Genomic DNA, 144,179 nt, shown 5'->3' on the forward strand with positions numbered 1-144,179 from the left:
GCATCAGTTTAAAAACTGTGTGGGTCCTTCTACAAGGCATCGGTTTAAAACTGGAGTGAGTTCCTTCTCAGACTTATTGAATTTCTCAAGAAATCTTTAAGTAAAGGCATCGGTTTAAAAACCGTATGTCACACCCCACCCAGCCAGATCCGGTCATTACCCGAATGCCCGTGGGGGTGATACACCGCAAGATCTAGGTTCAGTGACAAATCCATACAAAACATGATATAGCATAATTAAATGGACAAGAACAAATCAAGTTTATCATACTAAGTTATCAAAACCGAAATAATGGTTACAATCATCCATTACTTCAAAATAAAAATATAACATCAGAGTTTTGAAAAGAAAAGAGAGTAATTTTCAACGTAGCGGAAAACTAAACTAGACTAGTTCTCTAATGGAATCCCACCCAAAAGAATAGTCTTGATACTGGCATGAAGCTCCATGTGTGTCCACTTCTTCTTCGGTCACTCCTTCAAGAAGATATACTAGCAACGAATCCTCCATTTGGAAGAAGTCCTCATAACCTGCAGTATAATCTAATAGAAAAAGACATAAAAGGAATGAGTTCAACAGAACTCAGTGAGGTTAGCTCAACATCATATCACACATTCATTCTCAAGATTTCACACCACACATATAACATGAATATCAATAATGTAATTAATGACAATGATATGATATGTGAATGATTATGCTCCTAACTCTATCATGAAGTCTCTATGGTAGACACGCATTAAGTCACACACCAGTCTTCTTTGGGCGGTCTCATCACTCTTCCCTCACGACTCTGATGCATGTCTGTTGGGTTCTCCGCGGTTGTTGTGTAAAGTCCTGTCAAGCCATGGTTTGGGATTAGGTCACCACTCTCTCACATCACCATTGGTATAAGATCTGGCGCGTGTCAAGGATAATCTTAGGCCTAATGCAAAGTCATATGGTCTCGTACTACATATGGTCCAGATATTTCCCCTCACGCCTAGTGCTCTGTTGGTTCAATACCTTCCCACCTATGAATGGAATCCTCAATGGAGGCATCTGTTGGACCCCATTCATTAACCCAGTGGTCATCCACATATAATGGACAGGATGATCTCCATGTCCTCTCACAGGTCATTTCACCGGTCTTGAGCGTCCATGAGTCCTTATCTATTATATGCAACCCTACCTCTCTATGATGGTAGTGGGCCTGCTTGACATACAGGACCCAGCCATTAACATCACGGATTAACCGGCTTCAATACCCCTGCCGAAAGGGTAGTAGTACTCATGAGGTCACCTAACCAAACACTTCTAGACATGCCCTAAATATGTAAAATAGTAATCGGGAAAGAGCCAAGGGCACCATAAGAATGCGTCCCATACTGCCTCCTTTGGCATCCTATGGCAGAAATGCCCAAAGGGCATTCCCCATTCCCAACCACAATATAAGCAATCATATAATATCACTAGGGCAATGGGTGAACCCACAACCCTAGTAGAAAATACAAGGTAGAAGAAATAATAATATTTCTCCTCTCATACAATCACATTCCATTTCATAACAACAATAATAGATTTCAAAGCAAGGAGCAACATCAGAAGTAATAATAAACATAAATCATAGCAATTCATATTTAACAAAAGACATAAAATAACCACAAGATAATACTAAAGCAATACAAGATATCAATAATGAAAAGTAACTGACATCATTACACATGTAATATAAAGTTAAGTATATTCCTCACCTTTTACTTTATTCTTCCTCCAATGATCAGTAATTCCTTCTCACAAATTAGTGACTAAAGATATATTAACCTATTCATGCAAAAGAAATAATTATCACAAATTAGAGCCAACTTGGGTTTCAAATGATATCTTAAAATCTTCCCACAAAAACCCAAATCTGAAAACTAGGTTAAAATGGGTAGTTCTCAACCTCACTAGTGAATGGTCTTTAATTCGTCACCAATTCGAAGTCTAAACGAAACGAAATTTTGGGGAAAGCTAATTGACAACAAAAGGATCTTACGGGTACCTTCAATTTTATCCAATTTGACAAAAATCAAAATGCCCCAAATTTGGCTCTCATGAATCACCCGTGGGTGACCCGAGGAGTCAAATTCTAAAATCTTTTGCAAGAGGATAAACCATTACTCCCAAACTCAAAGGGAACCTTAACATAAGAAAAGAGGATCATCCAATATACCAAACATGCATTCCTTTAAGATCTCTCAAAAGGAAAGAAGAGAAATTGCTCCCAAAACCATGTATAAGAGAATGATTAAAGAAAACTAACCTTTCATAAAATTCCCGCAATGATTCGAGTTGCAGAACACCTTTGATTAGATGAGAAATACTCTTCTCCTTCCTTTCTCCTCTTCCCAAAGCTTCCGCCTCTTTCTAGCCTCCAAAAATGTGTTTACGGATGAGATCAAACATAAATAGGGTTTTAAAATCCGAATTTCCAATTTTGCCCCTAAATAGAAAATGGGGTGGGGGTTGGTTCACCCAAACGGTCCAAACTTCTAGTCCATGGTTGGACCCCCAAATGAACTCTGATTTTGATGATTTTTGGCTCGTTAGAAAGGTCTTTCGACGATCTTCAATTTGATACCTTATTTGCGTCAATCGGATTCTCCATCACTGATCTACAGATATTCCAAAATTACCCTTTTTACACTATCGAGACTAATCTTCTCTCATCACTTAAACTCTAGGAGAGTTTTTTTGAGTCATTATAAGGGTCTTCTACCAACATTGGTTCAATTTTCAATCCTTCGGGCTCGAATTGAATGGTCCACGATTGTCGCTGAATCAAGGCCCAGATTCTCGGTCTTAAAACCATGGGTTAAAGGGGTAGAAATCCGAGGGATTTCACAGTGTGGGTCCTTCTACAAGGCATCGGTTTAAAACCTGAATGAGTTCCTTCTCAGACTTATTGAATTTCTCCGGAAATCTCTAAGTAAAGGCATCAATTTAAAACTGTGTGGGTCCTTCTACAAGGCATCGGCTTAAAACCCGAGTGAGTTCCTTCTCAGACTTATTGAATTTCTCTGGAAATCTCTAAGTAAAGGCATTATAAGACCTACTGCAACAATGACTCAAGTGACTAGCAAAGTTCAAAGATGAAGTTCAAGTCTTTAATTCTTTAAACGACCAGAAGAGGCCAACCTTTACAACCAGCATATATATAAACAAGTGTTGGGGTACAATCTTCACTCGGTCAAAAGAGAAAGACATCATCAAGAAATTACAAGATCGAAAGAGCTTTGCAAGAAGTAATACAGAGTTAGGAAGCAACACAGATTCAAGAAAAAGAAGAACAGAGTCGGAAAAAAGCATGTTATCAAAATCCTCTGCAATTCCATACTCTTTATCCAGCTTGACCAGAAGAGGCCTGTTCGTTGATCAAACCTGTATTCAAGGCAAGCTCTTCATAACTGAATCCTTGGAGAGGAGCATAAGGAGGGGAGTCATCGAGATAATGCATGATATCCGGATCTGGAGGTAGAGGGTTGTTAGTATCTTTGGACCACTCAGGAAGGGGAAGACCCAGCTCTGCAAACACTTCAGGATGACAACTAGAGCTGTAGGGAGTCGTGTCGAAATGAGGATCTTTCCTTAATATCGATTCCCATACTTCGTTTTCACCATCCTGGTATGCCTGCAAGTTATAAGCGTTCAGCATGTCAACAAAGGGCTTACTGTGCAAATACTTGAAGATGCAAGCTCTGCAAACATTGGTTGGAAAGGATTCGGGCAAAGGAATAACAGTTTCCCTTTGGGGTAACGCTTCAGATCCTTTCGCCCCTGACTTTCCTGCTTCTCGCTTCAGTCGCCGGATCTTCTCCCTGGCATCATCCAAATCTGAACAGAGACGCTCAATCACAGAGTTTTTCTCTCCTGCCACCTCCCAAGCTAATCTCCTAAGACGAGCAATTTCAGTATCTTGGGCTTTGGAGTCTTCCCGAAGCCTGGAAACTCCATTACTCAGTTTACTGAGTCTAGAGGCTGCTTCCACTTGGTTGTGGAAGTTGCCAGTGAGACTCCTGCAACAACTTCCAAGTTAGTCAAGAGCAAAAGAACAATCTTCAGAATCAAAAGGTAATGATGAAAAACTTACATCACCAGTGACTTCATAAAGTTATCGTCTGGAAGTTTGGAAAGAGCTCTACTCTGGGTAGCCATTTGAGCAGTAGTGCACCACTCCAGCGCCTTGTCAAACTCGTCAGACTTCCTCAGTGAACAGGAAGGATGAGCTACATCAAGAGAAGGATGAGCTACATCATCCGCCAACCAACGGCGCTTCCTGGTGGCAAAATCCTCCAGCTCCAAAGAAGGAGAGGAGGAGGATGCCAAACAAGCATTAGAGTTGGAAATAGAAGCAGCACCTGCAGGAACTGCACCTTCATCAGATGCCAACATAGTTGCCTCAGATGTCCGCAGGGTCTCCTTCGAAGAATACCGAAGGTTTTCTCCAGCAGGGGCATCAACAGTACAGGCAGCGACGAAGGGATCAAGATCTTCCTGGGAAGACCAAGCGATCTCTTCAGGCAGAAGAAGCGTGGGAGAAACATCAGCAGAAACTGTGGGAATCTGATTTGAAGATTCACCAACAGCAATCTCCTTACGCTTAGAAGATTCACCAGATGCAATAGCCTCACAGGGAGCAACCTTCGCCGGTACTAGGACAGTTTTCTTACAAGAATTCGCCCTAATAAAGCTCAAATCAATTCTGGGAGGCACTGCAAATACAAAAAGTAGTGTCAATACGAAAATCCTACAACATACAGAAAAAGGGGAAACCCTAGGTCTCTGTTAAGCATAAACTTTTCGAAACTTCCTTAATAAGTAAACCCAAAGTATTAATACTGTGGGGTTTACTCAAGGAGAAGAAGAGATGAAGATTTTTGACAAAAGACTTACTTTTTCAAACTTCTGATCGAGGATGGTGTTGAAGGACAAGAGTATAAGAAGACAGAATGTCGTTTTGCAAATCTATCAGACAGAAATATTTGCAGATGGCAAGATGAGGGTGAAGCACCTCTGAGAGGCTTAAATAGCCTCAAGGTGCGATGCGATGGTTGAAACCCCAAGGTAATCAAAGGATAGGATTGAAGAGACGCTTCGAACTCCTCAAAACGAAGAATCAATGGTCAGGGGATAACGGCGCTTCAAATTCAGAATTCGAAGGCTGATCAAAGTTTCCACGTGGAACAATATTCACCTGATACAAGGATACCATCAACTATCGCACCACACGAAGTATTAAACTTCTTGGGAGAAGCAATTGGCGTACGAATACAACGTTTGGACTTCGCAATAAGTGGAGGAACGCTTGAGAATAAATGTCCAGAGAAAATGAACACTTTTCTCTCGAGTGCATCTCTGTGACATCTCGAACGGTATCTCCAGTTAAAGTACAAGTTACTCTACAGGATTAACTTATATCATTTACGTCTTGAACTAAAGACGGCATTTTGGCACACAAGACGAAGAAGCATTAAGACAATCATTGGAAGAGTTCGAGAAAAAAGATTGATTTCTATTTCATCAATAATGTGGGGGGCCAACCCTTACAAAAGATATAAATATATACATAGGGAATTTGTTTTGCTATGTTTCTTCTGCATCATCAATGGCAATATCAACCGAGGAGTCTCTATCAGGGTCTTTTTCCGAAGCAGGCTAAGAAGGTTCTTCGGGAATAGGCAGCGAATCAGCAAGATACTCCTCAATATTTGGGTCCGCTGGAATTGGATCCTCCTCTTCCAAGGTCCAATCCGGGAAGGCCAACTTAAGCTTACCAAAAATCTCTTTGTGGCACACCTCTTGGAAGGGAGTTGTATCGAAGGAAGGGTTGGATCTAAGAATTTTTTTCCAAGACATCGTTCTGCCCCGCTCGATAAGCTTGAAGGTTGAAATGGCCCATTAATTTGGTGAAGGGGACACTGTTTAGGTACTTCCGGATGCATTTCTTCCGAAGATATGGCTTGATATGTTCAGGTTCGCTGGGAACTGCCATTTTCGAGAGGCGCTCATTGTCCAAGGACTTAAGCTCAAGGCTCTCGCCAAAGGCAATAGCCTCCTGTTTGTGCTTCCTGGCCTCACATTTAGCGTCGCGGGCACAAACATTAGACGAGTCAAGTTCCTTCCTTAGGGAATTCAGCTCCTCCTTATGCCTCTCCTTCAGCTCTTCGGCTGCCTTCTTCAACCGGTCGACTTCGTAATTGGCCTTCGCCAAATTCTCTTTGCAGGTCTGCAGTAAGGAGCCATTACGACCAACTCGGCTCAAAGCTTCCATGTGTTGATAAAAGCTCAACACCGCATTCCTAAGAAGACAGGGAAATTATCAGAAAATCTCAGAGAAGGTTACAGAACGATTGGCAAAGGATCAAGAAAATTAATACCTTGTGGAGTGACTAACAAGAACGTCATCCTCCAGAGCTTCAAAGGCCTAATGATCAGCAGGCAAAAGACCGAGAGAGCTCCATTCAGCAGCTTTCTTGGGGTCCTGAGTTGCCCGATCTGTTTGGGTCAGTGTCCATTGAGGCATGAAGATCTCCTCAGAGTCCTTATTCTTTTTGGATTTCTTCGGGACGGAAGCATCGGCTGAGTCATGCTTCCTTTTGGATCGAGTGGGAGAGGGGAGGTCTATCTTTTCCACGATTGGTTTTTTCCCTTTCCCCAAAGCGTCAGCCACTGGCTTCAGGTTCCTAATACCTTGGTAGGAAAGGTCTGGGGGAGGTACAGAAGATATTTGTTCTGCAGTCAAGGCTTGAGGGGACCGTCGTTCAGCAGTCACAACAGCCTTGGCAGCTTTTACCCGAAGACTCTCGGGATCCATTCTTGGAGGCACTACAAAGAAAGACAAGAGTCAGAGTTAGAAGAATTCTCAATATTTTCAAGGTAATAAAGCATGGCGGATAGAGAGCTCACGTCGAGCCAACCCCCAGTATTGAAGGATAGAGTTGTATTCCATCTCATATCCATGTATCTCTTGATACCATGGAATTGACTTGATCTTCCAGACGGCCGCTCTGTCTCCTTGGGATAAAGGAAGGACCCGGTTACCCTTAGAGTATGAAGTGTATTGCTTCCAGATGATCGGGAAGTTAAGGTCAGATTGAGGCGCTTGACAAAAGAAATATCGCTTGCGCCACCCTTTGTGATTAGAAGGGCAAGTTCCTTTGGCAAGAATGCTGCCCCTCCAGTCAAGTTCTACTCTGTTACGCTTGGAAAGCACAACCCAACTAGGAGGATGGGAGACAGAAAGAATGTGAAAATGTACAAAAAGAGGAAGAGAAGGCGTGATGCCAAGTTTGAAACATAATCCCAAGAAGCCGACGATGAGGCGCCAGCTATTGGAAAGAAGCATTCCGAGACAGATGTCCCAATGGTTTAGAACAGCTGCAAATAAGGGATTGAAGAAAGGAAAGCGAACCCCGCTTTCCAGTGCATCTATATACAGGGAAAATTCACCCGGAAGGGTCGAATCAACTCTCTCATCTGGTTTGGGAGCCCTAAGATGATACGAAGAAGGAAAGCCAAAACCCTGGACAGCTAAAGGAAGATTTTCCTCATTATAGGAGGAAGCTACAAAATCAGGTCCACCGGCGGATTTGACGGATTCTTTTGACTGCCCAGAAGACTCGGCAGTTGCCCTAGGAGTCATGGAAGGTCCAGACTTAGGATGCACCGAAGAAGTCTCGGTTCTTTCTTCTACTCTTTGTTGGTTAACTTCTGCGAAGTCACGCCAAAGAGCAGTTAGGGTTTTATTGTCACTATTCGACTGCTCAAAGGGGAGAGAAACGAAGGCCTCATTGCCACTGTCACTTTTACCAATGCTTGACACAGGGGAAACCCTATTATCTTCCATTACTAAAGGGTCTGATGATTGTTTCTAAAGAAAAAGAAACATGGTGACAGAAGGTAAACTTTGCAAAAAGTTCAGTAAACTTACTAATTCATTGAGGCAGAAAGCTCAAGAACGAAAGAATCGTAAAGGTGCGAAGAAGACGACGAGGTTTCAAAATTCTAGACAAGAAGAATGAAACATAAGAAGACAACGAACAACTTTTAAGCACCCGCACGGATGTTCGAGGACATGAACGATCGAGATTCATTTGGCATCAACAATTGAGATTTAAAGACGGTTCGAATTTGAACTCACGAATCCGGAACAACTATTCGAAAACCGTCATTTTGATTGCGTGAGCCATGATAGTTTTCAGCAACAGGAGGATGTTTAGTGGCACCCTCACAAAGCTCGAGGAAAAAGCGACATCACCCCATTAAATGCAAAATGACGTTTAAAGGATTATGCAAGACTATAGCTTGACGACAAACCCAGTTAAAAACCAAACCTCGGGATTGACCGAATGCTTGGTTTGGGGGGCTCGTGATACGGAGAAAATATGATTAAACTTGGTTCATCCATGGTTCAACCTTCGACTCCAGTCGAGACGAAGAGAATCGACTCGTTTCTGAACGAGCCGGGTTCAGGAGGTAGCTTGCTGAGAAAGAAAACTATATCAGCTACAGGCACACCCTAATCCAATACTTACGAAGAAGGTTAATTAACCTAAGACGGCAAGCCGAAGTGGGCGGCTGTCACTTATCACTTTCGAAAGATAACCATCCAGATAACGATCGGATTATCTTAGGAGTCTCTATTAGTCCAAACTAGTAGAAGTCTATCACTCAACGGATCTATCTGTTGAGATCCAACGGCTATCCGAAGAAGGCTCATATACATCCAACGAAGGAGGTTCGAAGGTACATTCTATATAAACATCGCCTCCCCCACCAGGGAGGAGGATCTAGATACACACACTTGAACGTGAACACTCGGATGCTTACTATCTGAATCGTATTCCAGTTATTCATTCCTTAGCTTTGTGTTCTAGCAGAGCCGTTTGTGATTAAGTTCATTAACTGACTTAGCCTCAGAGGTGGACTCCCGACCCCCGCGGTCGGGCCACATTTGACGTTTTGTTTTGCAGGTCATTCTCAGGAGATCTAAGGGCTGAGCAGATTTTGGACACATCCTAATTGCTCCTTACGAGATTTTCTAGGAAAGGAAACCCATGGGTGGGGAATTAATGGGACATTTCGGGATAGCTAAGAAACTAGCCATATTACAAGAACACTTTTATTGGCCACGCATGAAAAGGGACGTTGAAAGAATTTGTGGAAGATGTGTTACATGCATGGTACATTGTGTCGGCGATATATCGCCGACACAGGGCGATATATCGCCGAGTCGATGGGGGGCGACACGACTCCCCCCAGCGACACGAATTCTGCAAAAAGTCGGCGAAATATGGCTGAAATGTCAACATTTTGGCAATATATCACCGAAAAGTCAACATTTTGGCAATATATCACCGAAAAGTCAACATTTCGGCGATATATCACCCAATTTACATATTTAATAAAGATTTATTCGGGTTTTCACCGATTTTTCATTCAATTTTTGCCAAAGTGATGTAGGACCCCTGTGTCTGTTGACAACAAAATGTGGAGCATGAACCATACTCAACATAATTGTATAATGAATTGTAAACTTTAGTACATCTATTCACTAGTTGCGCATCGTGTTCTCTTTGTATTGTTTACGTTAGTTTATATGAATTTTCAAACTTTCAGTTTTGCCTGCATATAGCCAGACATGTGCCAATCAAAAACTTTAGATTAAGTGATGTTTCAGGCCAAAAATAATGTTCCCAATGTGTTATTGGCCTCAAATTAGGCTGCACGTCAAATTTCAGGTCAAAATGACCTGAAATACCCTTCGAAACAGGGGTTTGATTTTTCATCGAACCCCAACCAAAAGTTGCCTGACTTTTGGCGACATGTCGCCAGGGTCCAACACGGCGACACGGTCCGACATGTCGAACCTTGGTTACATGTAAATAAGCAAAATCCCAAGTGTAGCCCCATGGGCTATACATCCCACTACCCATCCCGAGTGTACCTTGGGTTGATATTTCAATGGACTTTGTTTTAGGTTTGCCTCAGACAAAGCATGGTAGTGATTCAATTTTGTGGTTGTGGATAATTTTTTTAAAATGACACATTCCATTCCATGTCACAAAATAGACAATGCCTCAAATGTTACTGATCTATTTTTTAAAAGAAACTGTAAGATTACATGGAATGCCTAGGACAATTTTCTCAGTAGAGACGCTAAGTTCTTGAGTTACTTTTGGAAGACGTTGTGGGGTAAGTTGGGGACTAAACTTTTATTTCCCACTACATGTCACCCACAAATAGATGGCCAGACCAAAGTTGTAAATAGAATTTTGTCAACTTTGTCAAAGAGCATCATGTTATTCAAATCAGAGAAGATGTAGACCAAAGTTAATTTGTAATGATTTTGGGGATTCAAGAAAAAATAGAATTTTGGGTCTAATTGCAATAACTATTTGAATTGATTTGGGGCTACTTTTTGGAGTGGTCAGGCCTAGTTTAACTTTCGAAAACTTTCCTTTCGTATTATCTTTGACTTGGTTATGTTTATTAGGAGAATAATCGGCCAACCTTTTTATTTCAAAAATTTTCCAAACGGGTTATGGCTAATTAGATTATGTCTGATTCCTTAATTTGGAGTGTAACAACCATATTTTATTTTGGAATCTTTCCTTCTGTGATAGCTGATTTGACTCTATTTGTGTCATTAATTTAGGAGTATATTCAGCCATATCTTAGTCTAAAAGCTTTCATTTTTCTTTTAGGTTGTATTAACCTATAAAAGGCATGCTTTAGTTAGTAAATAAACGAGTAATTGGTTATTCAAAATTTGAATGTCTTCTCATTTTGACTTCTACAAGCTGTTTGGTTACATGAGTTTGGAGATTTCAAATATCTAGAGATTTCAAATCTATGGAGTTATAATTTATAAAATTAGTTGTTTGGTTAACCGAATATGTGGAATGAAATATGTGGATTCATCAATGATTTTTGTGAATGCGCAAATGTTTAACGTTTTTATAGTAGGGATGAAATCTCTAGATTTCATGAATCTAGAGATTTTCATAACCAAACGGGTATAAATCTCACATTCATGAATCCAGAGATTTGAAATCTTTGGATTCATGTAACTAAACAGGCCCCTAAGGATAACAGGGCCTGTTTGGTTACATGAATCTAGAGATTTCAAATCTCTGGATTCATGAATCTGAGAATTATACCCGTTTGGTTGTAAAAATCTCCAGATTCATGAAATCTGGAGATTCACCTTTTTACACTAAAATGGTGAATATGTAGATTTATGGATAAGGGATGAAATCCAAAGATTTCAAAAAAGCTATACATTTGCACATTCACAAAAATCACGTCGATCAAATAGTTTTTTAGGATGAATCCACAGATTTCATTCCACAACCAAACATCTAATTTTATAAATTATAACTCTATAGATTTGAAATCTATAAATTTGAAATCTCTAGATATTTGAAATCTCCAGACTCATGTAACCAAACAGGCCCTAAACTTATCAGAAATATTCATGGCATTCAACTTTTGAAAACGGTTTTCCATCATTGTTTATAGGGGTGTCAATTTGTAGCCCAAACCGTTAAAATCAAACTGCACCGGCCCGTTATAGCCCAAACCGGCCTGAACCAAACCATAATGGGTTGTGTTTGGGCTGAAGCTGGCAGAACCTGCACTTGCCTGAAACCGAACTGCTCGTAATAACCCGTTTTTATAACATGTTTTATAGTTGTACATTAAATATTGTTTGAATCTTCATATTCCCACTAAGAAATCGGTATGGACAATAAAAAAAATTGAGCATGAATTCAAAGATCAAATAGTCATTTTACTACTTGTAAGAGACAATTAGAGGGATTTAGAATGGATGCCCAATTTAATGTATTAAGCTTGATTAAATTGAGTAAATACTTACCCAATCCAGAGATATTTCTTTTGCATATCAAACTAAATACCAATAAAAAAAAAAAGAGACAGATTTCATAAAAGGCGAAAAAAAAATCTACATTCTCACTGAACAAGAACCCAACAATCAATCATAGCACAAGATGGAATTCAAAAGGGTTTTTGGTCTCAGGATTTGTTTCTGGAGGACCATTCGGTGGAGCTTGAGGGATGAGCTTGCAATCTCTGCGTTACTAATTAATAATTGGGTTCTTGATTTCTATAAGGTGGGTGGGTTTTCTACAATGTGGAATGGCTTAAAATTTTTTAATGGAAATCGACCAATAACAATTTTGCTTTACATGGAATTTGGTTTTTGTTGCAGGATGCTCAACTATTTATTTTTGTTCTTTTTCTTGCATATCATAAACCGTTAGTCAACTCGAGTCTAAACTGTTAATTAACCCAAACTCAAACCACACTAAACCAACTGGCCTGAAATTGTTATTTTGCTAACAAGCCGTGTTTGGACTTGGTGCTTTACAGCCCAAAACTATTAAACCCAGTCCAAAACCACCCCAAACCACACCGTTAACGCCACTAATTATTTGTGGTGTCTCCGTACCAAGGTTCTTGCTTCCTTTAAGCAAGGGTTGAGGCGTCCATCCAAATTTTATCTAGAAAAATCTTGGATTTCCTGAAATGATTGACCGCTTCATTATTCTTAGCGAGATTCACATCATTACAACATCAATGATGCACAAAAAGTAAAAATGTGAAAAAGATTAATGCTTATGGAATGCAAATATTGCAATGAAATGATGTTCACACTATTTAGAATGCTTGATCGAAATGTATTGTGAAATAGACTTGAATATTTTAATTATTTTCAATCTTGTTTGCAACATGCAATTGAAAACAATATGGAGATTGCAATGTAGTCTTTACATTCTAATGATACAATAAATGAATATGGAAAATATAAATAAAAGACCAAAAAAAAAAAAAAAAAAAAAGGAAAATATAAATAAAAGACAAAAATGAATTTTGATAGATGACAATGTCTGACTAGCACAGCTTCTGTAATGAGTCTTAAAACTTGCAAGTACAAAAATGGGAAGACTTGAACTATACATTCTAAAATGGAATGACCTAATCTAAATCGACAATTGCAACCTACCGAGTATTGGACAATCGTCGATTTAGATTAGGTCATTTGGAGGTGAGGGAGAGGATTGAGCCCCATGAGAGGATGAGAGAGAGAGAGGAAGAACCTTCTCGTGGTTTAGGGTTTCTGGTACTTGGGTTTTGTCGTCAAGAACTTGCAAATGCCCTCTTCTCTCCACTTTCTCTGATCATACTAGTTCCATCCTTATCTCTTGGTTTCTAGTTTAGGGGAATTCTTGCAGTACTCAGTGTTCAAATCTTTGGTGTGGTCACATCAGGTTTTCATTTATGGGAAGGGTTTTACACGAAGGTGCAAGAGCAACCCGCTGGTCAACCTAACCATGGGTTCCTCTTCCTGGTTTTACGCATGCCTGTCTACATGCATGTGGATATGCCTTACTGCTGGCAGGAGAAATGGCTCTTAGTTTGCATCGCCGTATGGAGGTGGCGAGTGCATGCAAGGGGTGTGACTTCTAGGGTCATTGATAATAGTTTGATTGATGTTTTCCCTTATTGCAGTTTTCAGTTTACAGCGAAATAGAGTGTTTTACACGCTCTGAAGGGATGCGATTGGAGTCGGTGCTCCACTTATTCTTCTAAGAAGCTGAACGTTTGTATTCTCCCATACATTGATGAAGTGACATCTTTATTTGCTGTTCATCTGCATGGCAATATTCATGTCTTCCAAATCTGCAGCGCTTCTTGGATTCATGTAGCTGGGCCGATACTTGCGACAGATGTGGTGCTTTGCAACTTTGTCGATGATGGTGTGTCTATTTGCTTTCTTATTTATGATCTATTGGTGCTGGCCTCAGAGACACTACTTTGGGTGGTTTTCAGGGCTGAGGTTCCTACCGTTACAACAACCTCTATCATCCTCTACTTTCACTCAGGCTCAGGTGTACAAGTTATGGCCATGTACTCAACCTCTTGCCCTTCTTCTTCTTCTGCTTCTCTTTCATCGGATCGGCTAGCTGCAGATTTCGCCAAACTGGAGTTTCTAGTACGCCCTCCTACAAAAGTTGCTCTTACTGAAGGCAAGCTGGAAGACATTCAGGAACGTATCAAGTTTACCCTTGTGGGTTGGGTAGTAGATGGTATAATGATTACTCTATATGATCTCACCAATTTCGTCTACCGTGCACTGAAAGAAGAGAACTTCGAACTTGATGGGTATCATCTTGTAGAAAGAGCTCATGATCGCTTCACTATCACCTGTAGAACGGAGAAGACCATGCATCTTATTTTATTCACTCAGCCATGGAATGATGGAACTATAAGGGTCATACTCTTGTATTTCAGCAGTGGAATTCTTCGATTCCTGTAGCTATGATCCCCTTTCATTATGTGGTGATGTGGGTGCATATCTTAAAACTACATTGGCATTTTCACGACCATGACATCCTAAATCTTATTTTCAGCAAAGTGGGTTATGTACTCGAGCTTGAAATTCCAAAAGGTGATGGTGCTCCCCCCTTTGCACCACCTGCAGGAGTCCTAATCCCCTTGAATCAAGATTTGGTCTCTTCGGTCATGTTTCAAATATATGTTACTGAGGTCATTTCCATACATTTTGCATATGAACTTCGACCTTCTTTAATAATGCTCTTTCTGTCTTCGATTAGCTCATTCAAGCAAAGTATGTCAATTATGGCAGATTCCTGTTAGCCAGTCAAGCTCATCCTCTAAACCACTGGATCTGAAATATACCATTCCTCTGGTGGCCATTCCAGCTAAACGTAATGGTTTTGTGAAGCGAATCAAGGAATTATATGAACAAGTATTTACAGGATCAGTCCATATGGATCCGAATTTATTTAATGGCCCACTACCTCATGACCATGAGGAAACTATCAAAATAAGTTTCCTAAAATTGGCTCTGATCTTCCAGGTTAGCTTTCCCAAATACTTGGAGGGTACCAACCCATCAGCAGCACCAATTATCCGGCCATGCAGGACTTCGATAGCTACTGGTCCATCAATGATGTAGGATGCTGAGATGCACTTCACTATACATCATCTCAGTCCTCCTAATACTTTGCTAGAATTTTCACATTCAGGCTCTCCCAAGTCATCTCTGGAGACAATGACGCCCTACTCTCCAACCCCGGCTCCTCCATCCTCTCCTATAGATGATTTATCAATGTCAAAGCCAATTTCTGCAGAAAATCTTCATGCTCTCATCTTGGCTAATTTTCCCTCTTCCAGTGCTTCACAAGAGAAGGGAAAAGGTAAGATAGTTTACAATTATGTGGAGTTACCTTGTAAAAAAAAGCTGGAACTGCATGAACTCCCCAACACTGTAACACAAGATATACATGAGATGGGTTGGAAGAAATCCAGAGTGGATGAATCGGATATTTTCCTAAAGTGCACTGAGGCGATGATGGCCAGCCGTGAAGGGCCATCCGAGGGGAAATGAATGGTTTAATGTTGAATTGTAGAGGATTGGGCCGATCCTCTATACAAAAAGAAATGCATGTTGTAGTTAGAAAGCACAGGCCCTCTTTTGTTTTTCTTTTAGAAGTCAAGTCTGTTCAAGTTGACACTAGTATACTTTGTAAAAAGTTAGGGTTCTCAAAGTGTGTCTCTGTACCTCCTAAAGGAAGAGCTTGTGGTCTAGTGTTTTATTGGTGTGACAATATTGTAGTTGATGTGGTGTGGTTTTCTTCGTGGTGTGTTCATCTTCTTGTTGGTGACTCAACTAATCTATGGCATTTGACTTGTGTGTACTTAAGTTCGCTTCCTCATATTCATAAGTATCAGTGGCAAACCCTATCGAATCTGGCATCTTTCATAGATAAACCTTGGGCAATTGGTGAGTACTGGAATTCGTACATGGCTTGTGACAATCATCAAGGGGGTAGGCCACTCTCTTCTATTGATTTCCTTCCTTTTCAGTCCTTTGTCCATGAATTTGGATTGCTAGAAGTTCCATCTACAGGTAGTAAATTTACATGGTCAAACAAGCAAAAGAACTTCCATCGTATTGAGGGACTTCTGGACCAGGTTGTTTGTAATATGGAGTGGTTTTCAAAATTCCCTGAGGCCAAAATTTCGCATGTTTCGGTTGCCCACTCAAATCATAAGGCCCTATTTATGCAGATGGTGCCCAAGACGGGTTTTCATCACAGGCCGTTCAAGTTCGAGATTTTTTGGACTCATGAAGATACGTATGCAGCTTTTCTTCATCAATGATGGGCCATTCCGGTTAAAAGATCTTCTACTTACACTTTGGCAAAGACATTATCGAGGTTATCCTCCTCTCTGTGTAGCTAGAATAAGAAGACAGTGAAACGCCTCAAATTCAAAGAGGACGCTATCAGAAAATCTATTGTCGCTCATGAAAGTGTAGATCTGGTTGATAGGTTCAAGAGTTGGTATGTGAAGGAGTAGAGAAGAGTGGATATACTAAAATGATGCATGGAACCGCAATACCCGCTATTTTCATCAGAGTACCATGGTACGCAGAGCAAGGAATAAGATCAAGCAACTTAATCATAATGGCCTAACTTTCACGGAACATGGAGATATAGCTCAGCATTCAAGCAACATTTTCAGCAGTTATTCTCTTTGGTCCATTCTATGCCCTCAGACTCCTATTTTACACCCATTGCTAATCGGGTTACTGAGAAGGATAAAGCATGGCTGGGTCACCCTTTCACGACAAAGGAAATTAAAGAGGCAGTCTTTGATATCAATGGCTTGAAATCTCCCAGTCCTAATGGGTATCCAGGACTCTTTTATCAGCATGCATGGGAGTTCATTAAACCGGATGTGGGGGCGATGATATTCCAATTTTTTCACGTAGGTACTTTTACTTTATCTAGTAATGCAACTTTTATTTCCCTCATTCCTAAGACTAACGCTTCTCAGGCAGTGGGAGAGTTTAGGCCAATCAATCTATGTAATACGAGTTATAAAATCATCTCAAAACTTTTGGTGAACCGGCTGAAACATATTATTCCTTATTTGGTATCTTTTCATCAAAATGGTTTTGTCAAAGGGTGGCATATTCAAGACAACATTTTGATAGCTAATGAGCTCCTTACCAAAATCCATCAACACAAAAACAAAAAGACAGGACTTATGGTTTTCAAGCGTGATATGAGCAAAGCATATGATAGACTGGATTGGGGATTTCTTCACCAAGCCTTATGGTCTTATGGTTTTCCATTTGCACTTTACTAGTTAACGAATCCATTTCTGGCAGCACTCCCTCTAGGGGAATTAGGTAGGGGGATCCTCTGTCCTTGTATCTTTTTATTCTCTGTGCTGAATTATTATCTTCTCACCTGGAACTCACAGTTACGTAGAGGAAATTACATGGCATTTCTTTAACACAGGGGGGTGAAAGATTATCGCACCTTGCTTTTGTAGATGATCTAATCCTATTTGGTCAAGCCACCAAATCTAAAGCTAGAACTTTCGGTCTAATTATTCAACATTATTGTTCCCAATCGGGACAGGAGCTAAATTTTCAGAAAACAAGGGCACACTACAGTCCAAGCACATCAGCCAGTATGAAGTGAACTCTCTCCACCCATTTTCATATCACTCCAACGTCAGGAATGGATATATATTTGGGCATTCCTCTTATTGCAGGGAAATTGAAGAAGAAACATTCTGATACTCTAATAGCAAGAGTATCTAGGCGTCTGCAAGGATGGAAAACTAAGCTCCTTTCTTCTCCTGGTAAAGTGGTACTCATACAATCTACCCTTGCAGCCCTGCCCTCCCATTTTATGTCTTGTTTCAAGCTTCCTACGGCTACATTGATGGAGATGGGAAAATATATGAGAGCTTTCTATTGGTCCAATGGCGAAAAACAGCAAGTTCACACTGTGGATTGGCACACGATCTGCACTCCAAAATCGGAAGGTGGGCTAAATGTCAGAAACCTTCATGCTTTCAACCTAGCGCTTATGTCTCAAAAGGCATGGGAGTTACTTTAGTCCCCATCTTCTCTCTAAGGACGCCTTATGTTGCACAAATACTGCAAACACAATCCCTTCTTAGAAGTACAACCTTAAGCTACTGATTTGTGGGGTTGGCATTCTATCCTGATGGGCCGAGATTTAGTAAAACAGGGAATGTTCATGCAGTTAGGCAATGATGATCTCATTAATCCCTGGACTTCTAATCGGATTCCTGATACTCTTCCAGATGTGGGCTGTAATCATTTTGCCACCAAGGGTCCTACCAAAGTTGCTCAATTGATCGATCAGCGCACTCATTCCTGGAATCGGGATATCTTACATACCTGGCCTAGCCATATGGTGGAAAAAGTTCTTGCCATTCAAATACCTCATTTGGCTTTGGCAGATCGCTTTGTCTAGTACTGGACTTCTTCGGGGAATTTCTCAGTTAGATCAGCATACAGACTTGCCTGCCCACATTTGCATAGTTAGCAGGATCAATCGGTTGCCCCGCCCTTATGGGGGAAACTTTGGCGATTATAGTTCCCTCCATGGGCTCTACATTTTCTCTAGAAATTATTGCATCATAAACTCCCTACTGCTGAACTCCTTGTCTCTCGAGGTTGTTCTTGTTCTTCAGCACGTTTGTTCTGTGGGGCTCAGGAGACATCTCCAATCACATTTTCAGTCACTGCCAGTATGCAAGGCAAGTATGGAGTGACTTACATTTCCCTGATTTGCTTACGGCTAACTCGATCATGGATATGGTTAAACAATTTATAGCACTCGCACAGAACAAAGATGACAATGACAAGGTTCTCAACAATCTCCTTGCCTTAAGGCCCCTTTGGAAATTCTATAAAGCGAATATCAGCCGGCCACACTTCTCAAATATCTCATCTTAGCTCTCAAATATGGAAGGGCCTGCAATTTTATATTTCACCCTAAGCTATGAAGCTCGTTCCTCCCACCGCTCACGGAGTCATAAAATGGGTAATTCCTCATCCACATATTACCAAAATTAATGTTTATGTCTCCTTATTTAAGGAGAAACGCCTCGCTAGTTTTGGTGGAATTGTGCGTAATTATTTGGGCAAGATGTTGTTTGGTTTTGGGAGTGGTTCTTCAACTCAAGATGTACTCACTCTTGAGGCTTTAGCCATGCGGCAGGCCATGCTTTGGACCAAAGATTTCAAATTGCTTTCAATAGCTCTCGAAAGTCACAACCAGCACTAATTGCCATTCTCCAAAAGCATCCTATGGAGGCACCTTGGAAGGTTTTTCCTATAATCTCAGTTATTAAAAGGCTGGCAGACACTTTTGACTATATCTCTTTTACTCATGTGCTTAGGGAGGCAAATTCAGTGGCAAATGCTTTGGCCAAGGAAGGGGCGTTACGCAGAAAATTTTCTTATACTTGCACACACACCCTGCTCATGTTAGGGGGTTAATGCTATTTGATGTATTATCTATAGGTTGTAATCGCGGTTTCTCTATCTAATAAGATTTTTCCTTTACCAAAAAAAAAAAAAGTACTGGGCCATTTGAGCCTTAAGACTTAGGAATGGAATGTAGTAATAGAAACACATTAGGCTGAGATTAAAGCTAAAGCCACAAGGCACGGAGTGTACCTTATTTGAAGCTGAAAAATGGATTTTTTTTGTATATTTTATTTTAAGGAAAGACTTTGAAAATGGATACTATCAGAAGCAATACTACGATTCAGCAAAATTGTTTATGTCCACGCAAGAAAACTGTAGAGCCAGATATTTCTCAAAAACCTCTCTTCCAACTCTCCATCTTAAAAAGTGGTACCAGTTTGCTTGTTCACCTGGCTTTTTCCCTAAAAACAATGTTTATAAGAAATCTCAATACCGTAATTCCCATATAATTATAACTCTACCCAAACATTGTTTTTACAACTAACTCAAAACCCATTCTAATTACACTTATAGTTTTAACTCTAATTACATAGGTCCGCTGCATAAAAAACATTCAAACCCAAGATTTCTCATGCATAACATGATTGCATTGAGCTTTTGAAGTTCATTCCCTTGCATTACCAAAGATGATTAAATATATTACAAAAAAGTCTAAAAGCATTATAATTCAAGCCTGGTAATACTGATTGGAAGCTTAAGAGTACTTTATCTTCTTTGTCTAATCTTATCCTATATCTTTAAGTCTAAAATATGAATTGTGTATGCTCACTCCAGATCTTCTTCCTAGAATCTTGTGTATGTTTTCTCCTAGTGAAATTTGATGAAATGCCATCAAGTCTAATTTATAAATTTATTTAGCCACAAATTTTTTGTTATCACATTACTCGGTGTCTAATATACGTTCATGTACAAGGATATTTTCCAACTATCACAAACCCTAACAGGGTATAGGTTTTATAGACTCCACGTGGCCCTAGGTATTAGGGTAGTGACAATTAGGGCAAAATTTGCACCCAACCAATGATCGTTTGAGAAGTGTGGTTATTCCGAAAGTTGTTGCATCCCCCGTAGCCATGTGAAATACCAATTATACACTTCCAATTAAAAGAACCAATTGACACTCAATAGAAGTGATCACCACCTGCCACATGATAAATTATTCACCAAACCTTTCGCCAATGATTCAGAAAGATAACAAAATTGAGAATTTGGGAGAAGTGGGCAAATTGCTACAGTCAACAGCTTTATTTGTTTCAAGGTATCCCTTCTCTAAGAATGGGTGCGCCCAAATAAGCCTTACTGACAGGCTATGAGAAAAACACTGAGAAATAGATGCCTTAACACCTGCATGCTAAGCTGAAACTGACGAGCACTTCAGTTAAAGAGTAATAGGTTAAGACCGTTTTTAGTAGCCAAATTATTCAATAATCTTAAGCTTTTCACTGTTTCCAAAAGATAAAGAAAGCTTGGACAAATGAAACTGCAACTTGTTTCTCCTGAGAAAAACGAGGAAGATAGACCAGATCTGGGAGCTATATAAGTCTGTTATGAGTGCATAGGTTGTTCGACTGAGTGCATTGGCAGGTATTTGAAGTAGAACAGTGCCGTGGCACATCCAAGGATCTCTCAAGCCTCAAAACACTCTTCATGGCTGTTGGGTGCATGCATTCATACACCCCGCTAAACTTTCAAGGTCTGCTGCTTTTTGTGCCAAGTGACGACATCTTTGTAAGCCAAGTTGCCACCAAAAATATCCAAGGAACTACCGACAGTAACATCCACCCGTCTCATCCCTGCCACCTTTATCTTTTCTAGATCATCCATTGTTATAACACCACCAGCATAAGTCACTGGAATCTGAAAGCAAAGTAGAATGAATAAATTTCTTCAGCGTATAAAATAGAGCAAATTACACATGCTCCTTAGACTTGCCAAAGTTTAATTACACCATGGAAAGCTAACAGCATTAGTTTTGAACCTGGAAAGACCATAATACCCTTAAATCTCTTAATACGACTTGAAATGACCTAAAAACACTTGCACATAATTCTCTTATACTTAGAACCCAAGTTGAAATGGCTTCTTCTGGATCATTTACTGCGCTCCCAAGACCATATCCTAGCAATCAGGGTTTCCTACTGACTTAATTTAACATTCAGCTCTACAAGCTATTCATTTGGTTCATAATTATAGTTGGTTAGTATCAATCTCTCTGTTTCTTCTTTCAATTCTTAGTCCTCCAAAAATTAAGGTTACAATTTCCATCCCCAATATGTATTTAACTTGTTTTACATGAGCTGATTTTTCAGTGAGATTTCAGATTTAGACTGCAAGTTTGGATTTTCCCTTTCCTATCTGTTTACACTTATGATCTTCTGGCAAACACTTCTGCATCTCAGCAATCAGAAAATCTCCCATGTTTTAAACAGCCATTACAAAATTATTTCCATCATTCTCTGTGTAAAAATACGAAGATTGAAAAAAAAAAAAAAAAGAAGAAGAAAGAAGAAGAAGAAGAAGAAGAAGAAGAAGGAAGTCTGAGGAGAACCCATCCTCCCACGGCTGCATCACCATCAGGCATCAGCAATAACATAAGAAACATCGAACCAGAGAAGTACAAGTATACATCAGGTTCTCATTTTGACCAATCTGGCTTCTCCTTTGAGGGGGAAAAGAAAAAAAAGTTGATTTTATCAAAAAATAAAATTGGTATTGTCCAAATATCTAAATTGGGTATTTTGGATGCTTGATTAGTCATGACATCATTATTTAACCACAAAACTAAGTTTCAGGGGTACTACTCATAACTTTTGACAAGTTTGGGGATATATGTTTAATTTGCTCTGCAAAATATAACAGTGTTAAGCATTTAGATGTAACATATAAAGAATTTGTCAAAGATATAACTTCTATGTGCAAGATGACCAAGGATAAGGAATTAGACTTTGTGGATGTGAACCAAATTCTGAGGTTTAGTTTGTTGAATTATGCCCTAGAATTAGGTTCACTCCAGGATCCACTCTCTTGAGAACCAGCAGTCTTCCACACCTGCAGGTGCATTTGATTGAAGCATTCTTGGAAACTTAAAGGTTTACAAGAGTCAGTAGAGGCCTAGAAGAGTTCGGCCAGGCTTAGGGTTAAGGAACTTAAGTTTTTGAAGCTTAAATCTTGCAGTAACTTGGATTTCAAATCTGGGTTTAGGTTTAGGTCTAGGGTTAGGTTTAGAGAATTTTAGGGCTAATTTGGGGTCAAGGGTTCAGTTGCCACTGTTTATATTTTCAGGATAGGATTTATAAGTTAGGGCTTAGAAATAGGGTTGCAGGGTTTTGTTTGGGCTAGGAAAGGGGGCAGTTGTTGTCATTTATAATTAAGTTTATTTCTAAAGGGTTTGGGTTGGTTTGAAACTTCTTACTTGGACTAGGACTCTTATGGAAGTCAACTAGGGTTTGGACTTGAAGGGGAAGTAAGGTAGGTATAGGAAATGCTAATCCCAAGTGGTTTTGGAGTGTAATTTGGGTTTATGTTGAACTAGGGTTTAGGTCTAGAAGTTGAAGATGGATTGCAAAATTTTAATGAAGAAGATGAAGTGCAGGAAATTTTCTAAGTGCTAGGTTTGGTCTTTAAGGGAAAATAACAGTACAGATGGGGTAAGGGTTAAGGTGCAATGCAATTAGAAAGAAAAGGGGAGGTAATGTGGTGGGAATTAGGGAATTAAGAGGGGAGGGGTGTTGCTGCTATCATTGGGAAAGGGAAAGGGGTTGGGGATGCTTGTGAGTGCTAGGGAGATAGGAAAGGAGATTGGGAAGGGGCTGAGGGTATGTTGTACACTACAAAATTAAGGGTAAAAATGTATTTTCTCATAATTTTATAACATTTGTTCAAATTTGTGCACAAAATAGATGGAGTTCTATCTCCTAGTTTTTTTCGAACTTACCAAAATGTACTCTCCCATCTCTTGCTTCCAAATCTTTCTCTCTCTCTTACCCCCAAAAAAAATATAATGAATTAAATGCTACAAAAAGGACAAAAATCAGATGCAGGAAAAAAAGAAAGCGAAACTCTATATTTCTTGAGTTTGTTTATCTCTTTGGAAATCCTCAAACTCAAATGCTCCTATATATTCCTTTCTATTGATAATTCTTATTACTTTAAGCAATTAGGATCCACATGATATTGGATTTAATCAATCCTCTAATTCTATTTTTCCCTTTTCTGTATATTATTGCATTTTCTATACAATATTGTCTTTCTACAAATATATTTGTATTTGTTTGAAAAATATACATATATACTACAATCTGCATAATTAACATACCAAACCTATTTTTCGTTATTTAATCTATTATATCTACTAGTAACCAAACGATTATTATTTATAATTCATAACCTATTATCATAATCAATTATTCATTAATAGGTCATAAACATAAATATAAATTATTCCAAAGAGAGCCTAAGAAACATGAGTAGTTAAATGGTTTTAAATTTACATTTGACTTTGTATTAGGTAGAGGACAAGACAAACACTCCAACAAATCCAAGAGTGCTTAATCAGATACGTATTGAAGGAGTCATGTACCAAGCAAAACTTATTTGGTGTACGTGAATACTATCATAATTGATCTGAACAAATATTCTTTTTAAATAACAAGCCAAATTAATAAATTAAAGCACTATGACTACTAGCCACATTTTATACAATTCAAAATTTATGGAATAAGATAAACTCATAAAGAGCATTAGAAGTTGAAATTTTCAATTACGGCCAAAACTCCAGTTTATTGTTCTTGAAATAGGGGTTGACTTCTATTATTTTTTTTCCTATTCTTGTCAGATTCAAACAGGGGGTATTCCTATTTATGAATAAATGATATTTGGTACAAGTGCGTGCCAAAACGTGATCCATTACTAACTAAAGCAGTGCAAAGCACTAAGGGTGTCACAACTCTATGAACAAATTAACTGGCATTAGCAAGGCTGGATAGGGTTTGAGTTTAGCCCTCAGGCAGCCTGGCCCTATGTGCCCTGTGTTGATTGAATTAAACTGTTGGGAATTATCATTTATGCCCAAAGGGCAATTGGGTCATTTTGTAAGTGGGCAGTTACAAGAGGATAAATAGGTAACTGCCCCTTCCTATCTCTCGTGTGTGCATGGGTGTGTGCGATGGCCATCTCTTGGAATGCAAGAAAAGAAAAACGCAAAAGCTTGTGTAGCTCTCTCTCTCTCTCACTCTTGACTCGATCCCTCTGTTGGACCACACATTCACAACGGTACTTGGGTTGTGAAATATATTCTCCTTCCTTATGATCGAGAATCATTCAATGTCAGATTTTGTAGAGCGATGATTTTGAGGGTTCGATCAGATTCCTTCTTTTACAATTGTCATATTATGGAACCCTGAACCCGGAATTATTGTTGCCCGATTCTCGCAACATTGGCATTAGAGCACCAAGTTTTTTGTTGCTCTTGAATCTTTTTTCTATTTGGTTTTCTGTTAATGGTTGTTAATCGATGGATCCAATGGGATACAGAACCCTAGACAGTTAACTAGTGAATGCATGATCCATTATATTTGTTTTGTACGAATGAGTGGATAATTTGTTTTTGTTCTGTGAAATTTCATTCAACCATCATTATAGAAGAAATCAGTAGGGTTTTTAATGTGCATTAGATCTCTTAGTACATGAAATAAATTATTTATAATTTTTTTTGGGGAGTCTTTCATGTGGATTTGATGTCCTAAATAATGAGAATTGAGTATCCTATCTTGTGTGGACTCTGCGGATCCATTTTTGGGAAAGACGAAACAGAGATTTCCATCCAGATGGTGCGCCATCTCATAGCTGACGGTGCACCATCTAGTGACGGAGTATCGTCTAAGCCCAGACGGCACACCCTATAAGTAGGTGTGTGTCATAGAGGCTCAGATGGACTGATCCATTTGAAGAGATGGAGTACTTCATCTAGGAGACGGCAAATTGTTTAGTGCAGACGGTTATCTGTTTGGACATAAAAGCCATACAATTTGAGTGAATAGAAGCCTGACAGCCTGAGTGACATCTGGGCATCAGAAGCCTAATAGGCCGAGTGAGAGCTACTAGGGTAGAACTGTTCTTTGTGAGCCACCCTATAGTGTGCGCATAAGCGGGAGTTTGCATTTTTTAGTTCGTAGGCTTATGTAACATAATTTATTCTTTTTTTTTTTTGGGTCTTTTAATAGTGAAATCATGCTTCTAGTACGAAATGAAACTATTGTGGAGAACCTATATGGGATTTGCATAAGAATTGGATTGGATGTTTTGGCATTTCTTTTGGTTCAAATGCTTATTCTATAGGCTAACCATGTTAGTGTGATTTTCTTGTTGCTTATGTTTTATGCTAGAACTTATTCTTGTTTACTTGTCTCTAGTTGATATGGTTGCTACAAAGAGTATTTTCGTTGATCTCACTAAAGGAGATAAGCTTAATGAGATGAATTATGACCATTGGCATTGTAACATGCAATATCCCTTGGAAGAGCAGAACATGCTGGAAGCCATAAACAACACTATGTCTCTACTTCAGGAAGGTAGCTTTACACAACATCACAGGTACCTTGAAGCCTATAATCCTTAGAAGAGAAAGGATTGGGTAGCTCATATCACGATACTGAGCTCCATAAGGGATGACCTAATGCTTTGGTTTGAGAAGTAGTGGACTGCAAAGTCCCTATGGGAGGCCATTAAGTTCCAATATAGAAAGACTTCCACTATAAGGGGGCACTACCTTGACTCACTTTTGATGGTCATAAGATGCGCCAGGGTCATACCATGAGGCAACATATAACCGCAATGTCTAACATGATAAGTGAGTTGAGTGCATATGAGTGCCAAAAGATCGATGAAGAGCAAGTCTCAGCGGTCGTCAGGTCATTGTCCAAGTCTTAGGAGCATATGAAGGTTTTCTTGACTCATGCGGATAATGCTAAGACGTTTAACCAAGCTGTCAAACACTTTGAGCTGGAGGAGGATCGCATGTTGGTTGATACCCCTCACATTTAAGTATTTTTTTTGCTGAAGCTAGCACTAGCAAAGGTGCGGGTTTTTAAGAGCAAGAAGGATAAAGCTCAACAACCCAAGCAAGGCGACAAGGGTGGCCCCAAACGTTCTAGATGGACTAGAGGTGGCAAGAACAAATTATAAGCGATTTGCTCAATTGTTGAATTGCACTGAGTAGAAGGTATATAGTTCGTGTTATCCTTTAACTTATGTTACAAGCACTACGATATTAGCTGAGTTAACTCTTTTGTGGAATGTTGATTCATGTGCAACCGAGCACATAACGAGGGAATGTTTGAGTTTGTGGAATATTGTCGCATTCCAAAGCAGCAGAAGAATAAGCATGGAGAACACCACCAGTATCTCCGTCTTTGGCATTAACATGTGCAAATTAGTTCTACAGGGTGGCCGGACATTGGTGCTCCATAATGTGTTGTATGCTCCAGATATATTGCAAAGTTAGGTTTCCGTTACTATGCTTCTTAGACATGGTTTTAGGATTGTTTTTTAGAACAATTCCATAGTTTTGTATATAGGTGATACTGTTTATGGTAGTGGTTTTCTTCAAAATGTTTTTATCATATTGGATATTATGGACGATTTATCTAATTTTAGTAGTGCTTTTGTGTGCTAAGTGTATTGAATATTGATTCCATTACGTGGCATGCTAGACTAGGAGGGCATATTGGCCTAGATTGGATGAATCGATTGGCAAGGGAGGGCTTATTGGGCTAAGCTCCCCTATCTGAGTTGCCAACCTGTGAATCATGTCTAGCTAAAAAAGCAACAAGAAAAACCGTTTAAAAAGGCTTTGAGAGCCACTTTTCCTTTAGAGCTTGTCCATTACGATTTTGTGGACTTAGGAATGTGCGTACTAGGAAGGGACAAGCTTATTTCATCAGATTTATAAATGACTTTATGTGTTATGGTCAAATTTATATTATTTCTCACAAATCATAAGCTCTAGAATGCTTTAAGAAGTTTATGAGCTTGATTGAGAATCAATTAGATAAAATGATTAAAACTCTTAGAATGGATAGAGGTCGGGAGTACCTCTCCAATATGTTCAAAGAGTTGTGTGATGAAAGAGGGATATCTAGGCAACTTACTATTCTAGGCACTCCACAGCAAAATGGAGTTGTTGAGAGGAGGAATAAAATGTTGCTAGACATATCTAAATCCGTATGACATAAGCAAACTTACCGATCTCTTACTAGGGAGATGCTTTGCTAACTGCATTTTATATCCTTAATAGAGTTACAACTAAATCAATTCCTTCTACGCCATATGAGTTATGGATTGGAAGGAAACCGGATTTGAGTCATATGCATGCATGGGGATGCGCAACATATGTTCACTCTACCTCTCACCAATATGGAAAGCTTGAACCCCTAGGGAGAAAGTGTACATTTATGAGATACTCTGACACTCCGAGGGTCATATCTTTATTGGATTAGATGAGAATAAGAGAGAAATGGAACTTAAGTTTAAGGACACGACATTCTTGGAAAATGATTTTCCATCTCTTGTAGGTGTTAATAAAGAATCATTTGGAATTCTTTGAAACATAAGATAGTGATCTCGTCAATCTAGGGATGCAGATTTTGATAGTGTGCTTGTCGTTCATCTAGAAGATCCTAGTGGGAGTACTGATATGATATCTCCCTTAGAGGGTGAGCAATGTGACTTGCACTTGTGCTGCAATGAGTGCAAACTAGTTACTCATCGACGCTTCAACATTAAGGAAGGGGCCTTCATGGTAGCTCCGAATGAAGTCGACTGCGAGGGAATTGAGATGACTCCAGTTGATGAGCAAGAACCGAAGTGCTTACAGGAAGATCTCGTGGGAACGAGCTTTAAAGAAAGGCTGAAAGCTATAAAGGAGGAGTTAGCGTCAATAAGAGTTGACTTACGGCTTAGCCGAAAGGCTATTGGGAACAAATGGGTTCTCAAAAGCAAAAGGAAAGTGGATGGATCTATTGAGAGATTTAAGGCTCGTTTGGTAGCTAAGGGTTACACTTTAAGGGAGGACGTGGATTATGAGGAAACTTTTTCCTTTGTGGTCAGGTTTGCCTCTATCCGCCTTATATTAGCCATTGTTGCTCAAATGGACTTAAAGTTTTACCAAATGGATGTAACAACTACTTTTCTCAATGAAGAACTTGAGGAAGATATCTAATGGATCAACCTTAAGGTTTTGAAGCCAACGGGCTTCAAAGGACTAGAGCGCAAAATTTTCAGGCTTAAAAGGTCCATATATGGTTTAAAGCAAGTATCTAGATAGTGGAATATTTTCTTTCACCAAGCTATTTAAAAAAATGGTTTTTGCATGCTTGAGGAAGATCCCTATGTTTATATTAAGAGATCATCTGCCCGGTGTCAAGATTCTCAGAGATAGGCAAAAGATATTACTGGGTTTATCTTAAGAGACCTATATAGACAATAATTTGAAGAGATACCAAATGCACAATTGCAAACCGACAGATAGTCCTGTGGAGAAAGCAAAAATGGAAAGAGTCCTATATTCCAATGCTATCAGTAGTCTGATGTATGCTATTGAGTGTACTAGACTAGACATTTACTATGTAGTGGGTTTGGTTAGTTGGTATCAATTAAACCAGAGCATAGAGCATTGGCAACCAGTTAAGAGGATATTGAGATGTCTCAGATGAACGAGTAACTACATGTTGTGTTAACAAGGACCAAATTTGCAATTGGTTGGCTATAACGATGCCATCTAGGCCGGAGACATTGACCAGCGCAAATCAACCTCTGGATATGCTTTCTTACCAAATAATGGAGTCATTTCATGGTGTAGCAAGAAGCAAACTTGTATAGCACTCTTGACCATGTAAGCACAGTATGTGCATAGTTGTCAAGGCGTCGCCTCGGCGTCTGGGCTCCTTCGGAACGCCTCAAACTGGAGTCGCCTTATTTTTAGGCAATAAGGTGTCCACTTTTTTTTTCTTTTTTAAATAATGAGAAAGATGCCTAATCGAAGGCATATATTGAAATACTTATTAGATTCCGATTGTAAAGTATCTATTGTTTGAACCTATATGCATATGTATAATGACGCTACATGTGATCAAATGTTGAAATAAAAATAAAAACAAACAAAATCGAAAGAGAATAAGTTCTTGACTTAAGTTTCACACTCTCACTCTAATCCCTAATCTCTTTCTCTCTTCCTCTCTTCTTCTCTTCCATTCCCACGATGACACTCCGGCAAGCAGTGGCCAGCGACAAACAACTTCTTCTCTTCCTTTCGTCTCACGACTTTTTATTTAAGATCTATTATGTGTGGTTTGTAGTATGTTGGATGACTTGAGGTAATCTAATATTAGTTTTTTTTATTATTATATAAGATATGATAGATTTAGAGTGAATGAGATGTACACTAAAAATTTCACTTAAAACGCCTCAACCACCTCAAAAGCGCCTCGGAGGGTGCCTCGTCGACTCATCGCCTCAATTAGCCTAAACCGCCTTGCATCACCTCGTCGCCGTGACAACTATGAGTATGTGGCATGTTCTACTGTAGTACAAGAGGCTATTTGGTTAAGGAGGTTCCTACGACATACTGAGCTTGTGTTGACATCCAAAGAGCCAGTTTTAGTCTTCTGTGATAGCATGGCAACTCTTGGTTATGTCAAGGACCCCCAATATCATGGTAAGACCAAACTTATATAAGTGATATATCATCTTGTCAGAGAAACCTCCAGCCCAAGATGTTTTTGTCTCTTATGTTAAGTTCTTCGGCTTGTGTAGATTGTGATATGTACTTATATTGGAACTTTCTTATTTTAGAGTATATGAGTTCTATCCAGCCTTATTTTTCCTTTCTTTATGATTGTGTTGTTTAACATAAAACTTGATATGTCAATAAGCATGAGAATGGCTTACCCACACAAGCATCCGCCTCTGGCACTTTAGAAGCCAGCGGAGATGAGATGGATTGTGAATGACTTTGTGTAGAGGACCAAAGTCGATTAATAATTTAGATGTCGCCTTCATTTTGGAATTGAGATGAGATTCGCTATGGTAAAGAGAATCGACATGAATGTTCCCACTATTTATGTAGCCTATAGAAGCCAAGGTGCGAGTACTTTATGGGGTATTGGGGTAGCGATAATAAAGGAACTCGGGTTAAGCGCAAGTGGTGCAACTAGACAATAACCCCTATGGTGGTTGGGAGAGACATACATTCCATAGTATATAGAGTGTTCCACCATAGCACGTGTGTCATACTACGTGTGCTTTGCGACCATTGGGAGATGAGAGAATGGATCTTTGCTCCTTCATTGTGTGAGTCTTGGACTTTGTGGTCCATTAATGTGCTTAGTGACTTTTGACGTATCATGTAACAAGGGGTTTGATGTGGCTACTTTCGGATGTTAACTTGTGGTCATGATTGAATCAATCTAAAGAGGCATCACTAGGAAAGCAGTCAATCCCAAATGTAGTGGTGATCTAGGGAAAAAGGAAGGTTTGATTCTAAAAAGTGTTTGCTGGCACCCATGGTAGAAGACCTCGCTCTCTCGAGCGATCTCGCCACCTTGAAAAAGAGAGATCTCGGTCGAGATATACAATTTTTTTGCGTCAACTCGGTGGGTTTTAGGGTCCCAATTGGGTTGAAACTTGGTATTTAGCTTATTTAAGGCCTTTTGAACACGTTGGTGGCCTTGGATTTGTTAGAAACAACCCTATGTATGATTTCTAAGTCTACCCATAGTGTGAAACTGAAATGTAGTAGGATTAGGGAATGCAATGTTATACAACATGTAATATAGAACCTTTAAGAGCATATAAATGAAAAGCAAGTATATCAAATGCATCAAATAATTTAAATGTTATCAAGATTCCATCCATATGAGTATCACAATCTCAATTTTCAAGAATAAAATAATTATACAACCATTAGAAGTTCTATATAAGTCATTAAATCATAAATTCATAAGACAAGTAGAGAATAATTGATCTTCCTTGTTGTAGATGTGCTAAGAGTAGTTGCAAGTGAAAATTCAATCAAAATCTACAAAAAAAGGTAAAAATTGAGAGTTCTAGCGAGATCCAAGGCGAGATATGGTGAGATCTCGAGCAAGATATCCCAACTCTCTGATCTCGTCCTCCATCTCGTCTCGCCAAGGTGAAAAAACGAGATATCTCGCGAGATCTCCCACCACGCTAGCACCAGCTATAGTAGTTACAGTAGCAAGCATTTTAAGGACAAGAAAGTGATCTATCAGAGGGATCGAGTGATGTATCTTGGGCTGGCCCCTTGAAATTGGGCCCAAAAATTAAATCAAATAAGACATTCAAAGCTGGCCGAATACCCTAGGGGTATTTTTGTCATTTTTACGCCCCCTTTTGGGGCTGAATATGGGTCTTAATAGAATCCCCTCAATCCAAGGGTCAAAGATTTATCTTTATTTTTCTATTTGAGTTAGTAGTTTAAGAATTACAGTCCATTTCAGTTAGAGTTGAGTTTTTAGGACAAGGTTCCTTAATTTTAGAGTCCAGTTTGAGTTGCAATTGGATCTCATCTGTAAGGAGAACCCAATTTGAGTCAGTCTCCTTAATTTTGTGCTATAAATAGCCTCTTTCTGCATTGTAATTCTCAGTTTTGAGTTAAAGAAAACAATAAGTTGAAGAAAGACTTGAGAGAAGTCGTGGGATCCCTGGGAGGGTGACCTGCAGCTGGGTAAAGCTAGTGTTTTCTGTAATTTTCAAGTTGTTCTTCTTACTTCCAGCATTCAAACAACAGTAGCAGCTTTATTCAAGTTTCCAAGTAAGTTACAGCACCTTCCCCTTAGCTGAACCCTAAAGACCCCCCAAACCCAATCGCATCTAGTTCCTACCCCTTCCCCTTCATCACAAGACCCAGCCCTTCCTCAAACCCTAGAATCCCTTCCACCCTTTCCTTGTCCATGGCTCCACTTGCTACTCCCACTAGGAAACCTTCAACCCAGCCTTGTTTGAACCCCTTTTACCCTCATCAGAATCACACAAACTTATAGATCATAGTCCTAACATTGTTACCCAAAAACTGCCCTGTTTCTGGACTACTTGAAAAAAAAATGCAATTCATCTTCTTCGTGAAGCAGAATCTGCAGAAAGTCCTAAACTCCATACTTCAGCCACTACATCTCTGAATCTGTTTCTGAACTGCAGGTTAGTAGCATTAGAGTTCTGATGTGCAGGATAGCCACCCATTCCTCAACCCTAAACCCTAGCTGAATTCCAGTCAACCTAAGATTTGAAACTTTAGAATTTTGAAATTTGAGATCTTATAGAATTTCAGATCTGAATTAACATTCCCAGCAGCTTACTGACCTCTAAAATCCTAGCTGAAACTCTCCAAGAAATGCTAGTTGAGTGCTTGCTCTACTGTAGAAGATCCTGGAAGCTAACCCTAAATCCTAGGTTACATCATCAAGAAACCTTTTGTCTAGGGAGTTTGAATAAACCTAGGACACTATGGTATACTGATGCATTTTTTGTTGTGTTTTTGGGTGATGCCACCATTCTGGCCTGCTTGGGAGGGTTTCTAGTTTGAGGCTCCCGAGTGTAGGTATATCGGCGGTTGCACGACCCATTTAGTAGTATGATTTGTGGATGGTTTGGTGTTTGGGATATAAGTGGTCCATGTATTTGGGATACAAAGGGAAGAGATCATGAGATGTGTATCTAGGATATATATGCAAGTGTCTGCGACACATTTTTAGAGAGAATGACACTTGCCCTTGTGCAAGTGGGAGATGTTGGGAATTATCGTTTATGCCCAAGGGCAATTGGGTCATTTTGTAAGTGGGCAGTTACAAGAGGATAAATAGTTACCACCCTCCCTCTCTCTTGTGTGCGTATCGGCTTTCTCTTGGAATGCAAGAAAGGAAAAGCGTGGAAGCCTGTGTATCTCTCTCTCTCACTCTTGACTCCATCTCTCTATTGGACTGCACATTCACAATGGTACTTGGGTTGTAGAATATATTCTCCTTCCTTGTGATCGAGAATCATCTGGTATCAGATTTTGCGAAGCAACGATTTTGAGGATTCGATCCAACTTTCCGCTGCATATTTGAGAATCGTGAATCCAGGTCAAAGACTTTCTTTTGCTATTTTTATATTATGGAACCCTGAACCTGGACTGGTGCCCGATTCTCCGAACACAAACTAAAAACATATATGTTAAGTTTAAATTTATGTTTAATGTCATGACTTTTGTCTTATAGATTGGGATATAAATCACGCAACATGCTTGTCATGAGTATATATACCATGTTAAGTTCATGTCGTATGATGTCTTGTTGACATCATATCAGGTTGGTGGCACTCCTCATGGGCATTCCAACCTTGAAATCTGCAATCTACAGGAACACCATTTAATGGGTTGGAATAAGCATATTCAAAATCCAGTGCTTCTAAATAAGAGTGTCCATGTGTTAAATTGACGCTCTTAAATTAATAAAGGATAAAAAGCTTGCTTAGAGGTCAGGGTCAACTAGGGCCAACCCGACCCTACCAACCCTATTAGGACATGTAAGGGCAGGATGGGCTTGGAAAAACCTTAAGAAGGTAGGTTTGGGTTGGGGATTCTTAGGCCCTGGCAGGGCTAGGTAGGGTTTGGGTTTACGGTTTAGGTCCATGGAGTAGGGCTAAAGTTTAGGCAAGCCCAACCAAACCGGAGCCATTGACACCCCTATAAGGGTACCCTACAACAAGATGGTACCCACTTTGACCCCTATAAATAAGCCTAGATGCTTAAGCAATGCCTAAGCAATGTGCTGACCACCATGGTGATAGTGAAGAGGAAGCAGCAACACTAGTGGTGGTCTTGGCGGTGGAGTTTTGTGAGGTTTCACATTGAAGATGACAGCAAGGGTAGAATAGTACTTTGCTTCATAGTGCTTTAGTATAGCCCATAATTGTCATTCTACATACATATCTAATAGTATCATCAGCTGTTAGTAATTCAATAAAGGTGGGTGCAATAGTAATATCACCTAAGTATAAGGGGCGTCTATGCCTAGACAATACCTATATCATGGGCCCCTAATAAAGACACATGAGATCAAAGGCCAACATATACATAATGCAATCCAAAGATTATCTCGTTTAGGTGATTTCTCTACATCACTTTGACTAGAGAGGAAAAAAAAAGATTTATCTTCGTCACAATCCATCACCCAAACCAATTAAGGCACTTCAGCTATCATGAAGATAGAGCACTTGAGTGCTTCAACATTAACAGGAGACAGGTTCAACTCACGTACAGATACATTAAAGAGCAGACTTTGGTTCTCTATTGTGAAATATGGGATGGAGCAGCCCAGGCTCACTACAATAATATACAATATGAACATTGAACAACATCAAGGAGACAATCATAACTTACATACCGGTGAATGCTGACCAAGTAAGGCCACAAGTTCTTCATCAATTCCTAGCCTGTAAAAAGCATGTGGCTGCAATTAAATTCCTTTGAATAAGACAAAAAGGTATATAGCAGCCTATGTAAAATTCAATCAATGTCTCTATTAGTAAGGGAAGAAACACTTTCAAATAATCTGAAAATTAGAAAACTATGAATTCATCAGAATCCTTTAAAGAGGGATAAGGCAAGATCTAGGATTTGGTAACCTTTGTTTTGGAGCATATTAATAAATCAAAAGAATTCTTTTAGAAATCTTACATAATTCCATAAGAGGGAGAGGTGGTCTCAAGCTGAACAGAGTTGCTTTAGCAGCTTTTCCTGGATTCATCGAATTTTTTTTCTTGCTCGAGTTCTTCTTTTATCCCTAGAGGAAGAAATGATGGACCATATTCCTTGTTTGTTTCCCACATCAGCAGCTATTTGATAAGGATTTTTTTTATTTTTTTTTTAATGCATATTATTTTGAGTAATAAATTGGATACATTTTCATGTTTTCGCATTCGTTTTGTATCATTTTACTCTAATATCGCATGCAAATGAGCATTAGATGCACCAGCCAAATATAAGTAATTTTGGTAATTTATATTTATCCTGGTAAATACTAATTCAAATTTATCTATGTTTGCAGTGAATCATTTTACTACTTTGACTCCTTCAACAATAAGGATTCCCGTTTTTGGGTGTGCCTTGTCCAGTTTCGATCAAGTCCCTCATCAAATGGTCATTCGACGTCCAATCGGGCTGATTTTTGGACAGGAGCTTCATGACTTTTTTATCTTTAAATCCAACAGTGAGATTGTGCATTTGAGCTCTCGAAGTAATGCGATTTGTATGCCACATAGACAAACGAATTTTGTGGTTCAGTCAAATTAGGAACTCTGAGTTTGATTCAAACTACGTCAGGAATCATATCCCATATAATTTAGGAAATCACTTTATAAAAAGGGAGCATACTCTAGCAAAAAAAAAAAGGTTTTTTGGTTTTGGAGAATTGCAGAGCATGGTGGGAGATCTCGCGAGATCTCGCTTAAGGTGGTTTTTCCACCTGTTTAGGCTGTTTAAAAGGCCCCTGTCTCGCTCGACAGAGGCATATCTCGCCTCTCTCTCGCTACAAGGCCATGTTTTGCCGGAAAAGTCATTTTTTGGCCGGAATTTGTTGGGGATTCAACTTCAAAGCATCATCAACACATCTACAAGAACAGATTCAAGCATATTTCAAGTGATTCAAGCCTATTTCAAGTGATCTTCAACAAAGGTAAGATTTTCCCCCAAATTTGAATTTTTTTCAAAATCAAAGGTTTTACAATGGGTGTGTGAGTGTGGTATAAATATATATTGATGATCAAGCTTTGATTTACACTTTCATGGAAAAAAATTTAATTTTCTGTTATTATTATTATTTTTTTTTTGAATTTTTGTTATGATATTATATTACTAGATCAGAATATCATTTTATATGATCATATAGGATCATGGTGTCCTTTATTAGTATTTATAAGACCTCAGAAGCTAATGAAACTATTTTAGTAAAATTCAACCGTCTCAACTCCCGAGCAATTGCACCAAAGACTCGAGTTCCTTTTCGATTTCCTTCTTGATCAATGACAACTGCAAAAAATTGGTTGATAAATGAATCCCAATTTGTTGACTATTACTTATCAAATCCTGTTCTATAATCTGGGTTGATCTTGTAGTCCAAATAACCCCGTACCATGGTGTGTTTAGGATAGTAGTAATTAGTGAAACAAAAACACTTGTACAAACCAGTGATGTGACCCCATCCCCAACGGTCCAAAGATGGAAATCATTGTAATATTCTAAACCATTCATGAACATCACAACGAATATGATTAAGACATTTATAGCTCCCACATAAATAAGGAGTTGTGCAGCAGCTACAAAATGGGATTTCGATGGAATATAGAATAAGGATATACAAACAAGAACCAATACCAACAAAAAGGCGTTAAAAATGGGATTGGTAAGTAATACTACTCCAAGCGCCTCAAAATAAAAATCTAAATAATATTAATTACTCTTTTGGGCATTTCTCGAAAGGATACAATTGCTTGGAATTTGACCAATTGAGATATCCGGAAACAATATTTTATTATTTCTTCATTCGAGAAAGAGATCTTTATTCTATTTCTATATTATTTCTAGATCCAAGGACTAACCAATTAATTAGAAATAAAAAAAAAAAAAAAAAAAAAAAAAAAAAAAAGGGAATAGATGCATAGGTTCGAAACCTTGTTATAGAACTTATGCTTGATAGAAATATCAGATCAGATAGAGTCGACAAATGAGGTGGGTTCATTAACGATTCACAGATTCAAAATGCCAAAAACGAAAGCATTCACTCCCCTCCCATATCTTGCATCTATAGTCTTTGGTTTATATGGATCCTGCCCGGCTGAGACCATAAAAAAAAAAAAAGATTGCCAGAAATTAACAAGGTAATATTTCCACTTATTCATCATATGAGTCCCCCTTGATACCAGAAAAGATTTGGCTTGATATCTGACATAATGTATGTTTAATTGATTCTTTTGTCACATTGTGATATTTTAAACCATTGAAGGGACCCAATTGAGAATAATTGGATGATGACAAAATTATCAAAGATTGGCACTCCTTATTTTGATTTCTATGCAAGAATGTACGAACAGTTCCTTGCTGTTGGCGAAATAATTCTTGAATCCTTGCCTTAGAATAAAAAGGATTTATATTGGTGCGATCTAATCCATTATCGGGGATTAACAACAGAAAATTAAAATTAAAAATTATAAAAAAATACTTATGATATGAATGTGATTATCTCTTATGTTAAACTACATGTAGAGGGCTACAGTCCCATGTATTCATATTTTGATTTTTTTATTTAAATAATTAAATAAAAAATTATGAAAAATAATATTTATTAAAAATTATCTATTTTTTTAAATGATGCCTATATTATGTGGTTTATTTTAAAAATACAAATATGTTTGTTTGAGCATTGTATATATGTTATCTTAGAACAAAGTGTGTGTTTTATTGTTTTTACATAAAATAATTATAAAAAATAATATGTTATTAAAAATTTATCTCTTTTTTTTTTTTTTTAAATGATGCTCATAACATGTAGTTTATTTTAAAAATACAAACATGTTTGTTTGAGCATTGTATATATGTTATCTTACAACAAAGTGTGTGTTTTGTTGTTTTATAAATTGTTTTTATATATCTAAAAATTATTCTAATGATTATTTGGGAACATTCATGTATGTATTTCAGACTTTCAGTGCTGTACATTTGTATCTTAAATGACAACTAGTGGGAGTGGCGGCACTGGTAATGGGACTCAGGACATTGCTTGGCAACATGGGGATCCATTGACTGCCGACAAGAAAAAATTCCCGATGCAAGTATTGCCTCAAGACTTTGAATTCTGGTGGTTCAACCAGATTAAAGCAGCATTTGGCTGGTGGTTACAAAGATGTTTCCAAGTGTCCCAAGGTTCCTTATGAAGTGCAAAAAGCAATTGCAGCAACTTTAAAGGGAGGGAAGCAAAAAAAGGACGAGATGGCACAAAAGCAAAGGGAATTTGAGGATACAATGCTGTCTAGACCTTTTCTTGATGTTGATGAGGAGTCAAGTGACGATGAAGAGAGGAGGAGGGTTATGGGTGTTAAGTCACGGGCCGAGTGGAGACAAATGAAGGCTGCAATGGAAGCTAACAGACAGTCCTTACATGTTGAGAATGTGAGGCAATATGAACAAACAATAGGAGCAGGTGGTTCGGGGTTAGGGGCATCCATGCCACCTAGACAGTTTTCATGGAAGTGAGACGATCGAAAGGAGGAGGAAGACTAGACATTATGATGCCACATTTGACCAAGACCCCTCCCTCTTCAAGCATCAAGACATCTATCAAAAAAGCATTCCATATGTGTTTGCTGGAGGTAAAGAAGGCAGTAGGGAGGAGGAAGCTAGGTTGGCAATCAGCAAATTCATCTACAACAACATTGTAGCCAATGTAGTCAAAACACCATACTATCAGGGGATGATCAATGCAATTGCTAGGGAAGGTGTAGGGGTTAAAGGCTCGACAGCTTGGGAAATAATGAATAAATATTTACCAAAGGTAAAGCAGGAGGTGGATGAATACATATGTTGTTACTATGATGCTGATGGATGGATTGGTCCTACTAGACAGTCCATCATTAATTTCATGGCGAGCTACAATGGAAAGACATCCTTCCTTAAGTCAGTGGATGCCTCAGATAAAATCAAAGATGCTGAGTACCTTTACAAGTTTTTTAGGGAGGTGGTCCTCGAAGTAGGGCCAAAGAATGTTATCCAAATTGTCACAGATAACGGTGCAAACTTCAAAAAAGCTGGTGAAATGTTGATGAAGAAGAAAAGCAGCTGGATCCACCTCTTTTGGATACCATGAGCAGCACATTCGATTGATCTTATGTTGAAGGACTTGGGGAAAAGAAAGTCAATCAATACTGTGGTTGAGAGGGCTAGAAGGGTAAGTAATTTTATTATAACCATGGTTATGTGCTGAAGATGATGAGGAACCACTCTAAGGCTGATCTAGTCAGACCTGGATTGACTAGATTTGCCACCAACTATGTAGCTCTGAAAAGCTTCCAAAAGAAAGTGGTGGGTCTACAACACATGTTTGCAAGTGAGGAGTGGTTTGGTTGGTATGGATCTAGCCATCCTGATGCAGTACTAGCCCAATAAACCATTGCTGATGATTCCTTTTGGAGGCAGCTGAATAGGACACTGGGCATTATAGAGCCTATTGTGTTTGTTTTAAGGATGGTGGATTCGGAGAAGAAGCCCATAATGCCCCACATATATGCTGCCCCCGAGCAAATGAAAGAGTTGGTTAGAGCTGCTGCCCCAAGCTCCTTCAAATCCTATGAGAGGATCATCAATAATAGATGGGAGGCGCACTTGATGCATCCTTTGCACTTGGCTGGTGAGTCACTTTTAAGTCTTTAAGTTTTTATTGTATACTTTAATTTACATTCTTAATTTGTTATAAGTTATAACTTATAACTTATAATTTATAAACAAGTAAACAACCAAATCACTAACCAAATTTTTTATTTCCACAATGCAAGCTTACTACCTCAACCCAAAGTACCATTACAAGAATGATCTGGGGCTTCATGTAAGGTTGATGAATGCGGTGCAAGACGTGGTGGAAAAACTTGTGTCAAATCCCGTCATGCAATGGACAATTAATGGAGAGGTGAGAACTTATTCAATTGTTTCTTCAACTTCTTGCATTAGTCATTAAGCATATACATAATACAATAATTGAAGAATTGGTGTACAGATCAGGGAGTTCAAGGATGCCTCTGGGAGTTTTGGAAAGCCTTCTGCAGTTGCAACTAGGCAAAAAAATGATCCTGGTAAATAATCCATTACTATAAGTCATTAAATCTATAACTCTGTAGATGATAACTGATAAGCTATATAAATATTAAGATTTACTTGCCTAATGCATTCTTATTTTTGGTTATGCAACTGACTGGTAGATGCTATATGGAACTAGTCCGCCAAATCTCAGGGACATAGCAATTAAAGTACTCTCACAGACTTGTTCATCCTCTGGTTGCGAGAGGAACTGGAGCACCTTCACGCTCATCCATAATAAGGTACGGAATAGATGGGGGAGTAAGAGGCTCGAGGACTTAGTGTATGTGCATTACAACATGAGATTATGAGTAGGGCACATACAAGATGATATAGTTAACGACAATCGTGAACCGATTGAGTTGACTGATATATTCCACGAGCCCCCGCAGAAGATGAGGAAGATGATGTCATATATCAGTGGGTTAGGGATCGAGGTGGCCCAGTGCTGGATGGGCCAGGAGGGCAGCCGGATCCTACCATTGCTATTGCTATGGGCCAGATGTTGTGGCTGAGCACATCGTCTTCTGATGAGGGTCAGGCTGTTGTAGCAGCATCAGAAGGACCAACTGTACCATTTGTGGAGCCACCTGGTCGACTTGAAACAATTGAGGTGACAACTAGTAGTGGGGGTTTAGATGATGCCGATGATACCAAAGGGCCAAGTGGAAGTCAGCCATCGAATCATGGCAGTCAGGCTGGTGGTGTTGCTGATGGAAGTCAGCGTCAACAAAGGGAGTCCATGGTCAGAGTGATTCACAACAGCAGAGTTTAAACAGTTGGCAGTCATTAGGGTACCAATACGGGGATCACAGCACCGGCTCAGATTACAGTGGGTATTAATCTTATGGAGGTCATACTATTCCTCAAAACCCTGCACCTGGAGAGTAAACATATGGGAGTGAAGGTGGGTTGTTAATTGAGTAGTTTAGAAACCCCTACCCAGATACTCAACAGCAATATGAACAACAACAAGAAAAATGGCACTTTCACCCACCCACAATTGACAATTATCCCAGAGTGCTATTCCTCCAGTATTCTGACATGGACACATCAGTTTCATATAAACCGATATGTGACATACTACAGTGATAGGTTGACTTAGGAGTCATATGTGGCCACCATTCAGAATCAATTGATGTAGAATGCTGAGTGATACTCTTATAGTCTTGTAAGTTATAAGTTGTAATCTACTAATCTTGTTACTCTTGTCCCTTGTACTCTTTTGATCTTGTCAGTCTTGTGACTTGTGAGTTGTGAATTGTGATTGTGAACTTATGGATTATGATTTATGACTTACTAAAAGTCTAAAACCTCTTATGGTTGTAAAATTTTGAAGACATTTAACTATTTAAGTTCTTTGATAGTTTGATCACTTGAATACTTGATGTGTAATGTTAATGTATTTGATACTTGATAGTTGATAACTGAATTACTTAATATCTTTACATTACATGTTGTCTAACCTTGCATTTCACAGAATTTCGATTTTACACATAGGGTCGACTTAGAAAACATAGTTAGGGTTATTTTCTCACAAATTCAAAAGGCCTTAAATAGGCTAAATACCAAGTTTCAACCCAACCGGGGCCCTAAAACCCACTGAGATTACACCCATTTTTTGGTAGATCTCGACCGAGATATCGCCATCTCGATCGAGATCTCACTTTTTCTTAGTGGCGAGAGTGAGATCTCACACCATGCTGCAGAGGACTAATTTGGAGAACATAAGCTGCTTTGGGACAAATTTTGGAGTTGCTAAAGTTTATAATTCTTCAACCTTAGAGTAATATTTCCCTCAACTATTTCTTCTTCTTCTTCTATAATGTTCTAAGTTTCTTTTGCTAGGGTTAGATAGATCCTTACATGAGATAATTCTTGACTTAATTTCCCTTTCATATAATTCAATTCTCCCTATTGTTTTCTTTAATTTTGTTTTTATCTCCTGGTGTGTTTTTTATCATGTAACAATGAGGAATGCAAGCTAGACCTAGGATTGAAAAATGACAAATTACATCTAAAGCATAATAGGTTAGACGGTTTGTTCGACTTGTTTATGAGTTTCTTGTGTTTAATACAATATATTAAATTGATCATCTAAGCGTAACTGGTAGGAAGTTTAATATGTTAGGGATTCTCAGGCGTAACAAATGAGGTAATCTAACTTAGGGACTCTCGTCGACAAGAGTGGAGATTAAATTGGTTATAGAAGGGGGGAATAGATCAATAATCAAGTAATTTCATTCATTGAGTTTGATTTGTGTTAACAATTTATGTATTTTGTTAACGTTTTGTTAATTTAATCAATAGTTTAGTTAATCCTTCATAATTTGTTTAGCTAGATAATTATAGGTGTTCTTAAAGCTAGTACATAATTGATAAGATGATAGAGATGGAAAGATTGGCTGCGGGAGATGCGATTGCTGAAACAAATTTGAATGGAGCATCGAAAGAGGAAATTGACCAGATGCAACGAAGCAATAAGAAAGTTAAGCGAGGTCGTGGAGCAGATGTAAATCTTCCACCGGTGGAGGTGCAACGATCTTATGCAGAGATGATAACTAGAAATTATCCTAGCCCTAGCCAAGAAAAGGGTATGGAGACTGAGGAGATCGACGGTTTCAACGATGATGGATTTTTGAACCAACCCAATTCTGAATGGGACACGGACGATGAGAATGAGGATGATGGTGAGAAGGAAGATGATGCTTTCTGCCCTAGTATTACCTTGTCCAAAAAAGAAAAAGAAAGATTGCGGAAACCATGGCAGCAGACCTTGATTGTTAAACTGGTAGGAAAAACGGTGGGTTTTAAGTTTTTGTCCGGTAGACTATCAGCCCTATGAAAACCTACAGGAGCATTGGACCTTATTGACATTGGCAATGATTATTATATTGCAAAATTCGCTTTCAAAGAAGATTTTCAGAGAGCCCTAGTTGATGGTCCTTGGGTAATTGCTGATCACTATCTATCAGTGAGGAGATGGCAACCGGATTTCAACCCTGAGGAAGAAGTGCTGCAGAAATTGGCGGTATGGGTGCGTTTCCCTGGCGTATCCATAGAGTATTTTGATACTCGATTCTTGATTAGACTGGGTAACCGAGTAGGAAAGGTAATTAAAATCGATTCAACAACAGCCCAAGCTGTCCGCGGTAAGTATGTGCGGGTCTGTGTCGAGATTGATTTATCCAAACCCTTGCTGTCCAAGTTTAGACTCAAAGGCCGTGTTCACCAAATCCTCTACGAGTCAATGAATTTGTTGTGCTATGATTGTGGAAGATATGGCCATCATAAAGAACAATGTTCTAGTTTTTATGGCGGAGAGGAAGATGTACCAGCGCCTGAACCCAAAGAGGCTGCATAAAAGGCGTTTAAAACCACTAAAAATTCTGAGGCAAAGAAGGCACCAACAGATACATATGGTCCGTGGTTACATGTGCAGAAAACAAAATTCAGAAAAGACAATCGCCGGAACCCGTCTAATAATGCCAGAGAGAAAAATGGCAGACGGGAAAGAGGAGGCCAGAGTGGTACGTAAGACGGAAATAAAGTTAATGGAGTGGGATCAGGTTCTAGATTTGCAGCACTTGCAATGGTTTCCCAAGAAGATCAGGAAGTAGTACCCAACATGGAAACTAGCACGACTCGTGTTGCGGCCACGTGGCAGCGTATCACATATCAAAGAGAGGGTAGAAACGTGATGGCTCCTCGAAATCATAATCAAAGAGGTGTGTTAGAGACTAGACAGGATATTGAAGAGAATTCAAAAAGTACAAGGCTGCCGTCAAGTGGCCAACATGTGATTAACTACTCTTTACCAGTGGAGTTACAGAAGGCAAGTAATATGATAACAAATTTGACTAAAGAAGTTGTAAATGAGGAGGAACTTCAGAGGCAGGACCAAATAGGAGAAAAAGAGGATGTGGAGAATTTTGATCCTAATCTAATGGGTGGGAGAAGTGGAAATTGCTTTGAAAAAAGTAACCACTCATTTTGCTCTCTTGCTCTCTTACTTGAACAAGGTAAACCTCCTGATGAAGTTGACAATATGGATGAAATTGTGGTCGAAACACCGATGCTCAATGAAAGACAAGACCAGTCCCTTGGGAATGATGTGGTGATGAATGACGGTAACCAAAACCCATATCAAGTTTCTTTATGAAGGTTTTTGCATGGAATTCAAGGGGAGCGGGCAATAAAGCATTTGCCACCACTCTTAAGCATTATAGACAAAAGCATAATCCTGATTGTGTTATTATTATGGAACCTCGAATAAGTGGAGAGAAGGCGGAGCGTGTCATAACTAAACTTAAGGGTGTGCGTCACTTTAAAAGCGATGCAGTTGGGCTATCAGGAGGCATTTGGTTCATTTTATTCAATACAAGTTATCAAGTATCCCTTATTCATACACATACCCAATTTCTTTTTATTGAAATTTTGGATACTGTCAATAATAATAGGTGGGGTCTTGTGGCTATGTATGCCAGCCCCATTGAATCCAATCGAAATGAAGGGTGGGAGGATTTGGCTACTATATTGAATATATATCATTACCCATATTTAGTAGTGGGAGACCTAAATGATGTACTTGATCAATCTGAAGTAAGAGGTGGAAGTCCGGTGTCGATCAGAAAATGTACAAAGTTCAGAGGAAATTTAAATCTATGCAATCTTATAGACTTGGGATTTGTGGGTCCAAAATTTACTTGGAGAGGACCCAAGTGGAACGGTTATCAAAAAATCTATCGAAGGCTGGACCGTGCACTCTGTTCAGGTGGGTGGCGTATCTTGTGGCCAGATGCTATAGTTAGAGTGTTGCCCAGAATCAAATCCGATCATCATCCTTTACTAGTTGAGACAGACTCAGTTAGAAGTCCCTACAAAAAGAGACCGTTCAGATTAGAAGCCATGTGGTTCACCCATGCAGATTTTGTTGATACTATGCGACAGGGCTGGAAAACAAACCATCCTTTGCCAGATGCCTTACATCATTTGCAAGAAAAATTGTCTACTTGGAACAAACAAACTTTCAGGAACATTGAAGCTGCGAAAAGAAGTTTGTATGCTCGTCTAGGGGGAATCCAAAGAAAACTTGCAGTAGGACCCTATAACCCTTATTTAGGGAGATTGGAAGAGGAACTTATAGTTGAACTTGAAAAAGTTTTGCAAAGAGAGGAAATTCTATGGGCCCAAAAATCGAGGAAAATTGGACTTTACAAGGTGATAGGAATACGAGGTATTTTCACATATCTACCTTAAACAGAAGGAAGAGAAATAAAATTGAAGGCCTCAAGGGAGAAGATAATCAATGGATTTTTTAGGATGCAGATCTAAAAAATCATGTAGTCAATTATTTCACAAGACTCTTTACTGAGGATAATAATGATTCAGATCCTTTCCAAACAAATCATAGTTTCCCAGTTTGAGACCATGATTAGTTATCTATTCTTGGTAATGAGCTTACTGACGAGGAGATTTATCGTGCTACTCATCAAATTGATCCATGGAAGGCTCCAGGACCAGATGGATTTCAAGCTGCTTTCTATCAAAAAACTTGGAATATTACAGGTAAAGATGTTTGCAGGAATGTGGCCAGAGCCTTTAATGGAGAGTTAGAGACTAAGATCAATGAGACTTTGTTAGTATTGATTCCCAAAATAGACAAACCTGAGAAGATTACACAATTCCGGCCTATATCTCTCGTAATGTCAGCCTCAAAATTCTGACTAAGTTGATAACTAACAGATTGAAGGAGTTTATGCCTAGCCTTGTTGCACCCAATCAAGTCAGTTTTGTTCCTGGAAGGAATATTCAGGATATTATCATTGTTGCACAAGAACTTTTTCACTCCATGAAGCGAAAAGGAGGAAAAATCCATCAGATGGCTATTAAAATCGACTTGGAAAAGGCATATGATCGAATCCGGTGGGAATTTATTGCTGATTCACTCTTGAAAGCAGGAGTACCATCCAAACTGGTTGATGTGATTATGATGTGTGTTACAAGTCCTACCTTTAGAATTCTCTGGAATGGGAAAGGTACAAAAGAATTTAAACCTTCCAGAGAAATTCGCCAGGGGGACCCTTTGTCACCCTATTTATTTGTCCTTTGCATGGAGAGATTGACCCACTGTATCCAAGATGCATTGGCTGTAGGGAAGTGGATCCCTGGTCGTATTCGTAAAGGGGGGATGGGAATCTCCCATCTTATGTTCGCTGATGATGTAGTTCTTTTTTTGAAGCTTCCCTAGAGCAAATTACCATTGTGAAGGAATGCTTGGATAAATTTTGCAATGCATCGGGAAGCAAAGTGAGCATGAGAGAAAACCCGTATTTTCTTCTCCAAAAATGTAGAGAGCCAGAGAGCAAAGGAGATTGCACAAAGAAGCGGCTTTACCATGACAGATGATTTGGGCAGATATCTAGGGGTACCTATTCACTATAAAAGAGACAAGAAAGGTAGTTATCAATACATTATTAACAAGGTATCAGATCAGCTCTCCAGTTGGAAAGCTTCTTCGCTTTCCCTAGCGGGACGAATTGTCCTGGCAAAATCAGTTGTAATGACTATACCTTACTACTCGATGCAGACAGCTTTGATTCCAAAAGGGGTCCTTGGTGAAGTTGAAAAACTAACTCGAGCCTTTATATGGGGCGAGTCAAATCAGAAAAAAAGGGCACATCTTGTGAGCTGGAATGAGATTTGTAGACCGAAGGTGGAAGGCGGTTTAGGCTTTAGGACGCTTCGGGTGATGAATGAAGCCTTTATCATGAAACTCGCTTGGGGGGTTAAAAAGCAAAACTCACTTTGGTCAGCAATTCTTCAAGATAAATATGGATCAAAAAGGCGTAAACATCCCTTTAAAGCAACCTCTCCTGATTCTCCATTGTGGCGAGCTATCTGCAGAGTTGAAAATAGAATGAAAGAGCTTTGCAAAATAAAAATTGGAGATGGAAGGAACACTTATTTCTGGAGGGACAACTGGTTAGATATAGAAGGTAATTTGGAAGACCATGTGATTTCTCCAGTTCCCAGTCAGTGGTAGTGGGAAGTCGTTAACCAATACTTGGAAAGTAATGGCATGGAATGGACAACAAAAATTGAGGGATACCTCCCTACAGAAATCTGCACCAAACTAAAGGATATCCCACTTCCCTCTAGTAACAATGGATCTGATGTGATGTCTTGGATCCCATCCACTGAAGGTATTTTTTCGATACACTCTGCATATGAGACATTGATAAAGAACGAACCAGCTGTAGATATGGGAATATTCGATGAAAAATTTTGGAATACTTCTTGGAAACTTCATCTTCCAAACCGACTTTGCAGTTTCTTTTGGCTAGTTGTAAAGAATAGGTTGATGACTAATGCTAGAAAGCGCCACTTGCATCTTCAAGATAATGATAAATGCAATCTTTGCATGACAGAGGTGGAAGATGTATTACATGTATTTAGGGATTGTTGCTTTGCAAGAAGCATTTGGAAACGTATGGTTAAACCACGAAATCAAATATGGTTTTTTAGGTGCGAAAAGCAGGAATGGATCTATGCCAATATCTGTGGGTTTGCTGCCAAATGGAGCAACGATTGGCCTGAGCGATTTGTGTGTACCCTACAATTTCTTTGGGATGGCGAAATCCAGATATCCATGAGGTAGATTTTTCCAGACCAGGGAATGGTATGCTCATTATCGAAAAATTTTATCGAGCCAATAAGGAAGCCTGGACAACATGCCGAAGCCCTGTTCTTGATCCAAGTAAAGAATTGGAAGTTTTAGGGTGGACATGCCCTAGAAGAGGATGGTTTAAGTGCAACACGGATACTGCTGTGAAAGTGAAGGAATGCTACGCTCAATTAGCTAGGGTGATTCGAGATCAAGAAGGCCTGTTCAGAGGAGGATTTGCTATCAAGATTCCTCTATGCCATGTAGTAGAGGCGGAACTGCGCGCAATCAAAGAAGGGGTAAAGGTAACGTTGGATATGGGAGCATGGCCACTCCAAATAGAATCAGACTCGCTGAAGGCCATAAGGTTACTGGAACCAGAAGTTAACGAGCAAGGATCGATGGGAAGATTAGTTGCTAAAATTCGAAGCCTATATGCTTCTCGAGGCCATGTTAGATTTAGTCATGTGAGGCGTCAAAATAACAAGGCTGCTGATTGGTTGTCTAAGAGGCGGCTAATTGGAAGAGATGATCTGGTCTTTTTCAATGATCCACCGCAGGAAATGACAGACATCCTTAGAGAGGATTGTCTCAAGAGTTGTGCTCTAGTTTGATTTGTTTTGTTTTTTGGGTCTTTTGACCCCGTTTTGTAACCAAAAAAAAAAAAAAAAGCTAGTGCATAATTTTTATTTTTTTTGATCCTCGTGCACTTGCGAGTATAGACGCAACAAGTTTTTGGTGCTGTTGTTAGGGATCGACGAGCATTAAAATTGTTATTAGCTGAAACTGCACTTTGTTGATCTAGTTTTTAATTCAAAAGAAAAAAAAAAAAAAAAAAAAAAAAAAAGTTTTTTGTTTAGAGTGTTTTTTCCTTTCTTTCATTTTGCTTCTATTGTTTGGGTTTGATTATTTTTCTGGAATTTTAGCTTTTTTTCTTTTCTTTCTTCTTTTTTTTTTTCGTGTTAGTCATAGTTCAGTTTGTTTTTAATATGATTTTTCAGATTTTGCTTTGTTTCTCTTTGATTCATTTTGCCCGCAGTATTCCATATTTTTCAGGTTTCAATAAGTGCATGACCCGAAGCTCTGGTAAGCCAATAGAAAACTTTGATCTAGAGGTTGAGAGAACTTTTCGAAGAGTAAAGAGAGATCAGCAACCTGAAATCTTTATTGAAGTTGTTCTTAGAGAAGAAAAAGAGATGGAAGATCCAAATCACTAGAATAATGGAGCACATAACCCAACACAATTTTGAATTAAAGCACTACAGCCCAATGTCAAGCATTAGAAGGCCTGCAGTCAAAGCAAACAATTTTGAATTAAAACCCGCTTTTATTGAAATGCTTCAAAATGCAGCGCAATTTTATGGATTGGCCAATGAAGATCGTAATGCACACCTAAAGGCATTCCTAGAAATTTGTGATACTGTCAAATACAATGGAGTTAGTGAAGATGCCATCCGTCTAAGACTTTTCCCCTTCTCTTTGTGTGACAAAGTGAAGACATGGCTGCAATCATTACCTCCAAATTTAATCAAGACATGGGAGTCTTTAGCTCAAAACTTTTTAAATAAGTTATTTCCTCCTGGTAAATCTGCTAAATTGCGTAATGACATTAGTACTTTTGTACAGGGAGAAGGAGAGTCTTTACATGAGACATGAGAGTGTTTTAAAGAGTACTTGCGACCCACACCATGGATGATCATTTAGACCTTCTACAATGGGTTGAATGCATAATTCAAATCCATCCTAGATGCAGTTGTAGGTGGATCAATCCATAATAGGAAACTTGATGAAGTCTATGCGTTGATGGATGAGATGGCAACTAATTCCAAATAATGGCCATTAAATAGGCAACCAAGGAGTAAAGTGGCAGAGGTGTATGAAGTTGATGCCATGGCTGCAATAGAAGCTAAGCTTGATGCAAAACTGGAAACTCTTGGAAGAAGAGTTGAAAATTTAATCATTTCTAAGATTCAAGGGGTTTCTTGTGATGAGTATTGAGTAGTGGTAGCCATGATTTTGATATATATTCTAATATATTAGAAAATGCTATTTTTGTTTCTACTAATCGTTAGGAAGAGATGACGCTACAGATGGCAAAGACTTCTACTGACTTTATGAAGAGCGTGGATGTGCGTATCCAAAATCAGAAGGTGTCAATATATAATTTAGAGAAACAAATAGGCCAAACTCCCTAAACAAATTTATCAACGGCTATAAAAAGGTTTGCAGAGCAACACTGAACCAAATCTAGTGGAGAGAGCACAAGCCATTACATTGAGAAGTGGCAGAGAAATAAACACTACAGTGGAGGAGGAGAAAAAGAAGCAACCAGAGAAACAGGATAACTCTAAACCTATTCATTTAGATGCTTCCACCACCAACTCCCCATCTATTATGCTTCCATTCCTTTTCTTGATAGGCTGGTTAAAAAGAAAGAGGACCAGCAGTTACTTAAATTTTTAAATGTCTTCAAGAAACTGAAAATTAACATTCCTTTTGCAAATGCAATCTCCTAAATGTCAAGCTATTCAAAATTCCTAAAGGAGAGTTGTGCAAAGAAGAGAAGGCTTGAGGACCATGAGACTATCAAATTGAACGAGGAATGCTCGGCAATTCTTCAACACAAGCTTCCACAAAAAATGAAGGATCCAGGGAGTTTTACTATACCTTGCTAAATTGGTGATCATTCATTCAATAAGACAATTATGTGACTTAGGAGCTTCAATTAATTTAATTTCATATTCTATATATGAAAAGGTCCAAGGTAAACTATCCCAGAATAAGATGGTGGAATTTGAAAGGAGAGTACTCGAAATCCTTCGTTAATGAAGTAGTCAAACAAGGAAAATGGGATTTTAAAGGGGATGCCAATGCAATGTGGAATGAGATGGCTATGTGTTCTAGGTGAATCAAAAGGAAAGATCCATTCTTATAGAGAGACGTGGTGGTGGGATAGTGAGGTTCAAGTTGCCATCAGGAATAAAAAAGCTAGTTTTAAGACATGGCAAAGAACTAAGGATGTTGAGGATCTTCGAAGGTATAGGTTGGATAAAAATGAAGCTAAGAAATTTGCGGGAAAAACAAGGGAAAGGAAGTATGAAGAGTTATACAATAAGTTGGGCACAAAGGAAGGGGAAAAATCTATTTATAAGATAGCTAAGATGAGGGATAGAAAGAGTAGAGATCTTGACCATGTTAGATGTATTAAAAATGGAGATGGTAAAGTATTAGTTTGTGAGGAGGATATTAAGAAAAGATGGGAAACCTATTTCTCTAGTTTACTAAATGAGCATTCTTCAAGCACTTATGTTTCGGACGAGTACACTTTTCACCAAGGCACCAGTGTCTGAACTTTTATTCGTAGAATTTCGATGTCCGAAGTGAAAGAAGCTTTAAGGAGGATGAAACTCGGCAAGACACAAGGTCCCGATGAAATCCCAATTGAAGTATGGAAGAGCTTAGGAACCCATGGACTAGTTTGGTTGACTAAGTTGTTTAATAAGATTATGAGCATAGGGAAAATGCCAAATGATTGGAGGAGAAGTGTTGTGGTTCCAATTTACAAAAATAAAGGAGATATTCAAAGTTGTAATAACTATAGAGGCATTAAATTGATGAGCCATACGATGAAATTATGGGAGAGAATAATTGAAACCCGTTTGAGACACTTAACTACTGTTATGGAGAACCAATTTGGGTTTATGCCGGGAAGATCTACAACGGAGGCTATTTACTTAATTAGGAGACTTATAGAAAGGTATAGAGAATCTAGGAAAGACCTTCATATGGTATTTATTGACCTAGAAAAAGCTTATGATAGAGTCCCTAGAGCGTTAATTTGGCAAGTACTAGAAAAAAGAAATGTTGCAAGTAAATATGTAGATATAGTTAAGGATATGTATGATAGTTCGGTGACTAGTGTTAAAACAGTGGGGGGACAAAGTAATGAATTCCCGATAACAATTGGGCTACATCAAGGGTCAACTTTAAGCCCATATCTATTTGCACTGGTAATGGATGAATAACCAAAGACATTCAAGATGAGGTCCCCTGGTGTATGCTCTTTGCGGATGATATTGTGTTGATTGATGAGACCCAAGTGGGGATTAATAGCAAATTAGAATCATGGAGAGTAGCTTTGGAATCAAAAGGCTTTAAACTTAGTAGATCAAAGACAGAATATCTAGTTTGTAACTTTAGTCATGATCCGGCAGATGACGAGGTGGTGATACTTGACGATAAAGAGATTCCTCAGAGTGATTGTTTTAGGTACCTAGGTTCAATAATAAGTAAAAGAGGGGATTTAGAGGATGAGGTTTCCCAAGAATTAAAATAGGGTGGATGAAGTGGAGAGGTGCGTCCGGGGTCTTATGTGATCGGCGTATTCCATTAAAGCTTAAAGGAAAATTTTATAGGACCGTTGTTTGACCCGCTATGATGTACGGTGCAGAGTGTTGGGCTGTTAAAAAGAATCATATAGATAAACTCAGTGTGGAATGAGAATGCTAAGATGGATGAGTGACAAAACTAGGATGGATAAGATAAGAAACGATCATATTAGAGTTGGTCTGGGATTTGCTCCCATAAGTGATAAGCTTAGAGAAAGTCGTTTGAGGTGGCACGGCCACGTTCAACGGAGGCCTATAAATGCTCCTGTTCGGAGAAGTGATATAATCCATATTGAAGGAATTAGAAGAGCTAAGGGTAGACCTAAGATAACCTTAGGAGAAGTTGTGAGAAAGGATATGTATAGCTTAGGCCTTGTATCTAGCATGGCCTCGAACAGAACTGATTGGAGGGCAAGAATCCATGTAGCCGACCCCATTTAGTTGGGACAAGGCTTATTGTTGATTTGTTGTTGTTGTTGTTGTTGTTGTATTCTATATATGAAAAGTTAGGGATAGGGGAGGTTAAACCAACTAGAGTATCCCTATTATTGGCAGACTGATCCATCAAGACCCATGAGGAATTTTAAAGGATGTGCTAGTAAAAGTAGACAAATTTATTTTTTCAGCAGATTTTGTGGTACTTCAGATGGAAGAGGATATTGAGGTCTCCATTTTAGGACAACGATTTTTAGCATCCGGGAGAGCTTTGATATATGAGCAACAAGGAAAGTTAACACTTAAGGTAGGAGAAGAGAATACCACATTAAATGTCTTCGAGGCTACACATCTCCCCAATGCATACATGGATTGTTCTAGAATAGATGTAATTGATAAAATAATTCAACCCCTACCCCAAGCAATGATGGACCATGATCCTCTAAAGATAGCCTTTACTGCAGCTTGTGATGAGCATGGGTTAGAGGAGTTTCAAGCAATGTTGCATGAGCTTAATTCAAGCAAGTCTTTTGCTGGTTTGCAAAATCAGGGTGGGAGATCTCGCAAGATATCTAGGTTTTTTCATAACTGAGACGAGATCAAGGGCAAGATCTGCGAAATGGGATATCTCGCTCGAGATCTCACCATATCTCACCCTAAATATTGTCATATCTCGCTGGAACTCTCAGTTATTACCCAATTTTTGCGGATTTCAGCCAAAGTTTCACTTGCAACTACTCTTAGCACATCTACAACATCAAAGGAAGCTTAATCATCCTTTACTTGTCTTATGAACTTATACGTTAATGACTTATATAGAACTTCTAACGGTTGTATACTTTTATCATTCTATTCTCAAAAGTCAAGATTGTAATACTCATATGAATGTTATCTTCATGACATTTAAGTTATTTGATGCATTTGATACTCTTGATTTTCATTTATATGCCTTAATGGTTTTATATTACATGTTATATAACCTTGCATTCTCTAATCCTACAGCATTTTGGTTTCACATTATGGGTAGACTTAGAAATCATACTTAGGGCTGTTTTCTCACAAATCCAAGGCCACTAGTGTGTTCAAAAGGCCTTACATAGGCTAAATACCAAGTTTTAGCCCAACTGGGACCCTAAAACCCACCAAGATTGGCTACCGAGTTGACACCCAAAAAATGGCATATCTCGACCAAGATCTCGCCGAGATGGTCGAGATCTTGGTTTTTCATGGTAGCGAGATCTCGCTCGAGAGCAAGATCTCCTACCATGTGCAAAATGCAATGGTGTGCAGCTCATGTGATGGATCCACCAAAAAACACTTCATAAAATTAAGGCTGGTGTTGCGAAGTGGAGAGTGGAAATCATGACTTTTGCTTCTTTAGTTAGATTTACATTATATAGTTTGTAGAGTTGACATTACTGCATTTAAGTACATTAGAACTCTCTGTATCCGTCCTTCTAGCAAATAATGGAAGGCTTGACTTAAGAATCATATAAATCATTTCTTTTTAGAAAAATAGATTATGCATTATGCCTAAAAGCCTCTAAATAGCCTGCGTACCAAAAGTCAGTTGCAAAAAAAAGACCAAGTATTTGGTGTCAGAACCATATGTCGAGACATGCTGCAAAAATCCCTAGTTTTGACCAGGTTTCCCAAAGTCTCAGTCAGATCTCTGTTTCTGGATGATCGAAACCAGCCTCAAAACCAAGATTCTGAACCATGCCTTAACCAATATAATTGAAAAAATGAAGGGCATGCTTTATGTTGCTGCCACTAAATGTACAAAGGTGAGAGGCCTACATCAAAATTATTGATGAGAGATGAGAGAAGCACTTAGAGTCATTGTTTGCACTAAGTTGGTGAGTTCTGGTAAGAACTTCCTACCCATCCAGAAAAATAAGAAAGAACAACAAAAATCCAGCAAGAAAAGAAAGCAATACCTTGGTTACAGTGGTGCCAATCACCGCCAACAACATACACTGCCCTCGGCCAAAGGCTGCCCAAACTCTCAAATCAACCGATCCCCACTGCTACATTCTCCCCCACCCCCCACCCCCCACCCCCCTTTTCTATCCCCACCAGTGCTGCTGGTTATGCTAATTGATAGTAACCAACCCTCTCTTTCCTCCACATGTCCTGCTCCCAAGGGCCTATCATTACCATGCCCTTTGGAATTCACGTTGTCCTCAAGGTGAGGTAAGATCAAAAGCTCAGTCTTCACATGCTTGCCGCACAGCCATGCCAATTCAGCAACGTTCTGAGAGGCCCATTAGCAGGCCAATTTCCAGAGCTGCAATTGGCATTCAATGCCACCCTTGCCATATCGATTTCCATACAAACAAACATTATTGTATAAATCAGGATGTAATGCTTCCAACTGTTTGAACAGCCCAGTTGGCTGTGACAAGGTTGGACTGCTGCTAAGTGAACTTGCATACTGCGCTTTCTGTAGAATGGGAAGTCAAACGATAGCCTAGCCCTCTTTGCTTGAGTATTCTTCAAGAAGTGTGACTCAATCCCACATTTAGACCCTTCACGTCAAAGACGACACTGCCTAATTCCTCAAAAAGGAGCCACCATTGCTTTGTCCTCTGTTTTAAAACGTATAAGAGGAGCTACATGTTTGAAGACTTCCTCCCTTGACAGAAGCATCTCATTATTGACATCACTGATAACTGTAGGCTCAAAAAATGTCATCCCAAGGCTGTGGCTTTCACCCCCAAGCATGACTTATGCTCCCTTTGAAACTGCATCTTTAACAAATGACTCAACCCTTTGCGCTGTCGCTTCATTGATTAGTGGACCCACCCCTTCAGTAACACCATCACCCACTTTCATGTTTTGAACTGCATCAGCAAAAGCATGTGCAAGTTTCAAAAATACCATCGTGCACAATTGTTTTGTTTGCACAAACACAAGTTTGCTGTGTTATGGAACTTTCTTGCAAGCTTGGGAACTCAACATGAGCTATTGCTTCTTCAGTGGGATGGGGGCATTCGATTTTACAATCCAATTGATCAGAAGGCATGAGAGCAAGACCTAATATATCAACTCGATTTGTTACAGCTATTACCTTTATCTGCTTGACACTAAACATCAAACAGGTTAAGCAATTCCAACATTGTTCATTGGACTTCTCCATCACCACTCCTCCATGATCAACTGATTTGTTCCAATTGCATCCACTTCATCTGTAAAGATGATGCAAGGAGACTTTTCCATGGCAAGCTGAAAAGCATCACGTACAAGTTCTGCTCCACCCCCAACAAACATCATGGGGAAGTTGGTGTCACCTACAGACCCTCGCAGGTCGTCTCGACCACGAGGTGTAGCAATCGCGACGGTTGGAGCCATTGCAAACTCATCGTCAACGTGAGAGCAGTAGTTGGCTAGCCTGGTTCGTGCAGTAGGTTGTTAATTGAAGGAAGAAGATGGCACAGTAGTCTTCCAAAAATACCTCTGCTCAAAGTGTTTGACAAGTGGGCCGTTGACTTGCACAGAAACAGAACAGGGGAGGAAGAAGGTGGACTTGTGATCGAGTTGGAGAACTGGACTGACCTGGGACAGTTCTGATCTGAAATTCTGAAACATGAATTAGTGATCCTCTTGCTAAAACAATGCTTGGAAACTTGGTTGAGAACTGAACTTTGCAGGAACAGAATGCTCTAAACAAGTCCCCCTCAAAGGAACCCTGCCACCTCTTGGTAAAACACTCAATTCATTAAGAATCCAAGCTGAAAATAACATTACATGAAGAGGCTATTTACAGCCAGAAAATAAAAGACTCTGACTCAATTTTGGACTCCTTCACATATAAGGATCCAATAACCTCTTGGACTTGGACTGTACTCTTAATAATAAAGCAACTTCTAACAGATAAGATAAGGAATCATATCTTATCTCAACTAACTAATTCCTATTCACTTGGGACTCATTCAAAACAACTCTAACTTCAAATAAAACTCTCCAAACAAGACCAAACTCAATTCAAATTGTAAAATTAAACTTAAAATAAATTTTGAAAAATTCTAGAATTAATTCCAGAATAAAAATAGAAATTGCCCAAAATACCTCCCTAAAGGGATTTGGCCAGCTTAGGGTGGCTACTTGGAGCCAACCTAGGGGCCCCACTTGAGCTTTCGGCCAGGGGGTCCAATTGTTCACATCACAAGGTGACATCAGAAATCTCACGTTAACAGCCCCCACACCACAACCGAGTTTCTCCACCCACGATGTTGCAACCAGACAAGACCTACCTTTGTTGCTACCGCCTTCATTCAAGCATGGAACCAAATCTCGCTCTCGAGGGCAATGTCGCCCTAAGAAAAAGCGAGATCTCACTCGAGATCTGGTATTTTCTTCCTGGCCAACTTCAGTAAACTCCACGGCCCATCTCTCGAGGGGTTTTACGAGTCAGGTTGGGTTCAAAGTTGGTATTTAGCCTATTTTAAGCCTTTTGAACACACTGTTGGACTAAGATTTCTAAGAAAACAGCCCTAGGTATTAAATTTAACTTGACCCTAAGTTTAAAACCGAAATGCTGCAGGAATAAACATGCATGGTTATAAAACAAGAAATATAGAACCATTAGCACATAAAAATGAAAAGCAACTGATAAGATAAATCAAATAACTTAAATACCAATAGAATTCCATCCATATGGGTACAATAGAACACCACATTCTCAATTCTTGAGAATACAATAATACACCAACATAGAACATCATGTGTTGGGTACAGCACATGCTTCACATTCTTTTGCAGATGACCTTCCCCCAATGCACACGGGATCCTGCTTTCCATCAAACTAGTGGGTGGACTGAGATCTCAATCGAGTTATTGTAATTCTCAAGTCTCGCCAGAGATCTCGTCTCGTGATCTAAAAAAATTGAGATCTCAGCAAGATCTCGTGAGATCTCATTCCATGCATTCAAGGCGGTTCCTATAGTGTTTTAGTTGCCAAACCGACCGCCTCTCTGATCCGCCGATGCTTCTCCGTATGCATACACTACTGTTCATGAGAAGTCTACGAATGTTACTATGGCCCAGGAGGTTGCTGGCTAGCTGCTTGCTTAAGGGTTCCCAAATGCTTCACCACTAGCTAAGCTTGAATACCCATTTGTTGCAGACTTCGTTTTTGAAAACTTGTGAATTTCAATCAACCCTCAGAGCCAATACTCTATGACTTATGCAGCCCTTCCTCAGTCTCAATATGGCTGGTGTGCAATCCACTCTCAAGTTTGTCGTCTTATTTTCACTGAAATCAAGTTGCAAGGCCTCCTTGAAGCCTGTCCTATCGAACTCCGACCATTTTCTCCAGTAGACCCAGTCCAAGACATCCCCTTCAAGGTGTTGGAGAGCCACACCCAGTTGATATTCATACTGAATCTGATTTTCCAAGAAAAAAAAAATGTACTCCCCAAGCCGTCCATTCACACTCCCTTTACCAGAAAAACATGGACAATCTAGTCAACATCGTCCTTCCCAAATTCCAATTTGATAAGAACCTCCTATCAATCCAGAAAAATAAGAAAGAACAAGTAAATACAGCAAGAAAAGTAAGTGATATCCTAGTTACCATGGTGCCAGTCACCCCCTACAGCATACATTGATAGTAACCAACCCTCTCTTTCCTCCACGTGTCCTGCTCCCTATGTCATGCTCGTTTTTCTATCTTATGATACTGAGAACTGCTCACTAACTTTACACAGAGCTCATATCTTCTCTATATTTTAGTTGCTTTTTCTAACCCCCCCCCCCCCCCAAAGATGACCCTTTTCCCTCTAAAGCTGCTGCCCTCACCAGCTTAGTGTTGCCTCTTCTCTTTTTCCAACCCAAAAGCCGCTTTCTTTGAGAGATTGGAGGGCCTACAGCTTTACAAAGTCTCCAATAAAGGCTGGAAGTCACGTCTTACAACTGTTAACATCCATTTAAATTTATATAGTGCTTGGACACGTAATAATTACTAAGTTACCAATTAGTATATATGCATAAAGTGTTAATGCTAGTGTTCGAGAACTTAGTATCATGGAATAAATTTCGATCGAAACAGTCGAAATTTCGGTCAAATTGCCTGCATTTTCAACAAACAAGATGAAACTGCCAAGATTTTGACCAAAATTTTGCAAGTTTTGACCCTCCAACTTGTTTTTCCTTGGTTTTTGTTGATTTCTATCCCATTTTCACCTAATTTCCACAACTCTTTTGCCTTCAAACACCTCTTAAGCCACAATAGCTATACCCAACAATTGCAAACTTTTTGTTTTGTTCATTCCTTAAATGATCCTGTATTTCTTTGAAATTAATATGTTTAATCTAGGACTATGATTTATAATTGTGTTGTTAAACTTATTTTTTTTATCATTGCTACTATTTTTTTATTTTTTTTATTTCTGACTTTAAAAATTATTTTCTAATTTATGAGTTTTGAAAAAAAATACATATTTATACATGATAGATGGGCTTGAACTTAATATATGCGAGACACCATCACTTGATCTAGTTGGTCATTGTATTTTTTTGACTTGTATATGTAACCATTCTATCAAACAATTCATATATGCTAATGATAATATACTTGTATGCAATACAATTTTTACTTGTTTGTACCAATCATTTGTTAATATACTTGAATGACAACTTTTCAGTAGATTTTTTTGGCAAAATACTAGTGCTGTTGTGTTTATTATGTTCTAAATAGGTAAGAGGAAATAAATTAGATGAGATTGAGGTTATATAAGGCCCGAAACCTAGGGTCGAAATTTTAAAAAAATACCAGGTTTTGACCGAAATTTCGGTTCAAACCGGGAGATTTTGATTTTTGCACCGAAATTTGCACCATGCTTAGCATATTTGCTTTTGTTAGCTATGTCTTTATCTCCTCGTTGTTCTTATTTGATATTTTTTTCATGCCTTTTGTATCTATGTTCCATGAACCTTCTTGGTTGTCATTTCATTTGTCTATTATTTTGGGAATCCTAGTTGTTATTTTAATTACTTCTTAATCATTACCAAGTTTTCCTGATAAAAATATTACAATTTGTTGTGCATTGTACATTAAGCTATTAATAGGAATATAACATATTTAAACTGCTTGCCAATACCAAAGCACTTAAGAAAGCCCTCAAAGGCTCAGATTGCCTAACACCTTGACAACTATGCACACTGACAGACAAGGTGAGACCGTCAAGTGAAGATTGACCTTGGGAGCAGTGGGTTTTTGTCCTTGATAAAATGTCAAAGGTTCTGGCTATTTGGCTGACATACCCAAGAAGCTCACTAACCAAAGTTGCAAGAAGAAACATCAAATGACAAAGACATTCACGATGTTCCCAAGTTTGGATAACAAATAAAAAATAAAAATACTTGAGCAAATTTTCATTCTCAGAGTGAATGGCTCTTACTTCAGGACTTACTTTTTACCTTCAACATCAACCCCATGAACAAGAAACTCATCAGCATAAGCAGCAAGGAATTCCAAAGTTCTCTCATCAAGATATACATCACTGAACTTCTGCCATCTATCAGTGACAATTGCATACTTACCATCCTGCAAGAAAAAGAGCATCTCAAACTGAAAACAATTCAGGGAGAAAATAAGAAAATTAAATCCATTGTACTCAGAACCACCATAGGTTATACTTAGTGATATTATCTAGCAAGAGACTAAACAATTTTAGGCAAACTTTTTTGTGTGTGTGTGTGTTTTGGGGGAGGGGGAGGATGACATGCAAGTATTGATGCAGGGGAAATTTTAGGGACTAGGGTATCCTACAAAGGTTGGTTAGGTATGTTCTAGTAGGATAGTGTCCTAAGGAATGTTAGTATATCAAGCTAGGCAACAGCATATCAAATTGATGCACATGAAGCTAAGACATGACATAAAGTGTAGCAATGAGCAATATAAGTGCTAGCTAATTGGCAACATGATGCAAAAATACAAATAAAAGATTATGGGGTGGGGACATGACAAGATAACATTAATGGCGTGCAAGAACATTCAAATAGGTTTCATCTGAACGGCGCCCTATGTATAGGTATAGGTTCGCAACATTGAAATATTACTAATGCCTATGTTGGCACGTCTAGGACATAGGCTTTGGACCCTACACAAGGGAGTACCTTGAAGGAGCTTAGTATTTGCTCCAGCTGGATACCTTTCTGGATGGATGCAGACAACTACTGTTGAGAAAGTCCATTGTGGAAGAATGGCTTGATAGATCAGTGTGATCCCAAACCCCTTATAATGAAGTGGAAAGTACACTATTACATAAATACCCTCACTTGGGCAACAAGAAATAAAAATCTAAATAAATAAACCAAACCCACTAATAGAACTGCACTCCCCCTCAAGTTGAGGCATATATGTTAGTCATCCCCAGGTTGCCTACAATAGGTAGGAAATCTTCTTCCTTCAAACCCATGATGAAAATATCAGCCACTTGGTCTCTAGATCTCACAGGAGGCATACAAATTAGCCCTTGTTCTAGCTTCTCTTTGACAAAAAATTTGTCAATCTCAATGTGCTTGGTTCTATTATGTTGCACAAGATTATTGGCAATATTAATTGCAGCCCTATTGTCACAATACAACATCATAGGGCTTGGGACTTGAACTCCAATGTCTTCTAGTAGATCTTTCAACCATGGTAGCTCACAAACTCCACGAACCATAGTTCTATATTCAACTTTTGTACTAGATCAGGCGATTACCACATTTCGTTTCTTACTCCTCCATATAACTAGTTTACCTCAAACAAATGTACAATAACCAGAAGTAGACTTCCTGTCAAGAGACCTAGCCCAATATGCATCAGTATATGCTTCTACCTTTAGATTATCTGTGGGTAACTGAAGTATCCCTTTTCTAGGAGTTCCATTTAAATACGGTAGTATTCTAGTAACGGCCTTCATATGAGCTGAATATGGATCATGCATGAACAAGCTCACCAGCCCCATGATATATGCAATGCCAAGCCTATTGTGGGACACGTAGATAAGCTTTCCCACCAGCCTATGATATCTTCCTTTGTCCACTTCTTCTCCTTGAGTTTAGCTCTAGCCTCAATAAGGGTATCAAATCTTTACACCCCAACATTTCCACTAAAGATAATAAATCTAAAACATCATCTGAGATAGGTATATACCCTTCTTTGACAAGACCACCTCAATTCTTAAGAAGTATTGTAGCTTCCCTAGGTCTTTAATTTCAAACTCTTTGACAAGAAAGTCCTTCAACCTCGGTATTTCCTCACCATCATTCCTTGTGATGACAATATCATCCACATACACAATGACAAGAGTGATCTTGGTACTTGACTTCTTGACAAACAGTGTATGATCAACATTACTTTTACTTGTACCCAATAGAGGTCATATCATTTTGGAGGTGTCTAAACCAACATCTAGGAGATTGTTTCAATCCATAGATTGACCTCTTCAACTAACAAACTTTTCCTGTAGTACTGTCATTAGAGAAGCCATATGGGATCTCCATATAAACTTCTTCCTCCAACTCGCAATATAAGAAGGCATTCTTCACATCTAGTAGGTGCAAGTTCCAATCTTCGTTCATAGATTTAAATAACAGATCTCTAACAGCATTTAGTTTTGCAACAAGGGCAAAGGTCTCTTGATAATCTATCTTATAGGTCTGAGTAAACCCCTTTGTAACCAGTGTAGCCTTCAACCTATTGAATGATCCACTCATATTCTGTTTAACCACAAAAACCCATTTATGACCCACGGGTTTTTTTTCCAGGAGGAAGTGTAACCAGCTACTATGTATCATTTTTCTTCATTGCCTGCATTTCCTCTACAATAGTTGTCATTCATCTTTTATTAGTATAGGCTTCCTATAACTCCTAGGAACAAAAATAGATGAATAAGAGGATACAAAAGCACGGTAGAAGTCAGATAAAGAATCATAGGAAACATGCTTAGCTATAGGATGCCGAGTACAAGATTGAATTCCTTTTTCTAATAGCAATAGGAAGATCAGAAGCAAATGCCTCAAGGAGAATAATAGAATTTGATTATGGTGTAGAAGACCAGAGAGTGGCAACATGCTAACTTCCTCCACCTGCTTGGGCCAATTATAGTTCTTACTTTGATATGTCTACACCTCCTTATTGTAGTAAATTTTGTTTTAGAAGACCTTAATAGTGTGCCTCACAAGGGTGGTCTCCCCATGACCAGGATCCTCATAAGATTCAAACAAAGAAGGGGGAGACAAATTCCTCTAGTATGCTAGCTGAATGCTCCCCCTAGTCAAGAAACTCGTCCAAGGCCTCTAACTTGTGTTGTGATGATGTGTGTCCTTATGTGTAGTAGAATAGTCCAGGGTTGGAAAGAACACCTCTCCTTTAGGACTCTCCACCCCTGGAGAGCTATATAGTAAGGACAAAACTCATTAAAATGACATCTATGAAGATAATAGTTCTCTTAGAAGGAGGATGATAGCATTTGTACCCTTTCTAAGTAGCAAAATACCCCAGGAAGTTGGAGTGTAGGCTGTAGGGAGCTAGCTTACTCTGGTGGGCTGTGATTCTGGCATAACACACACATCCAAAAACTTTTGAGGGAATAACAAATGAAGTGTCTCTCTAGAGAATTTCATTAGGACACTTAAAACCAAGTAGTATCCTATTGAACATCATATTCATAAAGTAAGCGGCAATGAGTATAGCATCACTCTAGCATTGCTGAGGGACATTCATAGCAATCATAATAGATCAGGCTAGTGAGGGACATTCATAGCAATCATAATAGATCAGTCTATCTCTAATAAATGCCAGTTCTTTCTTTTGGCAACCCCATTCTAGGCAGCCGTATCAACACAAGTCTAGTCTATTACGCCAAAGTTAAAGAAATATCTCTGAAATTCACCATCTACTATGTGTCGTTGTCATTGCGAATGATCTTCACAGTGGCATTGAAATGAGTTTTAATCATATTATAAAAATCTCAAAAACATCGAAAAACCTTTTCTTTTCTTTTCTTTTTCTTTTTTTTTTTTTTTTTTTTTTTGTTTTGAAAGATAAATCCAAATAAAATAAGACCAACAATTAATGAAAGTAACAACGTGGTCAGTAATAGACACATGTCAGCAAGGGCCCCACACATCAGTATGAATTAACACAAAAGGAATAGATTTTTTATTATGAAGAGAAGGCAAATAAGTAGAACGAGTCTACTTTGCAAAAATGCAAGCTTCACAAAAAAATACATCGTTATTACAAAAAGAAACTAAACAGGAAATACATTCTTAAGAGTTCCTAAGGGGGTGATCTAACCTACGATGCCACTGATGAAGGTCTGACATAACCAAATGAACCTGATGAGAAGATGCATTCAGAGCAGAAGTAGGTCCTTTAATCGGTTCCAGCAGATAAAGTCCATTGTTTAAATTACCACGTCCAATCTCCTTCCCCATTACCAGATCCTCAAAGACATAGTAGGATGGGGAAAAAATCACTTTACAATTCAAGTCATGTGTAAGACTATCGATAAAAAGCAACTTAGTAGAGAAGGAAGGAACGTGCAAAACTTTAGACAGAGAGTGATGGAGAATGCTTAATGGTCCCTTTTCTAGCAATGGAAGAATAAAAGCCATCAATAATTTGAACATTGTCTTTCCCTGAGATTGGAGAATAATGTAAGAAAAACGATGATGAACCTGTCATATAATATGTAGCTCTTGTATCAATGATCCAAGGAACAGAAACTGAAGAAACAATAAAGCCTATAAAAGTTTTTTTAATGTAGAAAGATAGGAGTTGGTATGAATAATGGAAGGAGCAGTAGCAAAGGCTGCACCAACAAAGTAGCTAATTCCTCCTGTGAAGAACCAATGTCTATAGAAGGTGATATGGGAACAGTCTCAGAAAGATTAGCCTTCTGCTTACCCCTTTTTGTGCCCTTTTCTGCTCAAAATTAGCAGGCTTCCAATGGAGCTTCCAACAAAAGGTCTAGGTATGATATGGTTTATTAGTTATTATAGTGCTTAAACTTAACAATCTCCTTGGTCAAATCAGATTTGGTGCTAATAGATTGTAGGGCTGATTTCTCCACAATAAGAGCATGAAGCATCGCTAAATGACGGTTTTTCTCACACTAAACAAGGGCATAAGACTATTCTAATGTAGGAAACAGAGAACAGCCCAATACTTGCAAATTGATCTAATCAAACTCCACATTCAGAGCAGCCAAGAAGTCATATATCCGAATCTTATCAACATGCTTCCTATAGACAGCCACATCAATAGGATTCGTGGGGTGATGGTCCCATAGTGATCTAACTCCAGCCAAAAAAAGCGTAATTCAGTATAGCACTGAGCTACAATTAGTTCCTTCTGGGTAGTCTCAAAAAGCTTCTTCTATAGTTAATAAACTTGTGCATCATTCCCTAATTGTCCATATGTTTTTGTAGTAGCCTTCAAAATCTACGCTGCAGTATCAAGAAATAGGTATCCATAGGAAAGATCTGGATTCATAAAATTCAAAAGGAATGACATGATAAGAAAGTCAATTAACATCCATTTATCCTAAGAAGCACTTGCGGTTGTAGGATTCCTTTCTCCTTTTTTTTCCTTTTCCTCTTTCCCTAATCATCTTCTAGTTACAATACCATGTTGAAAAAGTTTACTGTGGTAGACTGGCTTAATAGATCAATGTGATCCCAAGCCCCTTTATTTATAATAAAGTGGAAAGTACAATATTACATAAATACCCTTATATGGGCAACAAATAATAACAATCTAAATAAATGAACTGAACCCACTAACATAACCAAATCAACAACTACAATGTCTCTGGGTTTGAATTTCATTATCCTTTTGTGTTGGTTTGCTTGGGCTTTGTATTTCTCTGTATTAAGGGCTATCTTTCTGCTAACACCTAAATGTACTCCATTGATGTGGCATAGGAACTCATTTGCTTCTATACTTAACATGGTTTGAGCCAACAAGAGAGTTAACAACATATTTCCAAAAGTCATGTTTACCAATTCTGGTTGACCAATTTGTCTAGGGTGGAAATGAGAATTACATCTTTGTGTTGATCATTAGCCATAAAGTCTTCCAAAAGTAACTCATAAATTTGAAGTCCCTATCAGATACGACTGTACTCGGTAACCCATGGATCCAGAGTATCTCCCTGAAAAACAACTTGGTTGTGTGCTTGGCATTATAAGTACGCTGACACAGAATGAAGTGAGCCACCTTGATACAATGATCCACCACAACAAATATAGGATTGAACTTTTCTTACGCAATGGGTAACCCTAGGACAAAGTCCACGTTTTGATCTTTCTAGGGTTGATAAAGTATGGGCAAAGAGGAGTAAAGGCATGTATTCTACAAATTTCCTTTGGCAAGCTGGCATATACGACACCTATTAATGACCGTAGCAACATCTTTGTGCATGCAGGGCTAGTAGTACATTTCCATTACTAAGCAATAGTCTTGGAATTCCAAAGTGTCCACCAAGACCTCCTCTATATAGCTCTCTAATAAGATTGTTGGGAAATGCATATCAATATCGCCACATCAGTCTCCATTAGTTTTGATGATAACAAACATAAGGTATTGATGGTTATATTGAGTTGTGTATATCCAGTTTAATATGAAAGCAAGTGGATTTAATCCAACTCACCGGAAAGTCAACACCAAGACAAGTTGGACATGAAGTCTAAGTCAAGATGAACATGAAAATTCAAGTACAAGAAGACTCAAGCTCTAGCAAGAAGACTTAACAAATTAGAACCTAGGACACATCCATGCACAATTGTATGTTATTGCACTCATTAACATCAAAATCATGTCACTAGATTGACCTAGGACATGTTAGGAGTATGTTTGTGGACATAGGGTTGGTTAGGAGACCTAAAATTTCCTTCAAGTCTCAACTTGTGCTTCTGTGTTACAGACGGATGTCCTCTAATCACAAAGCCTAGACAGTTGTTCGTCTGATCAGAGTAGCCCAAACGGATGTCTGTCTAGTGAAAATGGCCTTAACGGCTATCTTTAAAACAAATGTCCGTCTAAATCAGACAGCGATCCATCTAGACTAAAATTTCATAGAAACTTCTATCTATTGGGAGGTTGGGCCTAGCAATTGAATACCATCTTCATAAGCCCAACAACCCCTATTGAGTGCTTCCAGCTTGTCAATTGAGTTATTGCTTCCTAACTACTCCTACATTATCAAATTTGTCAAGATTGACTTATCATTGCCTTTCATCCTCTTACAACCTTGAAAAACATTCAAAAGTGTTTAAGCAAAGTCCATTGGAGCCAAGCTTACGGTGATTGAAGGCTATTGCAGTTTCATTGCTGGTGCATATCAGCTTTCTTGAGCATACATCTCATATTGCATCACTCACACAAGGGGTAAAGTGTCACACCCCTTGTTAGGTAACATCCATTCATTTCTTTTATCTTGTTCAGTCAACTCTAGTCTAGGTTGATTAAAATTGGTTAAGGGTGCTCTTTTCCTAAGATATACAAAGATTTGTAAAGGGTGCTCCTGCCCTATCTAGAACAAAAATTGTAAAGGGTGTTTTTGCCCTATTGAATATAGATTGTAAGGGTTAGACTCTCTACCCACTGTATTGAAAGTAAATCACTAGTGGAATACTCTTTTGAGGCCAAAAGAAGAGCAGATGTAGATTTGTAAAGTCGAACCACTATAAAATCCATATGTTGTGGTTGAATGCAATTGTTCACTTTTATTTTAATTTCATAATTAATCTTCAATTTGCAATTAAACGGGAAAAAAATTAGGCAAATCCACTAGTTACAACCCATTCACCCCCCCCCAATCTAGATTGCTTTAACAATTGGTATTAGAATGAGAGCTCAACTTGAGCAGTGCAAATATCAATACACTTTCAAGCCTAAATTAATCATTAACTTTACTTCTAACACAAATTCACCCCGCAGTTCCCCACATTATCACAAAGTACCTAATATTTAGCATATAAAGTTGAAAAGTATTATGCTCGTGCACTACACGACCTGCACCAGGTCTACTTAATTGGTGAAGACAATATATTTACAGAATGGTGATGTTGCCAAGTTTCACCTTATTTATCAACCAAAATATAAAACGCAAGCATTTTAAAGAATTTTACCATCATTTCCAAGTATTTTGCATGTGGAAGTGGCAATGCAGTCATTTAATAGTTGCATACCTTTTTTCTGCAGCTTAGATCCAACACAAGCCTCTGCTTTCCAACAACACTAACAAGATATTTGAGCCTTTCAACATTCATTTGCCCGTTGCTAAAAACATACTGTAACAGAATTCAGAAAAAGGTGAAAACATAAGTATATAGTGCAGTTTTTCTTTGCAAAGAACATCTAGATCCATAGGAAAACAATAATTATCATCAATCTGTTCCTTTTGTGTCTGCATGTTTCACGACTTTCCACCGTAATTTGTCTCTGTGGGATGATGATGTGGTTGGCCGCCTAGAAACAGCCTTGTGTGTGGGGATTCCTCCTAAACCAGCACCATTAGGTGTAGCTTACGTATAGGGAAGCTCCCTACACGAGCACCATAAAATTGTGGGCATGGCTAGGGTTTTCTTCTTATTATTTTAATTTTTAACTAGCTTATTATTCGTTCTATTGAAGTTGAAGTCCTACTTTAGAGTTGTACTTCTAATAAGTATACTAAAGCTACTATTCACATGAACAGTAATCCTAGTTCAATTTTGGGTCCTAGTTTCTATTTTAATCCAAGTTTAGTCAAAGTCTTAACGTCAACTACTGCGGCTACAAATATCGATGTAATTACTCAGTTGAGACAACAATTTGATTGATGAATGTTTTACTTTGCACATTGCTGCTTTGTGAGCCACTGTTACTAGTTACCAACCCCCCTCCATTAATCCATTGGTTTCTTCAAGTTCCCCTAAGCTGCTTGGCTGCCTAGTTTTGGTCTCCATAAAAAAGCCTCTAGTGTGCCAGGAATTCTGCAAATTGAAGGATCAGTTTCAAGCAATGCTCTTGAACAATAGTGAGTTTTGATCTGAAATTAAGTAGTTCTTCTAATTTCCCAAAACCCATTTCCCTCTTTCTAAATCTTCATCTTCCCTAAACCCCTATCCATTAAACCCTATCAAGTCCAAACTAGCCATTAATGTTAACTAGAAATTCATCCTCACAGCCTATATACCATCACCTTCATCCTATCAAGAGTACGTATCAAACTACCATCCAATCTAAGGTTTTACCCCTTCGCCCCCCCCCCAAGTCCCCACCCTTTGTTGAATACTTGGATTCACCAAGAAACCTAATGTCTAACCTAAATCAGAAAAACCTAGCATTTTCAAGAAACCTACTTCTACCCCTCTGAAATGTTCTCAGACTCAAACAATCTCTTATTACATTATTTCGAACAGATCTCCAGTTGGAGGGCATTTTGGGAACTACAACTAGGGCTCGAGACTTGGCGCCTGCACTAACTCTCGAGCAGGGAACTGCTAATGCCTGAGTCAATATTGGGACTCTTCTTTCTTTGTTTGAAGTCAATTGTAATTGGGAAACCTTTTTAAAAGTATAGAAGAAGTTTTCGTGGAGTTCCCCAATTGATTCAGGCTCCTCTCAATCTTAATCTCCTTCTTCTTCTTTCCTCTGTTTTCTGCAACTCTTATCCTTAATCTTCTTCATCTCAATCCGTCTTTCTCTTATTTTCTACCATAGTTTACACCATGGTGGGAGATCTCGCGAGATCTCGCCGAGATCTGCGAGATTGCAGATCTCGCTCGAGATCTCGCCCATCTCGCGAGATCTCGCCAATATCTCGGCGAGATCTCGCCAACGGGAATATTTTTGCTGCTTTAGGGGCTTTTTAAAGCCCCTATCTCGCTCGAGAGAGGCATCTCTCGCCTCTCTCGAGCCTCTCTCTCTCCTCAAACTCGCTGGAAGCCCATATTTGGCCGGAAAACTTCATTTTTGGCCGGAATTTGGCCGGAATTTGTTGGGGATTCAACATAGCAACATCATCAACTCATCTACAACAACAAATTGAAGCATATTTGTAGTGATTCAAGCATATTTCAAGGGATCTTCAAGAAATGTAAGATTTTCCCCCAAATTTGATTTTTTTCAAATACAAGGTTCTACAATGATTCTATGAGTGTGATATAAATATATGTTGATGTTCAAGCTTAGATCTACACTTTCATGGAAAAAATTTTAATTTTCTGTTATTAATTTTTTTTTGAATTTTCGTATTTAAAAAATATATTATCTAAAAAATTAAAATTAAAGATTATAAATAAATACTTATGATATGAATGTGATTATTATTTATGTTAAACTACATTTAGAGGGCTACAATCTCATGTATTAATATTTTGATTATCATGCTTGCTGTATTTTTTTTATTTAAATAATTAAATAAAATAATTATGAAAAATAATATTTTATTAAAAAATTATCTGTTTTTTTTTAAAATGATGCTTATATTATGTAGTTTATTTTAAAAATACAAACATGTCTTATTGAGCATTGTATATATGTTATCTTAGAACAAAGTGTGTGTTTTGTTGTTTTATAAATTATTTTTACATAAAATAATTATAAAAAATAATATGTTATTAAAAATTTATCTGTTTTTTTTTAAAATGATGCTCATATTATGTAGTTTATTTTAAAAATACTAACATGTTTGTTTGAGCAGTGTATATATGTTATCTTAGAACAAAGTGTGTGTTTTGTTGTTTTATAAATTGTTTTTACATGTTTTTATGTATCTAAAAATTATTCTAATGATTATTTGGGAATATTCATGATTCATGTATGTATTTCAGACTTTCGGTGCTGTACATTTGAATCTTAAATGGCAACTAGTGGGAGTGGTGGCACTTGGTAGTGGGACTCGGGACATTGCTTGGCAACATGGGGATCCACCGACTGCGACAAGAAGAAATCCCGATGCAAGTATTGCCTCAAGACTTTGAATTCCGGTGGTTCACAACCGATTAAAGCAACATTTGGCTGGTGGTTATAAAGATGTTGCCAAGTGTCCCAGGGTTCCTTATGAAGTCCAAAAAACAATTGCAGCAACTTTAAGAGGAGGGAAACAAAAAAAGGAAGAGATGGCACAAAAGCAAAGGGAATTTGAGGATATAGTGCTATCTAGACCTACTCTTGATGTTGATGAGGAATCAAGCGATGATGAAGAGAGGAGGAGGGTTATGGGTGTTGAGTCACGAGCCGAATGGAGACAAATGAAGGCTGCAATGGAAGCTAGCGAGACAGTCCTTACATGCTTGATAGTGTGAGGCAATATGAACAAACAAGGGGAGCGGGTGGTTCGGGGTCGGGGGGCATCCATGCCACCTAGACATAGTTTTCGAGGGGCGAGGGCGAGAGGACCGAAAGGAGGAGGAGGAAGACTACACATTATGATTCCACATTTGACCAAGACCCCTCCCTCTTCAACCAACAAGACATCTATCAAAGAAGCATTCCCTATATGTTTCTTTGGAGGTAGAGAAGGCAGTAGGGAGGAGGAAGCTAGGTTAACAATCAGCAAATTCATGCTCTATAACAACATTGCACCCAATGTAGCCAAAACACCATACTATCAGGGGATGATCAATGCAGTTGCTAGGGCAGGTGTAGGGGTTAAAGGCCCAACAGCTTGGGAAGTAATGAATAAATATTTACCCAAGGTAAAGCGGGAGGTGGATGAATACATTGAATCATTAAAAGAACAATGGAGTACATATGGTGTTCTTGTGATGGCTGATGGATGGACTGGTCCTACTAGACAGTCCATCATTAATTTCATGGTGAGCTGCAATGGAAAGACATCCTTCCTCAAGTCAGTGGATGCCTCAGATAAGATCAAAGATGCTGACTACCTTTACAAGCTTCTTAGGGAGGTGGTACTCGAGGTAGGGCCAAAGAATGTGGTCCAAATTGTCACGAGATAATGGTGCAAACTTCAAAAAAGCTGGTGAAATGTTGATGAGGAAGAAGAGCAGCGGGATCCACCTCTTTTGGACACCATGTGCTGCTCATTCGATTGATCTTATGTTGAAGGACTTGGGGAAAAGAAAGTCAATCGATCTTGTGGTTGAGAGGGCTAGAAGGGTAAGTAATTTTATTTATAACCATGGTTATGTGCTTGAAGATGATGAGGAACCCTTTGTAAGGGTGATCTAGTCGGACTGGATTGACTAGATTCGCCACCAACTATGTAGCTCGAAAAGCTTCCGGAAGAAAGTGGTGGGTCTTCGGCACATGTTTGCAAGTGAGGAGTGGTTTGGTTGGCGTGGATCTAGCCATCCGATGCGGTACTAGCCCAACAAACCATTGCTGATGATTCCTTTTGGAGGCAGCTGAATAGGACACTTGGGCATTATAGAGCCTATTGTGTTTGTTTTAAGGATGGTGGATTCGGAGAAGAAGCCCACAATGCCCCACATATATGCTGCCCTCCAGCAAATGAAAGAGTTGGTTAGAGCTGCTGCCCCTAGCACCTTCAAATCCTACGAGAGGATCATCGATAATAGATGGGAGATGCACTTGATGCATCCTTTGCACTTGGCTGGTGAGTCACTTTTAAGTCTTTAAGTTTTTGTTGTATACTTTAATTTAAATTCTTTATTTGTTATAACTTATAATTTATAAACAAGTAAGTTAGTAAACAACCAAATCACTAAGTCATTAACCAAATTTTTTATTTCCACAATGCAAGCTTACTACCTCAACCCAAAGTACCATTACAAGAATGATCCGGGGCTTGATGTAAAGTTGATGAGCTGCGGTGCAAGAGGTGGTGGAGAAGCTTGTGTCAAATCCCATCATGCAAGGGACAATTAATGGAGAGGTGAGAACTTATTCAATTGTTTCTTCAACTTCTTGCATTAGTGCATTAGCCATTAAGCATATACATGATAATAGTATAATACAATAATTGAAGAATTGGTGAATTGGTGTACGAGATCGGGGAGTTCGGGGATGCCTCTGGGAGTTTTGGAAAGCCTTCTGCGGTTGCAAACCAGGAAAAAAACTGATCCTGGTAAATAGTTTACTACTCTATAAGTCATTAAGTCTATAAGTCTATAGACTATAAGTCTATAACTTTATAAATGATAAGCGATAAGTTATATAAATATAAAGATTTGCTTGCCTAATGCATTCTTATTTTTGGTTATGCAGGTGGTGGTGGTTTCTATATGGAATTAGTGCGCCAAATCTCGGGGACATAGCAATTAAAGTACTCTCACGAGACTTGCTCATCCTCCGGCTGCGAGAGGAACTGGAGCACCTTCTCGCTCATCCATAGTAAGGTACGGAGCAGTTGGGGAGTAAGAGGCTCGAGAACTTGGTGTATGTGCATTACAACATGAGATTGAGAGTAGGGCACATACAAGATAATATAGATGACGACAATCGTGAACCGATTGAGTTGAGCGATATATTCCACGAGCCCCCCGAGAAGATGAGGAAGATGATGTCATATATCGGTGGGTTAGGGATCGAGGTGGCCCAATGCTTTGGATGGGCCGGAAGGGCAGCCTGATCCTACCATTGCTGCTCTTGTGGGCCCGGATCTTGTGGTGAGCACCTATCTTCGATGAGGGTCGGCTTTGTAGCGGCATCGGAAGGATCAACTGTACCATTTGTGGAGCCACACGGTCGACTTCAAACAAGCGAGGTGACAACTAGTAGTGGGGATTCGGATGATGATGCCGATGATACCACTCATACCAGGACGGCCAAGTGGCCCAAATCGGACATCGAGTTCGAGTCATGGAGGCGATCGGGCTGGTCGTGTTTACGGTGGAAGTCGGCGTCAACAAAGGGAGTCACCCGACTCACCTCCACCGAGTCCGAGTCATCCGACACATGTGAGCCACAGTTCCCCTATCTCTCGGACTTATAGTAGGAGTCGGAAGAGCAGATCAAAGCAAGGGCAGGGGCAACCGAATGATGATGCAAGCATGCATGATCTTGAATTGAACATGGGAAGCATGAGCCTAGATCAGAGTGATTCACAACAGCAGAGCCTGTCATCGGGGTACCAATATGGGGATCACAGCACCGGGTCAGATTACAGTGGGTATTCTTCTTATGGAGGTCATACTATTCCTCAAGACCCTTCACCTGGAGAGTATGCATATGGGAGTGAAGGTGGGTTGTTAAATGAGTGGTTTAGAAATCCGTACCCAAATACTCAACAACTATATGAACAACAACAACAACAATGGCTCTTTCACCCACCCATGATTGACGGTTATCCCAGACTGCTATTCCTCCAGTATTCTGACATGCAAACATATAATGATCATATAAACCGATATGTGACATACTTCAGTGATCAATTGACTTGGGAGTCATATGTGGCCACCGTTCAGAATCAATTGATGCGGAATGTTGAGTGATACTCTTAGTCTTGTAAGTTGTAAGTTGTAAGTTGTAAGTTGTAATCTTCTTAATTCTTATGGAGTTATGGTTGTAAAATTTTGAAGACATTTAACTATTTAAGTGTTTAACAATTTATTACTTTGAATCTTTGATAGTTTGAAGTTTGAACTTTGATCACTTGTTGACTTGATTCTTGAATACTTGATGTGTAATGTTAATATGTTATTATATATTTGTATTTGATACTTGATGGTTGATAAATGATAACTCATTAACTTGAAGTCTTGAATTACTTGATATCTTTACATAATTACATTACATGTTGTCTATTCTCTAAGACTAAAACTTTGCATTACACAGAATTTCGGTTTTACACATAGGGTCAACGTAGGAGACATAGTTAGGGTTATTTTCTCACAAATCTAAGGCCACCAATGTGTTCAAAAGGCCTTAAATAGGCTAAGTACCAAGTTTCAGCCCAACCAGAGCCCTAAAACTCACCGAGATGGGCTACCGAGACTATCGCCAATTTTCTGGCATATCTCGACCGAGATCTCGCCATCTCGGTCGAGATCTCGGTATTTCTGGGTGGCGAGATCTCGCTCGAGAGCGAGATCTCCCACCATGGTTTACACGGTATCAGAGCAGGTTGCATCATAGGAGTCCAGCAATCCATCTCTCTCATCTCCCATCATCTTTGACGCCTTTCCACAGCAAATGGAAGCATCGAAGTTATGGTATTGTTTATCCAAAACCACAATTCAGGTGGAGCAGCAGCTTATGTTGTATTTTGGTGGTTCTATTGATGAATTAAGAAGTTCCTAAGCAAACTTCTCTCCCAATTGGAGTTTTCTGCAGCTTCTGATTTTTGAGGTAATCTTTCAGAGGAGCCAGTCAGTTTCTTTTGGCTGCGATTCACTTTTTGGGAAGTTTTCAGGGATTGGAATAAAATATATTTTTTTGAACCACAAGCTGGCACTTTTCTTTGGTGTATTATCTATATTCTTTGAAGATTTTTGAGGATTTGTTGCCCTAGTATCGATGGTACCCTATTTGGAAATTAATTCTGCTCTAAGTTGTGATTATCTTTGTTTGACTGATTGCTTTAATATCATCTTTTTTGAGAAGGAATTTTGGCAGGCTACCTATTTTCTGGAGAATTTCTGACATGACATGTTCTGGTTTGATGAAGTTTTACTGAGCAATTTTGGGTGTTGCTAGTTGGTACCTACATGCTTACAATTAAGGTGTCTCAGTAAGATTAGATCATCATGTCTGAACCTAGTTCCATTACTAAAATCATGACAACCACATCCCATCATATTTCTGAACAAAAACTTGAAGGGTCTATCAATTTCTATCACTGGAAAAAAATCCAGGTTGTGTGTCTTACCAAGGCCACTGGGAATGATACATGGATGCCCAAATCTTAAGATAGATGTTGAACTCCATGGAGAGAAATATTGTTGACTTAGTACACATATTGATACAATGAAGGATTTATAGGACTACCTAATTATCTTGTATTCCGGACAGAATAATCTTTCTCATACCTATGAGGTTTCACAAGAATTCTATAGGGCTGATAAAAAGGGCAGACCTTTGACCCAATATTTTGCAGACTAAAAGAAAATGTATAAAGAGTTAAATTCTATAATACTTATTTAGTCAGATGTTGAAAGCGAGAAAAACTTGCAGTTATGGGTTTTTTGGAAGGACTCGGGAAGGAATTTGACTTGGTTAGAGCACAGATTTTAGGAGGAGATGAAGTACCCTCACTCTCTGAAACATTTTCCCATGTACTTCGTGTGTCCCAAGAAAACACACATGAGTCTAGTTCATCTAACAATTTTGCACTAACATTCTTTACTCCAAACCGTGGCTCTAGTGGGGGTCAAGCTTTGGGGGTACTCATAGGCATGGAAATGGAGGATCAAGTAAAAACCCAAATACTCAAGCATCCACTAAAACTATTGGGAATGTCAAGACTTGTCATCATTGTGGACGACCAAGACATATACAGAAATTTTGTTGGAAGCATTATGGCAAGCCACCTCAAGTTGCTAACATTGCATCATCAGACTCATCCATTACTGCCACTCGACAATCAAAAGGGAAGACTCTGAAAATGGTTGATGAAGAATATGCCCACTTCACCCAGTTCCAGGCATTTCAATCTGCACCTCCCACTACCACCTTTATTCAAACAAGTAATGCTATAGCCTGTATTTCTACATCCCGTCCCTACCCCTGGATTATTGACTCAAGGGCATATGATCATATGACTAGTGTTTCAGGTAAATTTTTATCTTTTTGCCCATCATCTTCCATTGTGACCCTCATTGTGGTTATCATGCCAATGTTAAAGGTATAAAAATTGCTAGACTCACCCCCACTTTATCCTTGTCTTCTATTTTGTACTTAACTGAGCTTCTTTTTAACTTAATTGTCTATTCATAAATTAACTACCCCTTCAATTTTTCTGACTTTCTTTCCTTCATTGTGTATTTCAGGATCTTACGACAAAGAGGACACTTGGTTGAGGCCGTGATTTGAGGGGGTTGTACTTGTTTGATGACATTCCTTTTGTTGCTTTCTCGAGCACGTCTAGGCCATCCTTCATTAGATACTTTGAAGATTTTGGATAAACGATTTAGTTCCATTTCTTCTTTACCTTGTGAGACATATCAGTTTGGGAAGCTTCATCATGTAAGTTATCCCCCGCGAGTTAATCATTAGGTAAAGAAAACTTTTTCTCTTGTTCATTCGAATGTGTGGGGACCATGTCCTATTACTTCCACTTCGGGCTTTCGGTCTTTTGTTACTTATGTGGATGATTATTCAAGAATTAATTGGATATATTTAGTGAAAAATCATTTTGAATTGTTTAACATCTTATGTGCTTTTGTGACTAAAATTCATAAAAAATTTGGAGTAATTGTTAAAATTCTCCGAAGTGACAATGCAAAAGAATAATTTTCATTTAATAATTTATTACATCAAATGGAATTCTTCATCAATCCTTTAATGTTGACACACCACAATAGAATGGTGTGGTAACATAGAAGAATCGCCATCTAATGGAAGTTACCTGCTCTTTATTGTTTGAAATGCTGGTCACCAAGATTTTGGGATGATGTTGTCCTGGCTACTTGCGTCTTATTTACCAAATGCCCCCATCTAATTTAAAAGGAGGTATCCCGTATTCCTTATTATTTACTCGTAGTTCTTTACATCAGTTATCTCCCCATGTCTTTGGGAGTGTCTGTTTTATTCGAGATCACTGACCTGGGTTGTCTAAACTTGACCCAAAAGCCCATAAGTGTATGTTTGTTGGGTATTCCTGTACTCAGAAGGCACCTGTTGTTATTCATTTGAACTTCAAAAATATTTTATTATTGTTGATGTTTCATTCTTTGAGTCTATTCCATATTCTTCTGACCCTATGCTTGTCTCTTTTATGGATGTGGATCTCCCTATTATCATTTCCCCTCATGTTATAGTCTGGCCACCGCTTCTGCCTATCCAAATAGAGATTAATACTTTCTATCGGCGACGTCCAACGACATCTACGGTCCCTCTTGCTCCCTACGGCTCCTCCACCCATGGATCATGTGGTAAGTTCCCCTGTTTCTAACCTTGATGTTTTGATTGCTCGTCAAAAAGGCACTCAGAACTGTGTTCAGTATCCCGTCTCTAACTTTGTTTCATACACTAATATTTCTCCTACTTTTCATACTTGTTTATCCACCATTAAGACTCACACTCTTCCTAAGACTTTGTATAAAGCCTTGTCGAGTCCTCGGCAGATGGCCACGATGGCTGAGGAGTTGGCAGCCCTAGAGGAAAATCATACTTGGGACCTTGCTCATTTGTCTCTAGGGAAAACTACTATTAAATGTCACTGCATGTTTGCAATGAATGTAAATCTTGATGGCATACTTGCTAGATTAAAGCCTAAACTTGTAGCAAAAGGGTATGCTCAAGTGTATGGAGTGGACTATTTGGATATATTTTCTCCCATTGTGAAGCTCACTTATGTTCAAATCCTGATACCCCTAGCTCCTACATATAATAGCCATGTTTTAGTTGGATGTGAAGAATGTTTTCCTCAATGAGGATCTTTATGAAGAAGTCTATATGGAGCAACCCTCAAGGGTTTGTTGCTCAAGGGGAGAATAGTTTGAAGTGTCATTTAAAGAAGTCAATGTATGGGCTGAAATAGTCCCCACGTGCATGATTTGGCCAATTTACTTCAGTTGTGACAAAGATCGGTTTGACTCGGTGCGAGAGAGATCACTCAGTGTTCTATCGTCAGTCTATTACCGGGAGAATATTCTTAGTTGTGTATGTGGATTATATATTTATTACGGGAAATGATTCAGCCGGTATAGTGCACTAAAGACCTATTCACAGAAACAGCTTCATGCCAAGGATTTAGGAAAACTTAAGTATATCTTGGGGATAGAAGTGGCCCAGTCTGAGAAGGAAATCTTTCTATGCCAATGTAAATCTTGGGGATAGAAGCATGGTGGGAGATCTCGTGAGATATCTCGTTTTTTCACCTTGGCGAGACGAGATGGAGGGCGAGATCAGAGAGTTGGGATATCTCGCTCGAGATCTCGCCATATCTCGCCATATCTCGCTATATCTTGTCATATCTCGCCATATCTCGCCCTGGATCTCACTAGGACTCTCAATTTTTACCTTTTTTGTGGATTTTGGCTGAATTTTCACTTGCAACTACTCTTAGCACATCTACAACAAGGAAGATCAATTATTCTCTACTTGTCGTATGAATTTATGATTTAATGACTTATATAGAACTTCTAATGGTTGTATAATTATTTTATTCTTGAAAATTAAGATTGTGATACTCATATGGATGGAATTTTGATAACATTTAAGTTAGTTGATGCATTTGAAACACTTGCTTTTCATTTATATGCTCTTAAAGGTTCTATATTACATGTTGTATAACATTGCATTCCCTAATCCTACTACATTTCGGTTTTACACTATGGGTAGACTTAGAAATCATACATAGGGTTGTTTCTAACAAATCCAAGGCCACCAACGTGTTCAAAAGGCCTTAAAAAAGCTACATACCAAGTTTCAACCCAATTGGGACCCTAAAACCCACCGAGATGGGCCACCGAGTTGACGCCAAAAAATTGTATATCTCGACCGAGATCTCACCGAGATGGTCGAGATCTCTCTTTTTCAAGGTGGCGAGATCTCTCTCGAGAGCGAGATCTTCTACCATGGATAGAAGTGGCCAAGTTTAAGAAGGGAATTTTTATGTCATAAATATGTGATTGATTTACTATTTGAAACAGGGATGCTTGACTCAAAGCCTTTCAATACTTCAATGGATCCAAATATAAAACTTAGGCCTAAACATTGAGAGAAGCATCGAAGGTTAGTTGGAAAACTAAACTATTTAGTTGTGACTTGACCTAACATTGCTTTTCCCGTTAGTGTTGTGAGTCAATTCTTATCTAGCCCTTGTACCACTCATTGAGATGCAGTTGTGCACATATTGAGGTACCTTAAAAGAGCTCATGCACATGGGCTCCTCTGCACAGATCTTGGTCACAAGAGAATTGAAAGATTTTTTTATGCAGTTTGGGCTAGTTCATTGTTGATAGAAGGTCTACTATAAGCTATTGTATCTTTGTTAAAGGAAATCTTGTGTCTTGGAAAAGTAAGAAGCACACAGTGGTTTCTTGATCTAGTACAGAGTCAGAGTATCAAGCCATTACACTTGTCACTTGTGAGCCGATGTGGATCAAACAATTTTTGGGGAAGCTTATATTTAGTCATGAGTTTCCTATACCTCTATAATGTGACAATCAGGCAGCTATCCACATAGCATCAAATCATGTCTTTCACAAGCGTACGAAACATATAGAAGTTGATTGTCATTTTGTTTGGGAGAAACTTCAACAGGAACTGATCTCCACTTGTCATATTTGAATTGGAGAACAGTTGGCTGACTTAATTACAAAGTATTTCGAGGCAAATAGAGTGAGGTATATTAGTAACAAGCTGGGTATGTTTGATGTTTATTCTCCAGTTTGAGAGGGAGTGCTAGAGGGCATTTTGGAAACTACAAATAGAGCTCGAGATTTAGCGCCCAACGCCAAATCTCCAGCTGGGAAATGTTAATAACTGAGTCCATATTGGACTCTTCTTTATTTGTTTGAAGAAGATTGTAAATGGGAAACCTTTTTATAAATATAGAAGAAGTTTTCGTGGAGTTCCTTAATCGCCTGAGGCTCCTCTCAATCTCAATCTTCTTCTTCTTTCCTCTCTTTTCTGCAACTCTTCTCCTTAGTCTTCTACTCTTCTTCATCTCAATCTGTCTTTCTCTAATGTTATACCATAACCTCCAAAACTTTTAGCAAAACGGATTACCCAAAACCCTACAAGAGACACCCTGTCTCAAAATCCTAAACATCTCAGCTCATCAACATAAAGATTCCACTCCAAGTGACGAACATCTTAACCATCCTATTCGCCTAGCAATCTCAGCAACCTTCCACACTAGCAAATTTGCATTGAACCCAAAACTAACCATAACCATTTGAGTTAACTTGAGTTGATTCTTGATACCAAAACTCCAACCAGCAACTTGGGTATTCCACGTTGTGAATCGAACAGAAAAAGGAGAAGAAAGAGTCGAGAATGACAAGGAAGAGAAGAATGAGAGGAGGTTTGAAAGTTCCCACCCTCCATGTGAGAATCCTCGAGAGTTTTCATTCTTTGTTATAGGAAAATCATGGCTACAAAAAAGGAAACAAATAACCCACGATTGAATCCAATATGGACCCCAATCTATTGTTGGGGTCTTTTGTACCCTAGTTTCCCTAATTGCCCCTATTACTCAAACCTTATTACTTTTTCTAACATTTGATTTACTCTCTAACACTCTGCCCCTCTACCCCTCAAGCTGGAGAATAAACATCAAACATTCCTAGCTTGTTACAAATATAATTCACTGTTTTAACCCCCCAAAGATTTGGTGAATAAGTCAGCCAATTGTTCTCTGGTTTGAACATGATGAGTGGAGATCAATCCTTGCTGTAGTTTCTCACGAACAAAGTGACAATCTACTTTAGTACATTTGCTTTGTTCGTGAAAAAAAAGATTTGATGCTATATAGATCCCGCCTAATTATCACACCAAAGACACAGCTGATTCATGGTCAAAACCAAGTTCTCCCAAAAATCATTTAATCCACATCAACTCATAGGTGACAAGAGCTACAGCACGATACACTGATTCTGCACTAGATCAAGCAACCACTAGTTGTTTCTTACTCTTCCAAGACACTAGGTTTCCTCCAACAAAAGTACAATAGCCTATAGTCGACCTCTTATCAATCAGTAAACAAGCCCAATCTACATCAGAAAATCCCTCAACTCTCCTGTGACCACGATCTGTATGAAGGAGCCCTCAACCAGTAGCTCTCTTAAGATGCCTCAATATATGCATAATTGCATCCAAATGAGTGGTCCGAGGACTAGATAGAAATTGACTCACTACATTAACTGGAAAAGCAACGTCAGGTCAAGTTACAACCAAATAGTTTAGCTTTCCATCTAACCTTTGATACTTCTACGGATCTTCAAGAGCATCTCCATCTTCAAGCATGAGTTTTATACTTGGATCCATTGGAGTATTCAAAGGCTTTGGACCAAGCATTCCTATTTCATATAGCAAGTCAATCACATTTTTACGTTGTGACAAGAAGTTCCCTTCCTGAACTGAGCCACTTCTATCCCCAAGAAATACTTGAACCTTCCCAAGTCTTTGGTCTAAAACTGTTTTTGCAAGTGGGTCTTTTTTGCATCAACACCGGCTTAATCATCTCAGTAATGATAATAACATCTACATAAACAACCAAGAATATCCTCCCCATACTGGACTGGCAGAAGGACACTGAGTGATCACTCTCACACCGAGTCAACCCAAACTCTGTCAAAGCCAAGGTAAATCGGCTAAACCATGCACGTGGTGACTATTTCAGCCCATAAAGACATCTTCAAACAACATACCAAACCATTCTCCCCCTGAGCAACAGACCCACCTGGAGGTTACTTCATATAGACTTCTTTATGGGGATCCCCATTGAGGAAAGCATTCTTTACATATAGCTGAAATAGGGGCTAACGATATGTCACAACTAAAGAGATTAGAATATGAATGAAAATAAGCTTCGCCATAGGAGAAAAAGTATCTAGATAGTCCACACCATACACTTGAGCATATCCTTTTGCCATAAGTCTAGCCATCAATCTAACAAGCGTACCATCAATATTTACCTTCACTGCAAACACCCAGTGACATCCAATAGCAATTTTCCCAAGAGGGAAGGGAACAAGGTCCCAAGTATAATTGTCTTCTAAGCGTCGTTGTCAAGGCGACAAAGGCGAGGCGAGGCAACAAAAGCCAAGGCGACAAGGCATCACCAAGGCACCTAAGCAACTGCCAAGGCGCGCCTAGGTGGAAGCTTTGACAACCATGCTTCTAAGGCAGCCAACTCCTCAGTCATCGCAGCTCTCCACCCAAGACCCAACAATGCCTCTGACGCAGTCTTAGGAAGAGGGTAAGTCTCAATAATGGATAAACAAGCATGGAAAGTGGTAGAAATACTAGTATATGAAACAAAATGAGAAATGGGGTATTGCAATCATCCAAAAAAAAAAAAAAGAAATGGGGTACTGAACACAACTCTAAGTGCAACTGGAATATCAAGGTCAACAACAGGGGGACTTACAATAGGATTCACGAGTGGAGGAGCCGTAGGATCAAAAGGGACCGTAGATATCATCAAACGTCGTGGATACACAGCAATGATCTCTGTCTAAACAAGTGGAAGCAGAGGCCAAGCTGGAACAAGCAAAGAAATAATGATAAGGAGATTCGTATCCATAGAAGAAACAGTTACAAGATTAGAAGAATAAGGAACAGACTCAAAGAATGAAACATCAGCAGGTATAAAGTATTTTCGAAGTTCAAAGGAATAACAATGGTACCCCTTCTGAGTGCGAGAGTACCCAACAAATTTGCACTTCATGGCTTTTTTAAGCTTAGATAACCCAGAATGGTGGTCCCATACAAAACAAACACTCCCAAATGCACAAACTACCAGGAACAATAAGGAATACGGGATACCACCTTCCAAAACAAACGAGGGCATCCGATTAGTAAGATAACACGTAGTTAAGATAGCATAAGCCCAAAAAGATTTGAGAACCCGCATTTCAAATAGTAATAAGCGGGTGACTTCCACCAAATGGTGATTCTTCCACTCTGCCACACCATTATGTTGTTGGGGGAGTCGACATTAGAGGAACGATGAAGAATGCCCTGTGATGTCATAAACGTATTAGGAGAGGAAAAATATTCTTTTGAATTGTCACTTCTGGAGAATTTTGACAATTACCCCAAATTGCATACGAATTTCAGCCACAAAAGCACAAAAGATATTAAACAATTCAGAATGGTTTTTCATTAAATATATCTAGTAACTCTTAAATAATCATCCACAAAAGTAGCAAAATACTGAATGCCTAAAGTGGAAGTAATAGGACATGGTCCCCACATATCAGAATGAACAAGAGAAAAAGGTCTGTCTACCCTACTATTAACTCGAGGGGGACAGCTTACACAATGAAGCTTCCCCAAGCTAACAAGAATCACAAGGTAAAGAAGAAATGGAACAAAAATCTTTATCCAAAATTTTCAAACTATCCAAATGAAGGATGACCCAAACGACAGTGAATTTGGTGAGGGGTGGACATATTCGAACATGCAACAAGGGAAATGTCACCAAACAAGTACAGCCCTCCTGACTCACGGCCTCTACCCAGCGTCCTTTTCATTGTAAGATCCTAAAAAACACAATAACCAAGGAAAAAATAACTGAACAATTGTAAGTGGTGGTTAATCTATGAACAGATAATAAGTTAAAAGGAAACTTAGGTACATATAAGACAGAAGATAGAGACAAGGTGGGGTTAGACTAACAAATCCAATACCTTTAACATTGGCATAAGAACCATAAGCAAAGCCATAGTGGAAGAGGAAGGGAGAAAGAATGAAAGGTTACTTAAGAATCCAATCATAAGACCAACCGCCTCTAAATCAATGATCCAAGGACAGGAGGTAGAAACACAAGCTGTAGCATTACCTATCTGGAAAAAGATGGTCGTCAATGGCTGAGCCAGAAGTGCTTGAAACTGGGTGAACTGAACATATTCATCATCAGACATTTTCATTGTCTTCCCACGGACTGTAGAGTGGCAGTAGTAGATGACTCGGATGATGTAGTAGTAGATGACTAGGAGGAGACTTGCTAGGAAGCTTCCAACAATACCTCTATATACGTCCTGGACAAACACAATGATTGACAAGTCCTAACATTCCCAGCAGAATCAGTAAATCACTAAGTATTGGGGATTTTGCTTGATCCTCCACCCCCACACCCATAAGTAGCTTCAGTTCCTAACCCTCCACTAGAGCCACAGTTCAGAGGGAAAGATGCTAATGCAGAATTATTGGGGGGCTGGACTCATGTGAGTTTTCTTTAGAAACACGAAGCACTTGGTAAAATGTTTCAGACAGTGACGGTGCCTTATCTCCCCCTAGGGTTTGTGCTCTGACTAAGTCAAATTCCTTCCCAAGTCCTCCCAAAAATCCCATAACTGCAAGTTCTTCCCTCTGATTTTGCATTTCAACTACATCCGATGAAATGGGTAGGATAGCATTCAAGTCTTCATACATTTTCTTATAGTCTACAAAATATTGGCTTAAAGGTCTGCCCTTCCTATCAACCCTATAAAATTCCTATGAAAACCTCATAGATGCGGGGAAGGTTGATCTGTCCAAAATATAAAATGTTCAGTTAATCCCGTAACTCCTTCACTGTGTCAATATGCGTAATTAATTCAACAATACTTCTCTCCGTTGAGTTCAGCATCTGTCTGAGAATTTGAGCATCTATAGTCTTCCATGTATCATTCCCTGTTGACACAATGAGATGGTCTTGCTGCCCATGACCAGTCAACACAACTATAACTATTTTTTTCACACTGATTGAAATTAACAGTTTTTTCAAGTTTTTGTTCAAAAATACAATGGGATGTGGTTGAGACTTCAGTGGTAGTACTTTTGGGCCATGGTTGTTGGGTCAAGGCAACCTGGTGTCCCCCTGTCACTTAAGCGACGCCTTATCAACTTGCTTGGCGTCGCCTTGGTTTTCGTTGGCCTCTATCGCCTAGCCTCGCCTTGTCACCTTCATAACCATGTTTTGGGCTCAGACTTAATTTCAGATATATACATACTGGCCTAACCTGACTTTAGTCTTGATAAGAGACACTTTACTTCTACTAGAAACAAATCAGCAGCAGCAACAACAGCACTTCAGAAATAATTTCTAAGAAAAACTTCAAATCTGAAATATCATGGCAACAACAGAAAAAGGTAACTTTCCCCAGGATAAGATTCTTCTACATCAAAACTGATCCTCACAGCAGTTCCCAACTATGAAGAACTTCTTCTCAGTAGCAGAATATACTCACAGTCAAAGAAGAAGAACCTAAAAAAATTGCAGAACCAGTAGTCAATCCACAACAGATCAATCACAGTTGCAGACCCAGAAAAATCAACCAGAATATCTTAGGACCAATATTCAATCTTTTCACAGAACAAATTTGCAGAAAAATTGTAGCAGCAAGAAACCACAACTTCTGGTTCATACAGAGATGTTGAAATTGTAGAGCAATCACAGGAAAAAATTCCCAATAAAAATTTCACAAACCAACTACTAACCTCAATTCCAGAAGTCATGGCTTAGAGTCTTCAAACAAAATTAGAAGTTTAGAAACTTGTTTCTCTATAAAGGTATCTGGAAAACCAAGATACCAGCGTAAGGTGCTGTACCCCTTCAAATGGAAACTATTAAGTCTTCACAAACCAGGGTGTGATGTTTCTCCAAGTGTTGCAGGGGTTTTTTGAACCAATACATTTTGGAGTTGGAAAGTTTAGACGCAAACAGGCTCTTATACCATGTGAACTAAACAGAAAAAGGAGAAGAAAGAGTCAAGAATGAGAAGAATGAGAGAAGAGGTTTGAGAGTTCCCACTCTCGATGTGAGAATCCTTGAGAGTTTTCATTCTTTATTATAGGAAGATCACGGCTACAAAAAAGGAAACAAACAACTCATGACTGAGTCCAATATGGACTCCAATCTATCATTGGGATCTTTCCTACCCTAATTTCCATTATTGCCACATTACTCAAACCTTATTACTTTTTCTAAAATGTTATTTACTCTCTACCACATACCGAGCAGTAAGCAACCTGGATATTACACACCTTCAGCCTAGATGTTAGACACTAGACGAATCTACACAGGAGAGCCTCGATTACAATCAGAAAATTTTTATTACCTCAAACAGACCTAATCTATTCTTCACATGATGGTATTTAAAGAAGATGTAACAGCCTTATTTACAAAGTCCAAATTTAAAAAGAAAAAGAAAACCAAAATAAAGCAGAATAACATATCTTGTACGGGGGGCATAATTTACAAATTATATATTTAGATAAGGCTAAAAAACCAAAACTTAAAGTGACACATTAAAACTAGCTTAGTTTGAACTAGACCAGTTCAAACTATAAAACATAAAAATAAACGTTACATAATTAAGCTTATTTTCATACTCAATCTGAGTACCCTACTCATAAAGGTGGCCCATTACAACTAAAGGCATCAAATGCCCAACCCTAGGCTTCTTCCTATGAAAAACAAGCCTAAAATGGTGCAGATTGGCATCAAGTATCACCAATTTCAAATCAGGGTCAGTCATGAATGGAAGATGGCTTTCAAGATTAATGCCAGCTTGTTCCAATGGAAGCTTATGCAATTTGGCTTTGTCCAATAAACCCAGCACCTTCATAAGAAAGTGGAGCAAACAATTAAAAAATGTGGGTCTGTCAGCTTGTGAAAGGAGATAAGCAGAACACAAGCCTTTACTCTCCATTACCATTGCCTCACCACAGACAGACTTGTGTATGGATTTTTTTGGCCACTTGTGAAAGGTATGACTATAATGATTGTTGTGGACCGTATCACAAAGAGTCAAAGATAGCCCATTTATTCTCTGCAGTAAGACTTTTAATGCCCCTCATGTTGCTTAGGGATTCTTCAAGGAGATAATTTGAATCCATAGGCTGTGTTGTACTACAGTCACAAAAAAGGATGTCAAGTTTATGGCAGTGTTGTCAAAGCGTCTGCCCAGGCGGCAAGGCGGTTTTTCAACCGCCTTGTTTTGAACCGCTTAATTGACGTGCTATTTTTTTGCCACTTTTTTGCCTAAATGCTACCACTTTGTCGCCTTGTGCGCCTTATTGCCGCCTAGACGCTTTTTTTACATTTTGATTCTATACATAATATTGTTTTATTAACCCTTTTTTTTAAATCAAAATTTATTCTACAAAACCGTATATAAATTTAATAGCTTACTCATTTCAGAATCGAGAGCAAAATTGCAAAGGAACTCTGACGCCAAAATGACATAGGACATCTATGCTTGTCGGCAACAAAATGTGAAGCATGAGCCATACTCAACATTGAAAATCAATGAATCATTAAATGGACAATGACTTGGAAATTGGAATAATGAGATATATTAATTTATCATGTCGGCCCTGTTAGTATATAGTCATTATTATGATGCTTGATGACATGAACTTATGTTTATTTTCTTTTTTTGGATAATTTTTCATAATTATAATTCTTGAATGCTTTCTCACCTAATGAACTAGATGGAACCCCAATCGCCTTGCCGCCTTGACAAACTTTGTTTATGGGTTATTTCTGGAAGAACCTGTGGCTGAAGACCAACACCAATCTTTTGTTTTCCACTACTTCCACCTCCATACAGATGGGCAAACAGAAGTTCTTAGCAGAAGCCTAGGTACACTACTAAGATGTGTGGTTAGATGTTATGAGAAGACGTGGCCTTCTATACCAAACATTGCCGAGTTTGTTAACAGTCATGTGACACAAATGAGAAGTTTCTACGACACACTTAGGTACAAGCAGTAGTTAAAGAAAGATTGCCCTCAGTAATCAAGTCTATAAGGCTAGCATTGATCGACATAAAAGATATGACGTGCTCAAACCCAAAGATATGGTCATGGTAAGAGTTATCCTTGAAAGACAACAGTCTGATGGTACACGGCAAATTCCATGCAATGAAAATGGATCCATAAAAGCTGAAGTGTACTGGACCTAATGCTTTGATGTAACAAGGTCTAGGGTTAGGGATATTTTAGTAATTTCCCAAGACTTAGGGTTTGCCCAGGAAATTCTAGCGAAAGAAGGAAAGGTTTTAGGGTTCCTAAGGTGAGCTAGAGCCGGCTGAAACTGAATTCCAGATCTGAATCCTATTGTAATCAGAATTCCAGATTTTAAAATTCAAGTTCAACAGTCCACTAGAGTTTGGATGGATTCCCTAGGGTGGAAAGAAAGCCATTCTTCGCTGGTTCTTGTGTCCAGAACTGACTTCTATTGCTGGCATTTCAACTAGAATGGGATCTGATCGAACAGAACTGAAAAAATCAGATTTCTGGAATTTTAAGATTTCTGCAGAATTCCAAGGTAGAAGATGAAGTGCAGGTTTTCTAGAGTGAGGGAAGTAGGGCTGAATTGAAGGACATACCAATAGGGTTTGGTCCTAGGGGTTCCTTCAATCCTGATGGAGGTGAAAGGGGTTTGGACAAGGCTGGGAATCAGGGTTTCCTAGAGGGAGTAGGATGTGGCTGCTGTGAGTTAGAGGGGGTAAAGGGGAGGGTCATGGTGGCTAGGAAGTGGCTAGGGCTTGAAGGAAGCTAAAGGGGAAGAGGATGGAAGGGTTGCGGACAGGGGGGGAGGTAGGGAATGGGTGGGAGAATGCTGCTGAACTTACTTGGAGGTTGGGAATGCTTGCTGGGATGACTGTTTGAATGCTGAGAATGCTCTTGAAGATTGAATGCAGAAGATTTGAATGCTTTACTAGACAACTGCAGGGTCCCCTTCAAAGGAACTCTACCACCTCTTGGCAAAACACTTAATTCATTAATCAATTTCAATCTAAAAATTACAATGCACGAGCAAGCTATTTATAGCTTGAAAATAAAAGACTCTGACTCAACTTGGAACTCCTTAACAGATAAGGATCCATTTACATCTTGGACTGGACTCTTAATGATAAAGCACTCCTAACAGATAAGATAAGGAATCTTATCTTATCTCAACTAACGAATTCCCACTCATCAAGACAAAATCAAAACAATTTTAACTCAAAATAAAATGCTCCAAACAAAACAAACCTAACTCAAATTAACAAACTGGACTCTACGAAAATTCTGGAAAATTTTAAAAATAATTCAGAAATAAAGGGGGAAAATGCCCAAAATACCCCCCCCAAATGGGGATTGGCCAGCTTAGGGTGGCTTCTTGGAACCATCCTGGGGGCCCCACTTGAGGTTTTGGCCAAGGGATCCCTGTGTTCACATCATGCTTGGTCACAGAATTGCCAACTACCATAGGCATAAGTAATGTTTTTAATGGAGCTGATCTACACTTATACATCGGCATCACTTAGATGATAGTGTGATGTGAACACGAGGAGGAGACTCGCTAGAAGCCGCAATGGGGGCTTAATCTTCCCTGGTCCATGCACACCCCTTTGGGGATGAATTTGTCTTTTCTGAGTTATCTTCTTTATTTTGGTTGCTTGTTCCAGATTACAATTTGGTTGTTTGTTTCATATCAAGATTCTAATCTGCTTTAAGTGTCCCAACTAAAGTCGTTTAATTAGTTAGACAAGTTCTTATCTAGATAGGGTTAGTTGGATAAGGTCCTAGCTGGATAAGGAACCTCAGTTAAGGTTGTGTTTCAAAGTTGTAAAAGGCTAAAAATTCTCAAGTCTCCGACAGAATTTTTCAGTTTTGAATGAATGAAGAAATCCGAGAGTTTACAGCCAAGGAGGTTTGGCAGGGTTCCTTTGAGGGGGACCCTGCAGTTGTCTGTTTTAGAGCATTTTGATTTTGCAAAGTTCAGTTATCAAATCAAGTATTCAAGCATCGACTTCAGCGGGGGATCACCACTTCAAACTGCAGAATTCAGATCAAGAGTTTTCCAGGTAAGTTCAGCTCTCCAGCCCCATTGCAAATCTCCCTTCTCCTTCCCATGTTCTGCGCAACCCAGGAATACCATTCCCAGGCCTTCGCAGCCCCTCTGAACCCCTTTTCTCCCCTGTTGTAGGTCTGTAACGTCTTCCCCTTCCCCCCTGTAATTCTCCTAGAATCAAATCCCCACCTCCCCCCCATGATGCCCTCCTAAACCCCTTCCCTCTCTCTCGGTGCTCTGTTCCTGGTGGACAAAAAAGAAAAAAGAAAAAGAAGAAGAAGAAAAAAGAGAAAAAAAAAAAAACAGAGAAGAATCAAAAGAAAGAAAAGAGAGAGTCTTGGCGAAGTTCCCATTCCCTCCCTAAAGTCTTAATCAACTCATCAACTATTTCCTTCTCATCTAATGGGGATTTGAATCCTTCCCACAATCCACATATCCCTGGATCCTTTAGATCAAAATTTTACCCCTTTGGAAGTTCCCATAGCTAACCAAAATTACCCATGCCAAAACAAAAACCATAGAATTACCCAAAATAAGGAAATTCTGAAATCTTAGGGATCACCCCTCCTTGGTTTACATCATAGTGATTCAGAACAAGTGCTGTGGTTGCTCCAACTCAAACCACCAGCTGAAGATGTGATCCAGGAGGTCCTACATGAAATGCACAAGACAACTCAACATGGCAGTGAGCATGGTAGAAGATCTCGCTCTCGAGAGAGATCTCGCCACCTTGAAAAAGAGAGATCTCGACCATCTCGGTGAGATCTCGGTCGAGATATACAACTTTTTGGCGTCAACTCGGTGGCCCATCTCGGTGGGTTTTAGGGTCCCAATTGGGTTGAAACTTGGTATTTAGCTTATTTAAGGCCTTTTGAACTTGTTGGTAGCCTTGGATTTGTTAGAAACAACCCTATGTATGATTTATAAGTCTACCTATAGTGTAAAACCGAAATGTAGTAGGATTAGGGAATGCAATGTTATACAACATGTAATATAGAACCTTTAAGGCATATAAATGAAAAGCAAGTGTTTCAAATGCATCAACTAACTTAAATGCGATCAAAATTCCATCCATATGAGTATCAAAATCTCAATTTTCAAGAATAAAATAATTATACAACCATTAGAAGTTCTATATAAGTCATTAAATCATAAATTCATAAGACAAGTAAAGAATGAATGATCTTCCTTGTTGTAGATGTGCTAAGAGTAGTTGCAAGTGAAAATTCAGCCAAAATCCACAAAAAAATGTGAAATTTGAGAGTTCCAGCGAGATTCTGGGCGAGATATGGCGAGATATAGCGAGATATGGCGAGATCTCGAGCGAGATATCCCAACTTGCTGCTCTCGCCCTCCATCTCGTCTCGCCAAGCTGAAAAAACGAGATATCTTACGAGATCTCCCACCATGGCAGTGAGTACTATGCTTTCCTTGTCAGATGTAAGGTCTCCCACAGCTAGACAGAAGCTTGAGCCTAACTTAAAGACCAGTACATGTCTTTCATATGTTCATCTCCAAACCAAGGAGAGCTGACGCAAATTGAAGACCTATATTTAAAAGAAGTCCATGAAGTACTATAATAGTATTTTCTTTAAATCTTTAATTAGTTATTTTTATTTTTATTTTTTCGTCCTTCTATATTTCGGTTGACAATTGTCCAATGCTGGTTCAATTTAAGCCAATTCTACTTATAGCTTTAAACTAGTGGTCAAGTGATGTAGCCTCAAATGAATGAGGGCCAGTTAAGATCTTTTAAGAGAACCAACTTAAATGGAACCAAGAAGAGCTTCATTAATCTTGTCCTGTCTAAGTCTACATCACTCCCTATGGCCAAACTCGTTGTAAATCTTCTCTGAATTTTGATGGGAGTCTGGCTGTCTATGGCCTTGAATTTCCCAACCTACACCCACTTTTTGACTTTTGAGAGAGAGAAAGAGAGTGAAAGGGAACAAAAAATTATGCTCCATGTAAATTGAAGGGATACTGTTTTTTGAGTCCCGAAAATGGAGTAGCAACTTTACTCATAAAAAGTGTTTAAAGTAATTCGTCATTCAAAATTGATAAAGATCACATTGTTATCTTTATAAATCTTAAATTGAGGTTCATATTCAGACCTCTAATACATCTTGATGTGGGTAATGGGGTCTCTCTCTCTCTCCCTCCTTTTTTTATTTTATTTTTATTTTTATTTTTTTTTTGGGGGGGGGGGGGGGGGTTTAAATCATTCTACAGAACTGACGACAGCATTGCCAAGACATATTATACATACCGATGTAACAATGACATGGCTAGCCCCCTCCTCTAGATAACTGCAAGCATTTTCTGATGAGATGCCACCGCCAACTTGCAAACCACCTAGAAGTGATCATCCCCAAAAGCACATTCAGTATAGAAAAATCATCCACTTTTTAGGGTAATTTAAGCATCAGGGAGACAACACAATTATATGTCAATAACAGAAGTGAAAACCCGAGGTTCATATGAATGTTAACATGAAAATATTAATTCTACTTCTCCTACATGTAAGTCAAGTAACTTAAGAAAAATGAGGCCAGAAATTTAGCAAAGTTGGTATAGATTAAGTTTTGTACACAAATAAAACACAAGCAGAGAAGCAGTCATTGTCGTGCTAATTCATAGGCCAAAGACAGTAACTTCAACCAATCTATCTTGAATTGATTATTTCTAACGCTTGTAAATAGTTAACTGAAAAAGTTAAAGGAAATCACAATGCATTACATTAGACAGATTCAGAAAATAGGCCCTACAAATTATCAACACGTGTGCTCCATACATAATTAAACTTACAGGCAGATATTACGAGGTAGTTTTATTCATTATGGATTAATACATAAATATACAGTACTTCATACCAATGGATCCGTCATAAAGTCAGAAAAGCTAAGCAACAATTAACCTACCAGGGTAGGAATTTAAGGCCTTTATGGCTGCAGACCTACATAAAGAATCTGCACCAAGCATTATTACATGACCTCCTTTCAGTCCATCCTCTTTATAAATATTTGCAAACTCTGCAGCTGATCTATCTGATTCAAAATTGGTTATGAGAGTTGAGCCCCCATCTTTTGAATCCTGGAGTGTCGATCCAACAATCTGTTTCACCTTGCCCTGAGGTTTCAAACCAGATTAATAAGGCATTGACTTTAAGACACTATGTTGCTAATTAACATTTGCAACAGAATGTTAATGCTCAAAACTGAAAGAACTTGCATTTTAATACTGCCCCATAATTGCGAGGACTGGCTTAACAGTCATAGAGGTAAAAGTAAAACCAGATTGATCAAGATCAGTATCTTAAAACTACGTCATCTACAGACTGGTCCAAATATCAAAAAACCTAGTCTCTTCAATACAAATGTCAGTAAACAACAAAGAAGCAACAGTATCAGATTGATACAGCTCCATACAAGGCTATTAACTTGAACAGACAGAATGATCCACAATGAGTTAAAACAGAATAACTAATGAAGGCACAGAAAGGAGTACTGAATACTCACAGGAATATATGTTTTTGATCATAGCTAGATGACTCACCTTGTGTATATCGATACAAGGTCGGAAATGAACAGAACATCGGATGGAGAGTCCAGAACCTACAGAATATGATCTTTTGAATGTCACAACTGCTTCAGATGCACACTGACCACGAAGTGTAAGAAGAAGTAGACGTACTTGATAATTTCGATGGCACAACTGTAACAAATCCCTGCTTCTTCACACCATGAAAACCAGAAAGTGACTTCTGGCTAATTGAAGGTAGGTCATTCGCAAAAACAGTAAGATGCCAAAAACTTGAAGAAGAATGAAGACTATGAATCCTCATTTTGTTGTGTGTCACGATATTGGTTGAAATCCTACAATAAGAAGATATTGGCGAGATGGATCCAAGGTATTCACACCACAAATCCAATCAATGATGGTTTTGATTCCTTCAAATATTCTAATCCATTCACCTACTATAAAGGAAATTATCTATGATTTATTTTATTCATGTTTGTATGGATTATTTTGCACAGAACAAGGAGAACATTATAGGGTGATCAAACATCAGAAGTAAACTAATTGTTTAGGAATAGTAGGGAACCTAACTAAGACATAGGAATCTAAGTATCACGTAGCGGATACATTACCGGTCGAGAACAAATGTTTTTTTTAGTGCAATTATCAATGCTACTTAATGCCTTTGTATCATATCGTATCGTAGATACATATTGATAAGTGCAGAATTAGATGGAAATGATTAAAATGCAATAACAAAGTCCCTACTCATTGATTGCAAAAAACGCTATCCTTCTTCAACCTTACTAGAATATGTTAGCCAAAATTGATAATATAATAAGGGGAATAAAGAATTAAGAGAAGATCCGGAAAGATAGAACTTGAACCGGAAAAGAAGAGTAAAGGAAAACCATCCAGGCGCGTCAAACGTTTTCCTTAAAACAGATTCGTCCCCTCTACAGTGTGCTTAAGGATTCAACGGACGTCTGTCTCCCAGGATACAACGACAAACAACGGAATACTTAGCACAAAGTAGACCGCTACGACAAACTTGTTAAGTGCCTTCTTTCTATCACCAAAACACCACAAAATAACAAGACTCAAAGAACTTTAGCAAGACTCTAAAATAGAAAGAAGGAATTAACCCAAAACTTTCTTCTTGTCGAAAAAGAGCTTCAATCAACCTTCTTCAATCAACCATTAACAAGAACCACAAAACACTATGAAAACTTTCAAAACTCTTTATCAAAATTCTTCAAATACAATAAATAAAATATCCCAAAACAACATCCATCTTCATCAAGGAGGGATCCCCATTTATAGATGAGATCAATGTCTCTTTAACTAGCTTGATAGATGAAAAGCCATAGTCACTTATTCCCAAACTTAATGAATTAAGTTATGGAAATGAAAAACTTTAGACATTAATAACCAAGCTGAAACAGAAGTTTCTAAGGAAATCAAGAGTCCCCAAAACCCTCCATAATTATTCTAGGGAAATGAGAAGTTTGTTGTTAGGAAATAAAAGGTCTCATAACCTCCATCATGAACTCACCTTGGAGATGAAACACCCAAAAGTCAATAAGTATTCCATACATTTATTTCCACAAATTCATTTATTTCCACAAACTCTCCATATGAATGATTTTCATTCTCATTCACTCATGCTCAAAGAAAATATTCCAACAGAACGACTGCAAGCTGATAGTATTGAAACCATAGTTAAGGAATTGAGTACATAATAACATCCCAGAGAAAAGAGTAACTGCTTTAGAATATAGACCATGTATTCCAAACCCATTGATCATTGCACTCAAAGAAAGGAAAAAAAAACATTTTTCTCAGGCAAATCGAACATTTTTTAGCCGTCCCAATGGAACTGCATTTTGCATGCAAATCAATGAGGAGGTATAAGAGCAAAAATTAGAGACAATCGTACCCGTTCTCAGAAAAATGAGTAAGGCAATCGTAAGAGACGAAACAGATAAAAAGAAAATGAATAAGGCACTCGCAAGGAAGAAGAGAAAATAAAAAATTGCTAACCCGTTCTCAGATTCAAGCTTTAGGATCACCTTCTTCAGTTGCAGCTACAGGCAATCGTAATGGTTACCCAAAAAAGGGGGGGAAAACACAAAAAAAAACTACAGATCGTAAGGAAGAAAAGAAAAAACCAAAACCGCTAATCCAATACTTGGGCCATCGTTCACCCTCCGCAACCCAAAGCTCGCCTCTTTCCCCCTTTTTAAAGCTCAACTGATACGTGTCGGTTGTATCGATAGGTATCGTATCGTATCGTATCGGTACTATGCAAGTCGCATAGTCCCTACATCTTAAGAAATATCATTTTTTAAGAGCTTTTTGCTGGGATTTTTATTTGCGGCAGCGGGAGCTGCCTGCTGCCGATTATCAAGATATTGACACGTGTATTAATGTCAATCCAACGGTATAGAATTAAAGGATAGGGATTCAATTGTAAATATGATATTTTATTTTTACATTCAAGGTTTTAGAAGTTTGTAAATTTACGAAATAAAACCTTCAGGCTATCCAACTCCGTGGCCTTTGCTCATTTCGCCCTTGCTGCGGTAACATGTCTCTGGTGACTGAAATCATTTGGCAACGGACCCGAAAAACAGCAGAGGCAGCTCCCGCTTCTGCAAATAAAAATCGATGAGTAGCTGAGCTTGCTTTCTCAACGGTAACCCAACGTCCATGGCCGACCTTACGCCAACACAGCAGTAGTTGTTAACCCATGACCGCATAAACCAACCCCTCTTTCTCTTATCTCAGTCCTTAATCCAACCCTTAACCCAACGAAATTGATGGCTACTGTAATGGATTAGTTCAATCAACTGAAACACTATCCATTTCCTTTTTTAATTTTGTTTTCTTCGTCTGTTCTGGGTTTTTTTGATTTTTATCAACATTCCTTGTTCTAGATTATGAGTTATGATTCTCTCCCGGTAGGCATTAATGGAAGAAAACGATAGCCAAGCTTGTTCTGTTCAATATATTGGATCTGCTTGGGTTCAAACCTAACAGGTTTGATCCTCTCTTACCTTCCTATCTGATCCATCGTTAGGGCCAGCGCAGTTTGCCAACAAAGTATTGATTTCAGGCTCCGTTGTGTATTGATTTCAATCGCCGGAGACATGCTAATCTCCAACAAGGGCGAAACGAAAAAAAGGCAACCAGGGCGGAACCAGGATTGAATATGGGGGGCGTAATTAATGCGCAGGACCGTCAAGCCGGCCGTCCGATCTAATCGAACGGCTGGCTTGACTTTAACAATAAAATAATCTAAAATACTCAAATCCTTGTTTAAACATCGGTTCTGTTTGATGGTTCGGTCCAGCACAACCCATCGGTTCAAGTTGGGCGGTTCGACTCAATTGAGAGGGATACGTTTTATACACAATCCAAAACAATATATACGATTTCAAATTTTGAATTCAAAATATACGATTTTAAAAATCTTTTGAAAAACACAAAACCCAAACTGTAAGCAACCAAACCTCAATAGAAGCTACGCATCTTGGAGAAGAAGAAAAAGAAGCAGCAGGTTGAACAAAAATCTTCTTTCTCTTGAAGCGTTTTTCTTTGCTACATCTGATATCGATCGAAGCTTGCATCTTGGAGAAGAAGAAGAAGCAGCAGCTTGAACACGAATCCAACTCGTTCCAGCGTTTTTCGTGTTACACCTGGTTTCGATCAAAATTTGAATCAATATATACGGATAAAAAGAAGAAGTAGCTTGAAACAGCAGTTTTACTCGCAGATCACTTCGTGTTGAGCTTTCGATGGAGGCTCTGACGGAGAAGAAGAAGAAGTAGCCTGAAGCAGCAACTTGAACAAGAAGAAGCCCTAGTTTGGGTACTCATTCCAGCGTTTGGAGCTTTCATGGAGAAATTAGTACTAACTCCTCCAACTGATTCTATTGAACTCTAAGGCCTTACTTTCGCCATCAAAGACATGTCAACTATTTTCTCCCTTCGTTTACTTCTTTTGACTTCTTTCATTTTTTTTTTTTAAACTTTGTCTGTTTATTTGCAATTTCTGAACCTGGTCTTGAAATTCGGGTTTGTGTGAACAGATTTAATGTTGAAGGGTATGTGACTGGATTTGGTCATCCGGATTGGGCCAAGACCCACTTCCGTATCAACTGCTCCCATTGTTACAGCTCTCTTGAATGCTGGTGCCACATCTGTTGGTAAAACCGTTTTAGATAAATTGGCCTACAAGTATGTTCCATTTATTTTTTTTTATTTGAACAATTTCTGGGATGAAGAGCTATTCATGTTTTATGTTTAATATTTTGTTGCCTTTTTTTTAAGTTCTTGAGTTTTTGATTGCAGTCTCAATGGGGAAAACATACACTACGGAACACCTGCTAATCCTTCTTTCCCAGATCAGATTCTTGGAGGATCTTCAAGTGGGTCTTCTGCAGCAGTGGCAGGGAAGCTTGTAGATTTCTCCTTAGGTCCGAAACATTCACTCCCTTGAGATATTATCATATTGTTTTTTCTTTTCCCCTGATGGAGGTTCTCATACAAACCCTTCTTTTGACTGTTGACGTTTTCCTTCCAGGCACTGACACTGGAGGAAGTGTAAGAGCCCCTGCAGCATAATGTGGAATTTAAGGGATTCGGCCTTCGCATGGTGTTGTTCCTAATTCACAAAGTTTTGATACAGTTGGTGAGTTGCTAATACGGATTTTCAATATTTTTTTCCTGTTATGTATACTTTTTTTTGTGATATATTTTTCAGAAACGCTTTCATGGTCTATGTCGAAGCATGTTTACTTAAATCCTGTTAATAACATTATTATAACTATGAGGCCATGAGCCATGAGAGTCCCCACCTATTCTGAACTTAGAATTTAATCAATATCATGGTTTGAAATGTTGACTGAATGTTGAAAAGTCAGTTAAATATTTCACTTGTGATGGGCATGTAATGATCCCAAATACAAAGACTATTGTATTTCTTCAAAATTAATGAACAATGAAATTTTGGTAAAAAAGTTGAGATGCACATTCTTTTATAAATCACTGAAGATTCATCCATCTCTTACTCATCTAAGGTCCCATGATAAAATTGAAAAAACTATGTGCATTTAAACTTCAAGAAAGATATCCTGAAATGTTTCCATTATTTATTTATTTTTATGGTTTTTGGTGAATAAAAGTTTCATTACCAACAACTTGGAGGAGAAGGGGACCGGGTGGAGGGGTGGGGTGGGATGGGATGGGAGGGGATCTATTTGGGGCATGGGAGAGCCACATAAGCCTCAAGCCGTAGGAAGGTGGGGCCAGAAGACTGTGAGAGAGATACAACTAGATATCAGGATATTTATAGGGGTGTATATTAAATGATGCAGCCTCAATTGAATGGAGTTCAAATATACCTGGATCTTGTAACAAAAACAGCTCCATTTGCTAAAGGTGTTGGATTTGGGGTAGTTTGGTTATGATGGGTGGGGTGCTTTTATAGAGTGATCTCAAATGGGGCTTTGGCTCTAGTTGAAATGTTTACAGACCATTTGTTAGCAAGAGGAAAAGGGGCGGGAAAGATAAAAGAGTAGGACCCACTAGTAGTGGGGTGGGGTGGCAGAATAGGAAAAGAAAGGATTTTATGGAAAAGTTGAAAATGCAAGTTCCATGTTAAATAAAATAATATTTTCCCTCTTGTTTCCACGAAGTCATATCTAAAGTGATGGGACTTTGAAGAAGAGTGGGATGAGAAAAGTTGCTTTGCCATGTAAGTTGACGTTTCCCCTAAATTATGGAGGTTTGTCTCTCTATTATTCCACCCCAGCTAAATAAACAAACCTAGATTTTGGTGTTTAGTGGAAAAGTTTCCTTTCTTCCAACCCTTTTTCTCACCCAATTCTATTCCATCAAACAAATAGTATGTCAAGGTTTGTGATGGATAAGGTTAATGGTTTGGGGAGTGAAGTTTGAATTTGTACAAATTTGGGTTTAGGGTTTTAGATGTGTCACACGGAGGGAAACCTTGAGGTTGGGAACTAGGTTCTTAGGTGTGAGAATTGGACTAAACTTTATTCTGAGAATGGATATGATGGTATTGGAGGTGTCCTTCAAGTTTGGTTGGGTTTGGATGGTTAGATTAGGAGATATTAGATTTCCTCGTTAATAAGGTTTCATAATATTCAACAAGTTGCTGGTTTCTAGGGTTAGGAGGATCAGAAAGTGGTGAAGATAGGATCAGAGGTCAAGTTTGTGATGGATGAGGCTGTGAATGAAGTAAGGTCAGATGCTGGCGGCTGATTAGGGAGATCCAGTTCTGTTCTTTTGTGTGTGTGTGGAGAGGAAGTGGTCTGGTGGGGGGGGTGTGTGTGTGTGTGTGTTAGGGTTCAAGAAATGAAAAAAGGGCAATGGTGGGGATGGGCTCGCTTTCAAGCATACCTGCTGTAGAGCCTTGTCTTCTTGTGTGGAAATGGATTTGATGAAAAGTGTAGGCTGAATCCACAACCACAGTAGGATTTGGACTTGAACCACCAAAAACCTTGAAAAAACACCGTGGATTACTCACCAAGGATCTCAGCATCTTGGATATTATCAATTATGGTACCAGTCTTATCATAGACTTTGATCAGACAAATCTCACAGAGAAGCTGCAAGTTGACAAACAACTAGCAAACTTAATCCCATCAACTGGTTTTTTTTGGGGGTGTATTTGTAGATTGCTAACCAGCCTTACAATGTGCTCCCTCCTTGGAATAGGACTTGAAACCTTGCTGGACTAGGACTCTTATCTTAGGTAGAACTTGGACTCTTAAACTCGACTAGGACCTCTACTTCATGGAGACCATACAAACTAAAATTGACTAAATAAACAAACTGTAAAGATTTTTGAACTTGACTTAAGTTGGATGAAATTACAAGCTATATCCTAAACTGAGAATTAGAAGGGCTTTGTGCAGAAAATACTTCTAATACTACCACAACTGCTAGGCAGTAGTCTCTTGGTGCTGGGTAGCAACTCTGTGAACCCTATTTTGGTGTTGAAACTGCATCATCAAGCTAGAGCTGACGTCAAAGAAGATGTTTGCAAAATCAAGACAATAATGGGTTGGAAGTCCATCTTCGAGATTCTTGCTCCATCCAAATGTGAGAGAAAGTGGCACCATTTTATTTCTTGCAATACAAATTGAACTGCCAGAAAAAGTGGTATCCAACTAAAGCCTGTGTTTTATGTTATAAACTAGCAACCTAGGGACTGATATTAACTAAAAAGAAAATGATCACAAAATTTGTAAACATGCTTAACTAGGCAATAATTGAAGTTTATGAGTTTTGGCCACCGAAATGGTCCATTTCCTGAAATTTGGTACATTAGGTGGGATTTTGGCCCCTCTGTTGGTAGCCTTAAGCCAAGCAAATCCTGTTTCATCATTCCATTGCAAATCCCAAGATCAGTGACGTCTATGCTAAATTTTACTTGGTATGGTACTGGTAGGTAGTACATGACTACCATGCATTCTACCATTTTTATAAGCCATGAAAAATGTACTTCTAAATACATTAATTTCACAAAGAGAACTGCAATGAACAAAACAAAAGTGAAGGTCCCATTAATAAAAACAAACAACAAATTAAGAGAACCCATCCAGTAGAAAAGAATTTTAAGGAATAAGAAAACAATAGGTATTGACAACATGACCAGCAGCCCATTTCATGAAAGGTATTGACAACATGACCAGCAGCCCATTTCATGAAAGGTATTGACAACATGACCACCAGCCCATGATTCCAATGTCGAGACTGAAACAACTTCAATGTTCGGAATGAGTTTTCTGATAGAATCAAGAGCAAGTGAACCCTAAACCAGCTTTCTAATTCTAGTGTGGTAGTTCCCTTGGAAAAACAGAGCAGCTGGGCCGACTGTTGATTACAAACTGACGCTGCCTTATTGAACTTCTACAATCTGACCTGGTAATACACCTTAGGCTTCTAATTTTGTCTTAATTCTGAATTTTCTTTGTGGGTTAAATGGGGCTAACTGGCTAAGTCATCCTTGGTCATAGTTTTACATTATGTATGCCATACCAACAAAACATTTGAGTTCCTAATTCTATGTTTTGCCAAATTTGAAATGCTCTAATTATGGGTTCATTGGAGTATTTTTGTGTTTATGTGCAGGATGACGGTCTACTATTCATTATAGATCACCTAATATTAACTTTAACTGATTGACTGAGGCTGCATGGCAGGTCAAGGACAAGAGCGAGAACTAAAATGCTTGAGGTTTTCCCGGAGAGGCCCCGTCGTGCATAGCCTAATTTGATCTTAAGCAAAACTATATTCGTCCAAAGCAAATGCAACCCAAAAGAAACCTTATTGGGCTCAGTTAATTGTGGGATGGGTCATTTTTTACTAGGTCTGCAAGGGATTGTTGAAAACTGGAAGTAGCTTTAGTAGTAGTGGTGATTCTGAGCTCAGTGTCTGTATCCTGTGCAAGAGCAGTTGTGCGAGAGTTGAAAATTTAAGTAGATGTGAATGCTAAATTTTTTTTCTATTGTTTCTTACTGATTGAGTCATTTCACTCACATAATGTAATCCTTTTCTGTACTATATGCCAAGGATGTCCAGATCTACGAGATGATCATGTCTTCTTCTCAACAATGTTGCCATTTTCTTGTTCAACTGTCAAGACACATATGATAGATAGATGGCTGATTTGTTGCAAAACTATCATGAGAAATTCTATAAGCATATAAGGATGTTCTCACATAACCCTTTATTTGTAGCTTAGTTAATATTCTCTGTTGCTCCAATGTGTGATTGCTTTTTCAGTTTAATTGGATATTGGCAATCATGATTTTCTTACTTCTTAGCTCTTCCGTTACAATCCAGGTGGGAGAAAGCAATAACATTGGGGCAGACACGATTTCAACATCAAGACCAAGCAAAACACAAGCCAGATACCAATTTTTCTTCATATCCTAGTCCAAGATTACAATCACAACTAGAAACTTCCGTCTCTAGAAGTTGAAGATGCGGAAGACGATGAGGAAGAGGATGAGGACGAGGAAGGGGATGAAGAAGAAGATGTTGAGGCAAGTGGAAGTGGCAGTGAAGGTGGTAGTGGTGATGAAGATTGATATATAATTTGACATGGCAGACAGAACTGGAATGGGAACAAGACTGACATATAATTTGATGGGTTTGCAAACAGGGGCAATGAAAACCTAGGTTTCACAAAGAAAGATTTGTAGAATTATTTGAATAGCAAACGACAACGTGATTTGCCATATGGGGATGTCGGAAGCTTGATGTTTTATTTAGACAATCAACGAAATTTAAAATTTGTGTATTCTATACGATGATGAACTGAAAGCAAAGGGAATATTTATTATTAAGCAAAGGAAGCCATGCATTTGTTGATTTCAAAGTGTTTGCTTTCCTCTCTTGTAAATGTTCGACAATCAATCTAGAACATGTCTTTATGGTATTGTGAAGTTTATTTCCCCCCATTTTAGGTTTTCTATATAGGATAGTGGGAAGGTGTTGTTTATTGTGAAGTTGATTTCCCCCCATTTTAGGTTTTATGCCAATGGAATGATTCCATTTCATCAGACTGATCACAGGGAGGAAACGGATTGATTCCGTTCTGAAGCTACTTGAAACGGAATGATTCCGTTAAAAAAGGAACCATTCCGTTTCATAAGACTGATCACAGTGTTGAAACAGAATGGTTTCTTTCATCAGACTGATCATAGTGTTGAAACGGACTGATCAAAAGGAACCATTTCGTTTCACTAGACTAATCACAGTGTTGAAACGGACTGATCAAAAGGAACAATTCCGTTTCATCAGACTGATCACAGTGTTGAAACGGACTAATCAAAAGGAACCATTCCGTTTCACTAGACTGATCACAGTGTTGAAACGGAATGGTTTCGTTCATCAGACTGATCACAGTGTTGAAACAGATCGATCAAAAGGAACCATTCCGTTTCACTAGACCGATCACGATGTTGAAAAGGAATGGTTCTGTTTCATCGATCGATCACAGTGTTGAAACGGACTGATCAAAAGGAACCATTCCGTTTCACTAGACTGATCACAGTGTTGAAACGGAATGGTTCCGTTCATCAGACTGATCACAATGTTGAAACGGACTAATCAAAAGGAACAATTCCGTTTCACTAGACTAATCACAGTGTTGAAACGGAATGGTTCCGTTTTAAAAGGAACCATTTCGTTTCATCAGACTGATCACAGTGTTGTAACTGAATGGTTCTGTTCATCAGACTGATCATAGTGTTGAAACTGAATGGTTCTGTTCATTAGACTGATCACAGTGTTGAAACGGACTGATCAAAAGGAACCATTCCGTTTCACTAGACTGATCACAGTGTTGAAACGGAATTATTCCATTTAAAAAAGAACCATTCCATTTCATCAGACTGATCACAGTGTTGAAACGGAATGGTTCCGTTTAAAAAGGAACCATTTCGTTTCATTAGACTGATCACAGTGTTGAAATGGAATGGTTCTGTTTAAAAAGGAACCATTCCGTTTTAGCATATTCATGACCCATTTGAACGGAATGGTTCCGTTTCATCAGACTGATTAAGGTGTTAAAACGGAATGGTTCCGTTTAAAAAGGAACCATTCCGTTTTATCTAGTTTCAAATTATTTCCATTTCCTCCAAAGTGCTTTTGAAACAAAAGACATCGCATTCGTGAATTCCCTCTTGTATGCCCATCGACGGCTTTACTAACTTGGTTAAAAGACAAGTTAAATTTAAACTGTATTTCAAACCAAGTATTTAAAATGTTCAAATATTTGCGTATGATTCACGACTTTGGTGCTTTAACTGCCACCATATCTTTCAATAGCTACACATGACTTCAGAATACGCTGCGGGTGAAAACGAAATGGCATAATATTGCCAGTGTTTCCGAGAAACGCCGATAAAAGGAATTTATTGCGACACTTAAGAAACGCCGCCGTAGACTATAACATTCATTTTTTTCCTGGCGTTTTTATAAATGCCGTTATTAGAGTTTTTTTTTTTTTTTTGCAACGTTTTGGAAATGCCGTAGTAGACATAAGAGTTTAACTTTATTACTATCATTTTTAATAAATGCCATCATATGCTACTTATCCTGGTGTTTTTAATAAATGCCGTCATATGTTACCTATGTCGGCGTTTGAAAAACGCCGGGATAATTTTTTTAATTAAAAAAAAAATTGGTTCCAAAAAGCCAAATTCAATTTTACAAATGAAGATCCAATTCCATCAATCCAAATTCAATTTTACAAATGAAGTACACTATTTAACAGGAAAGCTCTACTTTATCCATACTTTACAATTTTCATTTTTATACTTGCTCTCCAGTGAGCTTCTTCACCATAGATAATATCAACTCCATATCATCACTTCTCCTCCAACTTACTCCAAGTGAGGGCACTTTCTTTTCCCTCTCTACAAGACTCTGAGCACTCAAAACAAACTTGATGCCTCTTCAGCTATGCTGATGATCTGACAAATTAACAAGAACACAAAACATCAGTAGAATTGGCTGCTAATTAAGGAAGTAATGAAAGAAAGATTATTGTATTAACTATTGGCCATAAATAGTTACCTGCTTGTTACTTTGTAGTAGTGCATAGCAATCCAAGAAGGTTGTGTGCTTGTGCTGAAATTCTTTACTGTGATAGCAAAACCACAAAGGTTGTAGTGATACCGATCATCAATCTTGTTGTAGCATTTCTCACAAGAGTAGAACATATCCTTTATAAAGAGCCCACAGTGTTCACATTCTTTCCTTGTTGCTAATATGTAGTAGAGTACAGTTACCTCATTCATATGAAGATATCCATTGCCTTCTTCGTCCAACTCTACGAAATGTTCAGGCTTGGGGCCTTTGTTCTCCATATTAGGAAGACTATAATTCCATAATTCTGGAAGCAACTCAACCACCAAGGTTAGAATCACCTCTGACTCACAAGGAGCAAAAAAGTTTCTTGGGACTGCAGTTTCAACAAATGACTGAATATGGTTGCATTCTTGATCAGCTTCTGCAAAAACCAATTGTAAAGAAAGATTGGTTATGCAAAATCTGTAAAATCTAGGAAATTTATGAATATCAAAGCCTAATTTGTAAACCACAAAATCTGTAAAAATCTATGAATATCAAAGCGTAATTTGTACCTAAGGCCTTTGCATTTAAAATGCTAGGACAAGCAGCTGGTGGTGGGGAGTTCTCATTAAGAAATGGTTCTACTCGGTTCAGATCTGACCAAATTGGGTATCCTTTAATTTTTCCCTGTAATAAACAAAAAATGTGCTTTTGTACATTAACACAACTCATAAAATTACAGTTTAGTTTCATCAAACTTGAGTAGAGTATTCAATTGCTATTCTTGTGAAATACCAGAACATTCAGAGCAGCCAGTGTTGCCATCCCTTCACGAGTCCACTACAAGAACCAAAAAAAGGAGATAAGTTATATTCAAATTGAGCAGCACATAAAGGATTTCACATATAAATCATGTATATCAGTAATGTGATTGTAGAACTATCTTGTCCAAAGTTGAGACGTCATTTGATAATTATATGGCTCGGTTATACAAAAGGAAAGTCTAAGGATGTTCCTAATCTGCTAGGTTTAATGGAAGAACTTTGCCCAAAAAAAAAAAAAATCTTAGTTTGCAACAAATATGCTCGATATTTGCTAATAAGAGTTGCAGGAGGGGAAAATGCTTGCCCTTCTGCCAAAGGTAGGACTATGACAAAAATAAATTGCTTGAGCTTTGGTCAGACCCAATAAAAGTGTTTTACACATTAGATTAGTACACTTTCTCGACTTTGATGAAGACAAACCTTAAAGTATCTTCTATGCTTAAAAGGGATTGAGGACATTGTAGAAACCATGATTTTGGTTCCAAATCTTACTTGAGGTCTTGCTTTAAGTTCTTCTGCAATTTTACTGGCCTTCTTTTCTCTTTTTTTAGGTGTATGCCTAGATGACACTAGCAACCTAAATTCCCAGATGTTTTCATTTCTTTCTAGTAGAGAGGAAGGGTCAGGAGAGTGATTCACCTGTCAACAGCATTTCTATAGCAAATGGAGCAGTGTCTGGTGCAGGACAACCTTAAGCAGGGAAGAAGCAGAAAGAAATAGAGTAAGATCGACAGTATATCATTTCACCTCTGTTCAAGTTTCACCTACTTTGACTGAGAACAACCAAAGGTTGGTCATGTAAACATTTGGATCAAAAGTATAGAAGACTGGACATGACAATCATCCATGTAAGATATCTCCTATTCATCCACCTATAAGCACAATCGATAATAATCACGCAAATTTTCTATTACCGTACAGTCTATGACAACCACTAACACCTAGAAGGCACCTATCAGCTTGGGTTTCAGCAAATGCTGGAGGGTACCCATCATGTTAAGTATGGATCAGGCATATCCAAATTATTCACCTTGAAGAGACTCTCTGCACAGTTTGTCTAAATGTCAACAGCAAACTTGGGGAATATTCTGATGTCAACTACATGCTCGAATAACCAACTTAGGGATTCTATAAAGAGGAAAAACCATATATTTATCATGAAAAATGAAAACGAACTAAACAATTATTAGGATTTCACGTTACAGATTGGAGCTAAACCTCGACACAAGCATTTTAGATAAAGATAACTCTATAAAAGATAATATACTAGTTCAAATCAATCCTCATTTCAGCCATCTGCTACAAATGTCGACAAACAAAAGAATTTCTTCTATCAATACCTATAAAAGTTGAACCTCAATAACCGGAAAACTAAAGTTAGGACACCATGAAAATAAAGGTGAAGATAGAACTCAATGTCCAATACCAGTGCATGTAGCCAGATATCTATTTACTTGAGGAACTGAAAGAAAAAATTGAAAGCCATGAGGATAATTAGCTAAGCAGCATACCGTGTAACATGGCAGAGACGCTCCCCTGATGGTAGTAGTCATAGACCATGAGTTTCTCTTCCTTGGAAGAGTAATAGGCCCTGATGTCAACCACATTCTCATGCTTAATACTCCCAACCAAGTCCATCTGCTGCTCAAACTCCCGCTTCCCTACAGTAACCTCCTTCAACCTCTTCACGACCACTGTGGTTGCATCTTCCAGAGTCGCCTTATATGCTGTACCGAACGTTCCTTTCCCAAGCACCTCAGCAGAAGCCCTCAACAAATCCTCTAGGTCAAATGCATAATTACAACCCTCGAAGAAAACCAATCTGTTATTTCCATCATGGCTACCTGGAGCCATTTTTTCTGGTGAACTTGTGCCCTTCTGTACCTTCCCAGCAAAACTATTCTCCCTTTTCCTTTGCGAGCAGCAAACAATTAGTACAAAAGCAAAAATCAGAAACCCCAAAACGCATCCACCTACTATAATACCAAGTAACGCGGATTCACTTAGCTTAGAACTACTTGGAGAAGATTGAGGAGAAGGAGGTGCACCAACAGGGAGAAGGGGAGTATTTGTGAAAGAGATATTGTTACCCAAAAAAGCCGAATTGGGAAACCTCCGAAGAGACATTGGGACATTTCTAGTCAGACTATTGTTCGCAAGGTCTAATTGTTGCAGACAGGGGAGATTTAGAGCAGGGATTTCACCAGAAAGCGAGTTATTTGCGAGATCTAGAGCAGTGAACTAAGTCAAATTCGAAATAGAATAAGGTATAATGCCGTTGAAGGCGTCGTGGGAGAGATTAAGGATAGTAAGATTTTTCCAAGCTGAGAAATCTGAGGGCAAAGGACCTGAGAAGTGGTTGAACTGAAGATACAGGAATGATAGCTTTGTGAGGTTGTAGAAATATGGAGAGAAGGGGCCAGAGAACTCGTTGGATCTGAGGCTTAAGGTTTGAAGCGCCGTAAGGCGACTAAGAGTGTTAGGCAGAATCCGACCTTGAAATCCAACTCCAGGCAATCGAAGAGCTATAACTCGAGAGTTATCAGGACTGCAAGTCACTCCGATCCAATCGCTGCAAACAGGTAAGTTAACTGTTGGTAATACATCAAAAGTAATTCAATTCAATTAATTGATGGGGAAAAAATTCCTTACCTGAATTCTCTTTCCCTTACTTGAAGTATTCACAGCGGAAGTCTAGATCCACGTCCTCGTTCCACCACCAAAGGTTTACCGGCGAGATTCCACAATCACAGGGAAAGGGAATAAGATCCACAACCCAAATGCCGTGGATTAATGGAATGAAGATCAAATACTAGCAAAGAAGAAAATCTAAGCCTGCGATTCTAAGAGAGAGGGAGAGAGAGATGGAGCCGCCGTTTCTCAGAGATTCGCTCGTGCGAATGAATCACTCCGTTACTTGCTCACTAATGCGGTGGTTACTAAAATATATAACCTATTTTGTAACCGCCCTAATAGTGAGTTTCCAATATTGCCCTTGGGCATTTAATTTATTAATCAAATTAATAAATTCCAACAGCTCTCACTTGCACAAGGGCAAGTGTTAATCTTTCAATGTGTCCCAGACACACTTGTATATCCCAGATATACACATTCAATCTCTCTGCTATGTATCCCGGATACATAGACCTCTTGTGTCCCAGGACACACATGCATATCCCAGATATACATATATATTGATCTCTTCACTATGTATCCCAGATACATAGACCACCTGTGTCCCAGACACTAATATCCACAAGTCATACTGGCAAAATGGGTTGTGCGACCGGTGATATACCTGCACGCGTGAGCCCCAAACTAGAAACCTTCCCCAGAAGGCCGAATGGCACATCACTCATAGAAACAAATCAAATAAGCATTAGTATAACACGGTGTCCTAGGTTTATTCAAACTCACCGGACTAAAGGTATCTCGATCCCTCCGAGAGATCACCTTCTTGTCCTTAAAATGTTCACCTACCGTAACACATACGGTTGGCGCCCGACAAACACTTTTTAGGGTGCAGTTGAATCAAACCTTTCCTTTCGCCCCAGACCATCACTACACTTAGGATTGACTCCTTTCCCGGTAGTGCCCCTTTAGGTCGAATCAATCATGACCATAGGTAACACCCCAAAGTAGCCACATCAACCCTTTGTTTCATGATGTCGTCGAAAGTCACTAAGAACACTAATGGACCATAAGGTCCAGGACTCACACAATGAGAGGAGCAGGGATCCATCCTCTCATTTCCAATGATACGCTAAGCACACATAGTATGATATATGTGCTATGGTGGAGCATTCTATATACAATAGAACGTATGTCCATCTCTACACCATACAGGTCTTAGTCCAGTCGCAACCCCTTGCGCCTAACCCGAGTTACTTTATTGTCGCCACCCTAGCGCCACATAAAGTACTCGCACCTAGCTCCTATAGGCAACATGAATAGTGGGAACATTCATGTCGATTCTCTTCATAATAGAGAAACTCATCTTGATTCCAAATCAAGGCGACATCATGATTATGAATTGACCTACACAAAGTCATTCACAATCCGTCTCATCTCTGCTCGCCTCCAAGGCGCCAGAGGCGAATGCTCGCGTGAGTGAGCCATTCTCTTGCCTATTGACATATGTTGTTTTATGCTAGAAGAAACACAATCACACGAGAAAGTGAATAAGAATAAATGCTTTGGAATGAACTCATATTACTCATTAATAAGAAAGTCTCAGTACAAAAATAAGTCACAATCTACGCAAGCCCAAGGATTTTACATGAGAAATAAAAACATCCTTGGCTATAGGTTTGGTAAGAGGGTCAGCTACCATCAAACTAGTAGATATGTGCTTAAGTACAACTTTCTTTCTTGATGTAATGTCTCTAACAAAATGATATCTCAACTGTATATGTTTGGTCTTCCCATGATACTTGGGGTCCTTGACATAGCTAAGAGCTGCCGTACTATCACAGGAGACAAGGGCAGCCTCTTTGGATGTCATCACAATCCCGATATGTCGAAGGAATCTCCTCAACCAAACAGCCTCTTGAACCGTAGCTGAGCATGCCACATACTCTGCTTCCATGGTCGAGAGAGGATATACAAGCCCGCTTCTTGCTACACCACGAAATGGCCCCGCCATTCAGCAAGAAATCATATCCGAGAGGTTGATTTGCGCTCATCGATGTCTCCAGCCCGATCGGCATCACTATAGCCAACTAACCACAAATCCGATCCTTGGTAACACAACATGTAGTTACTCGTTCCTCCGAGATATCTCAATATCCTCTTGATCTGCTTTCAGTGCTCTATGCCCGGGTTTGATTGGTATCGACTAACCAAACCCATTGCATAACAAATATCCGGCCTAGTACACATCATAGCGTACATAAGGCTACCCCATCGCTCTGGAATATGGAACTCTTTCCATCTTGGTTTTCTCCTCTGGAGTCTTAGGACCCATATCAAGGCTCAAATGCAAACCCTTCTCCTTTGGAGTATCAATTGGTTTGCGGTTGTGCATTTGGTATCTCGTCAAGACATTGTCAATATAGGTCTCTTGAGATAAACCCAAGTAATCTCTTTTGCCTATTTCGACAATCTTGACACCAAGCACATAGCTTGCTTCACCCATGTCCTTCATATCAAATACGGAGGACAACCATTTCTCGAATGGTTTCCAATAGCTCCTTGCTATTGCTAGCCATAAGTATGTCATCTACGTACGGTGTCGGAATGACATAATTATTATCGGATCTCTTGGTGTAAACACGGTGGTCTTCCTCAAGAATGGAAAAACCATTTTCCATCATAGCTTGGTGGAAGCGCACATTCCCTTTGTCTAGATGCTTGCTTTAAGCCATATATGGACTTCTTAAGCTTGCACACTTTGCGCTCAAGTCTATGTGCTTCAAAGCCTTGAGGTTGATCCATATAGATCTCTTCCTCAAGTTCTCCATTGAGAAAAGCAGTTTTTACATCCATCCGATAAAGCTCCAAGTCCAAGCTGAGCAACAATGGCTAGTATGAGGCGAATTGAGGCAAACCTAACCACGGGGGAAAAAGTTTCCTCATAATCAACGCCCTCTCGTTGGGTGTAGCCCTTAGCCACTAAACGAGCCTTGAATCTCTCAATAGATCCATCCGCCTTTCTTTTGATCTTGAGAACCCACTTGTTCCCAATCGCCTTTCGGCCTGGCGGCAAGTCAACCAAGTCCCAGACATGATTAACTTTCATCGACTCCAACTCTTCCTTTATTGCTTTTAACCATTCCTTTGAGCTTGACACCGCAAGAGCTTCCCCGCACGCTCTTTGGTTCATGCTCATCGACTGAAATCATCTCACGGTCGATCTCTTCAAGAGTTACCATGTAGGCTTCATCCTCTATGTCGAAACGTCGACGAGGAACTAGCCCGCGCCTACTACGGCGCAAGTGCATGTCAGATTGCTCACCGTCTAAGGTAGCTATCACATCTGCACTCCCACTCCCACTAGGATCTTCTGGATGAACCCCAGGTTCATTATCCAGATGCTGAATCCCTGGAGTGACAAGACCACTATCTTGTATCTCAAAGAATTCCGATGATTCTTTGTTAACTCCTGAAAGAGATGGAAAATCATTCTCCAAGAATGTTGCATCCCTAGACTCAAGTTCCGTTCTCCTCTCACTCTCATCTAGTCCAATGAAGACATGGCCCTTTGAAGGTTCAGAATATCTCATAAAGATACACTTTCTTCCTCTGGGTCCAAGCTTTCCATATTGGTGAGAAGTAGAGTGAACATATGCTGCACATCCCCATGCGCGCAAGTAACTCAAATCTGGCTTCCTTCCGGTCCACAACTCATATGGTGTGGAAGGAGCCGATTTGGTTGGAACTCTGTTGAGGATATAGGCCGCGATCGGCAAAGCATCTCCCCAATAAGAGATGGGTAGATTTGCACTGCGCCATCATGGATCTCACCATGTCTAGCAAGGTTCTATTCCTCCTCTCAAGCAACCCCATTTTGTTGTGGAGTCCCTGGAATAGTAAGTTGTCTAGATATCCCCTTTTCATCACATAACCCTTTGAACATATCGGAGAGATACTCTCTACCTCTATCCGTTCTAAGAGTTTTAATCCTTTTATCTAACTGATTCTCAACCAAGCTCATGAATTTCTTAAAACATTCCAGAGCTTCTGACTTATGAGAAATTAGATAAATGTGACTATACCTTGTATAGTCATCTATGAATGTGATGAAATATGACTGTCCTTTTCTAGTATGCACATTCATGGGTCCACACACATCTGAATGGATAAGTTCTAAAGGAAGAGAGGCTCTCAAAGCCTTTTTAAATGGTTTTCTAGTTGCTTTTCCTGCTAGACATGACTCACGAGGTTGGCAAATCAGATAGTGAACCTTGGCCTAAGAGACCTTCTCTTGCCAACCTGTTCATCCTATCTAAGCCAATATGTCCTAGTCTAGCATGCCACAAATTAGAATCAATACACATAGTATTTTGGCAAACAAAAACATTACTAGAATTAAATGAATAATCAATTGTATCCAATACAATGAAACCATTATCATGAAAACCATAACCATAAACTGTATCACCTCGAGATACAAAACCAAAGAATTGTTTTCAAATACGGTTCTAAAACCATGTCTTAAAAGATAAATAACGAAACAAGATTTCGCCGAATGTCCTGGAGCATACAGACACATCATGGAGTAACAACGTCACGGCCACCTCGCAAAACTAATTTGCATGTGCCTATGCCATGAACCTCCACGCTTGAGCTGTTCCCCATCGTTATTCTTTTGCTTCCTCTTGGAATACGACGGTATTCCACGAAGCTCGAGCGTTCCCTTGTTATGTGTTCTGTCGCACCTGAATCAACAATCCACAAAGGATTTAGTTCAGCAAGCATAGTAGAACTTGTTACATAACAAGATGAGGTATAACACACAAGTACATACCTCTTGCTCGGTGCAATCACGAGCAAAATGACCAGAGCTTTCAGCACTTGAAGCAAATCAAAGCTGATTTCTTCTTGCCAGCACTAGTCCCCCTTGAACGCTTGGGCCCACTCTTGTTTTTGTTCCCACCCTGGTTACTTTGCTTGGACCGCTGAGGTTGAGCTTTCTCTCTCTTGCGCTTGAAGCCTGCACTCTTACTAGTGCTAGCTTCAGCAGACAAACACATCGATTTGAGGGGTATCGGCCAACATCCGATCCTCATCAAGCTCAAGGTGCTTGGCAGCTTGATCGAAAGTCTTGACCTCATCAGCATGAGTCAAGAAGATCTTCATATGCTCCCAAGTCTTTGGCAATGACACGATGACTGCGGAGACTTGCTCCTCATCGGTCTTCGGCGCGCCCACATGCGCTCAACTCACTAATCATGTTAGACATGATGGTTATATGCTTTGCCTCATGGTGTGACCCTGGCGCATCTTATAACCGTCAAAAGTGAGTCCGAGCTGGCGGCCTCTTGTGGTGGAAGTCCCTCCATACTTTGGAACTTCACAGCCTCCCACAAAGACTTTGCAGTCCTATGCTTCTCATAACGAAGCATCGGGTCATCCCTCATGGAGCTCGGGATTGTAATCCTGGCTACCCGGTCTTTCCTCTTCCAAGCATTGTATATATCAAGGTCCCTGCGATGCTGTGCAGTGGTACCTTCCTCAGGTGGGTTCATGGTCTGGTTTATGGTCTCTAGCATATCCTGCTCTTCCAGGAGATATTGCACCTTTCGGTGCCAGAGGTCATAATTCCTCTCATTCAGCTTATCTCCTTTAGTGAGGTCAGCAACAATGCTCTTGGTAGCAGCCATTTTTCTAGAGATATTACATACAAGAATGAGTTCAATAAATCTAGCATAAAACACAACTCATGCAACAAAAATCACACTAGCATAGTCAACCTATGGGATAAGCACTTAAACCAAAAGAGATGCTAAAAAAACATTCAATCAAATTCTCATGCAAACCCACATAGACTTATACACTAACTTCATTTTGTGCAAGAAACATGATTGATAGACCCATAAATAAAAAAATAGTTTTATTAAAATAAAACATGAAATCATGTTCAAGCTATGAGGTGGTTCACACAGAACACTTCTACCTCATTAGCTCCCACTAGGCCCCAATAGGCCTTCAATGCCCAAACATCACACAGACTGTCGGGCCATTGGTGTCCAGTAAGTTAGAAACACATTCTGAACTGGACAGACCAATATCCAAAAAAAATCCATCTCCCAGACGGACTGCCGTCTGCCAAGACGGAATTCCGTCTGCCTTTTATGCCCAGACGGATGACCGTCTGCCCAGACGGATGACCGTCTGGTTTAGACGGTCGACCGTCTCCCAGACCGAAATTCCGTCTGGGTCACTGTGACCACTCTGATAATAGACGGACGACCGTCTGGTCAGACGGTTGTCCGTCTGGTCCACAGTGACCAAAAAACGGCGATTTTTCAATTTTTCTTGAAGGGAAAAAAATGGTAAAACACGTTTTTTCACTCAAAAATCATCCAAAAAAACACATGAAAAAAATCCAACCATAAATTTTAAACAAAAATTTTCATCATGGATTATCAATTCATGCAAATCTCCATTAGGGAAATCCACAAGGATCTCCCACTCGGATCCGAATCAAAATTAAAAGGTTTCCAAAAACCCTATCAATTCTCCCATGGGTTTCGTATTAAACCTTGATCCTCCCATTGAATCCATACAATAAAATTAAACAATGGGGAGGAACAATAAACGTGGGAACCAATGGCTCTGATGCCAATGTAGGTAATACATCAAAAGTAATTCAATTCAATTAATTGATGAGGAAAAAATTCCTTACCTGAATTCTCTTTCCCTTACTTGAAGTATTCACAGCGGAAGTCTAGATCCACGTCCTCGTTCCACCACCAAAGGTTTACCGGCGAGATTCCACAATCACAGGGAAAGGGAATAAGATCCACAACCCAAATGCCGTGGATTAATGGAATGAAGATCAAATACTAGCAAAGAAGAAAATCTAAGCCTGCGATTCTAAGAGAGAGGGAGAGAGAGATGGAGCCGCCGTTTCTCAGAGATTCGCTCGTGCGAATGAATCACTCCGTTACTTGCTCACTAATGCGGTGGTTACTAAAATATATAACCTATTTTGTAACCGCCCTAATAGTGAGTTTCCAATATTGCCCTTGGGTAGTCTGAGGGTTTTATTTCGTAAATTTACAAACTTCTAAAACCTTGAATGCAAAAATAAAATGTTATATTTACAATTGAATCCCTATCCTTTAATTCTATACCGTTGGATTGACATTAATACACGTGTAAAGATCATGATAATCGGCAACAGGCAGCTCCCGCTGCCTCAAATAAAATCCTTTTTACTGGTGGCCCTTAAGCAGGATTTTTATTTTAGCGCAGTGTTGAAGGTTGCAGCCAACGGTCAACATTTTACCATATAATTAGAAAGAAATCTGACAACGTAAAATCAAATGCCGGAGTTTAGTTGTAAATATGACTTTTTTTTTATATTCAAAGGTAAATAGTTACAAATTTACAAAATAAAACCCCTTACTCTAACCGACTGTAATCATTTCGTTTTGCCTAGTTGGATATTAGTATTTCTCGAGTTCAATTATCAAGAATCAACGACTCTCCCATCTATATAGTCGAAGGTTAGACCTTGGCAACTCATCTTCTTCAAGAATTGTTGAATTCGGTGAGTTCCTCTTTTGGTTTGTCTCCATTCTTGTTTCCCTTGTTCACCATAAATGTTGAAATGCCTCCAGCTTTCTTTGTAATAAAATTTGATAATGGAATCACTGCCAGCTTTGACAGCAAAATGAAGCGTGGTCCAACCTCTCTTATCGACCTGCTCAAAGGAATCTAGAAAACATTGAATCAGTGCCTTGATAGAGTTAATAATGCCTTTAAGAGCTACATAGTGAAGCATTGTCATCCCATTTTTGTCTAGGTGATACATAATTGATATATGATCAACAACAATTTTAGACCCAACAACTTTTTCAATCTCTCATGGGAATCCTTGATTTTTCATCACAATGCAAGTTTGCAGCAAAATGAAGTGGGTTTGACGTTTGAGGATGCATAGATTAAGGGGGTGTTTGGTAACGGGCCAAGGAACAAATTTTCGCATTCTTTGGTTCTCAAAAGCCGAAGAATGAGAAAAAGCATTTGGTAAAATGGGTCACTCTTTAGTTTTTAGGAAAATGAACAAGTCAAATTTTCATGTCTAAAAAGGCTTTTTACTAAACAACTTTGATTTGTTTCGTCATTCTCAAAAGCAAAAAGCACGTCAAATTACATCTAAGAGTGACAATAAACCCAAACTTCATTCACACGCAACTTTTAACTCCTTCCCACCTTCATAAGATTTTTTTTTAATTTTATTCAAAAAATTCTCCACCATCTCAAGTGTTCTCAACACAATTTTACCAAATGGTCAAAATTGTGCTCAAACCATTGTTCTTTGATAAAAACACTAGAAAAGCCAATGGAGGAGTAGTAGGATGGTTAGGAACCCGCTTCTCAGTGGAGAGGTCATGGGTTCAACTCCTGCCGGCGGCATATGTAATATCCCTATCCCCATATATAAAAAGCGCCTTTGTACCGAAAAAAAAAAAAAAAAAAACACTAGAAAACGATTATGACAAAGAATATCATTCCCAAAAAGGACTGTTACCAAATTTCCACTAATTAATAATTTCCCACATTCTTAGTTCTACATAAAAAAAATGCCTTCTGTACTTGACTCACAAGAAAGCGACATTGGAAAGCTACAGGAGTACCTTCCTCCCTTCAAAACTACTGTGTAGAACTACTGTGTGCAAAGCTTTCATTTTGGCCAGGCCACCATATTCTAAGCAACAAGGATTCATGACTACATTCAAGAAATTGAGCACTCCCTCTCTAGCAGCCATGAAATCTGGGCTTTCACCAGCACTATTGATGAAATTAGACAATATAGTGGATCCTTATCGATCAAAGTCTCCACCACCTCCAGGGAGAATCGTCGATTCTTTAATAATCAAACCCCCAAAAAATTGCTAATCTAGGGCTTGTGAAATGAAGGATTAAAGTCAAGTAGAGTGAGGGGTTTCGTTTTGTACATTTTTAAAATATAAAAGCCTTAAATGTAAAACGAGAAAAGTGTAATCATAACTAAACCCCCACCATTCGATTTTACACCTTTGAAATTCTTTCTGAGTACGTCACAAAATCTTGACCATTGGCTGCAGCCTTCTCTACTTGCAACAAATAAAAATCCCCCTTAAGTGGGAGTAAAATTGAAGGCACCTCCCTTAAGCACCAGATATTATTGGTGTAAAATCCGGCCTTATCCTAACCCTGACTCGGCCCGAATTTTATACTGTTGCAGGTCCGAAGACCCGAAGTGGAGGTAGAAGAGACTTGTGGACCCTCTTAGTTGAAGATTCGATGCTTAATTCAGAGCCTATGGACATTGACAATGATGCCCCTTACTTGAGCACATTGTCAGTGTTTAGTGAAAATCTGCGCATCGAAGAAGATTGAATTAGTTGAAACACCTTTTGGACCCCCGTATTCAACCCGAAGGTATTTCTTGAAACTAGACTTGTTGATTGACTTGTAGGAGAAAACCCAACTCAATTCGGATCTGTCTGGCCTTCCAATTCCCTGTTCTAAGTTGTTGTCAAGCCTTGGTCGATTGCTTGGTCGACTGACAGTCGACCAGCCAGTCGACCAGCAGTAATGGTTTTCGAAAAATTACAAAATTACTTCCTATTTTGACCCTACCTTTTTGGAACTCATGAATGAGGACCTAAACTAATCATTGGCACTCTAGAGCACGAGGTTTGACACTCTCTTGGGCTTTTCTTGGTGTTTGGGAAGATCTTTGAATCCAATCATTAGTTGTACACCTCCATCATCAACTCAAGGTATGATTCCTCCTATTCTTCTTCTAATCTATTCATTTTTCTATCAATTTATGATCTTAAGACCATGGTTGAAGTGTTGCAACCTTGCAAACACTTAACCATGAGTTTCCCCCTTTCAATTCCATGATTATCACCCCACTCTTGCTATGCTATGCTCTCATTAAGATTGCTTACATTTCATTGCTTTGATTCCTTTCATTTCAACCTATTCTTGATTCAAAACTGAGATGTAGATGCATGTTAGGTATAGATTATTATGAATTCTTGATCCTAATTTAATTCATAGCATTTATTTGATTGATTCCCATCATTTTTTACAATTTCATCAATTTCAATTCGATTCTTGATATTTATCATATAGAACATAGGGCTTCGATTTGGGTAATTATAATTGGACCGTTGGATCGTCATGAAATTTAGTGTGTAGTGTCCTCATATTGTTATAATCATGCCCTCTAAATTTTGTGTCAATCGGAGCACCAGAAGGTCAGTTTCAAACCAAGTCTTCAATTCTGCCCATGGTTAACAAGTCTTGGTTGATTGCCTTGGTCGATTGACAGTCGACCAAGCCAGTCAACCAAGAGATGGTAACATCCCTATACTTAGCCGAATTGCATCGTTTGGCCTCCGATTTGATTGTTTTCTTTTATGATGTTACTTGTATGTTGTCTAGGGTACCAACACTGACTTTTGGGACTATTCTTGGTGATCATTGATTTTATTTACAACTCGATTAAGGTAAGGACAATCGTTAACTCAAGTACATTGATTATGTAAAAATGCTTATACTTTGAGAACTCAGTGGATATATTTCCTATGTGTACTCCTTAACCATGCATGACTATTATATGCATTTTATCAGTAATTGTATGTTATATGTGATTCGGAATATCATGCTCAATTATCCTTTATGATTATGTATATGATTAATCATGTTATGACACGCCTTTAATTATATAATGAATTATTGATTTGATATGATATGATGAGGTTGAGCGTGTGAATAACTACGTATGACTTGGGATTGAGAAGTGTCCTTCCGACACTTCTGTCCTTGGACATCGGAGGGAATAGTATGGGGTATTCTTCGAAGGTGTCCATCGACACTTCCCGGGTTATTGGATGGCATACATAGGATTGTCTAGGTGTATGGTTAGGATTATCCTTGTTGTATCAGACCCGAATCGGAAGGGTATTAAGACCGAACGACCCGTGGTAGAGTATGGTTGATGGGCACTCAAGACCGGTAACCACTCCATGAGAGGACTTAAACCATACTGCGGATACCCGAAAGGAGCCATTTATTGGTAGGGTTGCAAATGGATAGACTTGGGCTCACGGGCGCTCAAGACCAGTAACCAACCCGTGAGAGGACGTGAGAGCTTCCCATTTACCATTTGTGGATGACCAATAGGGTTGATGAGTCCGTAGTCCGAGTTGGTTAGTGCCACAGGATACGCTGACTCTAGTGTGAAGGATACGGAACCGAGTTGGTCAGTGCCATAGGGAAAGTATCCGGATTTGACATGATACGACTGAGTAGATGACTTGCATTGGGCTAGGCTTCGCCGTGACATGCACCAATACTTATACCAATGGTGATGTGAGAGAGTGGTGACTTAACCCCCAGCCATGGTTTTGATGAGGACTTTACCCAATTACCCCGGCAGACCAAAGATATCTTGTATGATTGAGGGGGAGTGCAGACGACCTAAAAAAGTATGGTGCTATGGCTTAAAGCATGTCTACCTTAGAGACTAGCATACTTAGGGTTAGAATCATATATCATCATTGTCTCATATCATCTTGCATCATATTGTGACTTGTATTATGAAACGACTTGCCTTGCTGAGTTCTTTTGAACTCATTCCTTTCATGCAATTTGTTAGATTATCCTGCAGGTGTAGAAGATTCTAATGGTGCACTCTACGACATGAGCTATGATCCCACATACTACCCTTCGGGTGATGGCTACGATGAGAGTCAGGATTATTGTGCCAAGGAGGATTATGGTTCGTACCAGGGTTAGCCCCACCATGGTGAGGGAGCGGCCGCGCTAGGTTCACTTCATCCATACTTATGAAGAAACAATCATTAGGATAGAAGAAACCTTTGTGTAGTGCCCCATTTCCCTGGATGACTGTTAAACATTTGGATATATTGTCTTTAACTCTTATGAATTTACTCTTGAGACTGGTTGTAACTAAATTTGATTAACCACTTTTCCGCTATTATTGAAGGAGTGACTCTTGATCACTCTTTCCCTTTTAGGTTACTTTATGTGTAATTAATACTTGATAAATTCCGCACTCTGATTGATTATCTTTTCTTATTCATTTGATATGTTTATTACTTATTTTAAACATTGATTATATTGTTCATGATTATGTTATCGTGTATATGGGAGGCATGGCTGCTCGATCTGGATCTTCGGGCTGTGGATCACATCCTGGGTATGCCAGATAGGATATCGGCTGGGTGGATGTGACAATTGGTGGCTCACACTTAACAAACTTACCTAGATTTTGTTAACTGATTTAAAATTTGAATATCAAATGACCATAATGGCCCTTATGCAAAGTGTTATGACCAAATTACCCCCATCATCACTCACACTCCCCCTTTCCACTACAATAAATTCCTCTCCACCACCGCTGCAACTGCCCCTCCCCAACCAGCGTTGCTTCCATCTTTTGATTGTTTTAGTAAATCAAGAAAAAGGAAGGGATGCCAACCTCCACGGAAAACCTGTGAAACCTCAAGATGTTCAATTATTAAGGGGACAATGAAATGAGCCTACATAGTTTCTTGGATTGCAATGGTGAAACTGCTTTTGCAAGTATGCTCGAGTATGAGTGCCATTGCTATGGCCATTACCATTGTTTTACATCCGCCCTTTCCGCTTCTTTCAGTTTTTATTGTCACCACCGGATCAACAACGCTTTCATTGCTAAAAACTGAATGTCACTTGGGTTTATTTGCCTACTTGCACCCAAAGACTAGTTGCAGAACCTTAAATTAAAATAGATGTTCTCCCTGCTAGGTACAGATAGAGAGACAAGGAAGGAATTCAAAAAAAAATCCCCTCATTTTGAGTTTCAATAGAGAATCTTACAACTTTCAGTTCCATGTAAGTGGGTGATGGGTGCTTGCTTTAATAGAAAAAGGGGACTCGATTGAAATAGAAACCCTAAATTTCCAAAGGTGAAAAAAAGAGAGGCTCAATTGATGTGTTTTTGGATTTGATTAAGAAAGTGAGGATCCCATTGTGAAGTTGGAGAGGTAGGTAGCTTGGAACTTAATAAATGGGCAGTGAGAGAAATTCCATAAGTAAGAAAACAGAGATTCATGGAGTTCAGCAACAACCGAGATTTTCAGCAAGGGGTGGGGTTGTAATGGTTTCCAGTGGTGGTCGGTGATTTTCACAACCAAAGTGCAAGAAGGAGATGGGTGAAGGGGGGGGGGGGAATCCCCTCACCCACCTAAGGGAGAGTGTGAGTGACAATGATGGGCGTAATTTGGTTATAATACTTTGCCTAAGGGCATTATGGTCATTTGATATTCAAAATTTGAAGTAGTTAATAGAATCTAGGTAAGTCTGCTAAGTACGAGCTACCAATATTATTTAATACTTAAGGGAGGTACCTTCAGTTTCATCCGACTTAAGGGAGCCAACAATAAAAAAAAAACTCTTTTTTTTCTTCCTCTTTTTAAAGTTAAAGCCAATACGTTTCGTAGTATCATATCCATTCGAGACGTATTGGCCGATACATTGCAAAACTAGATAGATGATAAGGGAATGTGTAAAGATCTATTAGTTTAAAGTGTTGGCTCATATCAGTCGATACATATCAGTATCCCACACCTGTTGAGACGTATCGATTGATACAAGCCGAGACTTTTGAAAGAGAATGAATATTTTATCTTTGGAAATATTTCCAGAACATCATATATTATGAGACTAAATGTTTTATGGCACATGCATTGACATGTACTTGAAAAAGACGAAAAATCTTACTTTGAAAATATACATGCCATGTTTTATTCCTGTGTGTAATATGAATGTCTTATATATTCATTGGGCTAGTTTAGCTCATACACCATTATCATGTACAAATAGACAACCAAAGAACAAGGGTGAAGGCATTGCGATCCAGGAACAAGATTGAGAGGTCTCTTTTGATCATGCTAGCTATTTCAATTTGTAGAAGACAATTATATTTAAGAATTTTAAGGGTTTGCATAAGATGGTAAATGTTCAAGTTACTTGGTGGGTTTTGAAATACGGATGATTGTACTTAATGGTAAATATAATCAAAGTTGTAGTTGCCATCAGATGATCTATTCTTTTGAGTTTTCTACCCTCTCTTAATAGATTAATGTTTATGCTATGGTTATTATGATATTTTACTTATATTTTGAAAGAATGGTTAAGGAAGAGGTAACTACCATATCATCCAGTTGGATTTTGGTGTCATGGGCCCCACTTGCTTGATCCTAATAAGTGGGGGCGTGACATCATGGGTGTAAAATTCCATGCTCCCTCTCAATCAGGAGTTTATGAGGAACTCTTTCCTTTTTTTTTTTTGGTCAACAACATGAAAATTTCATTAATTAAAAGCATCCAAAGACAAAGGCTTGGAGAGGAACAAGCTTGGGGAAACAACAAAGAAAGGTGGCAAACCCCACCAATGTCTAGAGAGTTTAAAAAGATTAGCTCCCCGAGCTAAATAGTCAGCAAAACTATTTCTAGACCTAGATATGTAAGCAAATCTAATAAAGGTGAAATCCAATGTAATTGTCCTAATTTTAGAAACAAGGCTTAAACATTGCCAATCAAGAGAGGTACTAAGACCTTGAAGAACTTGAATGGCCGGTTTAAAATCCAAGCTAATATGCACCTTCGAAATTCCCAAACCTTTTGCTAAGAGGAGACCATCTCTCATTGCCTCCAATTCCATTAAAGCTGCTGATGAACCTTCATTTCCAATGCATTGTGCTGCCATGAAAACTTGTTGAGCGTCCCACAAAATGCATCCTCTGCCGCCAAAAAGTGATCTAGAATCCCATGATCCATCGACAAAAAGGTAAAATAATTCCGAATCATCATCCATGCTTTCCACTCTATGCAAAGGGTATGCTGCCCTAGTGTCTCCATGATATGTATTAGTACAAAAAGAGTGAATTTCTGCACATAAAGTATGAAAATATGTGAGTGTTTGTCTTATGGAAAGATCATTTCCATTAAAAAGAATGAAATTTCTAGATTTCCAAATACACCACATAAGAGAGCTCCACACTTGATCTAAATAATTCAAATTCCCATATTCTTTAAATTTATCAGATATAAAATATATCCAATCATGAAGGGATGCACCATGGAAATCTGAAACATCGAGCCTAAGGGGAGACATTCTCCAACATTCTTTTGCATGGGAACAAAATAGTAAAGCATGACCAAAATTTTCAATATTCTTACCACATATAAGACATAATGGGGTTTGAGCACTATTTCTATGAAAGATAGATTTTCCTATAGCAAGCGCCTCATAAGATGTTCTCCACAAGAAGTGCTTAATCTTTGGTAAGGTAGGAATATTCCAAATTCTGTTCCAACAAAAAGATGGTGATGATGATGAAGATATATTACCTTGGGAGTCAGACATTGCCAAACACTGGTAGTAGGCTGATTTTACCTTGAACGTTCCTTGCTTTGATTTGTACCACACCCATGTATCCATAGTATTGATGGAAAGGATTGGAATTGTTAAAATAGCAGCAACCTCCAAATGAGAAAACAAAGCAGCCAACAAATCTCTTTTCCAATGAAGATTTGACCAATCAATCAAATCATGTACAAGTGAAGGCCCATTGGTTTGTGGGGGACTGGATATATATTTAAAAGGAAGAGAGGGAATCCATTGATCATGGTATATGTGAGTACGTAAACCATTTCCAACTTGTCTAATCAAACCATGTCTTAGCACATCCCTCCCCATTAAAACACTTCTCCAACCCCAAGAGCAATATGATGGTGGTTCAACCTCCAAAATGGATTTGCCTTTAAGGTATTTGGCAAACATTACTTGTGCCCATAGGGAGTTTGGATTAGTCAAGAGTCTCCAACTTTGTTTGGCTAATAAAGCTTTATTAAAGCATAGGACATCTCTAAAACCAAGCCCTCCCTCTTTTTTGCTCTTACATAATGTATTCCACTTTACCCAATAAAGTCCCTGTCCTTGATCATTTTTCCACCAAAAGTTCCTAATCTTTTGAGTCATTAAGTTGCAAATCTCATTGGGAATCATAAAGCAAGACATAGCATACACTGGTAATGCAAAAGCCACAGCCTTAATCAAAATTTCCTTACCTCCCTGAGACAACAGTTTGCCCCTCCAACCTGCCAACTTTGAATTAAGTCTATCTAAGATGAAGGAGAAAGTTTGCACTTTAGATTTCCCTATGGATGAGGGAAGACCCAAGTAAGTTCCATGAGATTGCACTTCTTTTAGGCCCAAAGAAGTCACCACATCAGCCCTAGTATTTGCAGGTGTTCTTTTGCTAAACAAAACAGCTGACTTCTCCAGATTAATATGGAGACCCGACACCTGTTCATACTCCAAAAGCAAAGTAGATATGGTGGAAGCATTTTGAACCAAGGCAATTGAAAAAAGCATACAATCATCAGCAAAAAACAAGTGGTTAATTTCTGGACCTCGATGTGCTAGTCTTATACCAGGCAACCTAGGGATCCCTCTATTGGATTGAAGTCTTTGGGTGAAGGTCTCTTGACACAAGATAAAGATGTATGGGCTTAATGGGCAACCTTGCCTGATACCCCTCTGAGGAAAAACACATCTAGAAAGGGAACCATTGATCTTAATTTGAAAGGTAACAGTTGAAATGCATTGCATTATCCATTGAACCCATTGATCAGCAAAACCCAGATATCTCAAAGTATCCTCAATAAATGACCACTCTAATTTGTCATAGGCCTTACACATGTCCAGTTTCAAAGCCATGTATCCAGATGTTGATTAGGATTTCTTAAGGAAATGTAGATATTCATGGGCAAGATAGATGTTATCTGAGATGGCTCTACCTGGAATGAAGGCACTTTGAGTCTGGCTAATAATGGACCCCAATAAGGGTTTAAGTCTATTAGCTAGACATTTTGCTATGACTTTGTAAGGAGTGGTGCATAGACTGATGGGTCTAAACTGAGATATATTCTGAGGGTTGCTTTTCTTTGGGATCAATGTGATAACTGTTTTGTTGAGACTTCTGAGCATATGACCTCTCCTAAAGAAATGTTGCACCCCTTTTATAAGGTCATCCCCAATAGAATTCCAATGCTTTTGATAGAATCTGGCGGGCAGGCCACTAGGAACTCTTTCCCAATGCCTACCGGTAAAGGTGTAATCTGGAGTAGAAAAGGTGTGATCCGGGTATTGACCCGAATAACAATACGAGCCTTAAACAAAATGGTTTAATGAATGATGTTAGAAGTTGGTTAGTTCGTGACGTTAGTTGGTTAGTTCATGACAATACTCAATTAAAAATAAGCTTTCATTTAAAAAATTAGTTGGTTAGTTCGTGATGTTAGTTGGTTAGTTCATGACAATACTCAATTAAAAATAAGCTTTCATTTAAAAAATTACAAGGTATAACCCGGGAAGTACAAAAGGGTGGCTTGGCAAAAAATATAATATCTCGAACAATATGAAAAAAAAAGAGGCAGCTTTAATGAGTATTTGGTGGTGATTGGTGTCACATTCACCCAGCCGGTACCCTACCTGGCATACCCGAGTATGTGATCCACAGTGCCGAAGATCAAGTATCGAGCAGCCATGCCTCCCACATACATGATAACACAATCATGAACAATAACATAAGAGTTTTTTACATGAGGCCCCTCCATTTTCATGGGAAACAAACCGCACCCCCTCCAAAATCAAAACCTTGCAAATACCCCCTCCACCCTTAGTCCCGTTAATTATAACTGTTAAATCATTTTAATATGACCATATTACCCTTTGTACGGTCCTCACCGAAATTTAGCAGATAAAAAAAAGTCATTTATGTTCTTGCAATTCCGGAGATTTTGCCGGTGGTTCTTACAATTCTGGAGATTTCTGCTTTCCTGAGCAGTTCTTGCTTATATCCCGGTCAAGAGCACTTATTCACATAACCACCATCAGAAATCTTCTCACCACGGAGAAGAATCTCGACCTCTTTCTTCAGAATAAGCTCCCGAATGGACAGAAAGGAAGGATCCAAGCCAGAGATTTCACGCGAACAAATCAATCTACAGCAATTGAACAAAGCAAGAAAAGAATTGAAACTGTACACATCGTTAGCAGAAGATGTGTGGACGACAAAAAAACCCTTCGGGCTTAAGCTTCCTCGCAACCTCAGCAGCGAACTCAAGAGGCCGGACTGATTGCTCAAGAGCACCAACTCCCGTAAATTCGAAATCGAAAGTATTATCGCCAAATGGCTGATGCACGGATTGGTCGAAAATCACTAGCGGCGGAGACTTCTTCTTGGAAATTCCGACGGCATCGTGAACACTGACCTCCTTTAGAGAAAATACGTCTTGTCCGGTTGGCGTTTCGATGCATAAAGCTTTAGAATTGGGAGAAAGGTAGCCCTCAACAATCAGATCTTAAAACACAGAAGAATAGAAATCAACGCAGTTCCGCCACTCTTTGCTGGTCCAGAGAGCACATTGAGTAGAGCCGGAAGAAGATTCGGTTGTATCGACAACAACGGCGGAGGCATCATTTCATAAACTCCCACCGGCGAGGTTGAGACGATTTTCAGAACCGGAGAAGAAACTGAAATCTCCGGAATTGCAAGAACCACCGCTAAAGAACATAAATGACTTTTTTTATCGGTGAAATTTCGGTGAGGACTGCAAAAAGGGTAATATGGTCATATTAAAATTATTTAACAGTTATAAGTAATGGGGATAAGGGTGGAGGGGGTATTTGCAAGGTTTTGATTTTGGAGGGGTTACGGTTTGTTTTCCATGAAAATGGAGGGGGCTCCTGTAAAAAACTTATAATATAATCAAGGTCATAGCATATAAACAATGAAATCATGATAAAGATAAGAAACAATATAACCAGAGCGCGGAAATAAACGAAACCAATGTATATAATCAAAAATGAAGAGAGTGAGCGAAAATCACTCCCTCAGTTGCAGCGGAAAGTAGATCAAATCATAGTTAAGTGTTACAGATCCAAGTCTCAAAGGGGAAATAACAAGATAAAAATCTAAACAATGGTTTCCTCGGTCTTATACAAAATGTCTTTGTAAGTATAAATATAAGAGACCAAGTACGGCCGCTCCCACACTAATGTCGAACTAATCCTGGTATGAAGCATAATCACCCTCGGGATCTTCACAGTGATCTTCATGGTAGTCAGTTGTCACACCCCACCCGCCGGTCTCGGTTACCCGCCCGACAACTCGTGGGAGTGATCCGTCACAGGATCCATAGTTCTAGTCTATCAGTGATAATAAATGCAAGTAAAGACAATCATGAGCAAAAATAGTTCAATAATTAAACAAAAAGATTACAGGAGTCCAAATACTCCAATAAAATAATCAAGGAAAGAATAAATAATCAAAATATAAATGAATTCAGCGGAAGCAATCAAAAAGAGTTATATGATTTTCTTTCCAGTTTCCTTTTCTAAAGCTAAATAATGTTTTTCATGAATCTCTAGAAATGGGGTCCTCCAGTTCTTCTCCATATGGTGAGCAAACTGTCTGGCAACTTGTCTCCTCCGCCCATCAATGGGTGCTATAAGCGCATTCCATGCACTCGCAGGAGCTCCCGCACAGGCTATCTCCATTTCCCATTGTCGGTGCCACATCTTCTTCATATGGGAAGGTTCCTTCATAGGAAACCAGTCCATCTTCTTGCGTATTTCCTCCATCTGTACAAGCTAATAAAACATAGACAAATAAAGGAATGAGTTCTGGAGAACTCAGTAAGAACAACAATAATTCCCATCCATATGTCAAACCAATCAGAAATGCGTATATGATATGTATGAATGCGAAGTATGAATACCACTAAGATCTAACCATGCAAGTCTCTATCAGTTGACATGCTTTAAGATATACACCAGCCCTCCTTTGGGTAGGTCTAGTCACTCTGATCCGGCAAGGACTGGTTACCTCTGTAGGGATCCTGGGTTAAATGGAAAGTCCACACCTGGCTCTCAAACCATGTTTGGGGTTAAGTCAACACTCTCTCACCACGACCATTGGCATGAGTACTGGCGCATGTTGGGGTTTCTAATCCAATGCAGGTCATAAAGGTAACATACTACATGAAGTCCATATACATCCCCTATGGCACCAACCAACTCAGTTCAGTATCCTTCGCAACCTAGGAATGAGAACCCTCACGGACTGGCTACCGCTATTGGACTCCATTCCATAACCCTATGGTCATCCACATATTGTTGGGGCGAAATGCTCTCATGACTCCTCACGACACCTGGTCTGTTCCTTGGACGTCCATGAGCCCAACCCTAACATATGCAACCCTATCATTTATATGACCAACAGTGGACCATCATCACATCACTGTCATCACGGGTCATCCGGCTTCAATTCCCCTACCGAAAGGGTAGTAGCATGTGAGATACTTAGCCATACAACTCTAGACTCTACCTAGGTATGTCATCCAGTAGTTATGATAGAGCTAGAAACATCAGCGAGCATCTGTCCCATACCACATCCCTCTGATATCCCAAGCTAAGATATCCCAACGGAATACCCCTTCAATCAGAACCATAAACCAACCAACGTCAGCATATCACATTTATAATCCACAAAGTATAATTAAAAACAATACAAACAACAAGCATATCATAAGATCAGCATGCTAAACAAGGTTATAGTAGTATATGAAAAGAAAGAATAGTGATAACAGACATTGGACTAGCATGTTCAAGTCATTACATAAGAGAATAGGATTGTATGTCCTTACTTGTAATTATGCAGAATTCCTCTAACTTGAAATCCAAAAACTATTATAAGACTTTTATTTGAAACAGAGAATACCTATATACAGGGTTACAATAAGGTATAAGTCGAAAGAATCAAATCGAATCAAAACCAAAAGTCATTTGGTCATTGGAAACCAGCCGGTCGCTAGGGCCTGTTGCTTAAGTTGAGCAACCGCCACTAGTGACCGCCCCAAAAACAGAGAATTCAAATTCGAAACTAAGCTTCTGATCATTCGTTTTCAATCCGAATTTTGAATGATCATAGTCCGAATCTCAAATCTAACACTCCTATAACCACGAGTGATACAAAACCTAAACAATAACATCAAATTGGTTATCCAGAAACCTCCCTCTTGATTAGATCAGCCCTTTTGGTTTCGTTTTTGGATCTGATCTCACCAAGATTAACAAAAAGGTAGGAAGTGCAATAGAAGGATCAAGAACAACCAAAGAGAAACACTAATCTACTTTTATCATAGCAAGTGGTGAAGTATGAGTGTACAGGGAATCACTTACCTTAACCTGATCAACTATGAAAGGCAGTAGAACCTTCTGGGACTCTAACAACACTTCAGAACTGCTTCCAGCACGTCTCCACAGTTGTCTAACCTCCAAAAATGGTCCCGAATATAATATTCGTAAAATAGGCGAGGGTTACTATTTATAGGAGTCAGGAGGCAAAATAGGGCAAAATCCCAAAATCAGGACTAGGCGGTCACTCAAGGCGGTCGCTTGGTTTAATCAACCACCACTAGCAACTGCCCCCAAGTATATTGCTAAACAAGGGTGCTTTGCTCAGGGGGTTGATGCCCAAAGACAACCTAACCCTAATGAAGACATGGGGGAGGTTTTACCTTCATTCCAAACATCTCCAAACATCACTTGCCTCCCAAAAGTCCAACTACCAAGCAAGGCAGGCTCTTTACCAAAAGAATCCAGATCCATGGGTTCAAGGTATGGATCATGGGCTTCTATCCGGACACTCCACAAATTCACCCGGCTAGACCTTTGGGTTCTTGGACCCTGCAATACGGATCCCGGGTTAGAAATACGGGGGTTGTTACATCCCTTCCCCCTTAAAAGAAATTTCATCTCCGAAATTACAACATACCTAAAGGTCCAAAAAGGTGAGGATACTTGGACCGCATCTCATCTTCTTTTTCCCAAGATGCTTCCTTAATAGAATGATTCTTCCATCTGATATTCACCAAAGGTATAGACAGGTTTCTCAACTGTTTATCCTTCCGATCCAAAATCTCAGCGGTTCTTCATCATACGTCAAATCCGCACTCAAACCTTCTGGTTCATGCTGGAGCAACTACTCTGCACTTGCCAAGCATTGCCTTAGCATAGATACATGGAAAATATCATGCACACCATCAAGAGACGGAGGTAGAGTCAACCGATAAGCTACTGGTCCAACCTTTTCAATAATGTCAAAGGGACCAATATACCTAGGGCTGAGCTTTCCTTTAATATTGAAACATATGACTCCCGTAATCGGCAAAACTTTAAAAAACACACGCTCACCAACTTGAAACTCAAGGTTTGATCTTCTTTTATCCGCGTAAGACTTCTGTCGAGACTGGGCAATTTTGATCCTTTCTCTAATCATATCCACCATGATACCAGTGGTTTCAATTAGATCAGGGCCAAGAACACGCCTTTCCTCAACTTCATCCCAATGCAGAGGAGTTCTACAAGTCTTTCCATACAAAGCTTTAAACGGGGCCATTCCAATGGTAGATTGATAACTATTATTATAAGCAAACTCCACAAAGGCTAGGTGGTCATCCCACTTACCACTCATATCTATGACGCACGCTCTAAGCATATCTTCCCAAATTTGTATGGTCATTTCCAATTGTCCATCGGTCTGAGTATGATGAGCAATACTCAAATTCATCTGAGTACCCAGAGCTTTCTGCAGACTATTCCAGAAATGAGAAGTAAACCTTGGGTCTCTATCTGACACAATGCTAACAGGAACACCATGCAGTCTCACCACATTATCAACATAGAGTCGGGCCAACTTATCCTTAGTATAAGTGATCTTCATCGGAATGAAGTGTGCCGATTTGGTTAGTCCGTCCACTACCACCCACACTAAGTCATTCCCTTTGCTAGTTCGGGGTAGACCTGTGACAAAATCCATAGCAATGTCTTCCCACTTCCAACTAGGTACTAGAAGAGGATGCAGAAGGCCAGACGAAGGTTGCCGGACAACTTTCACATGTTGACAAGTTCCACACTTAGCAATGAAGTCATCCACATCATTCTTCATGCCGGACCACCAAAAATACCCTTTCATATCATGGTACTCTTCACACTTCCGGGATGAAGAGTAAAGATGGACTGATGAGCATCAATCAAGATTTCTTTTCTAAGGTCTTCTACAACAGGAACACAAACTCTTTCTCTAAAAACAAGAGCACCACCAAAGGCTAGGGAGAAATCTTCCACGTCCTTAGTCTTCGAAGTAATTAGGTTAATCTTCTTCTTCAATTCCGGATCAGTCGACTGCAGAGCAACAATTCAGTCCCTCAAACTCAATCGAACTGACACAGCTGCCAAAATAGCAACGAAACTTTCTGAAAAAATCTCAAGTCCAAATTTGACAATGGAGAACAATAAGGGCTTACTGAGAGATGTTAGATCTACACTTTCTCGATTACTCTTTCTACTCAAAGCATCAACAACCACATTAGTTTTTTCTGGATGATACTGAATATCACAATCATAGTCCTTCACCAATTCTAGCCATTAAATCCTTCCGTACCTGTAATAATCTAACAAAACATTTGCACAAAAAGGAAGAGTTCAAAAGAACTCGGCAAGGCAGTTATTCCATAATACATAAGTCACATGATACAAAACATAACATGATGCAAGATGATATAAAATAGATGATGCAAGTATGATTCTAACTCTATATATGCTAGTCTCTACGGTAGACATGGTTTAAGTCATAGCACCATACTTCTTTGGGTAAGTCTCAAATCACTCTTCCCTCAACCATTTAAGATATCTTGGGTTCTCCGATGGTAATTGGGTCCTGCATCCCTCGGGACAATCCATGGCTGGGGTTTAAGTCACCGCTCTTTCACATCACCATTGGTATAAGTATTGGCGCATGTCACGATAAAGCCTAGCCCAATGCAAGTCATCTACTTAGTCGTATCATGTTAGATCCGGATACTTCCCCTATGGCTACAACCAACTCAGTTCGATATCCTTCACACTAGAGTCACGTATCTTATGGCTACAACCAACTCGAACTACGGACTCATCAACCCTATTGGTCATCCACAAATAGTAGACGGGAAGCTCTCACGTCCTCTCATGGGTTGGTTAGCGGTCTTGAGGGCTCGAGAGCCCAAGTCTAGCTATTGCTCTGATACCACTCTGTCGCATCCACCCAGCCGGTACCCTACCTGGCATATACCCGAGTGTGTGATCCACAGCCCCGAAGATCAAGTATCGAGGTAATCAACCTCCCATATAGACAATAACATAATAATGAACATAAATAATCAATGTGTAAAATATAAATGAGAGATCCAAATAAGGAAGGAATAAAATCATACATCATCAGAGTACGAAAGGTAGCAATAATGTCAAAATCATAAAGTAAAGTGAGGTGGAAATCTCACTCTACCAACAACGGAAAAGTAGTTCCAAAAAGAAAGGAAAAGAGATCAAAACTAATCCCAATAACAAGTACAATGAGTAACTAAATCATTCTCAATCTTATAGAGAACATCTCTATAAGTGTAAATCTCAAAAATGGCACAAGGGCGCCTCAACTCTATAGATGGACTAAGCATCATACGCAACATAACCACCCGCGGAATCTTCAATGTAATTGTCGTAACCGCAATCACCTTCCTAGAGATATGTCTCTTCTCTTTGCGCTTCTTCATATGAGCAGTCATGACACTCAGAGCCTGTAGGGAAATCTAATAATATATAGCACAAAAGGAGTGAGTTTCAAATGAAACCCAGTAAGACAGTTAATCCATAATAATATAAATAGCAGGATTTCAAACAAAGTAAGATGCAATGTGATATGAAACATATGATGTATTATGATTGTAACTCTATGTACGCTGGTCTCTATTGGCAGACATGCTTTAAGTCATAGCACTATACTTCTTTAGGAAGGTCTCATCACACAATGCCGTTTGGTAGTGGGTCCGGCATCCCTCGGGACATTCCATGGCTGGGGTTTAGGTCACCACTCTCTCACATCACTATTGGTCTAAGTACTGGCGCATGTCAGGGTTAAAGCCTAGCCAAATGCAAGTCCTCTACTTAGTTACATCAACTCAGATCCAGATACATCCATTCCTTGCCCCTGGCGATCCTTTCTGGTATCCTTCACACTAGAGTCCTCATAGTCCTTGACTATGGACTCATCAACCCTATTGGTTATCCACATATGGTAAACGGGAAGCTCTCACGTCCTCTCACGGGTTGGTTACCGGTCTTAAGCGCCCGTGAACTCAAGTCTATCCATATGCAACCCTACCAATAAATGGCCCCCACAATGTGATTCCTATCCTCTCACGGGTTGGTTACCGGTCTTGAGCGCCCATGAATCCCCATTGCTACCATGGGTCGTTCGTTCTCAATACCCCTCCGATTAGGGTCTGATATAACGGGACATCCTAGCCAAACATTTTTAGATAGCCCTAGGTATGACAACCAACAGTTTAGGAAGGTGTCCAAAGGGCATCTCCGGAAACATCCCATAATATTCCCGTAGGTATCTAAGGACAGAAGTGTCAAAAGGACACCTCCCCTTTCCAAACCATACCTAATCATTCACAACCATGAATCAATCATATCACAAATATAGTAACTCCCCATATGGAAAGAAATCAATAACATGATCCAACATGTATATAATTGGCAAGTAAATCATATATGAATTAATTAGCATAAACAAACAATGCTACTGTAATTAGAGTAGTTGCATCAGTAGTACATCAATATAGAAATCTATTTATGGAAGTAAATCAGTGAGGTTCAAATATAGAAACTAAATCTTTACCATTCCGTTGGTAAAGATTTGGTGGAAGAACCATACCCTTGAAGAAGCTTCATAGGAAAAAGAAGAAGACATAAAGGAGAAGTTTCCTCATCTTTTTGGAAGCACAGGTACGCTTTCAATTTCGAGGACAAAATTTCTTTTAAGGAGGGGAGAATGTGAAACCCAGCCCTATTCTAACCCTGACCCTGACCCGGAACCCTTGATGTTTTTAAGTCCAAAGACCCGGAGCGGAAGAAGGAGAGACTTGTGGGCCCTCTCAGTTGAAGATTTGGTGCTAGATTCTGAGCCCATGGATATTGACAGTGATGTCCTTTACTTGGATGCATTGTCAGTGTTCAGTGAGAAACTGCACTTAGAAGAGGGGAAGCTTAGTTGAAGTGCTTGATGTGCTTCCGGTCTTGTTTCGAAGGTATTTCTTTAATCTAGACTTGTTTATTGACTTGTAGGAGAAAACCCACCTCAATTTGGATCATTCTAGCCCCTCAATTCCCTCATCAAGCTTGCTGTCATTGCTTGGTCGACTGAATTGGTCAACTAACGACCAAAGGATTCCCAAATCCGAGTAAAAGATGCTTTTTGGATATTCTCTTCTCTACTTAAGTGAGCCTTGTGTCTTGAACCCTATTTTACACTTTTAGCTTGCTGAGAAAGAGGGGAGAGCTTCCCAAGGCACTTCCTTGGTAGTGGTGAAGGGATATTGCATTCAATCATTGCCTCTTGTCTACATTATCATCTACAAGGTATGATTTCTCACTCTTGCTCTCTATCCTACTCTATTCTCTTGTTGTTGTTGTTGTCATAACCTTGGAGTTGGTGCTACAACCTTGCAACCACCACTTCAAGAGTTAATGCATTTCTAATGCATGATTTCATTCCATTTCTACCTATGCTATGCTCTCATTTTGATTCTCGTCTTAGCATCTTGTATTCTTGTCCTAACTTATGTATGAAGCATGCTAAGTCTGATTTCTATGCTAGCATATGATCCTAATCTATTGCTTATCAATTCCCCTAGCTAATTCCCTAATTCCCCTTGCAATTTCATTTGATTTCAATTGATGCTATGATTCTTGTCTTTAGAACTTAGGGTTTCAATTTGGGGATTCCTAATTAGACCATTAGATTATGCTAATTATTTGTTAGATAGTGTTCTTATACCGTTACATTCAATCCCTTCAAGTTTTGGATCGATCCAAGCCCCGGAAGCTAGGTTTCGGATCAAAATTCACTATTCAGCCTTGCACTGTTCATTTAGTCGACCAAGTTAGTCAACCAATTGATTGTTGAACTGTATGCTTCGCCGATTTGACCCGTTCGACCTCCGATTTTCCCGATTTCTTTTCTAATAATTCATTTATGTTTGTCTAGGGTTTATATATCATCTTTGGATCATTCTCTTGTGACCTTTGGATTAGCGTCACATCGACTCAAGGTAAGGACGGTTATCACCATAAATGCATAGACTATGTGATTATTACATTGATGTTGACAACTTAGTAGGCTTAGCTTATTGGTTGTATTTAGACATCATATGACTACTGTAGGTACCTTATGACAGTAGTATCATGTTTACATACTCTTGTTTATCATGATTATTATTTCTTGTCAATTTCATATATGATTGATCATGTGATGTTATGACTTATCTTTCAATATGATGAAGTATCATGTATGTATGATATGGTGAAATTGAAAATGTGATTGGATAAATATGATTTGGGATTGGGGAATGTCCTTTTGACATTTTTGTCCTTGGATATCGGAGGGAATAGTATGGGATGTTCTCCGAAGATGCCCATCGACGCTTTCCCGGATTATTGGATGACATACATAGGACTTGTCTAGTGATGTTGGCTAGGATGTCCTTGTTATATAAGACCCGAAGCGGAAGGACATTGAGAACGAACAACCCGTGGTAGTAGTGTGATTTGATGGGCGCTCAAGACCGGTGAATTATATTAGTGAGAGGGCATAAATCACATTGCGGATACCCGAAAGGGGCCATTTGTTGGTAGGGTTGCAAATAGCTAGACTTGGGCTCACGGGTGCTCGAGACCGGTGAGTCATATCCGTGAGAGCTTCCCATCTACTATTTGTGGATGACCAATAGGGTTGGTGAATCCGTATTTGAGAGAGTCAGATACGCTGACTCTAGCGTGAAGGATACCGAAAAGGATCCCGAGAGGGGAGGAATGGACGTATCCGGATCTGACATGATACGACTGAGTAGATGACTTGCATTGGGCTAGGCTTTACCTTGACATGCGCCAATACTTAGACCAAATGGTGATGTGAGAGAACAATGACCGAAACCTCAGCCATGGATTGTCCGAGATGGATGCAAGACCCAATTCCCACCGGTGCTGAGTGATTGAGACTTACCCAAAGAAGTATGGTGCTATGACTTAAAGAATGTCTACCATAGAGACTAGCATGTATAGAGTTAGAATCATATTTTCATCATCTGTTTCATATCATCTTGCATTATGTTATGTTTTGTATCATATGACTTATGTATTATGGAATAACTGCCTTGCTGAGTTCTCTCGAACTCATTCCTTTCTGTGCAATTGTTTTGTTAGATTACTCTATAGGGGTTGAAGAACCTGATGGCTCCTTCATCGAGACGGACCCGGATGCCTCATACAACTCTCAAGGTCTTGGCTACTATGAAGAGCACATTGAAGATCCCGAGGGTGGTTACCCTCCGTACAAGGATTAGCTTGACCTTAGTGTGGGAGAGGCCGTGTTTGGTCTCGTACATTTATACTTATGAGGATATCTTGTATAAGACCGAGGAGACATTTGTGTAGACCTTTTTATTGTTATACGATCTGTAAACCTTAACCTTGATTTATCTACATTCCGTTGTTACCGAGGGAGTGATTTCCGCTCACTCTCTCTCTTTTTGGATTATATGTATACATTGGTATCTTTTATTTTGCACTCTGATTATCTTGTTTTTATCTTATTCATGATTTCATTTATTATATGCTTTAACCTTGATTATTATTGTTCATGATTGTGTTATCGCATATGTGGGAGGCATGGTTGCTCGATACTTGATCCTTGGGACTGTGGATCACATACCTGGGTATGCCAGGCAGGGTACCATTTGGGTGGATGTGACAATCACAAACAGCAAGTATACAGTAGTATCATCATGCTTTATACAGTTACAGCAAGGTACGTGATTAAAGAATAGTAAAAAAATCAACTGATCTATCATGGACATGTTATTGCATAAAGACAAGAATGTATGTCCCTACTTGTAATTAAGTAAAAGCTTCCTAGAGAGCAAACCAATTACAATTATAAGACTTCTAGTAGAAACAGAGAACACCTATAAATAAGGTTACAAGATTATATAAGAGACATGAGTCAAACTGACTAAAAGCCAAAAGCCACATTGCTACTGTGACCAAGCCAATCGCTTGGGCAGGTTGCTTGGCTCAAGCAAATGCCTTGAGCAACCGCACCAAAAACAGACAGCTCAAATCTGAAACTCAGTCTTTTGATCATCCGATTTCAATTCGGCTTTGGGATGATCTCAATCCGAATTTCAAACCTAACAAGTCTATAACAAAGGAGCAAAACAAAAACGCTAAATTAATATAGATTCATCACCCAAATCATCTCCCCTGATTAGATCCATCCTTTATTTGAATGCAATGATTCATTTTAGACAGGATCCAATCAAGAACATTGAAAAGGGGATACAACTAACAGGATTGGTAACCACCAACACAATGGGGATAGATCTACATCATTCAATAGTTGAAGAAGGAGAATGGGTGAATAATGGAAATTCACTTACCTCAACCAGATCAGCAAGAACAGAGGGGGAATGGTTCCAGATCACAATCCGCACTTTGCTCACCTTCCAGCACATCTCCACTGCCGTCTAACCATCCAAAATAGCAATCCTGAATATAATAATACGTTAATAGGGCGAGGGTTGCTATTTATAGAGAACAGGGGCAAATTAAGGCAATTTCCCGCAAGTAGGACTGGTGGTTGCTTAAGGCGGTTGATTGGGCCAATCAACCGCCCCAAGCGACCACACCCTAATACATTGTTGTACACGGGTGCTTTGCTCAAGTGGTTGACTCCCAACCTCAACCTAACCCTAATCAACATATGGGGGAGGTCTTACCTTCATTCTGGACATCTCCAAATGCCACTTGCCTTCTACTAGAGACCCACTTCAAGCTAGATTCTTCATCAAGAGAATCCAGATCCATGGGTTCTGGGTATGGATCATGGACTTCTATCTAGACACTCCACAACTTAACCCGGCTTGACCTCGGGTTTTCGAACCTGCAATATAGATTTCGGTTAGAATTACGTGGGTTGTTACAATTGCTACCACGGGTCACTCGGTCTCAACTCCCCTTTCGATAGGGTCAAATATGACAAGGGTTTCCTGGCCAAACACTTCTAGACATACCCTAGGTATGTCAACCAGTAGTCAGGGAAAGCGCCAAAGGGCACCATAGGAAAGCGTCCTGTTTGTGAAATTCAAAAGTAACCGCAAGCGCACGGTATTGTGTAGCTAACGGGTCGATCTCAAGGAGATATGCCACTTAGAATTCACCTTCTTAATAGTAATGCGAGAGTGGAATGATTCAATTTTTGTTAATTAATTAACTAACTAAAGGATCCTAATCTATACATCTAATGCAATCGAATTGAAACGAAAAATAAATTAAACACAATCAATGCATAAATAAAAGACAGGAAAAAAATGCGACCAATAAAAATAAAAGGAAAAGGGAAGTGATCCGAGTGTCAGTTCTGGATCAAGGGAAGGGGAGTATAATAATAATAATGACTTTGACCGTGGACCCTTTGCCGTAGCTTACAGTCCACAGATCGGGGGAATGGATATTTAAGAGAAAAAAAAACAGTGCAGAAAGTAAATAACAGAAAGTAAATGACAAAAACAATAAACAAAGCAATAAAAGGAAAAGGAAACCTTAACCAAAGAGATGCACGACTGTAGGCATCTCTGATCAAGGATCTAGGGGAAGGGAGAACATAAATAAATGCTAAAAGTAAATTGCAGAAAATGAATAACAGAAAGTAAATTGCAGAAAGTAAATAACAGAAAGTAAATTGTAGAAAGTAAAATGGAAACCTTAACCAAAGAGAGGCACGACTGTAGACATCTCTGATCAAGGATCCAGGGGAAGGGAGAACATAAATAAATGCTGAAAGTAAATCCTAAATTAAGAATATGGAGGGGTAGATAGAAGCGGGAATGGAGGGAGGAGAGAAGATTCATAAAGAAGGTTACTTACTTGCGAATTGAACAAACGATTCGAATCTCAACCAACCCTAACAACCATATCCAGATCTAGAATGATCTAAATCTAAAATTGCTAGACCCAGAGAAAAACGAATCTAAAAACTTGAACTTGAACTTGAATTGCATTACATAAAAAAAAAATTAAACCTAAACATTCAACCTAGAAATTAAAATCTCACAAATGCAAGCAAAGAAAACTAAAGAAAGCCTAAATAAACTAAACAGAGAAGAATGAATGCTTCTACTAAGCTCTAGAACCTGTCGCCTTTTGATGGAGTCTGCTCTCCTTTTATAGAGTTTACATGAGATATGAGGCACGACTGAATTTGAATAAAACTCAGGGTTTCTATCTGATTCAACCAATTAGGGTTTTGACATACTAATCGCGCCGACTTAGAGAGATCAGATGCATAATTCCACCGTTGGATTTGAGGTTTAAGTAGTCATGAAGCTCTCCTCCAAAAATCAACACGATCAGACATCGGATGATCGTTCGATGAAGGGCTTGATCGAAACTGGACAGAGACATTCAAAAAACGGGATTTTTGCCTCTTTTTCTTTCTTTAATTAAATCCCAGATAGGAAATAAGATATTGAAATATGCAAGGACTCTTTTCTCCATTTGGACTCTCTCAATAATATCTCTGTAGATTTGATTGATAATTTATAATCTCAGCCGGAGATCAAATTTTCCTTCTTTATCTCTTCAATATTTCAGAATTGGCCCATAATCACACATCTCTAGCCCATCATGCTCCAGATCAGGCCCATTTTTGCATTTAAGAATTTGAATGGACTTCTTGACGTGTAAAATTGCATGGTTCAAGCCCAAAACTCCAAATATTTGCTTAAATCTTGAAAAGTCATAAAATCTGCAAAAACAACATATAACCCAAGGTAACTCCAATCTGAGTGTATAAAATGCATGCTTTATGCCCTAAGATTTCACACATAAATGTGCTCATCACGTCCCATACCACCTCCACTGGTGTCCAAAGACAGAAATGCCTAAAGGGCATTCCCCATTCCACAACTACAACCTAGGCATTCGCATCATACCATGATGCCATACATATCACATTCACATTCAGATTTACATCATAGTCCAAATCATATTCACATTACTCAATAATCAATTATGATATATAAATCTCAATATGAACATGCTACTGTAGTTACAAAAGTAATACAATGCTAAGAAAGTAAAACAACAATAGCTAACTCATGCATTCAAATCATATCATAACAAGCATGTAATTATGCATAATATGAGTGGAGTACTCACCTCGTATTCCGAATCTATAACCTTCAAGTGAGAGATCAGAGAACAAATCCAAAATCACCTAAACAAGCTTAAACAAACATGTATGAACATAAGGAACAAATCCAAAATATTGGAGTCGAAATGGAGTCAAAACATACCAAAAATTCAGCTACTGTCACCATGGCAGACTAGTTGGGTAGCTTGCAGTCGACCCAAATAGTCGACCTAGTGAACAGTACGGACATAAACTCCAATTTTTTATCCAAAACTCAACTTCCGGGATTCAAAACACTCCAAAATTTTAAGGGAAACTCTAGAATAGTAGTCTAAGACTATCTAGCATAGATTAGGCATCAACAATGGTCAAAAAGGTAGAAGTCTAAATTAATAAAAAACTAGGTTTTTGCCAAAATCAATCCGTGAATTCTACGAAAAGGCTAGAGAGAATGAGAATTCACTATAGAGAGAAAATAACAGTAGATCATAGTAACGAATAATCATGGGAATGAATCTAGCATGTTTTAGAAATCAAAAACCTAGAATGATTAATAAATCATAAAGATCACACTTGATTTCCCTTCGAAACCATCATGTGGAGATTCACAAACTTATAGAGTGTATGGAGATTCACTCTAGAATAGAAGGGATTGGAGGATCAGTCATGGGAATGACATTAAATCATCTTCTCAATCACAGAAAATAGAAGGAACCAAAAGAAATAGAAGATGAAGTGTGGATAGTAGTAAATACCAACCTTAAAGAAGAAGAATTGCTGGAAAGCTTTGAGCATTCGAAGAGGATCTTCCACAACTCCAAAGAGAAGGCTTGAGAGAGGTTTCCCACGTTCTTCAGAGGCTTAGGAACATAATGGGGCTAAAAACCACGAAGTTCTAATATATAGAGCATCAAAAACACTAAAAAACAGAGTTTTACACAAAAGCCCTTGTCACTGGGCAGCCTGGCTAGGTAGCTTGGCCTAGTTGACCTAGCCAGTTGACCCAGGCTGACATCAAGCCCAAACTCAAGGATTTCAAGCTCTAAACCTCAAAATTTTCAATGGGACTTCTCCCAACTCAACAAGCAACTTACCTAGCATTGAGGGACTTTCCAAAACATGTCCAACTAAGCCTCAAGTCCATCAACCAAGCTCTTCAACACTAAGATGCAGTTCATCTCCAAAACAAAAAAGGTTTCAAATAGGGAACCCATCATCAATTTCCATGGGTTTTGATTCAAACACCATGTCTTCCACTGAGATGGCCCACAAAGTCTTCTTCCTTCACTTCGGGTCTTTGGATCTACATTAGGGAGAGGTCTGACCTAACGTCCAAGGACCTTCCAAAGATAACAACACTGTACTCAAGGTCCAACTTCAAGGTCAAACAACAATCAAGCTCTTCTTCATCCAAAACAAGTAGGGTGTCCTAGTTAGGGTTAGGTGGGATTCCACAATTTCCCCCCCTTAAAAGAAATTTCGTCCTCGAAATTGGGAGGGTACTTAGCTTTCCAAAAGATAGGGGGTACTTCACTTTCATCTTGACTTCCTCTCCCAAAAATTACCTTCGGGCGGTAACTTCTGTCCCACAACTACTTCCAAAAGGATCTAGGCTAACTCAAACGGTAGAGAATAAATCAAAACAATGCATATGATATATATGCAACGCACAGGTAAATAATAGATTAACAACAGGAATTAAAGCTAAGAGTAACATACCAGTCATGACATTCTAATTCGGGTCTATCTCGCTTCCAACAATGCTATACACTTTACTGGCAGGAGGGGCTTGAACTAGCTTTGCAACTAAAGCTGCTTGACGACTTGATTTATGAGGGCAGAGGCGGGCAGGATGTCCTATCTATTGGCAGAAATAACAGACAAGCTCTCTCTGTCCTACAGGTTGCACTGGCGCTAGAAGTCTTTGAGTCATTGGCCTCAAGTTTGCATAGGTTGGCCCGAGGTTTGCATTCACAACACCTTGTCCCACAGTCCGGGGCTGAAAAGTCGAGGTGGGATATGGTGCAGGTCTAGTGAACTTTCTGTCAGTCCTTTCAACATAACCAAAACTTCTACTTGGCAGGGATTTCAGATGACGAAAATTCTCTTTCTCAATTTCTTCAACTTTCTTCGAATTTTGCACTATCTAAGCATAGCTCTCAATCGGCAAGATGATGAGATATGCCTTGATTGAGGGTCTCAGAACTTTGAAGAACTTCTTCGCTTTAGCTCTATCTGCCTTCAAGGATTCCGGAGTGAAGAAAAACAATTCCTGAAATATATGTTGATACTCAAGTACAGAAAGGGGACCTTGTGTAAAAGCCATGAACTCTGACTCCTTCACATCCCTCATAGACTCAGGGAAATAGTTCTTGCAAAAGCATCCTTAAAGATTTCCCAAGTAACAACACATGCATGTAGATCTTCAAGAATAGAACGGGTAGAGTTCCACCAAGCATCAGCTTCGTGCTGGAGCTTCTACTCAGTGAACAAAATCTTCTAGGCATCTAAACACTGCAGGTTTCTAAAAGCTTTCTCTAATTCCCTCAGCCACTTATTAGGGAATAGAGTATCTTCTGTCACTTCAGTAAAACTCGGGACTTGCAGTTTCAGAAAACTCTCCATTAGTCGGGTATGAGGAGTTCCTACCAACCTTTCAGCATCTGGAACAACAACAAGGTTATGGTTTGCCTGGGTAGTAGCACGGGTCTCGTTGTGCATAGCCATGATCTCGTCAACATCTGATTAAACTGTGCAC

The 144,179-nt window shown here is 39.1% G+C and overlaps 2 protein-coding genes across 6 annotated transcripts; both read right to left on the reverse strand.

The window, feature by feature from the left end:
- Window positions 1-20,494: 20,494 nt before the first annotated feature.
- On the reverse strand, window positions 20,495-96,081 carry APG10 (Aldolase-type TIM barrel family protein). Of its 3 annotated transcripts, none has more exons than XM_089144537.1 (9): window positions 95,820-96,081; window positions 94,055-94,236; window positions 93,917-93,975; window positions 93,283-93,490; window positions 92,631-92,716; window positions 67,974-68,075; window positions 60,197-60,330; window positions 34,837-34,885; window positions 20,495-21,256 (listed from the first exon to the last, which is right to left on the reverse strand). In XM_089144537.1, exons 2-9 carry the CDS (start codon window positions 94,203-94,205, stop codon window positions 21,080-21,082), a joined length of 966 nt encoding a protein of 321 aa, XP_089000663.1. In that variant the 5' UTR covers window positions 94,206-94,236; window positions 95,820-96,081; the 3' UTR covers window positions 20,495-21,079. The 3 variants fall into 3 exon arrangements, with proteins under 3 accessions (XP_089000663.1, XP_089000662.1, XP_089000661.1); XM_089144535.1 differs by having other exon boundaries at window positions 20,498-21,256; window positions 95,924-96,081; XM_089144536.1 differs by lacking the exon at window positions 95,820-96,081 and having other exon boundaries at window positions 20,496-21,256; window positions 94,055-95,813.
- A 9,006-nt stretch (window positions 96,082-105,087) lies between these two features.
- LOC149024230 (uncharacterized) lies at window positions 105,088-108,881 on the reverse strand. Of its 3 annotated transcripts, none has more exons than XM_089144539.1 (5): window positions 107,834-108,881; window positions 106,294-106,338; window positions 106,071-106,185; window positions 105,502-105,937; window positions 105,088-105,398 (listed from the first exon to the last, which is right to left on the reverse strand). In XM_089144539.1, the coding sequence occupies exons 1-5, from the start codon at window positions 107,933-107,935 to the stop codon at window positions 105,386-105,388; spliced, it is 711 nt and encodes a 236-aa protein (XP_089000665.1). In that variant the 5' UTR covers window positions 107,936-108,881; the 3' UTR covers window positions 105,088-105,385. The 3 variants fall into 3 exon arrangements, with proteins under 3 accessions (XP_089000665.1, XP_089000667.1, XP_089000666.1); XM_089144541.1 differs by lacking the exon at window positions 107,834-108,881 and adding an exon at window positions 106,962-107,762; XM_089144540.1 differs by lacking the exon at window positions 107,834-108,881 and adding an exon at window positions 106,962-107,762 and having other exon boundaries at window positions 106,071-106,338.
- Between the last annotated feature and the right edge of the window lie 35,298 nt (window positions 108,882-144,179).

This window comes from Hakea prostrata, chromosome 2, assembly GCF_041222555.1.
Source record: "Hakea prostrata isolate BN-2017 chromosome 2, UWA_Hpros_2, whole genome shotgun sequence".
NCBI classification, from domain to species: domain Eukaryota; kingdom Viridiplantae; phylum Streptophyta; class Magnoliopsida; order Proteales; family Proteaceae; genus Hakea; species Hakea prostrata.

Bases quoted from the DNA above. Each gene is read 5' to 3' on its own strand.
- APG10 (XM_089144537.1), bottom strand. From the start codon at position 94,205: ATGAGGATTCATAGTCTTCATTCTTCTTCAAGTTTTTGGCATCTTACT. The intron at 93,976-94,054 runs GTACGTCTACTT...CATATTCTGTAG, and splicing joins TGTGCCATCGAAATTATCAA to GTTCTGGACTCTCCATCCGA. The intron at 21,257-34,836 runs GTATGTAAGTTA...CTTTGCTTTCAG, and splicing joins TACTTGGTCAGCATTCACCG to ATTCCAGTGACTTATGCTGG.
- LOC149024230 (XM_089144539.1), bottom strand. From the start codon at position 107,935: ATGAGAATGTGGTTGACATCAGGGCCTATTACTCTTCCAAGGAAGAGA. The intron at 106,186-106,293 runs GTATTTCACAAG...TGTTTATTACAG, and splicing joins TGGCTGCTCTGAATGTTCTG to GGAAAAATTAAAGGATACCC. The intron at 105,938-106,070 runs GTACAAATTACG...TGGTTTTTGCAG, and splicing joins TTTAAATGCAAAGGCCTTAG to AAGCTGATCAAGAATGCAAC.